The sequence below is a fragment of the Gossypium hirsutum genome, chromosome A04 (genome assembly GCF_007990345.1).
Source record: "Gossypium hirsutum isolate 1008001.06 chromosome A04, Gossypium_hirsutum_v2.1, whole genome shotgun sequence".
Taxonomy (NCBI): domain Eukaryota; kingdom Viridiplantae; phylum Streptophyta; class Magnoliopsida; order Malvales; family Malvaceae; genus Gossypium; species Gossypium hirsutum.
In genome coordinates, this window is record NC_053427.1 from 85,931,386 (window position 1) to 86,057,708 (window position 126,323).

At 31.9% G+C, this 126,323-nt stretch overlaps 9 protein-coding genes, 2 long non-coding RNA genes and 2 pseudogenes across 15 annotated transcripts; 8 read left to right on the forward strand and 5 right to left on the reverse strand.

The window, feature by feature from the left end:
- Window positions 1-15,637: 15,637 nt before the first annotated feature.
- LOC107891087 (uncharacterized) lies at window positions 15,638-23,103 on the forward strand. Of its 4 annotated transcripts, none has more exons than XM_016815736.2 (15): window positions 15,638-15,984; window positions 16,319-16,721; window positions 16,814-16,991; window positions 17,075-17,214; window positions 17,550-18,402; window positions 18,566-18,666; window positions 18,837-18,981; window positions 19,066-19,134; window positions 19,234-19,279; window positions 20,025-20,491; window positions 20,625-20,704; window positions 21,266-21,401; window positions 21,666-21,861; window positions 22,434-22,516; window positions 22,619-23,103. In XM_016815736.2, exons 1-15 carry the CDS (start codon window positions 15,885-15,887, stop codon window positions 22,757-22,759), a joined length of 3,138 nt encoding a protein of 1,045 aa, XP_016671225.2. In that variant the 5' UTR covers window positions 15,638-15,884; the 3' UTR covers window positions 22,760-23,103. The 4 variants fall into 4 exon arrangements, with proteins under 4 accessions (XP_016671225.2, XP_016671230.2, XP_016671228.2 ...); XM_016815739.2 differs by having other exon boundaries at window positions 15,655-15,943; XM_016815741.2 differs by lacking the exon at window positions 22,619-23,103 and having other exon boundaries at window positions 22,369-22,494.
- A 1,412-nt stretch (window positions 23,104-24,515) lies between these two features.
- LOC107891088 (B3 domain-containing transcription factor VRN1-like) lies at window positions 24,516-27,262 on the forward strand. The gene is given in 4 exon segments (NM_001326782.1): window positions 24,516-24,575; window positions 26,032-26,533; window positions 26,620-26,819; window positions 26,897-27,262. Coding segments are annotated over 4 exon segments (1,128 nt in total).
- Window positions 27,263-28,753: 1,491 nt separating this feature from the next.
- On the forward strand, window positions 28,754-31,325 carry LOC107891089 (B3 domain-containing transcription factor VRN1). Its single transcript, XM_016815744.2, has 4 exons — window positions 28,754-28,975; window positions 29,879-30,425; window positions 30,502-30,707; window positions 30,805-31,325. The coding sequence occupies exons 1-4, from the start codon at window positions 28,880-28,882 to the stop codon at window positions 31,051-31,053; spliced, it is 1,098 nt and encodes a 365-aa protein (XP_016671233.1). The 5' UTR covers window positions 28,754-28,879; the 3' UTR covers window positions 31,054-31,325.
- Window positions 31,326-38,505: 7,180 nt separating this feature from the next.
- LOC107891090 (uncharacterized protein At4g06598-like) lies at window positions 38,506-45,705 on the reverse strand (annotated as a pseudogene).
- Window positions 43,618-44,807, forward strand: LOC121228267 (uncharacterized). The gene is made up of 2 exons (XR_005925805.1): window positions 43,618-43,703; window positions 44,410-44,807. It is a non-coding gene; the product is annotated as an uncharacterized lncRNA (long non-coding RNA).
- A 3,287-nt stretch (window positions 45,706-48,992) lies between the features above and the next one.
- Window positions 48,993-52,226, reverse strand: LOC107891092 (magnesium transporter MRS2-4). The gene is made up of 4 exons (XM_016815746.2): window positions 51,527-52,226; window positions 50,005-50,453; window positions 49,519-49,800; window positions 48,993-49,430 (listed from the first exon to the last, which is right to left on the reverse strand). The coding sequence occupies exons 1-4, from the start codon at window positions 51,885-51,887 to the stop codon at window positions 49,152-49,154; spliced, it is 1,371 nt and encodes a 456-aa protein (XP_016671235.1). The 5' UTR covers window positions 51,888-52,226; the 3' UTR covers window positions 48,993-49,151.
- A 399-nt stretch (window positions 52,227-52,625) lies between these two features.
- Window positions 52,626-58,207, reverse strand: LOC107891091 (transmembrane 9 superfamily member 1). The gene is made up of 12 exons (XM_016815745.2): window positions 57,926-58,207; window positions 56,313-56,505; window positions 56,095-56,199; window positions 55,817-55,834; window positions 55,624-55,721; window positions 55,388-55,540; window positions 55,100-55,234; window positions 54,833-54,999; window positions 54,296-54,390; window positions 53,833-54,206; window positions 53,329-53,602; window positions 52,626-53,115 (listed from the first exon to the last, which is right to left on the reverse strand). The coding sequence occupies exons 1-12, from the start codon at window positions 58,022-58,024 to the stop codon at window positions 53,048-53,050; spliced, it is 1,779 nt and encodes a 592-aa protein (XP_016671234.2). The 5' UTR covers window positions 58,025-58,207; the 3' UTR covers window positions 52,626-53,047.
- Window positions 58,208-60,569: 2,362 nt separating this feature from the next.
- On the forward strand, window positions 60,570-62,702 carry LOC121228268 (uncharacterized). 2 transcript variants are annotated; one of them, XR_005925808.1, is made up of 2 exons: window positions 60,570-60,612; window positions 62,528-62,702. It is a non-coding gene; the product is annotated as an uncharacterized lncRNA (long non-coding RNA). The 2 variants fall into 2 exon arrangements; XR_005925807.1 differs by lacking the exon at window positions 60,570-60,612 and adding an exon at window positions 61,082-61,165.
- A 3,689-nt stretch (window positions 62,703-66,391) lies between these two features.
- On the forward strand, window positions 66,392-69,427 carry LOC107891094 (serine hydroxymethyltransferase 6). Its single transcript, XM_041111645.1, has 4 exons — window positions 66,392-67,817; window positions 68,058-68,460; window positions 68,602-68,703; window positions 68,803-69,427. The coding sequence occupies exons 1-4, from the start codon at window positions 66,765-66,767 to the stop codon at window positions 69,024-69,026; spliced, it is 1,782 nt and encodes a 593-aa protein (XP_040967579.1). The 5' UTR covers window positions 66,392-66,764; the 3' UTR covers window positions 69,027-69,427.
- Window positions 69,428-70,235: 808 nt separating this feature from the next.
- Window positions 70,236-73,627, forward strand: LOC107891095 (cyclin-H1-1). The gene is made up of 11 exons (XM_016815747.2): window positions 70,236-70,731; window positions 70,832-71,016; window positions 71,298-71,348; window positions 71,605-71,677; window positions 71,767-71,885; window positions 71,984-72,057; window positions 72,371-72,491; window positions 72,580-72,648; window positions 73,004-73,086; window positions 73,174-73,264; window positions 73,355-73,627. Exons 2-9 carry the CDS (start codon window positions 70,957-70,959, stop codon window positions 73,037-73,039), a joined length of 603 nt encoding a protein of 200 aa, XP_016671236.1. The 5' UTR covers window positions 70,236-70,731; window positions 70,832-70,956; the 3' UTR covers window positions 73,040-73,086; window positions 73,174-73,264; window positions 73,355-73,627.
- On the forward strand, window positions 73,162-79,413 carry LOC107887855 (alpha/beta hydrolase domain-containing protein 17B-like; annotated as a pseudogene).
- Window positions 79,414-81,388: 1,975 nt separating this feature from the next.
- Window positions 81,389-96,963, reverse strand: LOC107891097 (UDP-glucose:glycoprotein glucosyltransferase). The gene is made up of 37 exons (XM_016815750.2): window positions 96,643-96,963; window positions 96,035-96,478; window positions 95,764-95,917; window positions 95,139-95,310; window positions 94,481-94,554; window positions 94,170-94,266; window positions 93,978-94,090; window positions 93,752-93,867; window positions 93,112-93,169; window positions 92,321-92,473; window positions 92,114-92,212; window positions 91,844-92,002; window positions 91,593-91,661; window positions 90,738-90,826; window positions 90,448-90,610; window positions 89,878-90,012; window positions 89,676-89,781; window positions 89,489-89,583; window positions 89,259-89,371; window positions 88,932-89,142; window positions 88,658-88,726; window positions 88,366-88,508; window positions 87,928-88,029; window positions 86,879-87,026; window positions 85,448-85,504; window positions 85,241-85,371; window positions 85,015-85,103; window positions 84,552-84,901; window positions 84,367-84,459; window positions 83,759-83,823; window positions 83,173-83,275; window positions 82,901-83,059; window positions 82,664-82,804; window positions 82,488-82,531; window positions 82,283-82,397; window positions 82,037-82,189; window positions 81,389-81,947 (listed from the first exon to the last, which is right to left on the reverse strand). The coding sequence occupies exons 1-37, from the start codon at window positions 96,801-96,803 to the stop codon at window positions 81,765-81,767; spliced, it is 4,926 nt and encodes a 1,641-aa protein (XP_016671239.2). The 5' UTR covers window positions 96,804-96,963; the 3' UTR covers window positions 81,389-81,764.
- Window positions 96,964-99,889: 2,926 nt separating this feature from the next.
- Window positions 99,890-107,609, reverse strand: LOC107891099 (membralin-like protein At1g60995). The gene is made up of 14 exons (XM_016815752.2): window positions 107,286-107,609; window positions 106,620-106,682; window positions 106,065-106,502; window positions 105,903-105,984; window positions 105,437-105,498; window positions 105,242-105,336; window positions 105,001-105,080; window positions 103,998-104,081; window positions 103,477-103,593; window positions 103,031-103,116; window positions 102,789-102,895; window positions 102,220-102,311; window positions 102,057-102,133; window positions 99,890-100,563 (listed from the first exon to the last, which is right to left on the reverse strand). The coding sequence occupies exons 1-14, from the start codon at window positions 107,436-107,438 to the stop codon at window positions 100,078-100,080; spliced, it is 2,022 nt and encodes a 673-aa protein (XP_016671241.1). The 5' UTR covers window positions 107,439-107,609; the 3' UTR covers window positions 99,890-100,077.
- Window positions 107,610-126,323: the final 18,714 nt, after the last annotated feature.

Here is a 126,323-nt window from a genome sequence, read left to right on the forward strand (position 1 = left end):
GGTATGTGAGGAGAAACTCACAAACCTTTACGTTTTATTAAAAAATTAAATCAAAACTAAAACCATAAAAATTTAAAGCTTTAAAACAACCAGACAAAACAAGTTAGAAGAATATATACAACACGATGCAAATGCATGATTTTTCAAAAACACAATTTTAGGATTACGATTAAATATTAATTTGAACAAGGAATTTTAAAAATTTTGACAACAAGCGCTTAATTCGACTCGACTCTCAAAATGCAATCTCCCCAGCGGAGTCGCCAGCTGTAGCGACGTAAAAATTTTAGTTTCGCTTGGTCGCTAATTGTGGTGATTTATTAAACATTTGAAAACCAACTTTCGATTTTATTAACAAAGGGAGTCGCCACTGATCCTTTTTATAGGTGTGATCAGACACCTAATAAATTTATTTTTAAAACAAAAATAAGGCCAAGTTTAGGTCTAAGTGAAAGCCCGGAGAAAAATTAGGATTCGGGAGTCGGTTACGCGCGAGGAAGGTATTAGCACCCTCGCGACGCCCAAAATTGGTATCTTATAAACAAGTGTTGTCTTAGTTTTTAAAATTGCAAGTTCAAAGTAACATTGAATCGTGATCCGATCAAAACATGAGAAATTTTAAGTTTCGTTTTCTTTTGAGAAGGATATACCGTTTTAACACGAGTCGATTGATATTCACCCAACATAGCGATGAAATCGATAACATAGTGTTTAAATCGATACGTTGCCTTGCTTATTGAAATAAATAAAAACAAGAATAAATATTTTAAAATAATGAACAACGGGGTAATATATAAAAATCGGCGGGAAACGAAAGATAATAGTCGGAAATACATCAAGGCACATAATACATACGACAATAATATTAAAAAAATGACAATGCACACGATATTAAACGTAACAATAGTATCAAATACGAGAACACAATGAGAACACAATGAATATACATATAAAGATAATTAAGAGTATGTACGTAAAATATATATATTTATATATAAATAGTAATAGTGTTAGAAATATATACTATATATAGTGTTTGAAGTATATACATAAGATAGTAAAAATATACAACTAGTAATGTTAAAATATATACATAAATATACATATATATGTATAAAATGAATATTGAAAATGTATGTACATAACATATATGAAAAATATATAAACATGATATAATATGTAAAAATATAATATAGTATTAGTATGAAATATAAAAATACAATATTAAAAAGTACGCACACGTAATACATAAAAAATACATATATAATACGACACTAAAATATTTACATAACATATATATATTGGAAATAATGACGTTGAAGAAAACTATTACAATATTGCATGAATATATACTTATATATATTAAAGATATACATGCAAAATAGAACACATACTAACATTGATAAGAACATATACAAGAGCTAGTATAAAACGTATAACTAATAATACTAACGATATATACATGTAACAAAGTATTCACTATATTAACAAGGATAATAATAATAATGGTAATAATATTAAAATATAAAAATAATAAAAATAATAAAGTAATTAAAAATCATACTATATAATAAAGTAATAAAAGATAATACTATATATACATGTACGTAATATATGTATATTAGAAATAATAATAGGAGTTATAATAATAATATAAATATCATATACATAAAAATAATAATAACAACAATAGATAACGTAATAATAAAAAATGAATGACAAAATTAATTATTAAAATGTCAAAATGATAGAAAGGATTGAATCGAAAACAAAATAGAAAGCTCGGGATAGATTTTAAAATATAAAACAAAAGAGGAGGGCTTATTTGAACACGCAAAGAACCATGGGGGATCAAAAGCACAATATTTCAGATTATTAAAACGCTGCGCAGTAGGGGGCTAATTTGAAAAACGCAAAAAACTATGGGGTCAAATTAAAAATAAATGAAAATCTGATTGCCGAAGCTTGGAAAAGCGGAAGGGTCATTCGCGCAATTAGACCCTTCCTTAAAAACACGCGGATCCTCCTCGTGGGTCGGGTCGGGTCGGTCCGATCCAGGGCAAAACGACGTCGTTTTATGCCCTGGGTCATTTACGCAAAACGGCGCCGTTTTATTAACAGTATAAAAGTTAAGTTTCCTTTTTAATTTTCATTTCAGCTGAGTCTTAGAAAAAAAAGAGGAGAAAGGGATTTTTCTCTCTGGGAAGCCCAGAAACCGGCCAGGAGGGCCACCGCACACCGTCGCAGCTCCACCGCGCCGGCTACCGTACACGGTGGCCGGAAATCGCCTTAGGTAAAATTTTTTCTTCTTTTTTTTTATTTTTTTGTATTTTAATATATATGCATATATAGGTGAATGTAAATCTGAAAATAAAGAAAAATGAGAAAATATTAGAAACCTTGATTTGTCTCTGCCGTTGTTCTCTTATTCTTTCCCTTTTTTGCTAGTAACGTTTTTGATTTTAGGGTGTTTAAATCTCCCCTTTTTGATGTTTGATCTATGCTACTTATGATGTTTTTGCTTTTGTATATTTGTTGTTGAAATCTGGTTTTTTGTTGAGATTTTTCGAATCCTCTTACATTCGTTTTTCCTGGCTTTTTATAGCCTTTACAATATTTTGTTTAATTACTTGTTGTCTTGTCTCTTTTCTGGTCTTGCAGGGGATGGCCGATGGAGCAGGTGCTGAGTAGGTGGTGGCAGAGTTGGTGGCCGGTGGTGTCAGTGGTTGCGGCGCAAGTGGGAAGGCAAGTGGGATAGGGTTTCTGTTTTGTCTGACTTGGGCTTAGGGTTGGGTTATTTATTTAGTGGGCTGGTTGATTTAAATGGGTTAAGGGTAATTGGGGTTAGTTAGTTGGGTTTGGATAGTAAATGGGCCTCTGGGTTTTGGTTATTTAGGTTATTTGGGGGCTAGGTTTAATGGGTTGTTGTGGGTAAGGGTTTGAAGTAATGGGTAGGTTTAATTTGGGTGGTGATTTGTTGGGTTTCGGGGGTTGGATTGTAAATGTATTTGGGTTAAGGGATAATTGGGTTTTGCAATGTATTGGTTTGGGTTTGAAAATGTGAGTGGGCCAAATTGGCCTATAACACCCGATTTTCTCTAGTTTGATCCAAATTACGATTTATGTAATTATTTCATTCAATTCATCAATATTAAACATTTATTCATTGTATCATGTCATGAATGAACCTATGAAATTTCATTTTTCAATACTTCTAAAGTTTTACATTTTATTCAATTTAGTCTCTAAACTCAAAATAGTCATAAATTTAAATTTGAAGCTCTGGTTTAAAAATTGGCTTAAATTACACCTCTTAAGGGCTCTCTGCTTTCTATTATTACTAAAATCTCACATCAATTTCACAATTTATTCACTTTAGTCCTTATGTACAATACTAACAATTAAACATTATAATTTAGTCCTTTTCTACATATAAGCTCAAAATCTATCAATTTAGCATCAAATTATTTAAGAAATCATTAACATAATCTTTCAAAAACTTCAAAAATTTTATTGATTGATACATGGACTAGCTAAATCAAGCTCCCATAACCTCAAAAACATAAAAATCCAAAGAAAAAGACTTAGAATTACCTACAAATTGATGGCCGAAAGTCTTGAAACCCTTGGATGGTTTTTCTCTTTTATTTGCTAAGGACATTCGGTCATGTAAGGAGAAAATGAAAGTTTTCTTCTCTTTCCTTCCACTTATTATAGTATTTATACCTTAATTAAAATTTATTTTAACTTAATTTATTTCACTTAATTAATACTAATCACACTTAATGGTTTTAATCATCACCATCCACTGACTTTATTCTAAAATGGTTAAATTGTCATTTTGGATCTTTGGTTAATTGTAATTTAAGTCCCTAAATCTTTGACCAATTAAAAACTTACAGCAATAAGACTTTTTTATAATTTAGTTCTTGTATTAAGCAATTAATAAATAAAGTTGAAAGACCAAACTTTAAGATTCTTTTATATCATATAAATATTTACGGACCAGATTTATGAAAATAGAGTTCAAAAACTATCTTTTTCGACACCATTAAAAATCGAACTGTTACATGACGTTAACTCGAATTCCTTAAAAAAGTAATACCTTATTGAATACGTATTTTTCTAATGTTTCAAAAATAAAAGGTTGAAATTTCAGTATTTAATTAGATTACCATGAAAATTTACAAGATTTTATTGTTCGAGTAAATCAATTGTACAAAAAACAAAGAAAAAAACTTTCATATATATATATATATATATTATTAATTTGTTTTTGAATGACAATTTTAATGACTCACTCATTTAAAAACAAAAAATAAAACCAATTATTTTGTAGATGATGATCAATAAAACATCTCTCGTATTTTACGGCTAAAATCTATTAATCGTCTTAGCTTGAGTCTTAGCTTGAAGGGATGTAGTCAAGGGGCTAAGCATGAGCTTTAGTCCCTTGGTAAAATAGAGTAATTACATTTTTAATTTTCTAATTATTGATAATTAAATTTAATTTTATTGTATTTCTATTTTTAATCTCTTTTAAGAATTAATAATTTTTTTAACAATCTCATTATAAGTTCTGGTCATATATGTTGTTTTTGACACAATATTTAGAATTACTCATAGTCCCTCCCCAACCTATAAATAGAAAGATAATGCGCTTCAGCGCACTTAAATCCACGTTCTCCAAAATGAAAATTTTGACTTCTCCCGTGCTTAGCTTCAAAATACTATCGCCATTTGATGAGAAATGCAATTGAAAATGATATTTGAACACATGAGTGATTACTAGAGTTGATCATGGGCCGGGCTGGGCCTAAACAAAATTTTGGCCCTTCTTTTAGGCCTGGGCCTGATCTGAATTATGGGCCTAAAAAATTGTCCAAGCCCAGCCCAAAATAAAATTGCTAAGCCCAAGCCCGGCCCATATTAAATTTTTTTAGCTTATTTTATTAAATAAAAAAATTTAAAATATAATAAATCAAATACAATATAAATGATACTAAAATAATTCTTAAAACAATACACAAATTGAAAGCGAAAGTGAAATTAGAAAAGTAAAGTTAAAATTTTAAAATGGTTAAAAATAAAATAAAATATTTATTATATAATTCGAGCCAGGCCAGGCCTGGGACAAAAAATCTTGCTCGAGGCCCGGCCCATTTTCTCAACGAGTTCATTTTTTATCCAAGTCCATTTTTTGGGCCTATATTTTTGCACGAACCCTCTCATTTTTCGGGCGTACCTTCGGGCCGGGCCAGATGACCGGCCCATAATCAATTCTAGTGATTACGAATTTATAAGCATGGAATTGTGTACATGAATATGAATAAAACAACCTAAAAAATTAACTTAACATCATCTATGTCATCATGTTTACTAAAATATTATCAACAAATTTTGTAAGTTTATAATATAATATAAATACAAATTTATATTGGAGCAGATATAAAGTACGATCAAATAAATACAAAATATAAATGGATAAAGACTCGAAAAATAATTAGGTAAAGTCCATATATGATAGCTGTACATGGTAAAATTAGAGATTCACACGTTATAGTTGAGCATTATAAGACTCGAACTTGAATACTTAAAATAACTAGATGCAATGCAATATATATTATTTCAATACTACTCTTTGGAAAATTTTTTTATTTTTATTTTTATGCGAATTTCATCGTAACCGTGAACAAATGGTAAATGTCACGTGTAGCTATGCAAAATGATATTAGTCAATACTATTATTTAGAGGTTTGATTGAGTTGATGACACTCTTTAATCAAATCTCATTTCAGTTGTGAAATTACCAAAAATTCATTACTTTTATGAAGCAATCAATATTATTTTAAGGGTATTTTTGTCTTTTTATATTCTTATATAAAATTAGAAAATTTTTATACATGTAATATATAGGATTTGAAACCAAAATATCATGATCTTTACCATTTCAACCAAAACCAAAATGAAATTAAACAAACAGATTTTATTGCTATTGTTTGAGTTAAGGCTAAAATTGACAAATTTGAAAAATATAAAGGTTAAATTGATCAAATTAAAGTATATAAAAATTAAATCTAAAATTTTCATAAAGTATAGGGACTAATAATAAATTTTAACCTAGGAGATTCAATCTCTAAAACAAAATATAATCCCAACGGTAAGATATTGGGATTTAACAACATGATTTGTTACCCTTTTTATACAAAATAAAAAGGTTTTATAATACTATTTAGTAGCCTGGGAACATGGGTGGAGGAGGTGATGAATATTGGAATCCAAAGTTTGGCGGGAGGTGAATTCCCTCGGTAGGTCGTGGTGGCGGTGACTTAAGCGGTGGTGGTGCAGAATGGACAGGTGGTGGAGGGGAGTAAACCGGTGCTGGTGGTGGCTTAACCGGTGGAGGTGGAGAATGGACAGGTGGTGGTGAGGAGACGGGTGGAGGGTGAATTGTGCTGATATCAAATTCATACATCAACTTTAGTCTAGACATCGTTTTAGGTACAATCCCACAGAACCTATTGGAATTTATATGGATCAACGCGAGATCGGTCATGTACCCCATCTCAGCTGGAAAGTGTGCCGCAATGTCAGCATGATTAAGATCAACCCCGGAAACCACAGTTAAGCTCTTATCATCCAACGCCTCGGAACAAAACACGCCAGTGTAATTGCACACATTGGAGCCTACCCAATCGCCAGTCTTGTTCATAGGATCGGAGTATATAGCCTTTTTCAAAGCCTGAAGGCCGATGTATGCTTTCTTCAGCCTCTGGTTGGAAAACGTTAAAGATACTTTAACCTCATATTCGACTTCCGGAGGGAGTTCATAGTTAGGAGGAAGAGTCTTAAGCTGGCGGCGAGCAATGTAGGCCGCTTCCGCATCGGTTAATGCAAAGGTGGTGGATGTTGGTAACAAAGAGAAAGAGAAGAGAATAAAAGAAAACAACCAAAGGCCTGTAATCTTTGAAGCTTATACATAGGATTGTCAATGAGGGACATTGATGTGAGGAGGATGATATTGAGCAATGTGAAAAGGGCATGGGTTTAGACAACAAATGAAGGTGATGGGGGAAGCTTGTTAGGATCATTTTAGACACCACAAAAATTTTGGAGGGGGTGAATTCTAATTTTAGGGACCAACAATTGATGGTTGGGGCCTCTGTTTTGTAAGCCCCTAATTAACTATTTGACCTAGTCTTTTCTTTTTTTCTGATTACATCTCATTCTTGTCCGAATGACATGGTTGGAATTTTGTCTTTTGTTTTTGCTAGGTTAAGGTTATATATATATAAAGTTAAAATATACATATAGTCCTTACACTTTTTGAAAATTAGGAATTTAATCCCTGTACTTGTATTTCTTCGAATTTAGTCTCTCTATTTTTCATATTTTAAAATTCAAGTCCAACAGTTAATACTGTTAATATATATTTTTTAAATATCTGGTTAATTACAACATTTTTTTTAATTACATGGCTACCAAACGAGTAGTTTTTTATTTCAAAATGTCAAAATAACAAATTTAACAAAGAAAACAATGTTAACAATTGGACTTGAATTTTGAAATCTGAGAAGTAGAAGAACATTTTAACTAATATATAACATATATCAAATAAATTTTAATTATGATTTTTTAAAAAGTTTAAAAGATTAAGATTTAAACTAATAATTGGTTTTCGAACCACATTACGCATTGGGTTAATTATTTTTGGACTAAAAAGTTATATTTTAAAGGTTACAATAGGCTCCAAGTTTTTGTACTCTCTCTCTATATGAGAAATTTAGTTAATGTATTTTATTGTTTAAGAATTTAGTCCATCTATTTTTTTTGAATTTATAAATTTAGGCCAAATAGTTAATACCGTTAAAATTCTTCTGTTAAAGTTGTTGGCGTGACATTCTAAAATTTTAACAAAAAAATACTCACTCGATAATCATATCATGAAAAATGGTATTGTAATGTATTTGAATTTAATAAAAAAATGAACGATGTTAACAATTCTTTAAATTTTCATCAATATTTTAATTAAAATAAAGTATTTAAGCTAACTAATGGTATTAAAAACGTTGACGCACTAAATTAAGTAAAAAATTTAAGTATAAAGATCTAATCTCAAATTTGAGCACAATATAGTCCAAAAAACACGAAATGATTTGACCTAGTCTTTTCTTTTCTAATTACATCCTTGTCCGATTGACATGGTTGGGATTTTGTTTTTTTTAAGGTTAAATATAGGTTAAAATATGTCATAAATCTATGTACTCTTCGAATATTTAGAATTTAGTCCCTTTACGTATCATATTTCAAAATACAGATCCAATTGTTAATATTGTTAAAATTATTTTGTTAAATTTAAGTCCATTGCAACATCATTCTTTTAGTTACATGACTACCAAGTGAGTATTTTTTTATTTAAAAATGTCAAACCAACAAATTTAACCAAAAAATATTAACAATGTTAATAGTTGAATTTGAATTTAATTTGAAATCTAAAAAGTAAAGGGATTAAATTCTTAAAAGTAAAAGTACAGGACTAAATTCCAAATTTGTGAAAGGTACAAGACTTATGACATATTTTAACCTTAGATATTTAATATATCAAACAAATTTTAATTATGATTGTTTTAAGTTTTAAAGTTAAGATTTAAACTAATAATTAAGTAATGGAGCAATAATGATTGAAACAAATAATTTTTACAAACATTTATGTTGAATATGAGTTGGTCAAATTAATTGTAGAAGTCCTTATACTCTTCGTAGATATGGAATTTAGTCTCTTCACTTTTTTAAAATTTAAAAATGCAAGTTCAATTGTTAATGTTATTAAAATCCTTTTGTTAAATTCAAGTTAATTACAATGTTATTTCTTTTATTACATGGTTACCATGTAGTTTTATTATATCAAACTGTTACACCAACGAATTTAACAAAATAATTTTAACAATGTTAACAATTAGACTTGAATTTTTAAATCCAAAAGGTGAAGAGACTAAATTCTAAATATGCAAAGAATACAGGGACTTGAAACATAATTTACCAACAATAAATCACGTAGCGAATTTGGGGCTCTTCCAAATAGAGTAATCATGATACACCATTAAGAGCATATTTTGCCATTTGGTCGGCAGCTTCGTTTTGAGATCTTGGAATATAATGAAATTAGACTTATTTTGGGTTAGCAATTGATGAATTAAGCACAATTGCATCATTTTAGTACTAGCGACACCACCGGATAAAATAGTTTCCACTAGAAGTGCATTATCACACTCCACATCTATTTGCCTAAAATTCCTCTCCCAAGCTATGCTCAACTCATCTAAAATCGCTATTGCTTCAACTCTAAAAATTGAATCCTTACCAACCCTCGTAAAAAAGCCACATAACCAATTTGCATTTGAACCCCTAAACACTCTTCCAATAGAAGCATTACCCCATCTGTGTTGAGCTTAACCCATCTTCTATATAGTGGAAACCAACACCTACCTGTTACTATTAGAATAGAATGCGTTATATTGGTGTTCAATCCTATGTAACTCCTCACCCATGTAGCGCCTGTATCCACAACCTCCCGTACAAAATTATGGCTATTAGTCAAAACAAACTTATTTCGACTTTTCCAGAGTAACCAGCGTAGTATGGAAAAAAAAGTTTGTCATTCAACATCATTAGTTAAAAAACTATGTGATTGATCATATTAATAAAATTTAAAATTAATTAAAATTTACCAAAACAACATTTTGGGTTTGTGAAAATAAAAATCAAGTATCATTGATAGAAACACATCGATACACAATCAAATAATATTTAAATTATATTTATATAAAATTTAATAAAAATAGAGTTATAAGTAGAAGGGTAAAGTGTTTATAAATAATATTTATTTAGGTTTGGATTCAAACTTTGAAAATCGTATTTTTATTTGTTTTGTTTAAATATTTATGTAAAAGTAATGTTTAATATACACTTTAGTCCCTAAAATATATTGTTTTTCTCATTTTGATACTTCAAGGTTTTTTTGACTTACTTCAGTTCCTAATATTATTAGACGTTTTTAATTCAGTTTCTTCAGTTCTCTTAATATTAAAAATAATCAATTGGGATATCTAACTAATTATAAACTGCCACGTGTCATATGTTGATGCCATAATGATGTAATCACCAAAAAATACAAAAATATAAATATAAATATATAATTTTTTAAAAAGGTTAAAAATATGTTAGAATTTTTAAAAATTGTAAAAAAATTAAAAAATATATAAAAATTATAAAATTATGTAACAAATATATTCACAAAAAATTAATATAAATAACAAATGCGGCCATGATTATATGGTAAAGTATCAGTAGTAAAAATGAACGAGGCATGGGTTCTGATCCTATTATGTGTATGTAATTTTTTATTTTTATATAAAATATATAAAGTTACAAAAATATCTTCAAAATAATATAAATTACTTTGTAAAGAAAACGTATTTTTTCTTCCAATTGAGTTAATTCTCAATTAATCCTTGACATCATAAAATTATAATTTTATTATATAAATATCTCACAATAAAACACATATGTGCCCATACATATATCATATCAAAACACCCACATAATTATAATTATAATGACTCACAAATATAGCGATGGGTTTGTTAGGTAGAAGATTGAATCCAATATTACTAAATTATTTGTTATTGAATTATTCAAAATTTTTTATTGAAGTCATTTTATTGTTAAAATTGTTATTATGTGCATTCTCTGTTTGCATCGTCTGCACCAATCGAAAGTTTTTCTTCCCCTTCTCTTCTACAACTTAATTTTTTTTATTAAACAACTTTGAAAGTCATGAATCAATGAACCAAAATCCAAACAATTTTCTTCTCCGATCTTCATCATTAACTATCAGATTAATTTGAATTTAATGTATGTTCTTTTACTGATAGATAAGTATTGATATACCGTACTGATAGTTGGGTTGTCGCTTATTCACGTATTGAGTGTATGTATGCAGCAAATAAGGTGAGTTGATCCAACATTGGCACGATTCACTTTTGAATTTTGATTATTTTTGTTCAACTTTGCTTCTTCGTGCAGATCACTCCTGCCCTGCTTTGAACGTTGTCGTCACCTCCCCCAAACCCATCAGCCCAACCCCTTTTTTTTTTTGAAGGAACCTTAGGGTAAAATATGTTTTAAGAATATCCACTTATGCTAATTTAATTTGAATGGTTTAATTCACATTTTAATCCTTTAAATATATCGTTTTCTTTATTTTGTCTTTTAAATTTTTTTCTTACTCATTTCAGTTATTAACGTTATTAGGTATTGCCGGTAATGTTAAAAACTAATAATTGGGATATCCAACCAATTATATGCTACCACGTGGATATTGTGTTATAATTCAATCAACCAGAATTTATAATTGGTAGAACTTTTTAGGTGATAAATTTGGATAATTTTTTTCTAATTTATTTTAATAATAAAAATAATTTTTTAATAAAATTATCTAAAACTACTCATAATCCCTCCTCAACCTTCAAATAGAAGGATAAACTCGATTTAGTGCACTCAAGCCCATATCTTCATACACAAGCAACAATATTAATACCAATCGAACTAAGACTCAATCAATAAAAAAATATTATTTCAATTCAAATAATATTTTGTAATTATTCCAAATATTTTTTTTACTCTCTCATAGATAAATTATGTCTTTAGATCAATATCTTAATTGGCAAATAATTTTTTTAAAAAGCAAACTGAATATTTAAATATTAACATATAAATTCATTGCCTTAATATTTATAATTACAAATACAAATCAAATGCCTGTATCTCTCTAAGTTCAACTCTATTGTCGAGTGTTTGACCATTTTAAAAAATTTTGGTACAGCCAATGGAGTTTTAACTCAATTGACATCAGCATTGTTACCAGTGTAGGAAGACGTGATTTTGAATGCATTGAAGCGCATTATCCTCCTATTTAAGGGTTGGGAAGGGCTATAGGTAGTTCTAGACATTGTCTCAAAAAGAGCAGATATAATAAGAACCTATAATGAGATTAATATTAAAAAAATTAGTACAAAATAAAGAGAGCATATACAAAATGATGAATGAAGGAAGCTTACTCTAGACAATAAATAAAGAGCTAAGTCAAATAAAAACATGCTACCGATAATACTCGGAAAGCGCTCAAAATTGATATATTTTAAAATATTAAAAATTTGGTTAAAAAAATATCCAATTTTTATTAAATACAATTTTTATACAAATTGATTCTATTTTTAATAAAATACAATTTTATATAAGTTTTTAATATTTTAAAAGTGATTGACGAATGTATACTCCAATCCAAGATACAACGACCTTTAACATTAGTTTATAATTTTTATTACTTTTTTATTATCTTTTACAATTTCTATTTTTTATAAATTTTTTATAGATTTTAGGGTAAATTATCCCATTAGTCACCTTAAAATAGTATCATTTCTATTGTGGTTATTCTAATTTTTTTTATTAATTTAGTCATTACCATTAGAAAATTTATTTAAAATGATCATTTAACTGTTATCTCATTATCAGATTGTTGATTGGACCTGCCATTGTATGACACATGGCAATTTATGATTGGCTGGATATCCCAATCAAGTTTTTTTAATGTCGAAAGGATTGAATCGGGAATGTCTAATAAAATTAGGGATTAAACTGGGAACATCTAGTAATGTTAGGGATTGAAGTGGGTAAAAAAAACTTTGGAAAAACAATATTCTTTAAGGAGTAAAATTTGAAAAAAAAAAAAGAATAGCATAAATCTCCTTTATACTTGGTAAGTAAATTGTAAAAAAAAAAAAATCATACCATTGATATTATTTATAGAGGTATTTATTTATTTTATGGATAAAATAATATTTGGCTCTTGAATTTGGTAATTTTCCCCACCTTGGTCTTTGAATTTTTTTTATCTTCATTAGTCCAAGAATTTGGCATCATTTTTAGTTTTGGTCCGAACTCAAAATTCGTTAAGGCATTATAACATGACACTTTAAAATTATGTCATATCATCATTGGATTTTTTTTAAAGAAATAAAATTTGTCTTTCGTTTTTAATATTTCTTCACTTTTTAGATTTTATATAATCTATTAAAAAATTTTAGGTGCACACCTCAATAGAATCCAAATTTAGGGTCGAATTAGGAAAAGTTACTAACTTCTGAGACTAATGTAGAAAAAAAAGAAGTTCAGGGATGAAATTAAAAAAAATGTAAAGTTTAGAGAATAAATATTGCTTTATCCCTTTATTTTATTCAATTGTTGATTTTTAATTACGAATCACTTTAAATTTAAATATAGGATAAATTACACCGAAGGTCAATTTAAATAGCGTTCTTCCTATTTTGGTCACTCTAAATTTTTTTTTGTCAATTTAATCACTACCGTTAGAAAAATTGACTAAAATGGCCACTTAGCCGTTAAACCCTAAACGGATTGCTGACTAGACTTGCAAAATAAAAATTATTCTTTTAGTCTCTTCTTCTTCTTTGCTCTCATTATCATCCTTCAAGCCCCAAAACAACCTCTTTAATCATTTTGAAATCCCACTAGAGCACACCAAACACTACAATGATGTTGTTTCGATATCTTTAACGGAGTCTATTGCTCTTTTTTCCAACCCCACCATCGTTTCTAATAACTTCGACTTTAAAATCGAGTATTAGAACTATGGAGACTATATTGGAGTGTAGGTTGGAGCACATCGACGCATTTCATTTGGAGTGTAGGTTGGAGCATTTCAGTACATATATTGAAGTGATGAATGGTTATATTTTGTACATCCGATGTATGAATCACCAAAAGTTACTAAGAGCTGTGAATAAAATTTGAACTAAAACATTATGTTATTTTGCTGTTGAAATACTCAATTTTAAAGTCGAGGTTGTTAGAAACAATGGTGGTGTTGGAAAAAGAGTGGCAGGCTCTATATAAAAACTATATCGAAGTATAATTCAAACAAAAATGGTTACATAGAGATTAAAATTTTAAAATTAAAAGTAAATTACAAGGTTAGTCATTGAATGATGTGTAAGTTTTCGTTTTAGTCACTAAAGTTTTCAAATTTATTTCTTTGTCACCTGACTATTAAGTGATATATTTTTAGTTGGTATAATAGCAATTTTAGTCATTAGCTTTTATATTTTCCATCAAATTGACATTGATTCTTTATAAAAATTATAAAAAAAAACTCAAAATTATTAAAAATAAAAAGTTCTATATAAAAATTTTAGAAAAATAAAATCTCGAAACTGTTATTGTTGAAGAGCTAATATGTATGAGAAATAAAAAAAAAAGATCATTTAATAGAATCCAATAACAGATTAAAAATAGAACAAAACCAAAAAGATTAGCTCATCACATACTTCATCAATGTTTTTTGAAACCAAACTAGTAATATCTTCAAGTCAAGTTCTATGCTCCTGAAGAACATCTGGAAACGATATTACAGAGGCTTGTGAAATAGACTCCGGTACCATATTTTTATCCAAAAATACAAAATATACCACAAAATTTTCTTCTTCAAACTTAATTCAGAACTTCAATTTATTTAAATTATTTTTCAAAATTGAAATTGTAAAAACAAATTATATTCAAAAAAAATTCTTTTATTATAATAAAAATGCTCTGTCAAGAAATTGAAGAGGTAAAAAATAGAAAACCAATCATTTTGACTAATGTTTTTATTTTTTTCTTTGTTATTTAAAGAAAGAGTATTGAATATTTTTATACAGATAATACAAAGATAAAATATGGAGGGTTTAAAAATAATTTTCCCTTATTTTCTGTCATTGTATTTATTTTTGAAAATTTTATTTACTTTTTTGTTTGATTTTAATTTTTATAATTTTCTAAATTTAGAAAAAAAATCAGTTTTTTTATTATCATTTTATATATCATTAGGAACAATTTGAAAGAAAGTATAAAAATTGAGGATTAAAATTGTTATTATACTAATTAAAAAAGTCCCACTTAAAGAACCATTTTGAAAACTTTAGTGACCAAATTGTAACTTATTCTAGTTAAATGACCAAAATAAAAACCTACCTATAATTTAATGACTAACGTTATAATTTCCCTAAATTAAATCAATATTAGACAATATAAAGAGTAAATTTTAAACATTAGGAGAATACGAAGATAGTTGAGAGAGTTAACTTAGACTCTGTTTGTTTTAACGTAAAAGGTTTTCCAGTCAACATAAAATTACCCCCTTATTCTTGTAAAATGTCTTACTAAATTTTTTTCATTTTTAATTTAATCTCATACTTTTATTTCAATGAATTTAGTTTATTTATTTTTTAAATTTTAAATTTCAAATCAAATTGTTAACTCTAGCTAAAAATTTTCATTAAATTCATTAGTGTGATATTTTTAAATAAAAAAATTTACTTAGTAATTATGTAAAATTTTTTGAATAAATTAATTTTAATAATATTAACAATTAAACTTGCATTTTAAAAAAAAAAGACACTAAATTCTTCGAAATAAAAATAAGGGACTAAATTTTAAATTCACAAAAAGTATAGTGACTTGGAGAAAATTTTAACCATTTCATTATATTCCAACTCGACCCGTTGACAGCTCTTCTGTTTTTCTCCGTCTCTATTATCTCTCTCTTTTTTCTTTTCACGTCTAAAGTAGACACTTGCTGAAGCTGATCCAAGAGAATATATATATATTTATAAAAATACTCAATTATTCTATGTTTCTTCTCCGCTGTTGAATTTTGTTCCATTTTAATAAAGATTCTGGGAATTCAAGAAATTGACTTGAATTCCCCGAATTGGAAAAAAATCGGAGATAATACGAAGTGAAAGAAAATCAAAGAAAAGGTGAAAAAAATGAAGCCGATGGAGACGATACAGGATCTGATCGACGAAGCCAAAGTACGGACAGTTTGGTGGGTCATAGCAATCTTTGCCGTCACTTACTTCTTGTCTCGTGAGTTAACTAATAAGAAGATTTCAATAGCAGTTCTTTGGTTTATGTTTGTGTGTGTGTTTTTTTTTGTTATTGATTTTTTTTGAATATGTTTATTGGTGAATTCTTTGATTTTACTTCACTTCTGTAGTTACGTTTCTTGGAATTGTTTTTTTTTTTGGACAATTTTCGTTTTATTGGAATTAATTGAACATTTGGATTTTTAATTTCTGTTAATTGGTTAATTTAGGGTTTTCTATTTGTGTTTTGCGTTAATGTGGTTTGATTTCTGCTATAGGAATTGGTTGCAAGTAAATTTTTCCCTGTTTTGTTCGGCTTTTGTTAATTGATGCAGATACAAGTACATCAATGTGGATGAATTTACCTGTAGCAGTTCTTATACTGTCTGCATTGCGAATTTTAACTAATGAGGTTGAGTTCAAATGGAAAATTAAATCAGTTCGTCCGCAAACTTATTTATCTCATTTGGAGAAGAAACAGTTGTCTGTGAATGATTACCGGCTTTCTAGCACACCACCTTCGCCCAAGTGGAAGAGGAAAATTGATTCTCCTATGGTGGAGTCAGCTATCAATGAGTTTATTGATAAAATACTCAAGGATTTTGTAACTGATTTATGGTATTCGGAGATCACTCCAGATAGGGAGACCCCTGAGTTGATGCGTGCGGTGATTTTGGATGCTATTGGTGAAATATCAGGAAGGGTGAAAGGGATAAACCTTGTTGATTTGCTAACAAGGTAGGTTTTTGGTTTAAGAATATTTTCCAATTGTAAAATTATTTGATGTTTTTTAAAGCTTTAGGATTTCAAACGATTGTCTAATGTTCCAGGGATATAGTTGATTTGATAGGGGACCACTTGGATCTCTTTAGAAGAAACCAAGCTGCAATAGGTGTTGATGTTATGGTAACATTGTCATCTGAGGAGAGGGATGAAAGACTGAAACACCATCTTCTGGTTTCTGAAGAGCTTCATCCTGCATTGATTTCACCAGAGAGTGAGTACAAGGTGTGAGTGGAGTGTTCCAAAGAAAATACATTTTGCTTTTTCATTTTATGTTTTTCTTTGTTTGATTCTGTGTGTTTTTCCAGGTTATTCAGAAGCTTGTCGGTGGAATTTTAGCAATAGTATTGAGACCGCGAGAAGCTCAATGTCCTCTAGTTCGAACTATTGCCCGTGAGATTGTAACTTGCTTGGTATTGCAACCTCTTTTGAAATTGGCAAGCCCTGGGTAAATTATTAAGCTATAATTTGTTGTGTGTTTAATTCTAAGATAGTTATTAGTTCTTCATTTTAAGTTGCAGTTACGGTTATCTGAGTTAGCCTAAACTTTTAGGTCTAGATTTTTGGCGGTTGATTTGGCAATGCATTCTTATTAAGTGTTTAGAATATAAGCCATGATGCTTGGAATGGCACTCTTAGTCTTGACCAATTTAGGTAAAAGAATAGGCAGAGAATGTTTAGAAGTTACTCGTGACGATTCATTTTTCCTGGGTATAAATAAGCTTTGACCTTTTCCTTAATAAAGTTTCCTCCACCTTTTTCCCTTTTATGTTTTGTTCTCAGGTATATCAATGAAGTGATTGAACATGTTCTACTTGCCATTAAAGATGATACAAATAAGATGGTGGTTGGTTCTGATCAGCCTTCAGTAGGAGTACATGGTGATGATTCTACCTCATATAAAAAATCGTCAACAAACAGTCAAGGGGCTGATTTGACTTTAGCTAGAATTGATGATAGGAAAGAAACATATTCAGATTGTAACAGATATGAGGAAGAATCAGTACAGCCTCGACCAGCTGATTGGGCTCGAATATTAGAGGCAGCAACTCAAAGAAGAACTCAAGTTCTTGCCCCTGAAAATCTTGAAAACATGTGGACAAAAGGAAGAAACTACAAAAAGAAGAGCAAACATGAAAAAGCAGGATTTCAAGAATCTATTACAAAGGATTCTGTGACAAAGAGTGCAGTATTAACAGGGAATTCAGGCAGTGAAATCTCTACCAGCAAGTTTGGAACTTCAACTGGAAGGGAAGAGAAAAATGTGATGCAGCTGATGCCTGTTTTAAGTAATGACACTCAGTTATGTGATGATAACACTACCAGCAAGAAGTTGGGATCGGAGTTTAACAAGTCATCATCATTTGAAGGAGATCATATTGTCGAAAAACATACTGATGCTAGCAAGCAAGCTGCTGATGGAAATAAGAATAGGCTTAGGAGATCCAGCAGTACCTCTGACTTGAAAGTTAAACCTGATATAAAGAAGGCACTTACAGGAGATATTGGAAGGCCAATTACTTCTGAGTTCTACAGCCATGATGTTGGCAGGCATAGTGAAGAATATAGTGGCAAGATTGCCTCTAATATGGTGCTTCACAATGAGGAACCGCACACTCCAAAGCTTAGATGTCGGGTGAGTTTTCCCGTAAAAATTGGTGTAAGTTATGCTAATTCAAATTTGAACTGCCAGATGAATCCAAATGTGACATGGAATCTAAATTAAAACAGCTTCTTGAGCTTGATGATGTTGAAACATGATATGTGATTGATTTGCCATTCTGTGTCTACCTCTGCAGGTTATTGGAGCATACTTTGAGAAACTTAAATCAAAACCATTCGCAGTTTATTCAATTGCTGTGACAGATGCGGAAAACAGAACTTGGTTTGTCAAGAGAAGGTTTTATCTCACCGAACTCTTTTTTTTCCTTTTAAAAATTAAAAAAAAAAATCCATTTGTTTAAGGTCTTCAGAGTTTAAATCTCTACATGTTTGTCTGAAGAGAAAAACATAAATCTCCAAAATTTTGATTGATTTTCTTTTTGAGTGATTACTTTTTTTTTTTTTCAGATACAGTAACTTTGAACGGTTGCATAGACATCTTAAAGAAATTCCTAATTATACATTGCATTTACCTCCCAAAACAATATTTTCATCAAGCACTGAGGACGCTTTAGTTCATCAGCGCTGCATTCAGCTTGACAAATATCTGCAAGTAATTTATTTCATAGCGGTTTTTTTTTTCTGGTAAGATATTTACTTTTAAACCTGTTGCTTCAGCTAAGCCACCTTTTTGCAGGATCTGTTGTCTAAAGCCAATGTGGCTGAACAGCATGAAGTGTGGGATTTTTTAAGTGTTTCCTCAAAGGTTTGTGTGTATCTTTGTGGCGTAAGGTGCTACTTTGTTTCCTGTGGGTAGGAATGAATGACATCTGATTCATGTTGTGGTTGTCTTTTGCTTTTGAAGAATTACTCTTTCGGAAAATCTTCTTCGGTGATGAGAACCCTTGCTGGTATGTTGTTCCGCTTCTTGGTTATCACTTAGCATGCTATTCTTGCTGTTTATACATGGGTTCCAGCTGTTTTACTTAAACACATCAAGATTGTCCTGAAAAAAAGGTTTAGAGATGCTCCAAGTGGGCTTCTAGAAGTTTAGGAATGCAATCGTGTGCATTACATTTCCGTCTAAAAGTACAGTTTTCTGCTGGATGAGGTGTAGCAGTATTACTTGTTTCACCTTTTACACTGATTTGCTTTACGTATCTCTACTTCCAGAGATTTCATGTCTTGGTACTCTGTTAAAATTCTGTAGCTGGTTCTTATATGTGTGTGTGTGTTGTGGGAAGATGCTTGCAAATCCAGCTCTTTGAGCAGGGACCTTTGCATATATCATTAAGCCAATTGGATTGATGCAATTCAATATTTTTCATTTTACTTGCTATGGTTTAATTTTAAATGATTTGAGAGTAAAAATAACATAGTTGTGTTACTGTTCTTCTCACTGTGAACTCTTTAGTATCACATGAATATTTGAATCTATATGCTTGGTTGTCTTACGGCCAATTATGTTAGAATCGTAAATGATTATCCTTTGTCGAATTTACTGAAAATCATACATGGATCTTTTGGTTATTGGTTTGATTCTACCACTATGGTCTAGAATTTGGTTTTAACTTGGCTGATTTCTTGCTTAATATTTTGACCATTTTTATTGCAGAATACTTCCTGACTTTTTCCATTTCTCCTGTTTATAAACAGTCAATGTAGATGATGCTGTGGACGACATTGTACGCCAGTTTAGAGGAGTATCAGATGGCTTAATGCGCAAAGTTGTCGGTTCATCTTCTCTTCCTATTGAAGCCTCTTCTTCAGCTGACAGGACCTTGTCATGGAATGCAGATGAGATGGCTAAAGACATTTCTAGGCAAAGTAACTTAGAAACAGTGAATAGTGCTTCTGACAATGACGAACGGTACAAGGATGGTAGCCATGGTCAGGATGATAGATCTGGTCCACAAGGTCATGGCTCGCATTCAGAGGATGAATTGAACTCAAAGAGTTTGCCACCAAAGGTGATAGAACAAGGTGGAGAGCCTGACAATTTTGTTCCTGAGAAACAGGATTTAGGTGTGAAACCTGAATTCCTTGGCCAGGGTGGATTTCCTGAAGTAAAATTTTCATCAACATCTAGCCCTTGGGAGGATCCAGTTGGAATGCCCCCCGAGGTAGCATGCTTTAGCGCTGTTTTTTTATTTATCTTTTTAGTTCCTATTGATAATATGATTTTAGCTTATTCTAAGACATTTTTTGTCACCAATACTTGGAAGTTCAAATGTTTACCTATTGATTTTTGTGCAGTGGACACCACCTAATGTTAGTGTACCTTTGCTGAATCTAGTTGATAAGGTGTTTCAGCTGAAGAGAAGAGGCTGGCTAAGGTGAGCTAAGTTCTGATTATTTCCATAGTTTTGAATTAATTAATTGTTGAAATGTTGTATTCTACCATTCGGTAAGTATAATTTGGAAAGATTCTCATAAAATGATATTGGTCCTTGGACTGAGGTATTACTAATGTTTCTTTACCTGTAATTTTGATTAGTTTGTAAATTATGTGGTCATTTTAGTCTAGATTGATTATTAAGGGTATATTCTGTTTTGTAGCATAGGAGTGGACTGGTTGATATGGTGAGTTGATTATTTATCTTGGAACCAGCAAAAATAATAATATCTTCTTGAGTAATCTGTTGTTCAATCTTTTATGAAAAAGGTTGCATGATGAAACACTGCTAACATAGATTTAAATGCATCAGACTACTGGCATGCTTGAATTATCAATTACTGCTTCAAGCCTTTTTCTTGTTTCCTTTTATCCAGTGGTAATTGTCTGGTCTTTCAGTGTGTGTGATCTTGTTAAACTTTAATTGCATGTTATGATGTTCTAAAATGACACTTTTCTAGAATAATTTTGCATAAACATGTGTATTATTTCATTATTGCAGAAGACAGGTCTTTTGGATATCTAAGCAAATATTACAGCTGGTGATGGAGGATGCCATTGATGACTGGCTTTTGAGGCAGATTTATTGGCTTCGGAGGGAAGACACTGTTGCCCTAGGCATTCGATGGGTTCAAGATGTAAGTGCTAAACACTTTAGAAGCATTGTAATTTAACTAAGACTGTTAATTGGCTCAGCATCTGATGCTGTAAAAGCATGACTTTTGTCATTAGGGTCTGCTTAGTTTAGTGGAAAAGTGGAAGGGTTGGAAGAGTAGAATTGAAAAGAGGAGAGAAGAAACAAAATAAACTTTCAATTTTCTTTCCTCTTGTTACCTAGTAAAAAGACTTGAATAGCCTTGCACAAATCTTCTATTTCTATTAATGACCTATTTTTCTCCCAGGTTCTATGGCCAGGTGGTACGTTCTTTACAAAATTGGCGAACATTCAGAGCAAACTTGGTGATACTCAACAGCCGAACCAGCAACTTTCAGGGACCTCCAGCCAGTTTAGTGGGAGTAATGTCTCTAAACCTCGGTCCTTTGAGCAACAACTTGAGGCTACTCGTAGAGCTAGTGACATCAAAAAAATGCTTTTTGGTAAGTATGTTTTTTGCGTTAGTGGTATCTTGTCATCATCAGATCAGGGGTTTACATACTTGCCATCCGCTCAATAGTTGCTTCAGATGGTTTACAATGTTTTTGGAACCAAATCGGTGGTTGAACCAATCAAACCACCAGTCTAGGCAGTTCAAAGGAAATAAATTATTAAAAAATTCAAAAATAAAAAATTATTAAAAAAACCAGTTCAATCATCAATTCAATCGATTTTTTGGCCCGGTTTAAATAGTCCGTACTGGTTTGTGAGTTAACTGATTTTATATCTCACACCAGACCGGTACTCCGACAGGTTCCCGGTCTACCCAGACTGATTCAGACAACACTGATGGTTTAGAATTAATTCCTTAGTGCAGAGTCCAATGGTCATGTTTCTAACTAAAACCTCTCACGTCACTTGTGTCTGGTTATCTTAACAGGCTTGTTGATATTAGCCCATGTTGTGAAAAATCATTGACCATGTTTATTATTAACATGGTTCATGATCAGGTTATTTGTAATTATACCTTTATCTTCCCTGGAGCTACACTAAAAGATTTGACCTTTTCGGGCAGATGGAGCTCCGACGACCTTAGTTAGCTTGATCGGGCATAAACAATATCGACGATGTGCAAGAGACATTTATTATTTCACTCAGGTTGAGTTTTTATCTTTCTGCCAGTAAAATTTGTGTATTTTCTTTTTAGTTTTCAACATTTTAGACTTTCTGAAAGCATTTATATGCCATTATCCATTGCAGTCCACAATATGTGTGAAGCAACTTGCTTTTGCGATATTAGAACTTCTACTCATATCTATTTTCCCCGAGATGCGGGAACTTGTGAAGGATCTTCATGGCAAGAAACAAATTAAAGTCACGCAGGATTTCCGTTTTGGATGATCGGACTCAAGGAACCTGAAAAATACCGATGTAAGTCTACTAGTACCATTCCTCGCAGTCATGTTGACACTAAATTTAGACTTGACCATTCATATACTTGTGTTGTGTTCATATAATATTTTTCTCCGTGTTGTGTCCAACATTTCCAGTGTTGATTAGGAAATGGTTTCTGTTATCATATTGTAAATGTAGATATTATGGTCTGTACAGAAATCAGTTCATCGCCGTGAAGTAGGAATTTGGTGTTGATTTTGTGTCGGAATTTTTGGAACATTTAAGAAACATAGTGACTGATAACCTTTATTGATTCGTAATGGAAATTTATGCCTCTATTTGATTGTTTATCAATTAATGGGATATGTAATTAGGGATGGCAAAAAATCTGAAACCGACGGATTCCAACTCAATCCGACTTAATAGGGTCGGATTTTTCTTTTCTTCTGAAATGAGGTCAAGTCGGGTTGGGTTAATTTTAAAATTTGTATGAATTTTTTTTTTCGAGTCGAATTCAAATAGCTGATGATCATTTGTATCTCATTTATGCTTCTAGTCTTAAGATTGAGAGTAGGCAGTTCAAGAAATAGAAAGACTAAAAATGATCAAATTACAATAAAGATTAAATCCATACAAAATACATAGTATGGGGATTTTTTATAGTTTGACCATAAATAAAAGGATCTACTTTTGCCGTGTGATAATAGTTGGGTCACAAGTTATTATGGAGGTTTTCAAAATTAGAACGGCGGTCGAATTGGTTAGGTAATTGATTTATTGGTTTGGGCAATTTTATTAAATAACTCATTAGAAAATACAAAAATAACAAATACTAAGAATTGATTCAATTGATTTAATTGACAGTTTAATTGGGTTTTTAATTTGGTTCAATTGATATTTAATAATTTATGATTCAATCAATCTAAAATTTTTTCTCTCACTACAAAATCTCAATTATTTGCTATCAAGTATCTCTTTTAAAATTTAAGAGAAAATTAATATTGTAAAATACAAAAAAAAGTATGAGGATAAAAAATTTTGATTTTAATTTAATCAAAATTTAATAATACAAAGTAATGTGTCTTCCTAAATTATTTGCGTTTGATTAGAAAGAATAATTCAATATTAAATAATTTGATTGGAATATATTAGTGCTTGATTAAAATAATTTATAAGTTTAAAATTAATTAAAGCATTAAAATATTCGACTTCACTTATTATTAGATAATTAAATTTAATTATAAATAAATTAATTAATAAATTTTGATAAATATATTAATAATGCTTGAATTAAAATTTTTAAATAAAAAATAAAAAAATTAGTTTTTATTTTTTAAAATATAAAAATTAAATCTTAAATTTATCAAAAAAACAAGTACACCATTATATAGAATCAAAATTACTATTCGAACTCCCCCACTTAGCTCAAATTACACGTGGGATTTCCACTCAGTGAGTGAGTAAGTGAGTCCACAAATGCGATAAAAACTCGGCTCAACTTTTAAGCTCAAGGGTTTCTTTTAGAGCACCAGAGAAGAAAAAAGAAAAAGAAAAATCAGTAGTAAAAAAGCAGAAAGAAGAAGGGAAGACCCAGATCTCAAATCTCTTTCGATCAATGAAAGGATGTAATATATATATATTGTATATATAGATAGATACACAAAGAGTAGAATTACATATAATTTGAGAAAGTAAGCTGTTGTCCTTCAAATTCAACATCATTTCATATGGTTTTGAAATTGAGCTGACCATTTTCTCCAAAATGCCACGCCCTTTTTTCCATAAGCTTATTCTCTCCACTACCCTTCAACACGAGAAACTGGTAAATTACTAATAAAACCCCCAAATTCTTTCTTTTTTCTTTCAGTCTCCATTTTTGTTTTTGGTTATGGTTTTATCCGATTTTTTTTGTGTGTGGGGGGGGGGGTGAGCAAGTAGTCTTGAAAAATGATAGAATGATGGAAATTGATTTTGGGTTTTGTTTGTTTTGTGTTTTATTATTATTATTAACTTTTTTTAATGGCAAAGTTGAAACCTTGGGAGCTTCGAAATCCCAGTGTTGGAGTCTCATTTTATGTAAATGTGTGGATTTTTTGAGTTAAGTTTGTTATTCAGTACTTGTAACGAGTTATTATGACTGAAACTGATGATATGATTATAACTTCAAATTATTACTATTTGTTAGATTTTAGGGTTTAGGGTTTCTTTTTCCTTTCATTTTAGGGTTCAGTTTTGCAGGAAATACTGTGTCCTGAAACAAGTGTAATCGAACTTTTCCATTTTTTTCTTGAAGCATCCGTGTGTCCGTCACGCAGGTCCGAGTCCTTGTCATGTAGCCGAATAGAGTGAAATGCTTGTTGTTTGAAATTTTAAGTGGTGTGATGGTTCAGTTTAATGGATTTCATTAGGTGGAAAAAAGGTTGAAAGGTGTAAGTTAAATAAGTTTGCCTTGTAAAATTTTAGTTTATCTCTCATGATCTCTTTGCATTTGAGTGAAACCTTACTAATTTGTACACTCCGGACTGATCTGCTGTGTTTTAAAAGTCGGTGTACGTTTGGTTTGAGCTTCCCGAATGCACCCCTTAATGTGAAAAGGGGAGTTTGGAAGACATAACACATCTATGTGCAGTAGGATAAAATTATTTGTTCCCCAGATTTTGTTGGATTGAATAGGATAACTAGGGCCATTATACCTCATGTTTGTTTGTTTTTTTTCGGGGTAAAAAAAATTATGTTTTGTAATATGTATGGAATCAATCGAAACTGAAAAATTAGAAGTGCAGCAGGATCTATATAGAATGTAATATATATTTCTAGCTAGGATTCCATGAGAGTATTATTTGCGTAACTTTCGGATAAAGAAATCGAGATAATACCAGCTGTCTTATTTACGTCACTCTTCATTCGTGCATATTATTTGGATCGAGAATCCGATGACTATCATCCATGCTTTGCCGTCTGTTGTATGACATTCTCCTTGTAGTTATACTGCTATTAAGTTTCATCAATTTGGCATCAAGTGGTCGCATGTAATGGTGCTTTATGAACCAGATACGAAAGTTCATCAACATTGTATTTACGGAATTTAGATTTTAATCTTTTATCCTTTTTTGGTTGTTTGGTCATTGGAAAAAAGCATATATGGACTCAGTTTTTAGCTATATGATTATAGTAGCCATGTTTATGTGTTATGATGTATATATGCACTTAAACCATTCAAGTCCCAATTTTATTATTTGTCGGATAACTAAGCCTAACTTGATTTGGGGTGTCTGCAGAGGATCCCCGATAACTTTGTTAAGAAATTTGGGGACGAACTTTCTGTTGCTGCTGCTCTCACTGTTCCTGATGGTCATGTTTGGCGTGTAGGAATAAGGAAAGCCGACAACAAGGTTTGGTTTCACGAGGGTTGGCAGGAATTTGTAGAGCGGTACCATATCCGTGTTGGCTACTTACTGGTTTTCAGATATGAAGGGAATTCTTGTTTCAGTGTTAGTATATTTAGTTTGTATAACTCGGAAATCAACTATCAGACTAATGCTTTCGTCGGTACACAATACTATCATAGAAAACCGTATCCATTTGAAGAACTTGAAGATGACGAATGCATCTCTCCGGCACTGCAGAATTTGTTTTCTGCGTCTAAAGTTAATAACTGCATGAACTGGAGTGGTGAAATCAATTTTCGTGCGTTAAAGGGCATGAATAGCCAATCTTTTCGAGGTGCAGTGCTACCAAAACCAAACAAGCCTGGGAGGAAAAAGCAGAAGTTTGATCACGGTAAATTCTCGAAACTGTTTTTTTTTTTTTTTTTTTGCAGTGCATAAGGAATCGGAATTTCTCATTATTGTTTGAACGAAATGTAGCTGAACCAGATTCATCTGTTGGACACGAATATGATGTGTATACAAACTTTAGATTATATGAAAGTGCTTCAGCCAGAAAGAGAACTGTGACAACGGAAGAAAGAGAGAGAGCAATTAACGCAGCCAAATCGTTTGAGCCGATGAACCCTTTCTGCAGAGTTGTCTTACGACCATCATATCTATACCGGGGATGTATTATGGTGAGTATTGACCATACATGTCTTTTCCGATTAACCCTATAGCATACCTCACTGTACTTTTCGATGTGTCGTTGCAGTACTTACCATCATGCTTTGCTGAGAAGTATCTAAGTGGGGTTTCGGGATTTATTAAACTTCAGCTTCCAGATGGGAGACAATGGCCCATTCGATGTCGTTATAGAGGTGGCAAAGCCAAGTTTAGTCAGGGATGGTACGAGTTTACGTTGGAGAATAATTTGGGTGAAGGAGATGTCTGTATCTTCGAGCTGCTCAGATCAAGGGAATTCGTGCTTAAAGTTACCGTATTTCGTGTAAGGGAAAGCGCACCAGTCTCAATGAAATGCCGCCCCGAGTTAAACCAGCTAACATATAGTGAACATATCCTTCCAGATGATGTGAAACCGATCCGGGTCAATAAGAGCATGCCATTTCGATGTCCATAAAAAGCTTTTAATGGGGGGAAGACTTTTAGTTGCGTAGAAGAGTAAATACAAAATTTTTCTCTTGTGGGGTTTGATTAGGACTGTAAATAGAGCAATGAAGGTGATGATGACGTTGAACTTTGAGGGAAGGAAAATGGGGTGTTGGGCTTTGATTTTTGTGGTCTGTTTTTGATTGGCTTTAAATTTTCATTCACTGCTTTTGGCTTGAATTCCTCATGTTGTAGTTTTTATGCTACTTTTTAAGTTGGGTTAATTATACTCGGGCTTATTAAACTATTAGTAATATTACATTTTAGTCATTTAATTTTAAAAAGTTATAAAATAGTTATTGAACTATTCGAATTATATTTAAGTCAATAATTTATTTGAAAGTCTTTAGCGAGTTTTGGGTGACAATTTGATGAGTCTAATTGGTATCGTAGATCAATACTTATAAATGAGTAGAAGAATATAGTTTAGATTGAAGAATATAGTTTAGATTTAAGTTGATCTGATGGTCAATATTGAAGATTGGAGAAAAAATTTGTTCGGATTTTGATTCGTAAATTTGTAAGGTTCAAAGTTATTTCATGAAAAAAATTGAATTGTATGAGAAAATGAGAAATAGAGCTTTTGATTGGTGTAAGTGGTGGAAATAGAAAAGATCATATAACAATGATTTTAACAATCCAAATGACAAATGAAAAATTTTAAATAGTTCAGTGATCATTTTGTAACAATGAGTGTAGTTTACCCTTTTAAGTTAACAATTTAAAAAGGGTTAATATAACTTTTAGTCCTTACATTTGGTAATTAAGTCTATTTTGGTTATTCAACTAAGTAAATATATTGTTACCAAATTGATGGATTAAAAAAAATTATAGGTACAAAAGTGTACCTAACTATCAAATTAAAAGTTATATTAACCCCTCTGAAAGCATGTAGAACTTTCACATCGGAGAAAATGGTAAATCGGGCTATAAATTTGAGGGTCTATGTGCAATTAACTCTTTTTAAAATTGTCAATTACTTTTGTAGTTTTCCATAGCAAAATCACAATTAATAAACAAACATGAAACCATTTTTTTATTTTTATTTTAATTCTTTTTATTACAAAAAGTAAGCAAATTCCTTTAGATTTTAATGAATCCGGTAGTGGTTTGGACTCACAGTACGATAGGACTAGTTTGAGAGTTGGTACCACATAAAAAATAAAGTAATGAATCCTTCATTCAACTATTTAATTTTTTTTAATAAACTAGGAAACTAATTAATGTAAAAATAAAAATATTTAAAAATTCGAGATAGTTTGGTGATATAAAAAGATAAAAATTGAATAATTGAGTGATTATTCTGTAATTTTTCATAATTAGAGTGACCAAATAAAAAATTTAATAATAGTTAAAAGATCATTTTATAAATTTTTATAATTAAGTAACTAAAAAGAAATTTACTAATAATTATGTGACTGCTAGTATAATTTACCAAAAAAACCAACTAACCAAACAAACAAATAATCATTTTTATTGCATAAACATAGAAAGTATCAAACAATCAAAGAATACATAAAAATCCTTTGGATTTGGTTCCCAGAATTTTTAGTTTTTTTTTGTTTCAGATGATCAAAGAAAAACAACAATGTCACAACCAGTGGGTCCATCTTTGCCCCTGAACAATTCCTCTTGCATCTTCTACAAGTTAATTGTGGCTTCCATCCTTCAAGACAAGAAGCTAGTTAAGTCCTCACTTTCTCTCTCTTTGTTTGGTTTCTGAGAAAATTTACATCTTTTCTTTTTCTTGCATGAAAGGGTGTTTTCTCTTTATTGTGGGTTGGATCATCTAAGATCAGTGTTTGATCCTTAATACTTGTAAAGTTGTAAACTTTATTTTAGTTACTGGAAACTGCTGATTCCTAAAGATTTGAACTGTTCATGTTGCTACTTTGCCATTTTTTTTTCTCTTTGATTTCTGGGCTTGTGTGGGTTTTGTGTGATTTTGGGATTGAAGCTAAAATTCTATGTTAAAATGGATTAAATTGAATTATTAATTTTTGTGCGGAGTCAAAAATGAAAAAGAATATTTTTTAAGAGGGATTAATTATTAATTTTAAGAGAGGCTAAAAAGGGAATTATACCATTTATCAGGGAGTATAGACATACCTTTATAGAGATATCACTTTATATTTGAATTTGACTCGAAAAGAATCTTGAACTTAATTCAGTAATTATCAAGTCGAATTTGAGCTTATCAATATTTGGCTTGACTCGAATGGCTTGCAATCTTTATCGAGCTTTTTATTATTAATATATATTTTAAATATTTTTATATTATTAAATTATGTTATTAACCTTAATATATTATTAACCTTAAGTTTTACTATCAAGTCGAGCTCAAACTTAAATACTACAAGCTTAATTCAGGCTTAATTGAACTAGAGTAGCTTGGTTATGTTACGAGTTTGGGCTTAAAAGTAAATGTTCAATCGAGCTCAAGCTTGCTAGTATACTGGCTTGGCTTGATTAAACCCCTACTCGTACCGGGCAGGAGAGGCTTGAAAATCTGTCTGAAAATCCTTGCATCAATGAACCAATACTATGATCTCTCTGTTCGATTCTGACTCAAGTTTTGTACTCGCAGAGGATCCCGAATAAGTTCGTTAAGAAATTTGGTAATGAACTCTCTTCGGTTGCTACGCTCACCGTCCCGGGTGGTTGTCAATGGCTAGTGGAATTGAGGGAAGATAACAAAAGAATATGGCTGGATAATGGTTGGAACTCGTTTGTTGAATACTATTCCATCTGCATCGGGTACTTCGTGGTCTTTAAATACGAAGGGAATTCGCATTTTGGTGTTCATGTGTATAATCTGAAATCTTCGGAGATCAACTATCTGTCGAATAATTCTCGAGAACCTGGTGATTTTGCTGAGATTACGGGTTCTAGTTCGTACTTTTTGGTCGATAAAGATGTCGACGAAAGTCTAGATCACGAGAAGAAGAAATATAAGATCTCTACATGCCTGCATCAGGAAAACGAGTTGCATGATTTACGAGCAACGTTTCAATCTACTCAAGACAAAGGCATTCAGTTTAATGGGGTTGAGCTTACGAGTATCGGAGATGAAGGTGGACCGTGTTTCTCAAACGAAACACTACGATACACTATAAAACAAGAAGTTGAACCTAGTAAGCTTGATGAACTCGATTACTTTCTTTATAAGGTATGTTACCGGTTGATTTATGTTGTTCTAATTCATTGAAGTTATGGATGAAAACGAGCCGTTCCGGAAATTCAAAGTGAAAGAAGAGCTTCCTACCCTGAACTCACCAAGTGTTCTTCGGAGAAGGAGAGATGTTACGGCAGAAGAAAAACAGGGGGCATTTCACGCGGCTTCAATGTTCAAACCGGACAATCCTTTCTGCAGGATTATATTGCGACCGTCTTATGTATACAAGGGAGTACTTCTCGTAAGCTATGTTACTCGGACTCGGCCCTTTTGATACAATTTATTGATTGAGCTTCGAAATATTTGTAGACTTAACGTCGTTTTCTCCTTCTGCGCAGCATTTGCCCCGTTGCTTTGCTCGGAGATATCTGAACGGAGTTGACGGGGTCATCACGCTTCAGATACCGGAAGGGAAAAAGTGGCCGGTTCAATGCGTTTATTGTAATGACAATTTGAAGTTCAGCAAAGGATGGGCCGAATTCGTCCTGGATAATAATTTGGATGAAGGAGACGTTTGTATATTCGAGTTGATTAATACGAAGGAGATCGTACTGAAAGTTACCATTTTCCGTGCTCTTCGAGACTGAAATCAGGATAGCATCGAACCCGAATATAACCGAGTCTTCCGTTCTTCAACTAAATAATACTCTCAGGTACATCTTTCATGTAGGATATGGTCACGGAGCTTATGACTGCCTTAGCTTAAATTTGTATATATAGTTATACTCTTTGCTATGTTATATTTCCAATTTCTTTCTTTTTCAAGATTTTCATGTATTTGGAGGATTTTTGGAGAATTATTCGTGTCGGACATGATTGTCGGGCATGGATGCTTAAAAAAATAGTTTTCCGAACTTAATTTCGATTGGTATAATAACAAATATAGCACTCAAAGCTTATATGTTCTATCAATTTGATCGAAATTTAGCTCGTAAAATTTGTGTAACTGTTGAGACTAAATGCGTTGAATCTTTTAGAATCAAAATTAAATTGATAAAATATGTAAACATCGAGTGTTAAATTTATTAATATATTAATCAAAATTATATACAATTGACAGAATATATTAATATTAATTGTTTTTAATTACCCACTTTTAAAATTAACAGGAATGATAAAATAAGACTCGTCAACTAGATTAAGGTTAAATTTTTTCACTCGATTTAATTAAACGCTTATCCATATTCATGTTTATTGAAGGGCCCACAAATTAATTAATTATTTATTTAATTAAAATCTAAGAAAATCGTCAAGAAGCACTGCTTGAGATGATATGGAACATTACATCATTGTTAAGATAAAAGCATAGAAATAAAGGAACCTATATCACGAATACACCTCAAATGATAAAATTTTATTTTCCACTTTATTTGTTTTGCAAAATCTAATTATAATATATTTTTAAAAATGCTTTACGAATAAAATCTAGGTTTGATTTGTCGAATTTTAGATTACGTTTCGTAATATAATTATGGGACTGTAAGATTTTGAGTTATATATGAGATTATTTATTTGACTGAAATGTAAGATTTAAGTATTTGGTTGACGAAATATAAAATTACCTAAAAATACATTTTATTTAATTTTTTAACTAGTTTTTTTTAATATTTTTATTCTCAATTTTCATAAAATTATGATAAACTATTATTAAAAAAATCTTTTGTTTACACTTGAAAAACAGTTTCTTTCTGATTACTATTAGAACATATTCGAACAAAGTTGAACTAAATAGATTAAATGCAAAGTGAAGCAATGAGCAAAATAAGGAGAGAATTAACCTTATGGAGCCTCGTTCAGCGAATGATTTTATTAAACAATCGGTTCGAATCGCCTATTGGCTTAAATTCAATTTACCCTTATACAAAGAAGTAATTACAATCTCAATACCAACTCTAATTGGTACAAATCACTTATCCAAATATCTCACAATACAATCAATAAACCTATTTATAGGCCTTTAAAAGTGATCATCTATCAGTATTTTTGTAAGCTTTAAACTCTCTTTTAAAAGCTAAAATTATTCCATTAATAATCTTGAATGTTTATCATAGATTAGTTTTCCGATAATTCCAAAACTTTCTCAAAAGATACATATAATGATAAATATTTTCAACACTTTACACTTCTCCCTTCTCCTTCAACTTAGTCGAATGGATGAGGGTGATTTAAACTAGATTATAATACGAAATTCCTTCTTCATTTGATGTATAACAGGATTAAAACATAACTCGTGTAATTAAAAAAAGTCAAAACATGTCAACTCGAAAAATTTGACTACACCAAAGTTGTTGTTCTATCTGTTATTCAAACAAGACAGTCAAAGTTTCCAACAATTACAATTCTCACTTTTTATTACAATTTATATATTAATAAGTAAATATATGATGTTGAAATAAATTTATAAGTCATAATTATAATAATTCATGAAAAGTGATTACAACACTAATTACAATTATAAATAATTTATTATATTTTTAAAGAAAAAAGTATTTGTTTTAATTAGTCTTAAATTTTATTTAAGATAAAAGCTTAAATTGATTAAAAAATAAAAACGAAAAAGTAAATTAGTCTAAATTTTAAATTGATTAAAAATTTATTGGTGTCGATGATTGCGGGTGAAGGCAGTACTCAACACTCAGACAAATTTAGTGAATAAGTCCGAATAAATTATTATTTATTAAAAAAAGTAAAAAAAGAAAGAAAAAGTTTGAATTTGGTTAGTGAGTTTTTTAAAAATATTTTATTTATAAAATTATTATTTTAATAAATAAATTTTATATTAAAAAATGAGTATTCAATTATTTATAATAAAGTAAAGAATCAAACTATGCTAAATTAAACTACATAGACTAAATCTCACATTTGAGTATAGTGGGAGGGCCAAAAACAAAATTTAACCAACTATAAAACAATAAGGCGGTTTGACAAGGCAGCGACGATCGCGCGATTCCGACAATAATACCTTTTTGTCATGAATCGGCTGACTAAAGAAAAAATCGCGAGTCAGCCTTAACGATGCCCTCGCTTTCACTTGCAACAAATCCTTAATTTCGTACGTTATCGAACGACCTTATATATATATTTGGTAAATTATAAGAATAGGACGAAATTAATGTGTTTAACGCGACTCAAATTTAATTCACACTTAAAATAATAAACACTTTAATAATCAAATTAAAATTAGTATACGAATCTTATATATTCAACTCTACTCAGCTGTTCTAATTTTTCTTTTTAAATCACTTTGATTCATTTTATCATCAAATATCCATCCATAATTAAAACTGAAAAAAAATGGGTATTTCGAAAACATTGAAATTATCAATGAGTTTGAACCTTTTTTTTTATACAGATTTAGAGACCCAAAATCATTGTTCTGTAATGATTCTCTCTCAGCCATGTAAGAAAAACAGGGGAAAACAGGGCAATCTAAATGGCTGCCTTTAAAAAAAAAAAAGTTCCCCCTTTTTTCTCTTCATACAAGTGAATAACAATGTATTATGTATTTCCAAAAAATTTGAGCTTAAATTTGATTTTTATGAACAAAACTTGAATAATCATCACCATGGCCCTTGAAAACTTCAATTTTGTAATGTGGACCTGTAAGTGTATCATCGTCTTTGTTAAGAACAATAACATCACCGGTATTTAACTGTTTGAACCGGACAAATTGGATCCAACCAGAAACCATGTCGAGTTTCGGAACAACCCCGGATCGTGTAGTGCAATGAAAGTTCCATAGGATTCCGACATCATCTTTAACCTGCAAGTTTTCTCCTCCATCTCCATGGGTCCGTTGTGATTGTGGCGAAGCTTGTAAACGGTTGTCTGGTAATGATAATGTTCTTTCGATGTCGATTTTCGTTAGAACTTTAACGAAAATCGCCATGTTTTTGAAGAGAAAAATTTTGTTGACTTAAAGATCAGAAAGGGAAATGAGATCAAATATTTTCTACAGACTCTTTCTGCATGCTTCACAATTTCTTCATATGATGTAAACATTTGAGCGTAAATTTCCCTTTTATGAACAAAACTTGAATAATTATCACCATGGCCCTTGACAACTTCAATTTTATAATGTGGACCTGTAACTGTATCATCGTCTTTGTAAAGAACAATAGCATCACCGGTATTTAACCGTTTGAACCGGACAAATTGGACCCAACCGGAAACTATGTGGAGTCTACGAACAGCCCCAGACCGTATTGTGCAACGAAAGTTCCATAAGATTCCGATATCATCCTTAACCTTCAACTTTTTTCCTCCATGGCTCCGTTGTGATTGTTGCAAAGCTTGTAAGCAGCTGTCTGGTAACGATAGTGTTCTTTCGATGTCGATTTTTGTGAGAACTTTAAAGAAACTTGCCATGTTTGAACTGAAAAGTGGTCAAGTTTATGCTTATGGAGTGGCTATATATATACATAAAGAGAAAGAGAACGAGAACGAGACTGGATTGAAAATTGAAAACGCCAGATAATATAACAGGAGGGATCGTGCGATTGTGATTTGGGTGTTTTTTTTCTTCTTGATTTTAGTTAGAATAAAGAAAAGTTTTTCTTACATGTCCTTTTCATTTGGTCTTGTCTTTTCTTACATGTCCTTTTCATTTGGTCTTGTCTTTTTGTTTAGAAGAAAAGACTCACAGTCGCTCGAGATTTTGCAATTTAGTGGCCGTCACCTGCTGCCTCGCGCGCCATTCTTCTTCTTTTTTTTGTTTTAAGCCTAGCTTGAGATATGGTTACCTTTGAATTTAATATAACTAGTAAATTTAATTCTTTCGCACATGGTGGTTGGGTCTATTTAAAAATCCGTTCAAAAATTAGAAGGATTTGAGAAAAATATAAACTTAAAAAATAAAATTGAATAAAAAAATAAAATTTATTTTTCGAGTAAGTTTTTTTTGCTCGGGTCGTGAATTTGAAAAAAATTATTTTTTTTGTTGTTGTTCACTGTTTTAGTGTCGTTTCACTATTATATTAGCACTATTTTGTTGCTACTATTTGGATATTATATAACTCTTGTTTTGTTGTTAATTTACTATTATTTTAGAGATATTTGCTTGTTAAGTTGTAACCATTTGTTATTTAAGTATAAATGTTTTTTAAATTTTATTTTTAATTTGTTGAGAAACATTTATTTTAGTGTTTTGAGTGTATTTGATGTATTATATTTTTTTAAAATTTATTTTTATATACAAATAATAATATTAAAAAATTTTAATACGGGCAGGTCGGGCTTAAGTTCTAGCATTTTTATCCGAGTTGAGCTTGGACAAGATTTTAAGCCCATTTTTTGGGTTGGGTTAAATCGGGCTCAAACCTAGAAAACGGGCCTAAAATTCTATTGATGCCCAAATCTCTCATTTTTGTGTTTCAAAGACTCAATCTCTCATCACTAAATTATTTACTTGAGAACTTAGTAAAATTATTTACTATTTTCAAATACACTTTCACAAATAACATTGCTCAATGAATTGATAAGTATTCTAAACAATTACATACATAAACCTATATTATAATAATGACAAAAGTAAGGTGGATTGTTGAAAGATAAGTCTTTAAGTTTAGTACAATTCATGGGATTTGATATAATCGATCCAATCTGATCCTCAAAATATGTTTCTTCAAGTAAATTGATCTTCACTAAAAAGTTTGAATAATCCTATGATATCAATATAGCCTAAAGATTTCGTTTTAATAAATGGTCAATCTTCCAAATATAGTAAAATCTATTATAATGATGATAGAAGTGGGCACTTCCATTAGCATACTGTAGTGACTTCAAATATTTAGACTCAACCGTTTTCACTTTTGGTAATTTTTTTTAACAAAGCCAAACAAACTAGGAAGTTAATCAACTAAATAACCATAAGTAAACAAATTAACCATCAATGTTTTGTCTAGATTTCGCATCAATAATTAACCATCAATGTTAGTTGGAGGAAACCTATTTCGGGTTGGTACAAGTTGAATATTGATGGTGCCCATAAGCCATCTATTGGTGTGTCTACTTGTGTGGATGTTGGGGTTGAAATGGAGAATGGGTTGTTGGGTGTGTCTACTTGTGGGGATGTTGGGATTGGGATGGAGAATGGGTTGTTGGGATTTCTAGACTCGTCAGCTCATGTTCAATATGGGAAGTGGAGATGTGGTTGAAGGATTCAGGTTTGTTTGGAGGAGTGGACGACGACGATTGGTTCTGTAAGTGGACAATATTGGTGTTGTTAACATGCTTACCAGCGATGATAAAGATGGGAGATAAATTTAATTCGGAAAGCTCGAGACTATTTAAAAAAAGAGTGGGATGTGATTATCCAACATATTTAAAGGGAAGGTAATAAACTTGTTAATGGCCTAGCATCGATGATTTCGGGGCATTTCTTGATCAATTTGGTACTAAAGTTATTAGTGTGATGACACCAAAAACTGTTTCTGTTTAATTTATGTGTTTCTTCTTCTATAATAAAAATAATAATCAAAAACTAAGAAGTGGACACGTAAATGTGTAAGCCAATGTAAAAAACCATAAACCATTATAAATGATTTTTTTGTACAAAAGATTGCCAAAATACTAATTTGGTGTGAGTGCAAGTAAATCATTTAGCAGTTCATGATCCTTGATTTTCTCGATGACTTTCACCTCAGCCTGTAGCCTTTTGATGATGCGGTTGTTGGATTCAACGGAGTGAGTTGATCAATCATTTGTTTTCTGAGTCCTGTTGGCTGCTCCTCAAGCTCACTCGTCGTATGCTTTCCTTCAAGCCATTTGTGAGACAACTTAAATCAGCTGAAATTTTGTTGGACAAGGACTTAAAAAGAGATTTTCTATAGACCCTTTCTGCATGCTTCACAATTTCTTCATTTCTGCAACCTTTCTAAGAAGCATGGCAACTTTTGATATACATTTGAGCAAAACTTGAATAATCATCACCGTGGCCCTTCAAAACTTCAATTTTATAATGTGGACCTGTAAGTGTATCATCGTCCTTGTAAAGAACAATAGCATCACCGGTATTTAACTGTTTGAACCGGACAAATTGGACCCAACCGGAAACTATTTCGAGTTTCGGGAAAACCCCAGATCTTATTGTGCAATGAAAGTTCCATAAGATTCCGACATCATCTTTAACCTGCAAATTTTCTCCTCCATGGCTCCGTTGTGATTGTGGTGAAGCTTGTAAACAGCTGTCTGGTAATGATAATGTTCTTTCGATGTCGATTTTTGTTAGAACTTTAACGAAAATAGCCATGTTTTTTAACAGAAAAATTTTTATTCTTTGAGGTGGTCGGGACTGGTCAAGCTTTTTGGTTATGGAGTGATATATATAGTGAAAGAGAAGACTCGATTGAAAATTGAAAATCCAGATAATGTAGCAGGAGGTATCGTGCGATTGTGATTTGGGTTTTTTTATTATTGATTGATTTTTGTTGGATTAAAGAAAAAAAAAAAGTTCTTACATGTCGTTGTCATTAGGTCAAATGTCTTCTGTAATAATCAAAGTTCATGGTCGCTCGAGATTTCGCAATCCAAAGGCTGTTACCTGCAGTGTCGCGAGCCAATTTTTTTTTTTTTTTTAAATTTGTCCACCGATGGTGGTGATCCATTCACTTTCGGTTAGGATAAAAATAATAATAGATGAAATTTATTATTACAACGATAAGATTAGATAATATATCCTGAAATAAAAAGAGAATTAAACGTATTGCATTGAAACTCACCGCTCATACAAAAGAGACTAAGAATTAGTCAAATAAATGGGTTGAATTAGTAATCACTTGGAATTAATAAAAATAAAATAAAAAATCAAGATTAAAATTAATAGTTGAATTGGTTTTTGTAAAATTTTTAACATTTTCTATTAATTTATTTTATTATTATTGTTGGTTGAATCAGGATAGAAATTTACGGTTAAACATTGAATAAAGAATTAGTGATCTGATTAATACAATGTAGAAAACTGTAGTATTTTGAACTCAATCGAATTTTATTTTTTGATTTGATTTATATTTAATTTTATTTTTTTATGATGTAAAAATAAGTGAAAATAAATTAAATGGTATTTGTTAGAATGAGTTAACATAGTTTTTAAACCCTAAATCCAATTTCAGTTCAAGCAATACAAATGTTTAATGGTATTTGTTCAAGAGAAGTTGAACATTCACCATACTTAGATTGGAAATATGGAAGTTGAAAGAGTAATTAAATGGATCAAATTATGAATGGGGTGAACCTAATTTCTTCGTCTTTTTCTTCTTCCTGCTCCAATTGCAGAAACCGAAAGGGTCGTCTCGGCTTTTGGCGCACGCGGAATCTACTTTCGTGGTAAATACCTCACACATGTTTTGTGTCGTCTCATGCGATGAAGAGTTGAAGACGGGTACAACGTCAGGTGTTGAAGAAGAATCTGTATAACGGAGGTGGCAGTGGCGGCTAAATTAAGAACTTAGATGCGAACTGGACCGGTGATAGGGTCAAGAACGGAACTGGTATCATTATGTTTCAGGGAGAGGTTTGCGAATTGGGAATCAAGATCTCTACTGCTAGAGCGTCGATGGCTAGACAACGGCTGCTGTTGATTTTGCTGCTGGTACATGACTCGTAACCGACTGATCTCCCTCTCCAATACTTCCTGCTCAACTGAGAAGAAACATGAATGATGCACAATTCAGTCTTTATTCAATAAATTTTGATTCTAATCAATTAAAATAATTACAGTTAGATCAATGATGGCCCCTTAGCCACATTGACCTTTTTCTATCATGCTTTTGGAAAATCTAATACATTGTTGAGAGAACCTGCTATGTTGATATGGTAAGTTTTTTTTAATCATCCAACTATGAAAAGTTAAAATATAATCACTCATCTATTCGTGTTTTTCTTTGTTGGTGACCAGCTGTCAAAATGGCTGATGGAAAAATAACATAATAACAACTTTAACCCTCAATATTTATACATTATGTCAATTTAGTCATGATTTTAAAAAATTTAACTCTCAACTTTTACACATTATGTAACTTGGTCTACTTTTTTAAAAAAATATATATTTTTCTTTATGACCCATTCACTTAAAATGTAAAAAAAAAAAACAAATTATCAAAAATATACTAAAAATGAAAATACTCGGAAGTCCAAAATAATAATTTTTATCTTTTCTCGTTCTTTTAAAATAAACCCTCAATATCACAAATAAAAGTAAATTTGTCAAAAAAATTTATACAGTGTATAAAATGTTAAGGGTTAATTGGTGATAAAAAAACAAAATTGAATAATTTGGTGGCCATTTGTAACTTTTCATAGTTGGTGATCAAAAAAGAAATTTACTAATAATTGGATGACTACTAGTGTAGTTTAACTTAAATAATTCATGTCCAACACCCAGATCTGACGCAGGGCTATGACCCTCCAAAGCACTCCAAATATAAGGAAAAGCCCATGAGACATCTACTCATATCCAACGCTCATACCCGAGTCCCATTTGTGCTCTCAAGGAAGGGGGGAAATCAATTTTTCCAAGTATAGAACAAAACCAAAAGAATATGACATGGACCACAGCATCCTACTCCCCCCCCAACCCCAACATGAAGAGAAAACTAGTAAAAGTGGCTCAAACTATCTGAAAAATGACATGAACTCTCCGGTGATTTTTCAGATCAAAGTTTCTACTCCCTGGATTTATCACACCTCTCATGTTGCCAATTCATAAAGGTCGAAAATATGGAGTATATACAAATAATTAGAAGGTAAAAGGGAAACAAATGTGAACAGTGATACGTATTACTAAATGCAGAAAAAAAAAATCTAATCATAGCTTTAGAAGTCATGGGTTCGATGCTTACGAAATTTGATAGCTTGTTCTTGAGCTAAACTCTCTAAACGTTGCTTAAGAGCTTTGTTCTCCATGCCAAGAATAAGATTCTGCCGGTTGAGAAATTCGAGCTCAGCTGAAACTTCAGACCCTTCTGCCTGTTATGTAAGAACCACATTTAATACTTCCATATTGAGGCATATACCGATCCATAACTTCTAAGTCAATTTCAAATGTAAATAAATGTTTAAAATTTCGATTTGCACGAACTCTTGCCTGCAAGGCTTATACATTTCTTTCGAGCTCAGCTATGTACTGGAGTTTACGCACCCTTGAGCGTTGAGCAAACTGCCTGGATAAGACAATAACAAAAGTACTGTAATCGAACATAAGAAAACATAATAAGTATTACTGTTATGCTTCCGTAAGTATCTATGCACAAAAAACCTGCTAACAGAATACAAAAGCAGGCTCGTATACCTTGACCCTGTATGTGCATGAAAAAAAATAGTAGCACAATAGCCAACTAGTGTTATTCGTTGAGCTCGTAAAATGTAACTTTTAAATGATATTTGATAACAGTGTGAGATTCGGCTCAAAGTAAGAACAAGCAGGGAACAAAAAATAGCACAGAGGCTCTTGTAACCAGGAGAACACTGTAGGTTGCTTTACTGTAATTCTAATGTAATTCAATTGTGAAACAATAAATGGCAACTTACTGCTTTGCACGTTTTGAGTCGGTGTCAGATGAAGAAGACTTTGTGTGAGAATTATCCTTTTTCTCGGAAGAACCTTTTGCATCAAGAGATGCAGATTCAGCAGAATCTTTTTTCTCACTCGCTGTTGATGGCGAAGCCTCCGGTTCTTCCAGTGTACATGATGATCTTAAACCTTGGATAAACATGTTTTCTCTAAGAGAAAGTGAATCCCATGCCCTATTTTTTTGCTTTACCAAGTTTACATCGGCATGGAAAGAGTTAACCCGAGCATCTTTCTGATTGTGATGATCAAAGTCCTGATGTGTCCAAGAAGGTGAGGAAATCATACTTTTATATCTGCATTCATCCCGAGCTACATTATCTAGGTTAGGTGCACTGGATACATCAATGAATGCAAAAGAATCACTAGATGAACGTCGATGACGGCCTTTGTACATAGGAGTCTCTGGCTCGTTAAGGAGATCGTCAAGCCAAGAAGGTTGTTCCTTTATCAGATGACTCAGAGGAAGTACGCTGGTGGTACATACTTCCCACTCTAGACTTTTGAATTGCTTTTGATCCAATTACATTGTTCGGGATATAATCGGTATACACAGGGGAGGCTATAGGAAAAGGACTTTTAGGAGGAAGCAAAGCGTGTTTTCCGGCAAACATCAAATTTCTTATATTTGTTGACCCCTTCGAATTCGCCATGACCAAGGACAACCAGTTCCTGCAAAGTAACATATAAGAGAGACTGATCATGTAGTACCAATGTTATATAGCAGATAATGATCTAAACATCAAAATATCCATGTTCAATGCACAATATATGCGTAACAACGAGACATTCCAGTAAATATTCACGAAAACAAACCAAAAGATCACACAAGAACATTATAAAAAAAAATCATGAATCATACATTCCATACATAATTCAACTTATCGAGCAATCACTGACTAGAGTATCAAAGCTAACACCGTAGTTACCAAACTCGACATCCCCCATGACCATGACCAATTCGAGCATCAATAACTATACATCCCCTAGTGTTGCAATCACTAAATCTTAGGTAACAACAAGTTTTTGAAGTAATCTAACCTAGTTTTCAATTTCATCTGAGAAAAAATGGGAAAAAAAATGCAAAGCAAAATCTCTCAAAAATCCAATTTCTGGCACCATTTTTGTATCTAAAAATACTAAAAACAACGTTAAAGAACCCTAGAAAATTTTAGAACCCTAGATAATTTTTTTTCTTGAATAATTAAAAACTATAAATAAATAATAAAATCTCCTAAGCTGACAAAGGAATAGAATAGTGACAACCCAAGAACTGGAAACTGTGATTTCTTACTATTTTCCACATTTTCTCAATACCCAAAAGAAATCTTTAACAGCATGTTTGGCCAATACACCCCTAATCGGTGGGCCCCACTTATTACGCCTTTAATCCGTTGTTTGGTTCAATGTATTACTATTACGGGGCTAAACCATTACTGACCTAATCGGTGAAATTCACCGATTTCTAATCCGTCCCTTTTGCTAAGTTTAGGTACTGCTTCACTTTACCCTCCCTGTTTTACCCTCTGCCTCTTCTGTTCCCCTTTGCCTCTTCTGTTTCGCCCGATTTGCTCCCTCCGTTCCTTTTCTTTTCTTTTCTTTGCTTTGCTTTCTCCTTTGCTTTCTTCCTTTGCTTTGCTTTCTCCAGTCGACATCTTCCTTTGCTTTCTCCAGTTTTCTCCTACCCAGCACCTTCTTCAAGATTCCAAGTTCTTTTTGTTTCTCCTTTAATTTCTGTTGTATTGAATTCCATGGATGTTATTTTAATTTGGATTTAATTATGCCTATTGAGGTTGTTTTTGCTCTTGAGAATCATAAAAAATAATTGGGTCATTTTTATTTCAATTTCTTTTGTGTTCTTTTATTTTAGAATCATAAAAAATATTGAGGGTAGAAAACCGCCGTACTGCAAAAGCAGAAGATGTATCTACGTAAAGCTGTCGTTAGTTTGCTAAGGAGAGTTCGCCTCCCTTCCCACTCCATCTTCACTTCTGTTTCTCCTCCAATAACTTCAATGGCTATCGCCACTCCGTTGCCGTTCTCTCTTTCCAGTATGTTTCTCAATTTTTAAATTTTTGTGATCATTTTTGTTAATTTCGCTATTTTTCCTGAATCCAATTTTGATTCAGTGACGCTACATTGAATCTGATCAAGCCCGTATTATCCTTTTAAATTTGAGAGAGTTCCAATTCTTAGATTAGAATGCTAAATATTTGGATTATTCCCCAAATTGTTCATCATTTTTTTGTTTATTATGTACCAGTGTTTGTTACTTCTGCTATTTACTTGCTTTAGGAACCAAAAAGAAAAAAAAAAGTGAATTTGGGTACAAAAGCAAACAAATTTAGAAAATGTAAAACTTTTTGGCAACAAAATTCTTGAGTTTACTTTTGATAGTAGAAATAGTGTTGCCTTTAGCCATGTTCATGTTTGTTGACTTCCCTCGGAAAAAACGAAGAGGAAAGAGTGAACCGAGTAGCATAAGTTACAAGTTAACTCTGTCTGTAATGGTCTTTCATGTTTAGCTGTTATATTATCTAGTTCTTCCTGATATAATCGATTTTGATATTATTGCAGGAAAAATTCAATTCCCCAATCAATTTGGTAATGGAAGTTCATGGAGTACGACTTATGTTGATCCTCCTATATGGACTATACTATCTATTCAAGCTGGTATAACTTCTCACTTTCTCTCTCATCAAATTTTCTTTCTTACCTACTATACTAGTCTTTATCTCTGCACTGTATCTTTTTTCTTTTGTCATTTCTACTGAAGCTCTTGTACTCCTCCTCAATCACACCCTCAAACATTTAAAAAGGACTCAGTTTTTCTTCTTTCTTTTTTTCAATGGGGTTCTCGGTTGATAAGCTACAATATTGCTGCCTTCTATTGACTTGTTGCATTAGATCATATAGGGAGTATTTCTATGTTCTGTAAATCCTCTTATTCCCTTTTGGATATCTGGGCATTATTTTAATATGATTCCTGAAAATTCAAGCACTTTCTTAATGATTTTTTGGGTTAGAAATAGAACTGCAAAAAAGTTTAATGTTTTCTCCCTTTCTTATCGAAGTGTTTTGATTTTTTTGGTCTTTCACAATTCAAAATGTTGTTGAATTTCTTTGTAGCATATGTAGAATTTTTTGGTGTTTCAATCTAGAATTTCTTAACCTATATTGTTGTTTGCCCTCCTCTTTCTCATATGTCTAATATATTTGAGAAAAATGGTTTTTACTATTTTCTATTGAAGAGTATTTGTTTCGAATTATGCACTGGATAGATATGCAAACAAAGAATATTGGCATCTTGATATCACGTTTTAACCTTCTTGTTCTTTGAGTTGATCAAAGATTTGTCTAATGTATTAAGTTTTTTCAGGAAATTGTAGTTTGCATTGATTTTTGCTGGAGATGGTTTCCATATCTGATTCTGGTTTGGTTATGGCTACCAAATTTGGTGCTCATACTATTGATCATAAGTTTGATCTGATGTATGCAAAGTGTGCATTTGTGCATTGGTATGTCGGTGAGGGTATGGAGGAAGGTGAGTTTTCTGAAGCTAGAGAAGACTTGGCTGCTCTTGAGAAAGATTATGAAGAAGTGGGCTTGGAATCTAGTGAAGGAGATGAAGATGAAGGGGATGAGTACTAGGCTAGAATATAGAGAAAAATCTGCCAATGGACTTATTGGTCAGCTAATAAAAATGGGTTATTTTGTTTGTCTTCTCTATTGTATCAAACTTCAAAACATGTTTTAATGGATCTTTGCTTAATTTCATATGCTCTAACTTGCAGTAATTTCATATGCTTCAAAAAGTATGCGTGCTTCAAAAATGGGTTCTTTTGTTTGTATTCTCTATTGTAGTATCAAACTTCAAAACATGTTTTAATGGATCTTTGCTTAATTGTTTTATTAAATTATATAAGAATATTAATTATTAATAATTTTATTAAATTATATATTTTAATTATAATATATTTAATAATAATTATGTTAATTTATATTTTATAGTATCATATATTATGATTTGAGTAAATTCATATAAGAATATTAATTTTAAGAATTTTATTAAATTATATATTTTAATTATAATATATTTAATAATAATTATGTTAATTTATATTTTATAGTATCATATATTATGATTTGAGTAAATTCATATAAGAATATTAATTATTAAGAATTTTATTAAATTATATATTTTAATTATGATATATTTAATAATAATTATGTTTAAATATGATTAAATTATTTATTATTGATATTAATAATCTTATTAAAATTTAAATAACAATAACAATAATCATTTACCAAAACAAATTTATGCTAAGGGTATTCTAGTCATTTTAGTTTTTTCCATTATGCTATTACACCTCTATTCCATTCAACCAAACACAAGATTACTATTACGCCTCTATTCCATTACATTCAACCAAACAGTTGATTTGCTATTATACCTCTATTCCATTACACCTCTAATCCAATACAGCGAACCAAACGTGCCCTAAGATTAAAAAAAAGAAAAGCAGCTCATGAAATTAAAAAGGGAAAAAATCATAAGCATTGAAAGATTGGGTATTAAATATATCAAATAATTATTTATTTTTAAATTAAAGCTTACCTTTAGTGGATTGAAGAACTTGAGATCTCGAAAAAACAATGCTTTAGTGTTTCTAAATCAAAAGCTAAAAATTTCTTATGTATTTTTTTTCCTGAATCTCTGCGTCTCTATGACTATTTTTCTGAGTTGAAAGTCTAGAGGTAGGAAGGGACTAAACTGAAAAAAAATAAAAAACATGAAAAGGGCGGAAATGTTTTTTTTACAATTTAACCCCTCTAAAATACTGTTTTTATATATTTACTCAAGTCAAGTTCTAGTTTTTTTTTTAATTACAACAAGTTGTTTATTAGTATTAATTATTAATTTTTGTGGTATTATTATAGTAAGAGTTAATTACACCGAACATCCCCAAATTATGACTATTATTTTAAATTGGTTCTTAAATTTCAAAATATTCTACTTACATCTTTAAACTATCGATGTTATATCAATAAGATCCTTTCGTTATTAAAACAATTAATTTAACCCTTATATGACACGTCAAATCTTATGTAGATAAATTTAAAATAAAAATTTTAAAGAAATAGAACACTGTATCGTAATTTCAAAGTAAAAAAAAAGTAAAAATTAAAAAAAAATTATATAAAGAGTGAATGATAAAGCTTCTATAAAAGCTTTGAAAACCTCAAATTAAATTTTTTAAAACATTCATTTTTGCGAAATTCATTTTTTCCAATTTTTTTATTATTTTAAATCATGCCACATAAGATCCGATGTATCATTTAAAGTTTAAATAGCGTTTTTAATAACAAAATTATCTAATTGATATAACTTTGATACTTTAAGGATATAATTATAAAAATTTGAAGATTAAAGACTAATTTAGAATAAAAATAAAAATTTGAGGATGTTTAGTGCAATTAACTCTATTTTATATTTACATTTTTATCTGTTTTCTCATTTTAGAAAAGCCCGGTTTGAGTAGAACATTCTTAATATGTGAAAAATTGAATATAGTTATTTATTAAGAATAAAACGGATTAATTCATTTTTGGGTATCCTGAACTTGGTAATAATTTTCATATTAGGGCCATTTTTTTCATGTCAGTCCCTGAACTTATTACTTGTTCTTACATTAAGGCCTGAAATAGACAATTATTCTAACAGTGGGGCCTAATTTTTTTTTCCAGATTAATCCATGAACTTGACATTTGTTCCTACATTAAAGCTTGAACATTTTCTTGTCCAATTTTTTTTAAAAAGAAGTATCAGGGACTAACTTGAACAAAAAAGTTCAAACTCTAATGTTAGAACAATTGTCAAGTTCAAGGACTAATTTGGACCCAAAAACTCCAAACACTAATGTGAGAATAATTGCCAAGTCCAAACTATAATATAAAAACAATTGTCAAGTTTAAGTCCCAAATAGTATATTAACCCTAATAAAAAAATCAAATCTCAACTAATTTTTTCTTAAAAAATTGGTAAACTATCAAAATAGTCACTTTTGTTTGCATCAGGTTACATTTTAGTCACTTAAATTTGAAATGTTACGTTTTAGTCACTTATGTTTTTATGTTGTAACATTTTAGTCATTGAGCAATTAATTACCATTAACAGTGTAACGGTAAGCTGACGCGATACGTTAAATCATCATTTCAAATGAAAATTTTAAGTTAAATTATACAATTAGTCACTATATTTTTTCGTTTTGAGTAATTTATTTTTTTCTTTTATGTTTTTTAACTTTCTTTTTTTTTCTTTATTTTCTATTCTCTTCTGTTTCTCTTTCCATTTTCCTCCCTTCTCCATTTCTTTTAATATATTTTTTCTATATTTTCCATTTGTTAATACTAGTCCCTATACTTTTATTATTTTAAAATAATTATATAATTTAACCTAAAATTTTCGTTTGAAATGATGATTTAACGGGCCACATCAGTTTATCACTGCACTGTTAATGACAATTAACAGCTCAGTGACTAAAATGTTACAACACAATAATATAAGTGACTAAAACGTAACATTTCAATCATAGATAATTAAAATGTAACCTAATATAAATAAAAATAACTATTTTAAGAATTTACCCTAAAAAATAATTAAAAAATGGCGGCTGCAAGCAGAATTTTACATAGTTTATGTCCAAAAAAAGGGAGGAAAGTGGATTGCATTTAGTTAATGCGGTGCAAGTTGTTGGATTAAATCATTATTATTATAAACACTTAATTCCACTATACGACTTGAAATTAATTTCATCCTAAATTTCAAAATATATCCTACGCATCGTATCAATCAAGTGATGAATTTAGTTATTAACTTAAACATTAAATACTAATTTAAATATAATAAAAAAATATATTTAGTATATGTTGATTAAATTGTTAATAAATTTGTACCCTAATCAAGATACATAATACAAAAAGTCTTTTCAATTTTTATCGACATTATTTTTTCCTTTTTAATATGCCGAATCTATAAAATGCTCGTAGAGTAGGTATATAGTGTATACGTTTGTTTGCAATTTGTTCTATGTGATTTGTTTTATTATTTTCATGTTCATTTTCGATTTATGTTCGGGGTTCAAAACTCTTTCTCTCAACAATATTATTTCTAAAGTTAAATCTCGCGATCTTTTGAGAGTAACCATTGTATCTAACACTAATTGATTTGTTCCACGTGTTTAAATATATTAAATATCATATCTAAAATAGTATTTATTGCATAAATTAATAGTTAAGGTGAGAAAATAATTTAATTATACTGTGAAGATTCAATTAGGACATTTCAAAGTTTAAGGATAAAATTTGAAATTAAGGTGGTAATTTGGGTCTAATTATAATTATTGATTACTAATAAAATAGTAAGTAAATTATATTAGTAGTCACCCAATTATGGAAAATTACAAAAGAATCACTCAACTATTTATTATTTACCCAATTATCTTGAAATTTCTAGCATTTTTATTTTCCTATTAACTAAATGATAATAAAAAAACCCAAAATTAAATAGTTTAATAATCATTTTGTAACTTTTCATAGTTAAATGATAAAAGAACTCTTATAAATCAGTGATCATTTTATAATAATATTTCATAATTAGATGATAAAAAGTGACCTCAACCAAAATTAACCCCAAAATACTAAGCTCCAATTCTCAACAAGAGGTGGAAGAAAGTACATCAATAAACAAAGACAACCAAACTCCACAAACAGACAAAATCATCATACAGGATTAGTTCATAAGCATGACATTAATTAAATACATAAAGAAAATATTAATTAATAATCAAAATATAACTTTATTTTAAATTTCCATATTTTAATGGACTGAAAATTGGTATTTTTCATAGATATCTATAAGGATGGAAACATTCATGTATATATTCATGCATATATATATAAAGAAAAATGTGACCTTCAGTTTTCATAGATTTAAAGCATGTATCAGAGAATTTGGATAATTGGCCTTTGATTTCTGTACATACTTCAATTATATCCCATTGATGGGGCACAACTATGGTGAAAAGCACATTCATAGTTGATGATGAAGGATCAGTTTTAAGAACCAAGCAGCTTCTTCCATCTGGCATATCCTAGGATCAGAAGGAAAATCAGCACACACCCGACTGTAATACCTCCCACAAAGATTTCAAATATCCCCTCCTTGTTGTTCCATGTGAAAGGTATGTTCATGCCGAACCATCCGGCTACTAATGTCTCGACAGCTATGGCAAACGATGCGATGGTCAACGTCAATTGCAGTTGAATGAGTTCGTTTCGTTGGTTGTCAAGTTGGATGTTAACGTAGTCTTCTGTGTCATCGATGTATTCTCGGACCTGTGAATCCAACAGAAGAAATGGTGATCAAATCAAGGAGATGAAAGTCGATACATCAGTTCCGAATAATACAAACAGAGATGCTCACAGATAATATCTTGTTTCGCGTCCCGTCCAGTTGCATGAAATATGCCTCGAGCAACATCTCTAGATCCTCGACATCATCGTCATCTAAATTGTGGCTGCTCACCAAACTTGCACTCCTGTTTGAACTAAGTCGAGGTAGACGAGGCGAAATAGTAATGATGCTATTTGAGGCTGCACCTCCCGACAAAGCCTCCAATTGCTGATTTTGGATCCACTTTCTTGTCAAATACAAATTTGACATATCTTCATTGTCATCCAACAAATGTTCAATTTCATCCCTCACCTAACATTTTAACAGGTAATAGTTAATGTTTCACATATAAAATATATTGAATATTTGTAAATGATACATCTTTTAGATGTATCATGTAATTGGGCTTCCATCCCTTCAAGGACACGCACAAATGGGCATCGAATCCAGATAAGGAGCATTCTCCTTATTAGCAACAGTTAGGATGTTGAAAGAAAAAACATGCATCAAAAATACCTTCTGTACACGTGCAAGAAGACGAGTGAGATTGCTTTTCAAACTCCTAACATGTTCCAGATTCTTGGTACTGACATTTCGAGCCAGTTCATCCAACACAGGGTAAGCATCTCTCTCAAGTTCTGCCACATTTTTGTCCAGAAACGAGCAGACAACCTCTAAAGCTATCTCCAGAACCTGAAACTCAAATGGAAGCTCACACTGCAAACCCTCCATGGCTTCTGGAACTGGTAACCACTGTCCGCCAGTTGAAACATGAGTTTCACTATCATTTACATCCACTGCGCCTGCTCCTTGTGTCTTATTTGCACTTTTATGAGGAAGTTGTAGTCTTAGTTGATCCACGAATTGAAGCACCTCCTGTTGTAGAGGGTCCAGTATAAGAACTTCTTCAGCCGTAACTATTGCCTTTATAAACTCTAAATTCACAACCATGGCTTTCTCCCTGGCTGAAAATGATAATGATGAGTAAACAAAGAATCCGATATTCTAGATTGTTTGATACATATATCAGGATAATGAATAGACCATGGTACAAAACAGACTGAAATAAGAAAAAATGGAATAGACTCTCAAGTCTATAAAACTGAACCATAATTCACACCCTTCCTCTTTTGAGAGCGGACAAAACTACAAAAGAAACACGGCAACGAGCAGAATACTCATGCTCGGTTATCACAACTAAGTATTTGCTGGCATCACTTGCAAAAAGATCTCCGATCACATAGGTTTGAACTGCTAAGCAACTAATATGATTAAGAATGGTGGGGTCATGTAATACCTAACATAGGATTTCTTTTTCTAAGTGAGATCCACCTAGACACAATATTCAGCTTACCGTCACGAGCATAATTAATAACCAAAGCAAACTAAACCTTTAATTATTACCTGATAACTTAAAACATTCAGTCTCTTCCCATTGTAAAATCCAATTAAAATTCAACAATCACCAAAGAGTAACAATATCAAGAGTCGGCAAGAAACCAAGAACAATAGGAATCCTCTTAATCAGCATGCAAGATCGATAGTCAAGAAATTGTTTTGCTTATCAAATCCATAGCTAATATCAGTATCTAGGGTTTGGCTATAAGCTGTAGGTGAGAGTGTCAAGTACACATAGGTATGTTCCTTTTTTCTTTTCTAAGTTTTTCCGGTCCTTGGAGTGTCATATGCCCATATTTAGCAAAAATGTGTAGTGTAGAACATAGGTACTTCAAGCAAACTTTGGAATGGCACTCATTTCCAACCAAAAGGTTGAGCATTTTTATATAGTTCTGGGCTATACCCAAAAAAGCCTGCATCTTAGCAGCATACGCAATTCCACTCTAAACTCACAGTTCTTTTGCATTTCCTAGTTTACACTCCTACTTACAAGCTAATAGTACCCTGAATCCTCAGTATTTAAAGAAATGAACCCTAAAATCAAAATCTGAAGTCAGAAAAAGGCTAACTGTAGCCACTCTAAATCCATTGAAAGCAATTTCACAGAAGAATTTCAAAGAGAATAGTAACTTAAACATACCAAGAATCGTTGATGAGTGAGAGAAGACAGGGCCAAGAATCCTCAAATCCCTAGCAGGAATCGAAGCCCTCTTAATTATCGTACTCTTATCATATTCCACCAGCTCCGATACCCCCATAGCGTCGAATCTCATCCACAGCCTTGCTCCCGCCGCCTTCTTCTTCCCCTTCCCCGCCGCCACCACCCCACCACCACCGCCTCCTCCACCAATCAAGTTACCAGTGCTAGGAGGCGGAGGCGAAGATGAAGAAGCGACGGCTCCAGTAGTCGGTATCGGCTTTGGCGATTGAGGTACCGCCGTAGATTTTGGACGGCGACGCCTAATAGAAGGGCGCCGGAACGAGAAGGGGCCTTTTCCCATTGAAAACTTTGATCACTTACAAAATCTTTTTTTCTTTTCTTTGGATCAAGTGAACATGGAAGTTAGTTCAAAGCTTGGAGTTTCTGTTTTGATCTTTTGGCTTCTCCCTTCCCTTTCCGATTCCGATTCTTCTTCTTCTTCCATAAACGAATGAATTTCACTCTTTAATTTAATTATTAATTCAGGTAGGGATTAAGGTGGGGAAGAAAGATTCTTGCATTGTCCAAAATACATGTTCTTATAATCTCACGTTGCCCCCACTTTTGCGTGGACGGCAATAATATTATAAAAGTAAGATTGATGATTTTAACATTTTTGAATTTGGTGGCTTTAATTAAAACGCCAATAATAATAGTAGTTGTTAGACGTGATATCAGTTTGCTTTGTTTTTCTTTTCAAAAACTGATTTTTTTTTTTTACTTTTTAAAGTTATTTTCGCTTCATGAATGCTTATAAAAATTATAAATTAAATAAAAATAATTTTGCATTATGAACTTAACTGAATAGATTTTTGTAATAATTAAACCAAATCAAATTCAATAAAATGGAACCAAATAGACATTGGTTTCTTTTCCGAAGACTACTAAAGCTCGACTTGATCAATCAATCGATTTTTTGTTTTGTTCCGGACTGGTGTACCAGTTGGCTCCTAGTCCGATCCGGTTTCCAGAAACAATACTTCAATATGCATATAATTAAACTGTCAGTGAAGCCAAAAAGAAAGGGGAAAAAAACATATGCTGAATTCTTTGAGAAGTTCCTTTATCCCCTAACAAAATGTGCAGATATTTTAGCCATTTTGAGTTCTTACAGACAGGACACACGTATATGCAGAAGGGGTGAAGGACAAAAAAGTATAACCAAAGAGTAATATTTTTTTAACTGGTTTTTTCTGCATTCTAAATCAGGCTTCCGATTACATTTTGTGTAAAAATAGAAATGAGGCAAAAAGAAAAAGCAAAATCTCATGGAAACCCACAAATACCAATTCCCCCTTACCCTCAAACCCTGTGATTTCTCGTCTCTAGGATTTTGCTAGGTCTTGACCCATACCCCCCTCCTGGCTGGAAGTTTCATCTCATCATCGTTTATTGCCTCAGACGACAAATAAAAATGCTCATAGAAGCGCTGATGGTTATACTTTCAAACATTTTAAGGGTTTAGTCGCACTTGATGTTTCTGTAGATCCTCCTTACAAACAGATTAGAACCGAGATAACCAACGGCCCCTGCATTTTGAAAAGGAAACGATAAAAGAACCCACATTATGTAGGAACAACAGATGCCATAAACTCCAATACTGACCGGCAAGGAACAAAAAGAAAATAAACAACACTCAAATAAAAATGAGAGAAAATGCTTATTTGGTATGAGCACATAAAGAAGGCAGGATAACCATATATTTATGGATATGATAGATATTTATATGTTCCAAAACTCACCACAGAGAATTCCCAAACCAAGACAAAACATCAAAGTATATCCGAAGTAGAAGCTGGTCTGGAAGAAGCCTGACATCTTGGTTTTCACATGGTAGTAGTAGACGGAGTACAAATAGACATAGATTGCAGTTGAGGCAGCAGAGAAGAATGATGTCCACTGCCAATGGTAGTTCTCAGCATTTAGCAGGAAATATGTTCCCACGATTGTCACACAAATGGTCACAATGATTAGAATCAAGAAGACCAACAGCATAAAGCCATAGACATAATAAACCTGCAAAATGCAGAGACTTATTGAGTCTGAAATTACTAAAATACGGATGCACAATCTCCATGTCAGAAAAGAAATGAAGACCATGTTCTAGTATTCATCAGCATATATGTATTTAAAAAGGAAGCAACACTTTGTTATAGTTTATACAGCATATGAAAGAGTGAAAGATCGCCTAACCAGATTTTAATTCACCATCAAGCAAATAAAAAACATAGGGAAAAGAACATTACCTTGTAATTCCAGAAGGATGTGAAGACAAAATACATTTCAATGAATATGCTGCCAAATGGCAGGAGCCCTCCCATCATAGAGACCACAGAGGGTGTAAGATACCATTTCTTTTCCGGAATTGGGCGAGGAATGGTCTTCACACGGCATGGATTATTTGGAGCACCACTCCAATTTCTTCCAACAACTGTACCAAGAAGGGCCAAGGGGAATGAAATGAAAGCCCAAATCACAAAAACAACCACCATTGTACCAAAAGGAATTGCTGCTAGAGATCCATAAAATATGGCGATTGTGTTCAAGATAAAACCAATCCCAAAGCACATAAATGGGAACAGAGATGCTGTAAGGATCATAGCCTTTATCCAATTTTTACCTGAAAAAGAAATCCAACTCTTTTGAATGAGAGATCCATGAGTAGAGGAACAAATGCAAGCAAGAAAGGATAAGTGATCAAGCACGTACCCCCATTGCGTGAGTACATTCCACCACTTACGTAACCAGAAATGAATGATGTAAAAGCATAACAAAGAATAAAAGTTGTGACAATTGCTCCTCTCCTGGACCAAGTGATCAATACATAATTGTTAGTACTCAAAAAGCTGAAAGTTGAAATGCCAACACCAAAGAACAATATGGTTCATAGCATGAACTAAAACAAGGAGAAAGATAAATCATTTGGTCAAATTTGAATATGGCAAACAGAAGAAGGCTGATAAAAAATAAGTAATCATACAAAGGGATTTTACACGTGGGTGAATCTTTTTTCTCTTTTTTATTTATCTTTTAAAAGTAAAATGTAGAATAAAGTTAGTAGTTTTTCAATGTAAGGTCCCTTTTTCCTAATGGATGGTTATTTGATTTTTTTTAAAGTAAAAGAAGGCATTAATACTTTTAATTTCATATTTATCAAAATAAATTTATTTAGTTTTTTAGTCAATTCTCAAACTAAGTTGCGTTGCCAACTCTTGGATTTTAACTCACTATAGCTTCTCAACATACCCGACATACAACGTTCCCACAATTGCCAATAGGATGACAAGGAGAACAAGCATCGCTAGCTGAGCACCTGTGCCAACAACAGCAGAAAGCAGGGCCAAATAGCGAGGAGGTCGGAAAACATCACCATGAACGAGTTTCCAACCAGATTCTTCACTCACATCCCTTTCCTGAGAGCATATAGATGAAATAGCAAGGAGAACATGAATTTTTGAACAACAAAACTTTCCTTAAAGAACTGGAAAAAAGAAAAGGTCTAGGTATTATCACCAAGCTTTCCAGATCATCATCTTCCCGAGCATACTTTGCATAGTCATTTCTCAGAGTTCGCATCAAGATCATTGACACCAAACCAGTGAGGAAGATAACCATCATGAATGAATTGAAAACAGAGAACCAATGAATCTGCATATTGCAACATGTATTTAGAGCTATCAGAAAATTAAACAAAAACAGAACAACCTAATGGATGGCTTGTGAAAATAAATGTTGTTGCAAAATAGATGACTAGAAAAGAATCCACTGAAGTAGAAAGTTTTCACCAATAGTGATACTTACTTGGTGCTCAAAGAAAGGATAGTCCAAATAAACATCAAAGCGACGAGCAAAAGTGACATTAGTTTGAAGCCATTTGACAGAGTATGTCATGTCCAATACTCGCCCTGCTTCCAATGGTTTTGGACTCTCTTGAGTGAGATTGACATGAATAATCTGCGAGATTGGAGCGTGGTCACTAAAAATAGCAGATTCAAAAATAAGGAATGGAAGTCGTCTGCATGTCAGGAACCACAAACCTGGTCCTTATTGTATTTAATAACAATATTCTTATGAGTGTAGAGGACATGCTTGCCATTATCACTGTTCTTATCAGGATGCAGCTCACCAACAAAGCCTAAAAAGTTAAGAAAGAAAAAGAAAAATTATTCAGTAACAAGCAATAAGGATTGATAAACCAGATAAAAGAAAAATGAAGTAGACTATGCATACCCCATAAAGGCAGATCATCTGAACTTTCAGCATCGTTAAGAGCACAAACATGGCAAAAACAGAAAAGCAAGGAAGATAGTTAGTGCTCCAACAAAGTAAGCCATATAGATAAAATGATACCTAAATCCAGTAAACATCCATTCAATGCCAAAAGAATTCAAAGCTTTCAGATCCTGAGATTTTCAGTACTTGTCTAAGCTGTCAAATATCAGTATCTTTGTAGCTCTATTTATGCACACTTATTATTTTTATATAAAAGAATGAAAAGCTAAACATACCCATAAAGAATTCAAACCAATAACTGTTTTCAATAGCATCCTTGAACTGTCTGACCTTCGCTTCATCAAGTTCCAATTGGCAAATAGTACTTTTGTCAACATTCTCTATTGAAGAATAAAACAAGGAGCAGAAGAAAGAATATAAGTCAAACATATGGAAATAATTACTAAAGGAATAACAGCAATTGAATAAATTCTAACAATGAAAAAACACATACTTTGGAACTTTATATCGATTTGGCTATCAATTAGTTCATTTCCACCAAGGACCTCACCAAGACCACCCCACTTGTGAGCAGGGTTGGTACCCGGATGACAAAATGGAAGGCTGTAATAGTTGTATGTTTCTTGTGGATTGTTGTATGGACCAACTTTATTCACCCAGAGGGTAACTGGGTCATCTGATTGATACTGAAAGGAAAACCAATGCAAGAATTGGTAAGAGTTACCCATAGCTATTGAAAAAGAGAAATGCAAGACAAATATTTAAAAAATCTAAATATCAAACCAACATTGAAAGAACAAATATAAACTTAAGTTCTCATTGGGAATAAATCTTATGTAAATGCAAAGAAATACACAGGATGGATTGATGTAACATTGATCTTGAGGAGGACCGACAGCAATCAAAAAGATACTTTGAGAAAGCCTATTAAGCCTAGATCCCAAAAAAGTCAAATAAATGAATTTAAAATACTCAGTTTACCAGTCACCAATACTAATACATATGAAAAAACATATAGTAGTAAGAATATTTGCCAGGCAACTGCCAGGCAACTGATTTCTAGCTGATAACTCAGTTCAAAAAGGAATGTACAGATAAGTTTTGTCACATCTAACCAAGCCATACTGCTTATATTGATAATTCAATTCAAGACAGAAGATCAAATTTCTTGGTCAAGGTGAACAATTGTTGACTCAATATCAATTATCAGAAATCGTATAAACAAATTTTCAATCTACTCTCCAGAGCATTCAAGGAATGCATGACCTTATACCTAGTCAAGAAGGCTCACCTTGCAACCCAGGCATGTAGAGAGAGAGAGAGAAGGAAAAGATTTCAAATGTTAATTCTTCCACATCATTCTGAGACATTTTACAAGTTATAATATACTTAATACGAAATGTCTGTCTTACTATGGCAAAGGGTAGGACATGATTTATGCAAATGCAAATACATTCTCAAGTTCCCACAAGAATTCTGCCAGTTAAATGAACTCTTCCAAGCATATCTAATCAAACCCATCAGATCCAATAGAAAACCAATGTTAAAAAGAATAGTGTAACAATTAATCCACCAAATAAAAAGTTGAAAAATGTTAATATCTACATTTAAACACGAACAATTGGTCTTAGACAAAACATCCCCATGCCAGCTTCGCTACAATTTGATTTACCTCAAAACTAAACTACCTAATTTAAACGTGAAAAAAGATACACTTCATCCTCTACATCAACCTCTCGACCACCCATAGACAATTTGCATTAAGATTTGTATAATAAATTCCAAAAACGACACGTAAATCACGAATAACCTAAACGAGGAAATGATACAACTCGAGCGTGTATAACAATCTTTATATCACATACATAGACATGCACATAAACGATATAAACCATTTCATAGATAAATTTACATCAAGAGCTCATCCATCAGAGATCCACATCTTACACCTGATAATTACAACATAGTAACAAAATTTTTCACACATAAATCATGAATTTGAACAAATCAAAGGCAACAATTAAACCTAACCATAAATGAAGAAATAAATTAAGAAGGAAAAAAGTTTGCAGATAGGGTTCAAGGGGGGAAATAGAGGTTATTTACCTTGTGATCTGACTCGGAAGCGAGAGCGGGAGAGAGGAAGAGGAAAAGGAAGGCGAAGAGAGAGAAAGATCGGACGGCGGAGAAGACTGAGGAAGACATAGCCGACGATGGTCGGATCTGCAGGTCCGGTGCACTACGCTGATGAGTTTCTCTCCCCTTTTTTCTTGCTATTTTTTTTTTTTTATCTTTGTTAAAGATTTGGGAGAGAGTTGTCTTATTTTTATTATTTTTATTTTATTTGTTAACTGTTCTTTTTTTTACATGAACAGGCTATCTTCTTCTCTTCTAGTTTCTAGATCGGTGACATTTGACTTAGGGATGTTCTAACTGTTCAGATGGGCCGGGTCGGATCTAAATTCGGTTTTAATATTTTTATTCGAATTTAATTAGAAAATATATAAATATTAATATAAAATTATTTTTATATATTTTTTAATTTTTGAATAGTAAATTGGATTAAATTAAATCAGCCTAATTCAAAGCAGTCTAAGTGGACCACTCGATCTATGAACATATCTATATTTAACTCTTTGTACATTTAGAATATAGTTTTTTTATTTTTTATTTAAAATTAGTAGTCCAATTATAAATACTATTAAATTTTTTTTTACATTTTAACATCATTTTTTGTTATATAATTACTACGTGAGTTTTTTTATTTTATTTCAAAATGTTACACTAATAAAATTTAACAAAAGAATTTTAATAGTGTTAAAAGTTGGATACGAATTTTAAATATGAAAAGTGAAAAAACTAAATTCCAGAAAACAAAAATAAATGACTTTGTAAATAGAATAAATTTAATGTTTAATTCTAGTTTTATAATTTTTGGTGAATATTAATTGTTAATATTATTATTTTTAAATTTTGATAATTTTGTTAATAGAATAAATTTAATGTCATTTGTGGTTTTGTCTAATTTTATGTTTAATTTATTAAGTGTAGATTACACCTAATGTCACACTAAAATGCGGTTCGTCCTATTTTAATCACTTTAATTTTTTCTCAATTTAGTCACTTTAATTAAGATAATTGTTCGAACTAGTTATTTCCGTTAAAAAATTCGTTAATTCACTGACAGATTCTTGACATAGCACAGTAGCCAAATGAATTACGACACATGGTATCTTTTATTGACTTTTGATTAAAGCTTAGGGACTTCTATGTAATTAATCCAAAACATATTTTTCTTTTAGTGGATTGATTACACAAAGGTTCCTAAGCTTTAGTTAAAAGTAAGAAAAAAAGGACTTATGTGTTGTCATTCAATTGGCTAATGTGCTACGTCAGCAATCTGTTAGTGGATTAACAAAATTTTTAACGGTAATGATTAGTTCGAACAATTATATTAATTAGAGTGAATAAATTGATAAAAGAAACTAAAGTGACCAAATAACGACAAATCCTATTTTAGAGTGACATCGGGTATAGTTTACCCATTTATTAATTATAATCTTATGGCTTTGATTTTTTTTTCTGTTTAGGACATCACTAAATTATTAATAACTTTATATTTTAGTCACTCGACTTCAAAAGACCACACAATGATCATTAAACCATTTGAAAGATTTTATTTAAATCACTAAACTATTCAAAAGTTTTTATTTAAATCAATTGGTTAAATTTGGTGATCGATATGATGGATTAGTACACATTGACAAGTAGATGAATATACCATAAATCCAAGCCGATCTAATGGTCAATGTTAGAGATCCAATAAGAAAAGCCGTTTGGAATTTGGTTTGCAAATACATGATGTTCAAAGCTATTGCATAAAAATAAATTGAATTGTAGAAGATCATGGGAAGAAAAGCTTTTGATTGATACACAGTACAAATAGAGAAGCCATACAATAGCGATTTTAATTGCTCAATGACTTTAATGAAAACTTTTAAATTATTCAATGATTATTTTGTAACTTTTTGAAATCGAATGACCAAGATATAAACCTACTAATAATTTAGTGACCTTATATGTATTCTACACCAAAAGTTAATTCTAACATTATCAGTTAATTATGAATTTTAATCAAATTAGTACTAAAACTTAACCTAAACACTAAAAAATTAATATAAGTTCTTCCAGTATATCAATATTAATAATTTTATTAAATAAAAATAAGTATCATATTAAAAAATGACAAACTGCAAGATTCTTGGCCCTTAAAATTGAAAATTTAACTTTAGACCCTTTAAATTTTATAAAGTTTTAAGTTAGTACTTGTAACATCCTGATTTTGGGCTTAGTCAGAATAGTGGTTTCGGGACCACAAATATAATGAGAAAAATTTTATTTTTATTATATTTTTATGGTCTACAATTTCACAAAATGATTTCGTGAAAATTTCGTTCGAAAATTTCGACGTTTGGGCACTCAATTTAGTAAAAAGAACTAAATTGTAAAAAGTGAAAAAATTGAGTTCTACATGTTAGAGGTATTAAATTGTTATGAAATTTTAAATGGGAGGTCCTTAAATGATAATTAAACCATTGTATAACTTGTTGGACAAAAATGGCCTTGATTGGGTAAATTTTGAAAGAATAGTAAAAAAGACATTTTGGTCATTTATGGGTAAAATGAATTAAAAGACAAATTTTAAACTCCAAATGTGTCCCTTTCTTCTTGCTACAGCATAATTTACTAAGAGCAGCCATGGTTAGGGTTTGGCCAAGCTTCCAAGCTTAATAGTAAGTGATTCCGAGCTCCGTTTTTAATGTTCTATGTATTTTTGAAATCCCGATAACATGATCTGCTCATTTCTACCATTGTTTTGAGCTAGAATTTATGTTTAAAAATTTACCCATGAATGATATGCATGTATTTTGATATTTAATGGTAGAATATGAAGCTTGAAATTGTGTTAAACAATTTTTGCTAAGCGATTTTACGTGAAAACAAGTAAAACGGTATAATCGGTAAAAATACCTAATGTTCGTAAGTACATGTTGGAGTGAGAATTTGATGTTGCCATAGAAGGGAAAAATGATCAGCATGTCATAAAACATAAGAAAATAGGAAGAATTTTAATTTCCGAACCTTGGGGCAAAAGTGCAAATATGTAAAAGTTTAGGAGTCAAAATGAAAATTTGTGAAAATATGATTTTTAGACAAATATGAATAGTGTGACTAATTAGTAGGCTAAATGTGATATTATAGATCAAGGAAATTGAGATTTGGGCTTAAATCGGGAAAATACAAGGTTATGGACTAGAATAGTAAATTGCCATTTCTGGATCCGAGGTAAGTTTGTACGTAAATAATTTATCGATTATTTTTATTTTATTATATTTTATTATCATATGAAATGTGGTTGCCTATAGAATGATTATTTGTTGTAAATTGCAAATTGAAAAAGGACTATGAATAAATTGTAACATGTTGGAAAGTGAGGAATTTCCCTGTTGAGCCTTCGGAATAGAAACGATACGAATGATCTATTGTGGGATCACGTGTGTAGTACTAAGTGCAGGCTACTACGTGTACCGGATAATTGGTCGCATGTGTAGTACTAAGTGCAGGCTACTATGCGTACCCGATAACTTCGATCACGTGTGTAGTACTAAATGCAGGCTACTACGTGTATCAAATGGTTAGGTCACGTGTGTAGTACTAAGTGCAGGCTACTATGTGTACTGGATAATTGGTCACATGTGTAGTACTAAGTGCAGGCTACTATGCGTACCAGACAGCTTTGGCTACAAGTGTGAAAATATGTGCAGGCAACTGAGTATTAGTTATTATTCCGAAGAGTTCAACGGAAAAATCGATTAAGTAAAAATACATGTGAACATGATTATATGATGAATAAGTACAGGTATATGTTTAAGAAAATGTTGAGCAATATGCTCAATATTTGAGTGAACTTCGATAAGATAAAATGGATTAAGTGAAATTATGTAAGAGTGAATTTTAGTAGTAAAATAGTGTTGGACAGAAACAGTTGTGTAACTTTGAAAATTCACCAAAAATTGTGTAAGTTGAATTAAATTTCAAATAAATTATGAAATTAAATCTTAATGAGTCTATTTTCATATAAATGAAACAGGGGGAGCAAAAGAGTTGTATATTATGTGATATTCTAAGTTTTGTGAGACAGTGTCAGAATGAATTTGAGATCCCTTGGTCTGACTTGGAAAAATTGTTAAAAATTTTATAAAAATAATTATGGGTTAAAATTTATATCCTTAAAATCTTTGATGAGTCTACTTTTAATAGAAACAAATTGAAACATTATCCGAGTCTCGTACTATGAGATAAATAAATTTTAGTGAAGAAAGGTCGAAGCTGTCAAATAGCGAAACAGGGGAGACTTTGAATAATAAACTGTACTTATTGACTGGACCAAAAATTCTGAAAATTTTATGGTAGAAATATATATGAGTCTAGTTTCTGGAAAAATATACGGATCTTAATTTGGAGTTCAGTAACTACAGATATAAATGATTTAGTGACTGTGACTCAAGAAAGCAGTTTAACCAGAACATGCGTAAATGTACAATTGAGTTAGTTTTACTATGGAAAGCATGTTAGTAAATTGCTTATTATTATTTCATGCGAGCTTACTAAGCGTAAAGCTTAGCCCCTCCTTTCCATTTCTTTTAGTGTTGTCAGGTGGTTGGAGATCGTCGGAGGCAGCATCACACTATCAAGCTAACACCTTGATAGTATAAACACATATGCTAGAATTATTTAGTGAGTGGTATGTATAAACACCAAATTTTGACTGATGGGCTACTTTGCTTACATATCCAATAAATTTTTACCGACCTTCCTTTAACTCTACTTGTAAAATTAAAAAAGGCTTCATTATTTCTTATCAAATAATAATCCAAAGAATAATATATATAGATTTTAAGAAACTCCACAAGGAAAATTATATTACATTATGGATGTTACAATTATCATCTAAATCTTGACCTAAACATTTATTAATTTAGATAATTTTCTTTTCATGTACGTTTTATAGTTTATGTTTGGAGTTTGTGACTACATTTTCAAACATGTGTTCTCTTTTAAGAGTGCAATGCATTTTATTATTACACCCAACACTTATTGATTCAATCTAGATAGGTTAAGCATTAACTTGAATCTGTTCTAGGATCGAATCATAATTGGGTTCATCTTGTCTCATAGATTCCATGATACTATTGAGATAGTGTTTAAGCATAGTATTGGCCGTGCAAGCTATTCGAAATCTCTATATACTTAGTCTAATGTTTTGTTTTAAAATGTATTTATAAAAAGAGGTTAGCTAGGTGTCAGTTTTAATCATTGAGTTTATTAACGGATGTTAGTTGATGATATTGTTAGAGTCGATTTAAAGGAACTGGACAAGATATTTGTTAGGTTGAGGGTGCAATAGATTAAATGTTGTTAAGAACTACTTTTCATATATCTTTTAAGAATTGTATATGCCATACTTAATGTGACGTGATGTTTTAGCGAGACATTCTTGAAATAAGAGTTATCCTCTTAGCAAAGTCATAAAACTAAGCTTCGTTATGTTCCTATGATTGTCGAATAATTTGACAAAGCATGCTATGGTGAGAGTATAACAATACTTTTTAAGTATTTTTTTTAATATTATAATTTACCCTTTAATAACTTTCTCCATCAGATAATGGATTTTGGCTCTTCCTTTTCAATTTCATAAGCTATATTTTTTAAATTTGTAGATGTATTTCGTCTTATAAGGCATTTGAGTATGCTATTACTAAAAACATTAGGTAATAATTTATATAAAAAATCCATTAAATTATTATTAAATTTACGTTTTAGATACTTAATTTTAAAAAATTATAAAAATTATTATTGAACTATTTGAAAATTTTTATTTAAGTCACTGAATTATTCGAAATTTTTTATTTAAGTCACTACACTGAAAAGTGTCTTTAACAAAAAAATTTTGTTAACAAGCTTCAACTAACAATTCAACAATAGTACGATGGATCAGTACCCATTAACGAATAGAAGAACATATATTAGATCTAAGTTAATCTGATAGTTAGTGTCGTAAATCAAATAAAAAGTTGTTTGAATTTTAGTTCATAGATTCGTGATGTTCAAAGTTATTTCATAAAAAAAAACTGAACTGTAAAAGAAAATAAGAAAGATGGCTTTTGATTGGTGCAGACAATTCAAATAGAGAAAACCATACAATAATAATTTTAATGGTCTAATAGCTCAAATAAAAATTTTAAATAATTCAATAATTATTTTCTAATATTTTAAAATTAAATGATTAAAACGTAAATTTATTAATTTTTTTGGGAAAAAAAATAGGCAATGAAGCTAAGACGCTTCATGCCCTGTTGAAGCATCACCGAATTTTTTACCGTTAATATTTGTAACGATAATGTTTGGTCCTTCCTGTAAAAGTAAAAAACAATTGGCAGGAGCAGGGGAACTAGAATGGTTCATAGGGTGAAAAAGTAAACTTCCAAGCCTAAAATAGTACGTGTTAAAAGGTGGCTAAAATAGTCGCGGAATCTCCTAATGGGTTAAGATCCACTCCATTATATTTTTATCCATTAATATTCAATATAACGGTTATCACCATCCAAATGTATAAAACTCATATAAGATTTATTTATTAAATGTGATCATCAATTTATGAATGGTGATTAAACATATATTGAATATTAATGTATGAAAAAGTAATAGAGTGGAGCCAAACTAGAAGTGCTCATGAGCCAAGTTCGGTCGGATTCAAGTTGAGCTTGAGCATAATATTAGCATACTTTATGCTTACCTAAACTTGACCCGGCTGAAAAATGGGCTTAAAATTTTGTCCAAACTCGCTCATATTTACAAATGAGTAACTTAAGCTCATTTTAGGCTCACTGATATTATTGTTTCATTTTTTTAAATATTTATATTATATTATTTTAATATAATATAATTTTATACATTTTTTATTTATTAAAATTTTTTATATAGTCATCTTAATATTATTTTAATGTTTACATTAGAGTAATATATAGTATATGTTTATTTTTTAATGTGTTAAATTACATAATATAAACTTAAAAACAGGTCAAGTTGAGTCAGGCTTGGCATTGAATGGTCAAGCCCAAGTCCTGACCTATATTTTAAATAGGCTTAATTTTTTTGCCTAATCTCGTTTTTTAAGTCTAATATTTTTATCCAAACCCTTTCAAATTTTCGGCAGGTCATTAGGCCTAAGCGGATAGTCCAACTCATAAACAGGTCTAAACAAAACCCACCAGATAAATGCCCAAACGGGTTGTCTTTTTATGAAGCCTATTTATTTATTTTTTATTCTTCTTTTTTGGGTTCATTTTTATTGGGCCTCCTCGAGAGAAGCCTGTTTTATTGTATGGGCCATCCACAGCCCTTTAGTTTAGTGGCCACTTCCATGATACGAAGACCACTTATTATTTTTTAAAATCTTTTTTTTGTATTTTAACAATTTATTAAGTAAATATATTTTTATAAATTATTTAATAAATTTATTAATTATTTAATATTAAAACTATTCATTAAATACTTTAAAGTAAAAATGGTTCCAATAACAGCTTACTAATTTAACTTTCCGTCTCTTTTTTTTTTAAATCTTGTCAAAATTAAAATAATAGATGGATTATTCAAATGGAGTTTAATATTAATTTTAAAAAAATGAATTATTTTTATTGAAATTTTGTTGACAATATAATTAAATTTTGAGTTAGAGAATATAAATACAATAAATATATACTATTTACAACGTCTTTTATTGAGTTGGTGTCACCCATTCATTGGGTCCCAAGTCCCAACTTAGTTAAGAAAATTACTTTAATCGGATACTTTTATCTTTTTATTAAAAAACAATAAAAATAAAAATATGATAATATTTGAACCCACGCCAATTTGATTGGTAAAACATTAAATTTACCACTTAATAAAAGTTTCGTTTTGATTTGTATTATGCATTTTTATTTTAACATCCATAATTTATTATATATTTATAAAACTCTTTATTGAGTTAGTGTCAAATCATCCAAAAACAAAAGAAAAAAATTAATATTTGATAATTTTGGTGACGTTTACATCCACGTGTATGTCATATCAGTAAAATTAACAAATACTAACTTTTTCATCCATTTTTGGATGATTTAACAATAAAATAAATTTAAGGGCTAAAATGATTTATTTTTATAAAGTTGGACGTTCAAAGTCATTAAGCCAAAAACAAAGTAATTAGTAATTGATAATTTTCTTATTTAATGCCTTAAATTTATTATCTTGATTTTTTTTTAAATTTAAAAATTTTGAATTTATATAAAAAATATAAATTAATATTTTTATATTTTTTAATAATTTTAATTTTTTAAATATATATCTATAAAATTTTGGAAAAAATATTTTATAAATATTTTGAAATTTTAAAGATTTTTTTTTTTGGGAAGTGATGAAATTGTACATTTTTAGAACTATAAGGGACTAAAAGAAGGGTATAATATGAATAATTTAAGAAAAAATTTAACCTTTTTCGAGTCTCACTCTCCTAGCAGTAACCAATAGAGGTGTAGTGAGCAAGCTGGCAAAGCCATAACCTTGGAAGGCTAATTCACTGCCATTTGTCTAGGTGCATCCCCTTGGAATCTTTACCGGTCCCCGTCGGCCTTACTCACATCCCCTTTCTTTGGCTTTACTCAGCTGAAGGAAGCCGCTAATAATTGGTTAGTGTGGGTAAGACTTAGGGGCGGTTTCTTATACGCACAGAAAACACCAAAACTTAGGGTTTTCATTAGGATTTCGATTTGTATTCCTTAGTTGCTGTGGCTATTATTATTATTTTTTTTGGTTTGGGTTTTGTTTGAATGCAAGCTTTTGTTCCATGGATTTGTTATCTCAATCGGATGACACTTCATCAACGCTCTCTTTAGGGTTAGTTTCATCTTCGCCGCAATCTCACCGTACCCAGATCGCTGATGACTCTATTAGTCTCGAGGTGGACGGAAGGGACACCGCGCAACCACTGACGCGTTTCGCTTTTCAGCTACTCGAGCCGGAGAAGAACCGGAGGTGTCTCCGAAATGGGGATAGAAATGAAAGTGAGTGTTACGATGATGATGATGATGGTGAAGAGAGTAAAGAAATCGAAGAATTTAATTTATTAGGGCATACTATGTGCCTCAAAAGGGGAAGAGACGGCTGTTCTTCTTCTTCGTCGTCAAAGCGAATGACGCCGGAGCCCGATCTCGAGACGAGAAAAGCGGCCGTGAAATCATGGGGCAATCAACCACTCAGTGTAGCGGATCCCGACGTGTTCGACATGATGGAACATGAGAAAAAGAGGCAATTCATGGGAATTGAGTTGATAGCTTCCGAAAATTTCGTTTGCCGGGCCGTCATGGAAGCACTCGGAAGCCATTTAACCAACAAATACTCCGAAGGGATGCCGGGAGCAAGGTACTATGGAGGGAATCAATACATCGATGAAATCGAAACCCTTTGCTGGAAACGTGCATTGCTAGCTTTTGGACTAGATTCTGAAAACTGGGGTGTGAATGTACAGCCTTATTCGTGTACATCGGCGAATTTCGCAGTCTATACTGGGTTGCTATTGCCCGGAGATAGGATCATGGGATTGGATACTCCATCAGGAGGGAATACCAGTCATGGGTATTATACCCGACATGGTAGAAAAGTATCTTCTGCTTCAATTTTCTTTGAGAGTTTGCCATATAAAGTGAATCCACAAACTGGGTATATAGATTACGAGAAGTTGGAAGAGAGGGCACTTGATTTTAGGCCTAAGATATTGATTTGTGGTGGTAGTTCGTATCCGAGGGAATGGGATTACGGAAGGTTTCGACAGATTGCGGATAAGTGTGGTGCTGTTTTGCTTTGTGATATGGCTCAAATCAGTGGACTTATTGCTGCTAAGGTCTGAAAACTGTGAAGAACTGTAATTATTTGATAGGTTATTTGCTTTATGTGTTGCACTAAGGCTTTATTCATGATTTATAGCTTCTGAACTATACCTGTTTGTCCTGAAAATGCTTTGTTGACTTTGGTGCTTAAACTATTATTATTGATTTGCTCATGTTCTTATTGGCTGGCATTGAGATTAGAAAACTGGTTACAGATTAGCGGCTAAAATGTTATTTGATTTTTTTTTTTACAGGAATGTGCGAATCCCTTTGACTACTGCGACATTGTTACCTCAACAACTCATAAAAGCCTCAGAGGTCCCAGAGGAGGTATAATTTTTTACCGGAAGGGTGCAAAGCGAAAGGGAGGGAAGCTTCAAAGCCAAGGAGATGACAATGAGCAATACGATTTCGAAGAAAAGATAAATTTTGCTGTTTTTCCATCTTTGCAAGGTGGACCTCATAATAATCATATTGCTGCCCTTGCTATAGCATTGAAGCAAGTGGCTAGACCGGAGTACAAGGCCTATATGCAGCAAGTGAAGAGAAATGCTCAGGCCTTAGCATCTGCTTTGTTAAGAAGAAAATGCAGGCTAATTACAGGCGGCACGGACAACCATTTGATACTCTGGGATCTAAGACCTTTTGGATTGACAGGTATATAAACATATGATATGAAGTTGAACCTACATGTTCTTTGCCTTTTTGCTTGCAATAGATGGTCTAATGATCTCGGCTGAGAAAATTTGACCCAAAGTGGAAAACATTGATTCAGAACTTGGATGTATTTGTTTGTAGGTAAAATTTACGAGAAGGTCTGCGAGATGTGTCATATTACCCTGAATAAAATTGCTATTTGTGGTGATAATGGTGCCATTACTCCCGGAGGTGTAAGGATCGGTGAGTTGAGTTTCTCACTCAGTTAAAGGTTGCAAGTCAATTATTCATTGATGGGGGAGGTTTAGGCCGTTGTAATGACTTTTATTGTTGATTCTGCAGGTACTCCTGCTATGACATCAAGAGGTTGCATCGAGTCTGATTTTGAGACAATTGCGGACATTGTCCTAAGAGCTGCACATGTCGCCAGCATGATTCAGCGTGATCATGGAAAGTTACAGAAGGCCTCTGTGAAAAGTCTACATGATAATAAGGATATTTTGGAGCTACGAACACAGGTTGAGACTTTTGCTTCTCAGTTTGCAATGCCGGGGTTTGAAATTTGAATGATTCTTGAAGGTGTGCCTCACACCATTGATTGCATTCTGCCATCTAAACAAAATTTTGAAGCCGCCCCAAAGTAGCTACTGTAACTTCATTGGCTACAGATTTTGCAGTCGCCGAGCTTTGTGAACCGGAACACTAACTCTGCAGAGGAATTGTGGTTGCTCAAGGGTTATTTTCCTGGCAACCAAAGGATTAGTTTTCATAATGGTGGCAGAATGGCTGAAAATTTTGCAACAATTTTGGCAGTTCTCTTTAGTGACATTTTTCTCTTCCTTGGAACTTGTTTTAGTTGTGTTTGCAGATTGGTGAATTTGGATATTCTTATTTAAACCCAGGATTGATTTGTTGACAATGATATGATTCAGTAAATGTAGTGTAAGATCGAGAATTCGTTGTTTGACACAGTGAATCATAAATATTACTACTCACCTACTTCATGTTCATATGATCATATATCCCTGTAATATTGAATACAGTATCAGATTCTAAAATTTAAACAAACCAGCCACAGAAGAATCTGCCCTCTGAAGATCCTTGCTTTCTATTGAAGCTAATATAATATATATAATCACTTCAGACAACTGGAATTTAACCTGTCTTTTGCATGCTCACTAAGTGGTCAATGTTAAGTCACGTCAAGACCTACTCGAAGATTTCTGTAGAGTTTACTGTGAACTTCCTGTTTTTTCTTATTGCCACTTGAAGGTTCCATTATAGGAAGCTCATCGTGATTCTACCACTCGAAGGTTTCATTATAGGAAGCTTTGACCCTACCACTTTTATCATTTTGGCAATCTCTTTAGATAACCACTGCTCGCATCAAGTCCATTAACTGTATAAGGCTTCTTCACTAGTCTGAAAAGGTCAAGGCACCATTTTACCTAAAAAAGATTATGCCAACTTTCTACAAACCCTCCCATTTCTCTCCAAACACATAAAAGCATCGTGAAAGAATCTCTACACCGTCACTTGAACTGTCTTTAACCACCTGCACCCAATCCAATTATTATTTGGATAGTAGTTTTGCTTTTTCTTCCATGAAAGATTTGATAAGTAAGATTCGAGAAAACATGTGTTTGAACTTTATGATTTATTGATAAACAAATGACATGGTGATGCCTTAGGATGGTTCACCCTGATGGGTGTAGAGTCATATAGTGGCTGGATATAGGTAAAAGATGGCTAGAGGAACCGTGGAGGTTTGGTTAGGTGAGAAAGGTATTTTGGGTTACTTGAGCCCTCACGAGGTCCCAGATTATATACATGAGTCTTCATTTGTCTTAAGATGTAACGTGTCATTACACGACTAAAACACTAACACTGTGTTTGGTTCGCCGTATTACCCAATCCATTACGCCCCGATTACGTGTGTATTACATTACGCCCCTATTCCGGCGTTTGGTTCGCTGTAATAGGTATTACGCGCGTAATCGGTTACGCCCCTAATCCCCAAATTCCCGTGTTTTCCAATCCCTTCCCTTTTCGCTGTATTAGCTATTACTTCCGGCCTCCCTCCCCATCTCCCTGTTTTACCCTCCCTCCCTACCCGACCCTCTCCTCTTCCGTGCATGAACCTCTTCCCTCACCGTTAAATTCCTTTTATATTTTAGAGCCCCCCACAAAGTAGAGTCGCCGTCCTTTCTCTGGATTGAACAGCTACGAAAGATCTACCACTAATTTCCCTTCTTTGATCCTCTCAATCAAGTAATTCTCAAATTATTTTCCTACTGTTTTTGGGTTTTTTTAACCCTCTGTTTCATTCAGTCTTTTGTTAATTCCTTAATTTTCCATATATGATTATCAGGTGATGATAAACACTGTGAATTTAAAATTTGGGGAGATGTGAGTGTGTTGAGTGGCTGGAGAAATTATTTTGCGTAGCTGCGATCGAATTGCTGAGTCAGGGGCTACCGAGTTACTGAGTTCTTCATGGCTGATTTTCATACATCGACTCATAGAGCTAACTGGATCTTCTCGCCTCAAGAACTGGTAAATAATATGAAAGAAAAAAAAGAGAAATTTCATTGTTTCTTAAATGTGAGGAAAAAACCAATTGTTTTTCTTTGCAATGTTTTTCCGTTTCCACTGTTTATATTGATTACAAGCTGCTGGTGTTAATGTTTTTTGCTTAATTTTCTTCATGGATGCTTTATTGATGTAAGAAGAGATTGAAAAGATAGAAAAGTAGGAATTGCAATTAATTGAGAACTTTCTCAAGTTTAAATTAGGTTCTTTTGTGTTTTGTTTTTAATTTTTTTTTGCTGATATAGGTTGAGAAATACAAGGCTGCAAATCAAAGAGCAATACAAGCACTGGAGAAGGTATGACAGAGTCCTTTCTTTTCAGTTTTGTATGTATGTCTATATGCGCGAGCTTGAGTGTGTGTTTGCATAGTGTACCTTCGGATTATCGTTTTAGTAGATTAGATGAAATTGGTGTTGAACTCCCTTCTTTACTTCCCATTAGAAGCATTTAAATGTTGTCAGTTGCAAACCACCATTATTGAAACCATTCCTAGTGGAAATTTTCTTTCTGGTGTTCATTTTATTGAAGCTGACTTGCTGATTTATTCTGAAGTATGGGACAACACAAATGGAAGTAGACGCTGATGGTTCACTATCATACCCTGAACCTATTGCAAGAGATAATGGTAAATGAAATTTTCTTTTACTTTTTAGTTCTATTGTGAGGTGCTAGGTCATCGAGCGTACCATGTAATATTTTGATTGTTCATGTCAGCTGACAAGCATTCTCGTCCAAAACCTCTTAACATTGAAGAAGAACAGTTCATGCGAGTGTTTTATGAGAACAAACTTCGAGAAGTTTGTAGTGCATTCTACTTTCCTAATAAAATTCAGGTACTTACTACCTTTTTTTTTTTTTGGATAATGGTCATACTATAAATAAATATGAGGCCATGATCAATGTGATTCTGTTTGTGGTTCATGTTTTGCAGGCAACTGCTCTAATTTATTTCAAAAGGTTTTACCTGCAATGGTCGGTCATGGAACATCATCCAAAACATATAATGTACGAGTCTTCTACATCTCTTTCAGATACAAGCTCCAATGCCCTTTATCTCTGCATGTAATATGCTGGATGAGTCATTCTGATTTGCGCTTAAGAGTATGTTAGAAAAATGCATCATGTGCTATTTTAAAAATGTATGAAAATATCAGGTAAGCAACATACTGTTTGGAATTTGTATATTGTCCCTGACTTTGTCATTTCGTATGTGGTGGTGGAAGAAATGTTACTTTGACTGATAATCACCATTGAATACTAAACTTTCTTTAGAGAATAATGTAATTGTTAAATTGGAAAAGTTTCTTTATAACTCTAGGTTAACCTGTGTGTATGCGGCGTGTAAGATAGAAGAAAATCATGTGTCAGCAGAGGAGCTTGGTAAGGGGATTTCACAGGATCATCAAATGATTCTCAATTACGAGATGATAGTGTCTCAGGTATGGCTACTGTTCTCCTTCCTTTTTCTTTTAGTCTTGCTTTTTTCTTTTGCTTGTGCTTCTCAAAAGTACATAACTGGATTTGCAGAGTCTGGAATTTGATCTCATTGTTTATGCACCCTATCGTTCAGTTGAAGGTTTTGTCAATGACATGGAGGTGGGTTTGGTTACTGATTATCCTTTTGTTCTTCCTTCTATAGTTGTAAAATATATTTACAAGTAAATCTTAAGTTGTTATTTGGGGTAATCATTTGTTTTCCCTTGTCGTGTTATTATTATTTTTCTATGTCGTATTGCATTTAAGGTGTTATATAGTTTGTAACACGATAAATCCATGATAGATTTTGGCATGTTCGTGCATACATGTTGTGTTCCAGTAGTTGAACTTCAGTCCGTAACATAGGCTGCCTCTTGGTTTATTCTGTTTCTCAAACATAGGCTGCCTCTAGTTCTGCAATTTTTTTTGAACCATATTAAATGTTTTGTGATTACAATTCTTGTTATATCGATAGATCCGGACATGCTTGAGATCGGGAATGGAGGGATGACGAAAGATGAATATATAGTACATTTCAGCTTATGGGCTATTTCCAAGGTATTACAATTGATATTCACCTTTTTTATGCTTGTTGATATGCATGATGTTGCATATCTGGTCTGAAAAACATGAATGCTATTGCAGGCTCCTCTTCTTCTCGGCTGCGACATAAGGAATATGACACAAGAGACTATAGAGATCATTTCAAACAAAGAGGTCATTGCTGTTAACCAAGGTACATAATTAGAAGTACAGTTCTTCAAAAACGCTTTAATGCATCAATAGTTATCGAACTTTTTTAACTTAATGCGATCTTCTGCATTAGATTCTTATGGTATTCAAGCTAGGAAGGCTAGGATGCACGGTGATGATGAGGTGAAACCTATGCAACAACCCCTTTTGCTTAACCATATGATCATATAACATGCTCGGATTGGGTCACTTTCTTTTCTTTTTTTCTTTTGGATTAGCATTTTGGAATTAGGAATTAGTTCTTTAATAATATTTGATGAAGAAAGCTTTCCTCTTTAATGTAGTTGGATTAGCACTTGTAATTAGTTTCTTAATAATATGAATGAAGTAAGCTTTTTTACTCCAATGTCAGATGTGGTTGCTGTACTCTTGCAGATTTTTTTCATATTTATTCATTAGATTCAAGTCATTGAAGATGATAAAAACAGAAATGAATTGGACTTAATTACTACAAATCCAGGTCTCCAAATTGTATTATATATTGTTAAAAGATTTGTTACTCTGCTATTTTAAAGCTTATCCACAATTATGAACCTCCACATTTATAGAAAGGGATTTTTTGGTCAAATTTTGCATAAAACAACTGCAGAGTGCAGGAATTTTGGACCATCTCATATATTTTATTTGCTTGAATAGTAAAAATATAATAATTTTTTGCCTGCAGTCCTTTGGTGGCTCAAACCATTGCTCAAAAGTCATTTTTCTTTGATAGTCCATGAAGACCTTGTCCAGATTGAAATTCCGAGAGTACTTGAATTACCTTATTGAATCAGGAACTTAATTCAATTGATTCATGAACCAAGATCACCCCGTAATTAAGTGTCCACTAAAGGGAGCTTTCATTTATGGGGACTAATCTTTGAATAGGACAAAAAGTTGAAAACCCAAGTTATTATTACTATTATGATCATGAACCCTAATTTCAAGATTGAAAACCGATGATCAGCGGTATGATGCATTGAGTAAAATTCCCGACCATCCAACTTAAATGATCGTTTTCTTTAGTTTACCTTCAATTGCCCGATTGGAATGGGTTAGGAGATTTCTTTCTTACCATTAAATATCAATGTTCAAACTTTTTGATGTTGTAAAACTATATAACATATGGATTTTAATGTACAATTTCATTTTCATCTAACCTTTTCTTAATATAAGTTAATTATGTTTATGCATAATATAATTCTCAAGTTATATGATTAAATTTAGTAAATTCATATAAGAACATTTTATTATTAAGAATTTTATGAAATTATATATCACTATATAATTATATTTAATATTAATTATTTTAAATTGTATAAATTCATATAAGAAAATTTTTACTATCAAGAATTTTATGAAATTATATATTATTATTAAATTATATGTAATAATTATTATTTTAAATTATACAAATTCATAAACTATAATCATATTAGTTATAATAATTTTAAATTTTATTAAATCATATATTTAATTAAATCATATTAGTTATAATCATATATTATGATTTGAGTAAATTCATATAAGAATATTAATTATTAAGAATTTTATTAAATTATATATTTTAATTATATTATATTTAATAATAATTATGTTATTTTATATTTTACAGTATCATATATTATGGTTTGAGTAAATTCATATAAGAATATTAATTATTAAGAATTTTATTAAATTATATATTTTAATTAAAATATATTTAATAATAATTATGTTTAAATATGATTAAATTATTTATTATTGATATTAATCTTATTAAAATTTAAATAAAATAATTTACCAAAACAAATTTCTGCTAATTATTAAGAATTTTATTAAATTATATATTTTAATTAAAATATATTAAATAATAATTATGTTTAAATATGATTAAATTATTTATTTTTGATAATAAATAATCTTATTAAAATTTAAATAACAATAACAATAATCATTTACCAAAACAAATTTATGCTAAGGGTATTCTGGTCATTTTAGTTTTCTCCATTATGCTATTACACCTCTATTACATTCAACCAAACACAGTTTTACTATTACGCCTCTATTCCATTACATTCAACCAAACAGTTGATTTGCTATTACACCTCTATTCCATTACACCTCTAATCCAATCCAATACACCTCTAATCCAATACAGCGAACCAAACGTGCTCTAAGAGAGCGTTTGGTTCAGTGTATTACCCAATCCATTACACCCCGATTACGCTTGTAATACATTACGCCCCTATTCCGGCGTTTGGTTCGCTGTAATAGGTATTACGCGCGTATTACATTACGCCCCTAATCCCCAAATTGCCGTGTTTTCTAATCCCTTCCCAATTCGCTGTAATAGCTATTGCGTCCGGCTTCCCTCCCCATCTCTCTGTTTTACCCTCCCTCTCTACCCGACCCTCTCCTCTGCTGTCCTCGAAATTTCTCCTCCCATTTCCCACTGCTTCCGTTGATTATCTGTCCTCATCATTTCTTCTCGTCTCGGTGACTAATTTCTCTTCCCCATTTCCTCCCAACCCTATCTGCGCCGCACACCAAAACTCCCATTTAGTTCTTGAATTCATTGAATCGACTAGAAATGGAGATTTCTATGTGAAAGGAGCTTTGAGTGGGTGATATTAGATGGAAAATTTAGATATGTTTGGTGGTATGCAAACTTTATTGGCTATTTGGTTCCTTTAACAGTGTGATTTAATTTGGAAAGGAGCTGAACGATCTTCTTCTGGGAGATGATGTTGCTAGATATTAAACATGGGAATCAGTTTATGGGTTTGCATTGCTTTTATGTTAGCTTAGATGAAATCAGACGGATTAGATCTTGCTGTTAGTCTTGTTCATCTTGATACTTTATAGTTAATTACCATTACATTGCCACTATGTTACAACGATTATGCTTAAATTTTTCTATGTTTTTTCAAGGACTGTATGCCAATACCATATCTGAATATGTGTTGAGTACATTTACTTTTGTAAAAAAGTAAAGAATCTGGATAACCAAGAATTGCTAGTTTAACCTGGTAAATTGGTCTTCATTGGCTAGCAATTAAGGTTTCATCATTTTCATTTAGCCTTAAGTGAATATTTTACCGTCTGGTGCAAGAAGCTATCACCATGCCAAAGGGAAAAATGATGGATTTGTTTGTTCATACCTCTAGGAATTATGATTGATGTCTTGGAATGACCTTTTTGTGCATGTTTCTTATCCGTTGAAGAAACTTCAGTTTAGCTACTCCTTAAATAAACTAATGGTGTATAGGTTTCTAATAGATTTTCTGTGATATTCTGCAGCTATGACTATTCTGGATACGGACAATCTTCTGGAAAGGTATATAAAATAAACATATTGTTTTGAAAGGAAAGGAAAATTAAAGTTATCTCTCTGTAAAAGATATGGTTATTATCTCTAAGGTGATAGGATTATATAAAGCTCTTTCTTACTTTTATCTTTTTACAGCCAAGTGAGCAGAGCACATATGCAGATATTGAAGCTGCATATAAATGTCTTGAAGAGAGCTATGGTACAAAACAGGAAGATATCATCCTCTATGGTTAATCTGTTGGTAGTGGCCCCACTTTGGATCTAGCAGCTCGACTGCCTCGGTTAAGAGCTGTTGTTTTGCACAGTCCCATACTTTCTGGTTTAAGAGTAATGTATCCTGTAAAGCGTACATATTGGTTTGACATTTATAAGGTAACAGAAAGCTGTATAAGTTTGCTTCTCCAGATTATTCTGCTAATAAGGATTTATTTATGTGAATATTGCAAAAATAATGTGTTCTTTTTTGGGCTGTTTGTTTGCAGAATATTGATAAAATTCCACTTGTCAATTGTCCGGTTCTTATCATTCATGTAAGTATCTGTAATCCTGACAGTCTATAAGACTTCATATATTATAAATTTCATAAGCCTACCACATGCAAACATATCTCTTTATGTTTGAGCCATTATGTTACTTATATTGTTCTTATCTTTTTTACATTGAATTCTTCATAATTATAATGGAACTTAAAGAATTCTCATTTTTCTTTTATTTCTTCAAAGTCCAAAATTACTTTTGAACTTTTTTAGGTTGAAACTTGAAAGGATACCCCCATTATTGAAAGATGACATACTAAAGCAACACTCAACATTTTCTTCATATGATATCTTGAATTTTAATTTTTTCCCCTACATTTTCCTTTGATATGTTTGTTGTAATAACTTATCTGTTCTTACCCAAAGTTCCCTGGATCCACTTTCATTGGATGATGAATTGATGATTAGAGCTTTTGGCCTGCAGTCTGAATGAAAATATTGGCGCGGGGGGGGGGGAGTGCGGGGGCTATCAATGAATTTTGTAGACCTTTCTACAGTTTTGATTCACATAAAGTCATATCTGATCATTGATTTTGTCATGTTTAGTGCTACGGTGTTTCTCTTGAAGGTCCAATTCTTTCAGTCAAGTCTGACAAAATATAGATCTGCATTGAACTTTGGCCCATGCAGTGTCTCAAGTACAAACAAAAAGATAGCTGTCTTGGCAATGGGTAAATAATTGCAAGTTTTGGAGGATTGGCATTCCGGACAAAGTAAATTAATTGGAGTCCATAGAATTAAGAGTTCTTGCAACTTAAACACCCTTTCATCTTCTCTACTGAGGTGTAAATTAAGAAGTAAGAGGATCATGATTGAACCATTGTTTTCTTTATGATTTACCATCATTTTGTTATTAGTTTATTCTTTAGATAGTCAACAAATAACTATAGGAAACGATGAAGATTCCACACCCTTGTTTTGCTACCTAGAAAGAATTAAAAATATCAATCTCTGTTAATTTACTTTTATGAGGACAAATAAATTGGCTACTGTTAGGACAGATTATCCATATCTAGGGAGGATTGTTGAGCAGTATCTTGAAGTGAAAAGAATGGTCTGTATGGACCCCATTGATGGCTAACCCAGATTACTATGCCTGAATTTTGGTTTGGAAACCTTGCCTTAAGTTGACATTGTTGAAAATTTTCTGCATCTCTGCCATATATGGATAATTCCATTAGACAGTGCGCTGAAATTTAGTTTTCTTGGCTCCTTTTGCTTAGTCAAGTAAATCTTCTGTAGGTTGTATTTAAGGTTAGTTATCCTCATCCTTATATTCAATTTAATGCATGATTCCGGATTATGATCAAAATTTTCAATTTGTTGGCTTCCTTATACTTTCATAGTGCATAAAAATATTTGATCTATTTTACTCAAACTCCAGAGTAAATCCAATACGAGTACGTGTGCTATATTGCTTTTCCATATATAGAGAGAGAGACATATTCTCATACCTGTGTCAGTATAGTTTATAAGATTTGACTGTCAATGTTTCCTTTGTATTTGTCTTCATTTATTGAACTAGTAAATGACTACCACATAGAATATTGTTTGCAAATTACCTCATAGAAGGTGAAAATGATTTCATAGGCCACCAGTTATGGCTTTTGAGACCAGTCTGTTTATATCAATGTGCAGGGAACTTCGGATGAAGTTGTTGATTGCTCCCATGGAAAGCAACTCTGGGAACTATGCAAAGAGAAGTATGAACCTCTATGGCTTAAAGGAGGGAACCACTGTGATTTAGAGCAGTACCCTGAGTATATAAGACATCTCAAGAAGTTCATATCAACTGTTGAGAAATCTCCTTCTCAAAGGTACAGTTCTAGGAGAAGCACAGACCAATTTGAGCAGTCTCGGAAAAGTACTGATGCATTTGAGGTTTAAAGTAAGAGTACTGATCGAAGGGAGAAACCAAGGAAGAGCACTGACAGGCCTGAGAAGTTGAAAAACCAGTCTAATAATTTGGATAAGCTAGAAAAGCTAAGAATCTCTTTCGATCAATTGGAAAAGTCTCGAAGGAGTGTGGATTGCCATGAGAAGTCCCGGAAAAACGTTGACCATCAGTTGGAAAGAGCTCGCAAAAGTGTTGATCTGTTGGATAGAATACGAACAGGGTGATGATACTACTTTCGTGTAAAGAAAAAAAAACTCCATGCAAGTGTTTGACATTTCATGTTGTGATGAACTAAATCTGGTTTTGTTCTTTATTAATTCTTATGGCGTCTGAGGCTTTGTATTTGGTTTTCCCAATATCTTTTGATTATACTATGGCATGAAATATGAGTTTGGTGTTTTGCTTGACCTGTGTTTCGGCCGTTGAGATCTCTCTTGCAAACATAAGCTAGTTTTCCTTGGGCTAAAAAAATTGGGAATCAAACTGGTAAAAGCTTTGGTTTTTCGATTCAACAGTAAGCTGATTATTATGCAGGCTACATGGCATTAATCATCTTAAGAGAACAAGCAGCAGTAAAAACCAGATTTGCAACCCTTCGCAAGTGTCAAAAAGTCTTTAATTTTTAAGAATTTTATTAAATTATATATTTTAATTAAAATATATTTAATAATAATTATGTTTAAATATGATTAAATTATTTATTATTGATAATAATAATCTTATTAAAATTTAAATAACAATAACAATAATCATTTACCAAAACAAATTTCTGCTAAGGGTATTCTAGTCATTTTAGTTTTTTCATTATGCTATTACACCTCTATTACACTCAACCAAACACAGGATTACTATTACGCCTCTATTCCATTACATTCAACCAAACAGTTGATTTGCTATTACACAGCTTTTCCATTACACCTCTATTCCATTACACCTCTAATCCAATACACCTCTAATCCAATACAGCGAACCAAACGTGCTGTAATAGACAAGTGACCTGTCTTAATTAGTTTAGGTAAGATAATGCTAAGATATGTATATGAACTTCATAAATTAGATAGGATGATCCGAGTATAACTTACTTGATATAGTAATAATCGACATGAATAGGTTGTAGGGATTTTATGAAGCGAAATACCTACTTGTTAGTTGAGGGGTTAGCCCTAGTGTCCTTGAATGAAAGATCACAACTAAAGAGCTCTAATGAGAGAGGTTGAAGCTAGATGTTTGATGGCGAAGAATAGAGTGATTCTCTATAAATCTACAGACATTCTTTGACTTTGGATTAGACAGTTCTACCTTCACCTAAAAAATAATTTTTTTTATTTACCCATGGCTGCAAATGTACAAAAGCTTTTTCCTTCACCTATTCATGAAAGAAATCATCAATCTCTCATCTCAACAATCCAACCAATACTTGTTTCTATACTAATTTAATGATTGAGCAATACTCAATTCGATTCGAAAAAATCGAAAAAAAATTCAAATTTTATGTTAGTGGAATTGAATTATTCAAGTTTGAACTGAGTTTAATTTTATAATTTGAATAACTCGAATAATTCAAATGGTGTAAATACCCTTTTAAGTCCCTATCAAATTTGAAACTGAGCAAACTCATCTCTCAACAAAAATTATAAAATAGTTTTTAAAATTCAAAATATTTATATAATTTTCAAATTTTATATTTTTTAAAAAATTATAAAATTTTCAAAAAAAATCTAAAAAATATATAAAAAAGTTAAAAAAATTTCTAGAATAATAATCTTGGAGATCTAAATAACTTTTTAGATATATATAGTTTCAAATTTATGTACTCTAACATAAAATTAGTTATATTGTAACAAGATTTTAATTTGTTGTTTAATTTTTTTAATTTAACTCAAACAATTTCACTCAATTCTATTTAGAAAAAAATAAAAACAAATTAAGATATAAAATAAGACCCATCAACTTGATTAACTCGAAATTTTTTACTCAAGCTTAATCGAAATTTTTTACTCAAACGCTTACCCATACCTATAGAGTAGGGGAGTCAATTTAAGTTTTAATAGAAAACTCATTTTAATAAAATGAAATAAATGATCAAATTAGGTTACTAATTTGGGTTGAAAGATAGTTATCAATATCTTTTCTACAGCTCAGATCTACCTTAGATAATGGTTTAAAAATAATTTATTTAAAGAAATGTTTTCATGAATTGGAATAATAATTACAATTTGGTGGCATTTATTAAAATATTGTGACTATATATCTATTTCTTGGCAAATTCCCCAATTTTCTTTTTCTAATTTTATGGATCAAATTTTCGCATCTTTGTTAATTCCCACACTGTTCATTCACTGATTAAATTAATTATAATATGGCAAGTAATGATGAGTAAAATTAAATGTAATAAAGTAATTTATTGGGGATACATGGAAACCCATAGCCCCCTCCAGTAAGGTAATAAAAAACCACCTTTGTTCATCCTAGGCATACAAATACAGATAACACAAATTACAGATAAAAATATTACAAAATCCCATGTATGAAACTATTCTATCAAAATATCATTAATTTTTTTTTTCTTCTTTCCTTCCTAGATCTTAAAAGTATCAGTCTACATATATAATAATTGCCATTAAAATGCCCAAAGTTAGCAAAGCTTGGAAGTTCTCTTCCCTATGGTAAAAAGCTTTAGTTTCAGCTCAGGAAATGTTATCATGGTTTTTTGGCAAAATTGAGTATCAAAAACTAGTTTTTTCCTAATCCAAAAGTTTCACAACTCTGCCTTTGATTCTAGATCGTCCGTTGATTGGTCATTAGAAGAAGTCTCAGGTGATGATGATAATGGTGATGGTAGTGGATCAGGGTTTTCCAGTTCATCACCTAATATTTTGGCAGTGAATTTTCTAGCCTCAAAGTCAAGATCTGTCCACTCAGAAACTATTCTTCTAGCACCCTGAGCATTGACATATAATAATATATATATAAGTGGTAAGAAGATAATAAGAATCACCAGCATATATATATAGAAGAATATTCAATTACCTGAAGTTTTGGTTCTTTTGTCATTGGATTGTTGCAGAGATCAATGGTTTTAGCCCTGGATTTCGTGGCATTACCACACCATGATTCACACCATAGCCATTCTTGGGGTAATGAAAAGATTGGTACTGTGTGTTGTGCGTAGTTCGGAAGATCCTGAAATAGTAATGATGGTTATTTGAATATCATATACTGGTTGATGTATATTAAGCCAAGATGGTCAGTGATGATGTGATGAATTTAACTTGCCTGATCCAGATTGGCTAGACTGTTTGGATCTTTGCTAAGACTTTCATAAAAGACTCTTAGATTATCCCCTGCTGCTGTCTCACGAAACTTCACCAAGTCAACCACGTACAATGCACTGTAGAAGTACAAAATGTTAAAATCTATCTGCCTATGCCATCTTAAGGAGAGAAATTCACAGTTGTACAATTTTATTGTAATTGCAAACCTTATATGGTATGGTCTGCCCCGCAAATGCTCTCGCCAGAACCCCTGCACCGAAAGAGGAATAAGGAGAACATGATTAGACTAAACACGTATATAACAGTTCTCTTTACCAGGTGATAAAAGAAATGAAACAGAACCAGGGAAAAAAAGTCAATTTTGCAGGTGGCAGCACATTACTTGTCTCCAAAACCGATAGCCATCCATGTCCTTATTGTTATCGCAAAAAGGAGTATATGCAAGAGGTCTTCCCTTTATATCCATGTCATAGAGTTCTCCCATATCTGCCCTCACAACTTGATCAGCATCAACAAATATAACCTGCACATGCATTTTCATCTAATAAATTGGCAACAAACGCAATAGAAGAGTACAGTTGTCTAACAAGAACTGAGGAAAACAAAAAAGATACAAAACCTTTTCCAATGAAATGGGAAATATAACATCAAGGAACAAAATCTTATATGCCCAGATAATTCTCTGCTTTTCTGTTTGTTTATGCAACCATGTAGGCCATTTGTAGGTAACTAGTTCATAATCAAAGCCATATTCATGAGCCATATGCGGAATCACATCCTGCATAACCCGAAAGCATATGTGCATTAGGCATGCTTTTTAAATCATTATACACTAAGTGAAAAAGAAGTGCTATACAAAGATGGAAAGAATGCCAAAAAGATATATGCAACCTTGAACTGAGGAGACAAGTAGTTCTTTATAAACCAGAATTTCACCGGACGGTTGGTATTCTTTAGTACACTTAGAATCATAATTTTAAGGAAGCGTTCATATCTGCAAAAAGCAATCAAAGAAAAGTAAAAAATTATTGTGGATTAGTAATGTTAATATACCAAAAATGTTGTCATTGCACAGGCAGATCATCAAACATAGGAATGTGTGAAAGAGCTTAGAAACTTCATAGATTACAGTATTTTAAATTCAGCAAGAGCAGAAGTCCTATTTTAATACAAACTGGTTTAAAAGTATATTATCTACCTTCCAGAGTGTTTCCCCGAAAATAAAGTCTGGTTTCTTGTATCTTAGAGGAAAATGTAAAATGTACTTAAAAACAAGTTTCACAAATTTTGGACAAAGTTGAACTTACCAACGTAACAGTATGAATACAGAATCTACATTAGCAGTTTTATTACACCAAGGATGAAGGTTATCAAGGGCAAAAATCTACTTGAATGAGCAGCCTTATTTCACATCTATGCATATAAACATGTAAATGCTGAAAACTCTACTAACCAAGAGCATAGACTTAAAACTTACAAATGTCCTGAAGCAATTGAAAATATGTTAATCGTTTTTCCATGTCGACCACCCTTCCCATGATCCTGTGGAAGGAAAACAAATCAATGATTCCACGACTTTTGAGGACAAAACTAGATACAAATATCAAACAGTAAAGCACAAGTAGATGTGCCCACAACTCATACCATAAGGAGAATGAAGGAGGAAAGGTCTTAGAAAATAAAACTAAAAGCCACTCATCTTTCAACTGTAATGGGGGTTCTGAATGGTGATGAAAACAAACACATTCACATACTATTGCTATATTTACAATTTTGATCCACTCACCATATCATTAGACCTGAATCATAATAAAGTCTGTACTCCAGCTGCACCTAGAAACTAATATCAAAGGGAAAAGAAAAACTAAGCAGCTTATATGCTCCCTCTCACAAGGCTGTTGAAGACTTATTTTGACCTTGGTTCAGGGGCCAATCATTCTTTCCCTTTTCTTGTATCATCTTTCTTCTTATTCCGATCTCTTCTCACAGGTTAATATTTATATCCATTTCATGCAACAAGTAATCCTAAATTATGGTGAAGTATAACAGTACAAATGAACAAAGAGAGAGAGAGAGAGAGCTCACCACTGAACTATCAGAACTCTTTTTTGATTTCTCACTGCCACCAATAAAACCAGAAGCCCATTTGAGAAGGTTTGAATTCCAGCCATTATGACCCTGCCAGGCAGCATACATTCACAAAGATTCCTCAGTCATTCATGAGCACTAAATTGAAGATGGAAAATTACATTACAAACAAAAAAGCTAACCTTTTCTTTTGAATGCTTGTCATCATCAGATGAAATAAGCAATTTTTCTTGCTCTTTTCCCTTCTTCTTAACTACTTCAAGATGAACAACTTTGCCCCTTAAATCATTTATAGTGATTCGCTTTGACAAAGATTTCTCTTGATTTCCATCATCACCACCATCTCTAAAAAGATACAACTCAGAACTTCTGCCTGGAGCAAGTTGCAGGTACCAAACTCCAGGAGACACTTTCATCTGCCAATAACCCAAGTTGGCCATCACAATAGTATCAACCAAATGAGGTGTGTTCTTTGTTCCAAGAATCAGCTGAAGACCTCTGGGAGGGTCACGATCCTTCTCAGCACAATGACCTAAATTACACACCCAAAAGTTGAAGTCTTAACAGAAAATGTACACAGTACTCATTCACTACTCCAGTTAGGCTCATAAATTTCACATTATTTCCAAACAAAAACAAACTCACCAGTCAGAACAAGAGCTTCAAGTTCAAAGACTGCTTGCAATGTCCTTATGTCACCCAGGTTCTCAAGCAAAATATTGTCCAGGTCATGACTGATGTATTTATATATATAAAGAGAGAGATTAGTCAATGCAGTAAGGTACGTAATGTTGCAACTATTCAACATTGCATATGGAATAAGTGGGAAAGGTAATAGACAAAGGAAGAAAATAATGACAAAGAAGCATACACAGCAATAACAGGCTCAACAAGCCATGGCTCAGGTACATCCAGGTTCATGGTGAGCGTCTTCGACAATGGCATATTTGCAAAAAATGCTTTCGGACCATTTACTGTGTAATCAGTACTGCTAAAATCTTCCTGCAAGGTTCGAACACAGCTAAGACACCATTCTTGAGTGCTCGAATTTGAGTGGTTTCTAAAGAGAGATGCATACCATGGTTGGGATCACATATCTGTAGTAGTTCTTCAGAGGAAGATCAACCGGGGAACTCTGCCACAAAAGCAATTGCTTAACATTTTCCTATGAATTTTGCAATTAGAGGACTTCAAGCAGGGAGCAGAATGAAAGCAAAAATGATCATGCTTCAATTAAAAACTTGATAGAAGAATGCACACCCTTATTATAAAGACTGAAAATTTCAAGGTAAATAACCCCAAATTGTGTGACGTTTACTGATATTTTCACAATATTCTCATCATAATGAAATAGTCATACAGTCAGCCCTCTCTATAACAGCCACCCGCTATAACGGCATTTCACTATAACAGCCAAGTTTCTAGAAGAACCAATTTTTTTATGTTTTATTTTAATCCTCTATAAAAGCTTTTCACTAATAAGAGCAACATCATAGTTATGAAATACGTTCTCTATTAAATTAGTTCTCTATGGTCTAAATTTTTAAGTAAAATTATAGCTATTTCATATAAGTAAGCCTATTAATTATAATTTATTAAATGAAAATGATCTTAATTAAAATACTATTTGAATAAAATGATTAAATTTCACATGAAGAAATCTAATAACCATATGAAATATAATAATCATATTGAAGATAATCTTCAATGAGTGGAATTAAAGATATCAATTCAATATTCTACTATGAGTTTAGAACACCATAAACTTATAAATTGATTACTTGAATTTAGTAACTCATGATAAATTAATTAATTTAATTTGATAACTCTCTCATTAATTGAACTTGTTAGATTTATAAACTTTATAATTAATCATGTGAAAGAATGTAACATAAAATATGCATAAAAGCAATAATACATGAACCTGTTATATGTTTCTTTTTTTTATTTTGTTGATTTGATTTCCACTTTCTTTCTTTTTTGAATATAATTCTCACTATCTTTATTTGATGAAAATTCACGATAAAAATTCTATGGTAAGCTTACAACGATTATCTCTATAACAACATGCTGTTATAGATGTATAACAGCCACTTCCCTATAACAGGCAAAATCCGGGCAGACAAATAGGGCTGTTATAAAGAGGGTTGACTGTATTACATAATTTGCCGGTGCTATATGCAGTCAAAACTCTTTGCTTCTATTTTTATTATTCTTTTTAAAATTGATCTCATGGAATGACCTTTCCTCATCCTGTACAGGGACTGAGCCCAAGGTCCAATGCTATTTTGCCCTTGGCATGAGCATGTACCTTGCCCCATTCCCCGATTAGACTTTCTATTCACAAGCACCACATTCTAGACAACCAATACCACAAATATGGACTCACCAAGAGTGTTAGTACAATGTGATTAAATAACAATGCTTTCGTATGTTCTATTTCTAGAATAATTTTTCTATCCAGGAACACAGGATAATAACTACATCCAAGATTATAAAATTAACTCACCATGGGATTTAGTACAATGCGCATGCTTGGATGAACATACTTAGCCAGAACACGAAGAAGTGACGATAGTTTCTGTCCTGATGGACTTAAAGGATCAACAACCGCATCAATATGAATACTGGAATTTTCATTGTTGAGAATAACAGCACTGGGGAGCATTTCAAAAGGTAAAAGGGCATGAGTTAGACATCTGAGGATGACAAATCAAAGAAGTGAGGACTAAAAACACAAAGAATCAAACATACAATATTAAATCAACAGCAAACATGGGTAATCAATAAATATGAAGTCTAATGGAATAGCTGTAATTTAAAATATAACAATGAAACCAGTATGCACTGGCTTTAATAACATAAGTTGAGGATTTTAGAAAGTAAGGAGGTTAAAAGTTAAATCTTATTATACTGTTACCTAAGAACATTTTGTTTCCAAGAACATAAATGTTACATTTTTTTTCATGTAGAAGCTCAAAAGGGCTCAAACTGGATTGGACTAAAGCAGTATGTAAAGATTTAAAAAAAAGAAACTCATTGTTGAATGTTGACAGAGGATGAAATGAAAGGCAAGGAGGTAATGTAAGCTACATCGGCCACTTGCATGATAACTTTCGTCCTGACTCCTGATGTCTTTCCTCAAAATCAATTGGGATGATCACAAATCCATTCAGTTGACAAACGATAATTGATTAAGCATAGAAAAAGATGTCTGCTAAATTAGGAATATGGTGGACTAGAGAGGTTGTCAGGTTGGTAGGAAAAAGAGAAATAATCATGGAATCGAATCTTGAACTATAGATTAAACTTTTGAAGAAATCTTATGGCCACCATGCTATTCTTCTGTAAATATCTCAGGAGTCATATATAGCACAGAAATATGGAGATTTATCAGAAGAAACTACATTATTAAATGATACATGAAGATATCAACTTGCAAAAAGAAAACCAGAAGACAAACGGTATCATGATTTAGAGAAAAAAAAATCTGCCAAGAATACAAGGAAAAGAAAGAACAGAACCTCATTGGCATCAAAATGCTTTAGAAGTACTTACCTATATTGTGCATTCAAAATATCAAAGCGTGCACTTTCAGCACTTCGATCCCTCGTAGCCATTGAAGACGATATGAGCATAATAATATCACTAACATATTTACTGCAAGCATGAATAAAATCAGTAAAACTCCGTATCTCTAGCCCAAAAACAAAATGTTGAAAAGTACAGCATTATATCTGCCACAAAAACAAAAGTTAGGTCCACAATCAAACTTAAAAATGCAATTGCCAATCAGGAAGAAGTATCAAAATCAGCACAATCACTACCTTGTGCGAGTTATTGGGCCAAGAAAACCACATGCAAAAGGATAAGTACATAATAATCTTAATAAAATTATTCCCCAAATACCTATGTGTGCCTACACAGTATATGCTGGCTTAAGCATGTGGATCACGGAAAAGATGACTAGCAAGAAAGAGCAGAAAACAAACCAACCTTGTTAGCATGTCAGGGTCAATGCCATGCCAGCTAACTTCCTCAACAATCTCTACAATGTGTTTTATTCTATGATTAAACTCAACAGACTCCAGAAGATGCAGATCATCACCCAGAAATACACCAGCATCAAGAGAAGTAATCTGTCACATAGAACAATAAGAATGATATTTAGCATAACTAAATCAGTATCATAACCAGCTAAAACACCTGGATTGTCAATGGGAACAGAAAACAATGAATCAGTCCAACAATAATCCTAAAAATTTATGGCAGGAGAAATCAGACAAACCCTTCCATTGGTAATGACTGCATTAACACCAGATGCTATCCCAAACTGTCTATATAAATATTGTGCCACCTGGATAAAATTGCAATTTAACATATTAATATCTATATGAGAATTAGAAACAGAAATGAACATTGATCCAGAGACTAAATCACTAACAACCCTCTTATAGGAGAAACTCAGGTTGGAACAGGATTAAAATATGTCAAACCAGAAAAATAAAAGCATCCAGTTAGAGCTTGAACATCCTATAAAGCAAAAAATCAACTTATATTACCTTATCCAAATGTTCGATCAACTTCAGATTGTAAGCTTCAGATAGAGAGGATTTATAAGTCTTAGATGGCAGTTCATTTGCCTCAGCAAGTTCATAGACCTTATTAATAAATGCTTGAGTGCTTTCAGCTGCTGCAGGAGATCTAAGAATGTAATTATGCTCATAAAATGAGCATACTTGATCTAAAAACTCCAATACTTTCTTCTTATGACTGCAAAAGCATCAATAATGCAAGTAATATCAGATCAGAGTTAACAGTGTAAAGCATATTTACAAGATTCAATTTCATGAAATAAAAGCACATAAAAACACTAAGATTTATGAGACCTATATGAAGCCGCAGTAATCTCAAAGGTCTTCACAAGTAGAATATTGGACAAATTAGCATCCTGACCAGCAGTAAATAGCACACCGACACGAGCATTTTTGGACCCTTGAATCTGGTAATAGTACAAGAATTGCTAGACCATTAATAATGATAGTGATGACAAGAATAATACCATGAGAAGTTACCAATCAAACAAGAACGAAAGCAAAAGTCATGCCATAATGAATACCAGATAGCGAATTGCTTCACGAAGTAACTTTATTCCTTTTCTAGATGTGACATCAACAGCAAGAAGATGAGTTACAGGCTTCACATCATCTACAGCTGGAGTTGATCAAGTCATTAAACATCTTAGAATTCAAATAACTAGAGGAAACAATAAAATGAAATTAATAACTAACATAACGTCTGCTTACTTCCTGGAGAATGCAAGTAATTAATTTCATTCAGTACAGATTCCCCTCCAAGGACTGGTGAAGCTAGAGATACAAACCTTGGCTTGACTTTGCCACCAGCAATAATCTACATCCAAGCAATATCATATTAGTACAAACATATCATAGTAACAATATCTAAATATAGATGGCATTGTTACATAAAACCTAAATGACACTTTACCTGGGGGTTATAGCGACTGACACCATTTTCAGATAGGAATTTGTCCAGCACGTTAGTGTGTGAATTTATTTGCCCATAGTAAACTTGTTCTTGTATCCTGGGAAGCTCATCATTCATGGCATTTATAAGAGCATCCTGCCAAAATAAACACAAAAAGGCCATTTATTTGAACTGAAATTTTAAAAAACTTTATGATGAATAGATAGAAAATCATCATGATAGAAGTCAAAAATAGAAGAATAAAAAGAAAAAAAAAACGGCAGAAGAAAGATACATATAAATAATTCAGTACTAGATATGGTAAATCATCAAAGGAACTAAGACATAGAAGTAATCTGCAAAATCAAAACGTAAAAGAAACTAGCATACCATTATAATTTTCTACAAGGGAAACCATATTTAAAAGAAATAAAATACAGGTTGGTAAAACGGGCTCATCAACTATAGGTGCCAATTAAGAACTTTCCCAAAAAGTTAATAAGCCCATAACACATAAAGGGACGCCAAATAATAAAAAAGCTACAAGTTAGGAAAGTATGGCGCAATTGAATATACGAGTGTTATAGGTACCTCACTAGAATCAAAGACAAGACCATTCATCAAGAGGCAGCACTGCAACTTGCTGACACCCAGCTTAAAAACAAACAATGAGCTCTCTTGAGACAATTCCTTAAAACTCTGTTCCTTTTCCAGCTTTAACAGAATTTCTTGTGGTGGAGATTTAGCTTTTGGTCTACAGAAACAACACATATTGATTTACCAAGCAAATATAAATCTCCCAAAATTAGTGGAGCATCAAAGGAGGAAATATGATCAGCATGTATAAGCAGTATAAGTCAACAAATATTTTCAAAACTTACAATAATGTTTCCACAAATGCCCCTTCAATATGGTGCATTTCAAGAGCCTCATCTGTAGAGTCAGCAGATTCTGTTCGTAATCGATTTATCTATCACAAAGTACGTCAAAGTTTTAGTTAACACTGTCAAATGCTTCATGTTAGTAAATTGTGATACAGCAGATTCAGCCAAGGGAATAAAGGAATCATGCAAGGTGTGTCATACATCCATTATAGTTCTTAAAATCATCCATAAATTTGCAATCCTCCTTCCTAGTGGAAAAGATAGTAATCTCAGCCTAATATAGAGAAGGTTTCAGATTTCCCCTCACTCTCCCGCCCCCACTTAAAGGATCCATTTATGCCTACGAAGTATAGAAACAAGTTATTTCCTATTCTAGGGCATAACATGGCATTTTGTAGAGATAATAAAAATAACAATAAGACCATCAGCAGCAGGAACAAAAAACAAAAAAGTATTATGTTCAATACATGTCATTAGCAAAATAAATAAATAAACAAAAATTTGTGGATAGACTCATCACATTAAAATTTCAAGTACAAAGTATACTTGTTTAAATCCTATTATGATTTGCAAAATACATGCCAAAAGCTTACACATCCGATGGGTATATCAATAGCTGAAAGAGAAAGATGATTTTGTAGGATGAAAATAAGTACCATAACAAGTTTTAAGTTAGTCAAGGCTAACCTCAAACATCTTTTTCTCCCAAGCATATAATATTTCAGAAAGTATTGCAGATAAACAACACAGAAACACTGGAATACAATATAGCAAAAACTAAAGAGAAAAAAAATTTACATCCAATCAACAATAGCAGCTACAAGCATAAAAAGTGGCGTATCAAACCCATACATTGCTCAAAAATTGGAAAGCTGATTGAATCCCGTGGTTTTCCTTAATATAGATGAAGAGTCGTATAATCTGCAAAGAAATTGCAATAAACAATGTGCATAAGCACCATAAGTTGCAAACCAGAAACCTCAATGATACTTGACAGCAGAATGAAGTATTGAAATAACTAAGGAGAAACCATGGTTCAGCATAACAATATCAAATTGCACAAAAGTTAAAACAGAAAACATTAGACTAAGTTAAGCAACTACCAAACTGGATTTATCATCCTCAAGTTCACCATCATGCTCAGATGAATGAAGTTCGCCACCACTCTGTTCAATCTTTTTGATGAATTGTGTAGAATACAGTATCACCCCAAATCTCATTGGGAAACTATTCTCATAGAAAGATGTAATCATATCGATAGACTGCAAGATTCCAGTTGGAAATTATGATAAGAAAACTTATCTGAGAAAGAGAATGAAATGAGAGAGAGAGGGAGGGAGATGGAATCATCCAGAAGATGGAAGAAAACATGCCTGAAGACCAGAAACTGTTGCTGGATCAAGAACATAAACTGCATGGAACAGATTCTTACGAATATAACGTAGCTGGCCGGGAAAGACTGGCATTAAGATCTGCACAAAATGTCATCAGAAGACATGCTTTCCAGCAACCATTAACAGAAGCTCAAACAAGCAGAACCTTCATATTCTTTAGGGAGATTCTAGGATAAGTTAACATACGTCATTTATATTACTCCTCCAACGCCTATACATAGCATCCTCCTCCAAGTTATTGAGATAATGAACATGGTCAGAACGAAAATCAACTCGGAAAGTATCAGACTCAGGAGGAGTCATAGTTGATAGAAGTTTCCTTATAGTGCTACGGGGGAGCTGAAAATAATAGAATCAACAGGTTAATATAGAGGCTGATGCGTGAGATATATCCCAAAATTACCCAATAAGAAGCTCATGTATAATAGAAAGTCTTCTAAAAACTAGAAAGAAAGAGATTCATCAAATATATATGATCATTAAGCATGTTAATTGGTCAGAAATAGCAGAACAGGGTAAGCAATAGCAGAATCAATTTGATTTTAATTGTTAACAATAAATTAAACACGCAATGTAGAACAGATTCATAATAGGTTGATTACCACAACAAATGGCTCTTATATATTACATTCTTGCATTCTTCACATGAAATTAATTATCCAAATCCTGATTGAAAGAAACATTAGATATATTTTCTAGGGAGCTATAAAACAAACATCTAGGCATTCTGCTTCAATATTTACACTACTATCCTCTGTTCCCAAATACTGCATTTTCAAACTTATTTGAACAAGTTAGGAAACGTGTATCTTTGTTCAACTAAAGGCAGAAGGTGAATAAAAGGAAAAAAAAGTTACTAATTCAGATATTTCATTAATAAAGTCATATATTTCGAGTAAAGTGGATATGATATAAAGGAACACTTTTTAGCAGCTTTAACTAATCAATCAAACAAAATGAAACTTAGAATTACTAACCTTCAACTTTGAAAATTGATCAGCCAAGGATAGCTCCTGATGGACCAGGTCAATCAATCTAAGAAAAAATTGATTGCAAGAAATATAATATCAGAGATTCAGAAGTAATACCATATCGATCAAGTTGCATAAAGGAATTCAAGTAAAGCATATAAACCCTTGAAAGGGTGAAAAGCATTAATATAGAAATAAAAAATTCCACAGTGATAATATCCCTGGATTACATTAAAAAATTCAACAGTATAATGCTTTCAAAGAATACATCACAATATTAAACATCAGGTTTTAATCAAGAAAATCCTAATGCAGCTGCATAAATTGTTTTTACTTCTAAGGAAGTCTTCTTTAAATTAATTCCAAAATTTCATGATAGGGTTTGTGATAGAATTCCAAATTTAAGGACTGAAAATCACAGCAGATGATAATTGACTTTAATCCAGAAAGTACTAAATTTACATGATAAAAGCTATTCTGTTTTATTTTAAACTTTAACAAATAAATTTGGTTAGAAGTTGTTTGGCAACAATTGCCAAAATCTTCAGGTATAGAGGGGCCAAAGATAAATATTTAAAACTGTCATGAATTCTAAACAGAAAATCTTCAGTGAGAAGCAAAAGAAAGAAGGGAGAAAAAGCATTACAGATAAAGGTCAATATCTTCTATATTGATTAAAGCACCATTCAGAGCCATTAAGGACTTGCCAGGAGGGATCATTCTCTGGTTTGCAATTATCTCATCTTTAACTGAATCATTGAGCTGAAAAATGTATAAATTTGTAAAAATTGATTAGAGGGCACTTTATTGTTGGAGTCTATATTAAAAACATTACAGCTGCTTAAACATTGAGAGAGTCACCTAGAAGTTACCTTCATCCGAGATAAGGAAGACACTACACTAGGAAAATTTTGGTTGAGTTCTTGCATTGACTGCAAAGGATCAGAGGCTTGTACTATTCTCTGTGCAGTTTGATGTCCTAAATCTGTTTAAGGGGAATTTTGCATTTTCAAGATTAGACATGCATAACTAGAAAGAAAAAGAAAACCTTAAGTAAAAAGTACCTTTCAGCTCCCAAACATCAAGTGTGTCCGATATTGTTGATGACAATAGATAATCCCTGAATGCCATTATCTCTGAGGTAAGGTCAGGTTTGCGCTCCTGCAAAAGGAAATAGAAGAAAATGTTAACTTCAGGACAAAATAGGTGCAAGTTTTATGTTAGAAATCATTATGACCAGAGTTGACTCCTATCCAAGGAGAAAGGTCCACTCCTTTAAGTTAATATTTGTGTAACTAATGTTCCCTGAAACAGTTGCAACTTGTATTGGAAGAAAATAAGAGGAAAAAAAGAGGGAAGGTTAATTATGGCCAACCAGAATTTTTGAAAATATAAACCCTCTGACTTCTTGACTAAGATCTTCAGTCCGAGGATCTTCTAGTGTTACACCTGCAATTCAAACCTCAATTCCTTAGATACCTCAATCAAAGCAATAAAGCAAGCAATTATGAAGCAAACAAGCATGCAAGCTAACCAAAAAAAAATCCATGAATGTTTGAGATACTCACATTTACGATAAAACACCAATAGGCATTCCCAACAAGTTATTGAATCACAATTGAGAACCATAAAGAAGCTAAGATGTATTCATATAGTGCAAATCCTTTAAAAGAAAGGACTAATCAAGGTTGAAAGTTTCCGAAAGCCATAGAGCAAACAAGTTAGAACAGTTCCAAGACAGGAGTGTTTGTGTTAGAGAGCACGATAGAAGCAAAGAAGAGCTATAAATAAACCAAAACATCAACCACAAAAACACTGCTACATCTACCGAGGGAATATCACAGTAGAATCCAAGTGCAAAGATCCATAGTGGCAATTGACAAAAGGAAATAGACAATAACCACGTAAAACATAGAAGCATTGGGAAAATAATAATACGTGGAAAAATAAACCTATTGACCAAATTAATAATACAGAGGTCATGCAGAAGTGCTGGCTTTTAAATTTGCAATTGCTCCACCAAGAGTGCTAACCTTTCTTTACGGTGCTGTCATCCATGGCCTTATACTCCATATTCTTCAATGCAAGCTCTACACCATAGCCACCCAAGTTTAAGGAATCCCTTGCACCAACGGCCCCACATAGGCCAACTTCTCCTTCACAACCAGAAGGTAATACTGGTCTGACAACATACTTCACTTTTCCCTGGACATAAAATGAGGTAAATCAGAGAATTTATAACAGCCATTGCACCAAAAAGTGTGATATCATAATCCTTATAAAAGAGATGAAGGGAAGCCTAGTAAGGGGAAAAAACTGCATGCAAATAGTTTTCAGTCAGATAAGTAGCATGCAGTAATTCAAACAAAGCATATAAATGAATCAATTAGATCATACTGAGTCAGCTCAAAACAAATGATGAAGGTTGCCACTAAGCACCAGATGAATCTCAAATAAGTTATTAATTCAAACAACAGGTCTAGAATATTTTGATTGCAATAGGTAGTTTTATCTCAGATTATGCTTGTCAGTTAATATGTGAATAAATATTGTTCATAAAACAATAAAACTAACAGGAACTATCAATATAGCAAAAATCAAATGTGTTATCTGGCTTATGAGTAAAAGAAAATCTAAATCAAAGAATGAGAAGGCAACCTCTTTGGCAGCTTGAACTAGGGTAACATGGAACTCCCTAAAACATTCTGTTCCAAGAGCACCATACAGAATAGCAACAGGGCTCGCAATATTCGAATCAAAATGAATGTGATCAAAGTCATATAGTTCAGGCTGCTGAAAGGAGTCTCCATTGCTGGAAACCAACAAATGAAAGTAACAATTAATCAAATTATAAGTAACTTTTAGGCGTTCCAAACTGAAAAAGATAATTTTGGGAAATAAAACATATATACACAAACAGCAACATTACACTTCATTAGGTCCCAGAAGCCACGACTGAAGTTCTGCAACATCAAAGAACAACTCCTCACCAACGTCCACCCAACAACATTTCCCACGAGGGCTTTTCGGGTTTACACCAACAAGCAAGGGATCCAATTTTTTAGTTCCCACAGCTTCACTATCATCAACCCCACTCGCATTGTGCGAATAACTATCATCAGACAACGGAAAAGAAGAAATAGACTCCTCGGCTAACTGACGGTAAAGCACCAATCTAGGAGATGCTGATCTCAAAGTCAAGGAAAATTCAAATAACGATGCCAATTGTTCGCTCAAAAGAGAGCTGCCATGTTTCAAAATTTTCACAAGGCAATCTTTAGCTGAATGAGAATCATTATCAGTTTTTCCAACAAGTAGCCAATCATCAATGAACTCCCAAAACAGATTCTTCGACTCTTTGGAAAGTAATTCACTGTAACAATTAGGGAAAAAAAGACAATTAAATAATCCATTCCCAAAATTACACTACGAGAATAACATTTAACATAAACAAATAATCAAATACCAACAGATACGAATTCCACAACAAGGGAATCATAAACCAAGTAAGGACAATAAGAAGAAAAGGGAACAGACCCGGCTTCCAAAAGCAGTGGAGTACCGGACCATTTAGCGCGAATCGCAACTTGAACGTTCTTTGGTCTGCGATTTTGAGCTCCAACAAAAGTGAAACCAGAACTTAACAAGCAAGTGAGGAGGATCAAAATGCAAAACCGAGATCTGAAACAGGTATCCATTGGGGTAAAATCAAAGGAGATTTTCCTATTGGATTCTATATGGTTTCATATAGAAAATGGATCCAACATTTATGGTGAGCAATTAGAGATCGAGACTTCGACGAGTAGTAAGTGACAGAGGGACGACTATCTGAGAAGACTTCGAAGGAAAAAAAAACCAAGCAGGGCGTTTATTGGCGGCTTTATCGTCTTTGTATAGAAAGATAAGGGCATTTTCGGAAATCTAGAACTTTAAAATGAAGTATTTGTTTTGGGTTAATTGTATCAAATTAGTCCCTCTATTATTAAATAAATCAATTTAGTTCATATACTATTAAAAATAATCAAATTAAGTCCAAAAGAGTTAACGTTTTCTATGTAAAAAATATCTTAAAAATTATTATTTTTAATTTCAAACAAAATATTCCGTTTATAAAATCATAAAAACTTTAAAATTATTAACTCTATTAAACAGTAAATAATATTTTTTAAAATAATAAATGTTAAGTCTATTCTAATTTGACATTTAATGTTTTTTAATAATATAGAAACTAAATTAATCTATTTAATAATAGAGAGATTAATTAGATACAATCTCTATAATATAGGGATCTCCCAATTACTTTTACCATTTTATTAGTTAGAATCACATCATTTTACATTAAATTTAAAGCATGTAATTTGTAATGGAAGATTGTTATAAGTGGATTCTCTCTTAGACATGTTCGTGAGTCAGTTTATCCGTTCAGGATCGAAGACTCACTCGAAATTTAGGAGGGTTTGGGCAAAAATATTAGGCCCAAAAAATAAATTTAGACAAAAAATTAGACTTGTTTAAAATATGAGTCGGACTCGGGCTTGAACATTTGAAGCCCGAGCTCAGCCTAACCCAACCCTTTTTAAATTTATAATACTTTATATTATGTAATTTATAACACATTAAAAAATAAATATATATTAAATATATAATACTCCTCTAATGTAAATATAAAAAATGTTAAGATTACTATAAAAAAAATTCAATAAATAAAAAAATATTAAATATTAAAATAATATAATATAAATATTTTTTAAAAATAATATGGGTGGGCCTAAAATGGGCTTGGGTTAGTCTTTTGCAAATATGAGTAGGTTTGGGCAAAATTCTATGCCCAGATTTTGGGCGAGCTTGGGCAAGCATAAAATATGTTAATATCATATTTAGGTCTGACCGAAACCTGGCCTAACCCGGCCCATGAATATCTCTATTTTTCTCTCATCCTTTGTTACTCGAGTTTAACGTTTTTATCTAATATGGTAATTTTTGTTTTTTTAATCTAATTTAATATATGTATTTTAAAAGTTATATATTTTCATTCCCAAAAGTAATATTTGAATGTTAATACTTGATTTGATGAAAGTTAATTATTAATATTATTAGGTTTTAATTTTCATGATTTTTTTAATAGTTTAGTGTTAATTATGAATTTATTTAATTTTGCGATTAACTTGTTAAATACAATCCAATAGATGTGATTTAATTCCAATTTTGAGATTGATTTGATGAAAGTTAATTGCTAATATTATTAGGTAATTATAAATTTTCATCAAATCAACTTTAAAATCCAAATTAGATACTAAAATATTATCTTTAGGTACTAAAATGTATAACTTTTGTCAAATACAATTATCACATTAGAAAGAAAAAAAACGTCGAACTTATGCATTAAGCCTTTTTTTTTAACTTTAACCACAACTACATCGAGCTCCAATTAAATATAAAGTTAAATTGTATCGAACTTTAAACTCAAAACAAACTCTAATAATATTATTTTCTCTAGAATTAAGATGTTTAATTAATTCTTTAGATTTAATTTGTTTGAATTTTCATTTAATAAAAATTGTTGAAAATCTTTAAATATTTTAAAAAGTTAATTTTTAAAAAATTGATGAATTGAAATTATCCTCTTAAATAATTAATTAAAATTGGAAACGCAAAACAAAATGATACTAACTTAATTGGGACAAAAAATCATATTCTTTCCAAATTAATACAGCATAAATTGTAGTGTACAATTTTTTTACTTTTAAATCTATTATATAAAAGCGAAGTATAAGGGAGCAAATAGATGTTCTTATGGGCCGGATCGGGTTAGTTTTGAGTTGATTCGAGTCTAAGCATAATATTAACATATTTTATATTTGTTTAAGTTCAACCAAACTCGAAATCTGAGTTTAAAATTTTCTCAAATTTATTCATATTTGTAAATAAAACTAACCCAAGCCCATATAAAACTTGCCCATATTATTTTTTAAATTTAAAAAATATTTTATTTTATTTTAGTATTTAATAATTTTATTCATTGAAAATTTTTATATAGTCATCTTAACATTATTTTAATATTTACATTAGAGTAGTACTATATATTTAGTATAGATTTATTTTTTAATGTGATCTAAATTACATAATATATAAAAATAACATAATATAAAATATTATAAACTTAAAATAGGCCAAGCCGGGTTCAGACCTTGAATGCTCAAGCCTGAGTCTGACCAATATTTTAAATGGGTCTAATATGTTTTTTGACCCCTCAAAATAGAAAATTTGAAATTCAAATTAAATTAAAAATTAATATATGATAAAATTACATTTTAACCCATAAAAAATTATATTTAATCTCTTTATAAATGATAAAATCATAAATTAATACATGATAAATTTATATTTTAACCTCTAAAAATATTATACTTTAATTGCAATCCCACTACTATTTAAAAAAAATTAAAAAATTACTTTTATTAAAAACTTACCAATTATTTTAAAAACAATTAATTAGTTTCATTAAAAACGTTTTCCATTCTTGTTCAAGAACTCCATTTTATTTTAAAAATATATTTTATAAGTTTTTTTCACCGTCATAGTAAATATTATTTAATTTAATAATATTTAATTCAATTTTTTTTTAAAAAATAAAAATATGACCATTGTTATTTTTTTCAAAATTAAACCATTATCATCATAATCCAATCCTTCTGCATTGTAATACTTTTTTTAGAAATTGAATATTAATCTTGTAATATTAAAGTTCATCATTTGCCAAATAGTTAATAACATAACATAAAACTTCAAAAAAGTAACAGTTATGTTTTTTTTTATACAATTTCCTCCTTTTAAGTTGGAATTGTTCATTGGTTTTGTGCCATGTATTAATGCAAGTTCTTCTTTATATATGATTAGAACATTAGCTATACAACATTCATCTAAAACACTAAACTCTACCAACCTTCATCTCTTTTGTAACGGCACCTGGGGCTACTGCACGTTCTGCATTGCGCGGTTTTCGTGCGGTGGGTCAGTATAAACCTGTCCTTGCTCTCTCACATCTCTAAACATGGAAAGAAACGAACTAAGACCTTCAGACGAAGCACCTCCCAATATCCATAATAATAATGAACTGAATGAACTCATAGTTCCGGGATTAGGTCCAGCTTCAGCTTGCTGTAGATCGGGTTGTGCTGGAATCTGCATCGGGTTTCCGTTCTGGCTTATGTTTTCATTTTCCGACTGTCTTCGAGGCCCAGCAGCTTCTCCAGCTCCATTTGCCGGTACTTCTTGGTCAGATCCAGGTCTCAACCCTGGCATAGAGGTCGGATCGGGTCGAACTGGGCCAGGATTCCTGGTGTTTAGTCTCGTAATGTGTAAAGTAGATGCAAGTATAGTTGAAGATGTGATATGGAAATCTGGATGTTGCTGAAGCTGAGACCTCCGGTTTTGCATAAACCTTTGAAGGGTGGGTACCTAGAAGCATCGTATAAGTGCCAACAAATGTAACATTTTAGAATAGTGTAACATTATCATACTTATATCGAACATGATCTTAGATAGTAATAACAGTGTTATAACCTATACATTATGGACAGTTTCATTTTCAGCATGCGGTATTTGTCATGTCATCAATTTTTCGAACTTAAAATTGTAAAACTAAATTAATTACAAACATATTTTCCCCATATTTGTTTAAACTCATTAAACTCCAAAACAAAAGGAAAAAGAACTCTATTCAGAAAACCAAAACATGAATTTTCCGAACAAGTATAAATGCATGTTGTGGCACTGCAAATGCAAAAGATACATTGTTTATTTCCTTCGCTCTTCCTATCCCTCTTTAGTCTTTTCGTTTATCTGCTACACCCTCAGACTCAAATCCAAGCTTTCTAACTCCTCTTCATTCTATTTCATCACACTCACCTCACTACCAGTGATCTCTTTACGACCACCAGTGTTTCTCTTTCATATACCACCCTCTTAACTCTCTCAAACTTACTGGTTTCATTCACACAAGCACAGTACACAACCTAGAGAGCCGCTTTGTTTTTCTATGATTTGCTGAAATTGTTTTTTTGGGTTTTTGGTGTGGATTCTTTGTGGCTGAAATAGGGTTCTATTTGGTGTCTCGGGTTGTGTATTTATTGGAGAGGCTGTTTTGCATTTGTTGCATCAAACTGTTGTTTCCTTTCATGATCTATTTGTTAAAATGTTCATTTAGGGTTTCAATCCATATTTGTTATTCATCAGTCAATTAAATGATATTAGAGAGAATTCTATAACCTATGTTGCTCCGACTCTTCATTTTTTCTAAAATATCCGTGTCCAAGATACATTCAGATATGGATATGGGTGTGTAATTCTCAAAGTACATGAAAAACTTACAAAAACTAAGTATACCCATGTCATACATGTCCGTGTCTGACACTCACCCCCCGAGTTTAAGTAAGATAGGTTACAATCACTCCTAATCATAACCATTTTCATGATGCTGGAATGTGAAATTTGTACTTCTTGGTTGTTCCATCTTAATCAAAATCTAGTTTTCTGCGAGTATAATGACACCTTATGTGACTTTCTTAAACATATAATTATATTACATGCATTAATTAAACACAATATTTAAGGTTCTATACTTTTTGACATTATTTTATAGGTGATTAAGGATTTGAGCCTTTTATGTGTGTTTCTCAGTTTCCTTGTTTATCTTTCCTTCTTATGTAAATAAATTTATTAAAGTGAAATTCAAATTTATTTAAAAGGTAAAACAAATAGGTCAACAATTACTAAATTATAAATCCACATGAAATGACAAAAGAAATTTAATTAACTGGAATTTTATTTCATAATTTGAAACCTATGTGAATAAGAGGTTAAAAGATAAGGCTGTGAATATTAGTAGCATAACGAGAGATCCAAATCATTGTACGGTAAATGAAATTGTCAGCCTGTTCGAAAATCATTACCTCGAAACGATTCCAGAAGTAAAGAATAAGGTGCTGCATAAATGCAGCAGTAGTCGAGAGAGCCAAATACGAAAACCCTAGAGAATTTAGAAATATAGACTTCAGACAAATGAAATAAATTCCAGTAAAGCAAACCGATATTTTGAAAAGTATTGGATGATACCGTAAGCATAGCAGAAGAAATAAATGTGAAAGACCAGGAAGTAGAGCAAAAAGAAGCGAGGAAAAAACTTCATTGATATTGGAGTCCTAACACTGCAATTTAGAGACAGAAGCAATCATATTAAATAGGTATTGCATTAGAAAGTAAAAAAGAAAATGTGTTTCGATGCATAGGCTTACATTGTACATATTAACCCAAAACCAATCAAAAAGCAAAATATAAAAATAAAAAGACACCACGATCATCTCATCTAGGTGAGGTGATTCCCAACATATGGTAGAAAGATTGAACATGCCATTTTGCTCAAGTTTATGCTTGCCTGTACCCACCACCTACCCTATGTTACTCAGACTCGGGTGTGAATGTTGGATATGAGTATGTTTTTGTACATGGATATGTTAAACTTCTCTAAAGCTTTTCCACATATTTGGAAGGTCCTTAGAGGGTTATACTCATATACGAAAATGTGTTGGACATGAGTACTTCAAGAAAAATGAAGAGTTGTAGCAACATAGCACCTATCTACCTACAAGCCTACCCAAATTTTACTAATAGAGAGAGAGAGAGACCTGATTAGTATAAATAATTCACATAACCAGACCAGAATTAGAACCATGAAAGCCAATAGCTGATCATCATAGAACTCGAACAGAAAAAATAGGATGCCAATCATAATCTGCAAAAAACACAATGGCATGTTCTGTAAGAGGCTAGTGGCAACTCTTGGAAATTCAAATGAAAATTTAAGATATGTTTTATGATCAGAAAAGGCTTTTAAGAGTACTTATTTTGAGATATGATTTATGCCTACCGGTACAAATACAAGTGATTCAATCACATGCACAAATATCAACTGAAATGTTGGAAGCCTATGTCGAGCATGGTGTTGAAGCTGCACTGCAATAATTTGAGAAAAGGATATCCAATCATATTTGTAGATTGTAGGAATAATGGTGCATTACAGCAATATGAAAGTGCTGCTACTCCTCTAGTTGCAGGATTCATCCATCAATAAAATCTGATTGAGAGATTCCTTCATTGAACTCTAGGCAAAAAACCAAAAAACATTCTAGAGAGTCTAACCACAATTGAAGTTTCATCTTAAAGGATTTTGATAAGGGTGAGAAATTAGCATCCATTTTTTAATCATGAATTGCTTCAAAAATATATGAAATAGATACAATTCTATAGATAGACAAACTTCAAGATGCTTGTACCATGTCACATATCCTACCAAGAAAATGGAATATAACAAACCTGTGAACTTCAACATGCGAGTCTGAGTTTCCCTCAATGTAAATGATACTGACATGGTGGTTGTGAAAAATACGAACAAAGACATCATGAGCACACCACATTTGGTGACAAGATAGTCTGCATTGAAACCAGATAAAAAATACATAACTCACAGGAAAATTTCATAAACTTGTGTCAACACAAGATAAAGAAATGAAATAGGACAATCATATATATTATCATCTTAGCCATGTTATAAGGACTGAGTGTCATTTTTCTCACCATTTATATCTCTTTCTTTCTTATTCTTGTTATTTCTATCTTTATTTTTGTTTTTTTTCAAGTATATGCTCTAAATTATGTTAGCATCTTTAAGTGCAGATGGGCAAATACTTAAAAACCACACCCATTGGAGATGGAGTAGTAACTAACTGCAAAATAAATAGGGTCACATTACATGCACAAGTGATATTGTAGCGCGGTATGGCCAAACTTGTGTAATAAAAGATTATAATGTAATAAAAGAAGTTAAAACTATAAACCTCCAACTCTTGCAGAACCATCTGGTAATTCTCGTGCATAAGTGAGATTATAGAACTCCTTTGTCTGAAAATTATAAAGATAACCTGAAATACAGTTCCAAACATGTGTACAGAATAAAGAGCAACAAATAAGCCCAAAACTCACAATGCAAAAAAGATCAACCAAAATGCATCAATATGATCCAATTAATGCACAAAACCAACCATCATAATGCATATTCTAAATTTAGCCTTTTTTTTTGTAGACTTGTGAGAATCAGATTGTGGCTATCAGAAGGTTCGTTTTTCGCTGAGAATTAAATTGCAGGCTAACAAAAATTTCGGGAAAAATAGGCATACTGTATAGTTTAGCCTGTGAAGCGGATCAGTTTTAGCCAAACTGAAGTCCTACCATGATGTTTGTTCCATTGTTAGCTCATCAAATCTCGAAATACTTGGAAACTAGCATTATTTAATTATTGTGAAGCGGCATTCCTTGAATTCTTATCAATAGTTTTGATTATTGATTTACAGTCTCTCCTATTTTGATGTTGAATGTTGATCATCATTTAAAGTTGGTGACAATCATTCACCGCTTCTTTCCAAAAATAGAATAGGCTACATACAAGGTACGCCAAATCAGCCAAAGGTCAATTTAAGTAGAAGGTGACTGAAAGCATTAAGAAGGATCTGCGGGGAGTTGGCTTATCATCACAAGATGACCACTTTCAGCACTAATATTGACTTACACAAGAGATACTAAATTAGTGAACATATTAAAATGATTTCCACTAAAGATTGTATTCATATAGAAGTTAAAACTGGAGCAGGACATAGTACTTCGCTTTTCATCAACAAAATTTGAATTAGATCACTGTTATTTGGCAAACAGGAAGAAGTATAATTTGCCATGTTAAGTGACTAATAAAATGATAACTGTGCATGAAAAGGTAATACAATCATAAAACGAAATCAGCAAAGACATCCAAGGAACTATATCAAATATTGTAAAACAAAGTATTACCTTTACCAGGCTGATGCAATAAACTATTCATCAAAATAGTGTCATACCCAACAAATCTATTGATTAGAAGTTGCTGCCACCTGCAAATATGACAGCATTCATTGGTATATGGCTTTTTTATTTTGTTTGGTCACAGCATTCAGATCAAGAACAAGATAAAGCTGATGAGATGATGAGATGATACACTCTTAAGAAAAGATGAAGATGGGAAAAGCACATGGTAACATTCAGTAAATATAACCTGTTCCCAAAACAAGGATGTCGGGCTGATATGCTAATATTAACAGTACGTATGTTGTGCCGTGACTTAGCTGCATCAGGCAGCAAGAAGTAACCCTGCAACAGTAGAACTTTTTATAAACAAAAGATACTAAGCTTTGAATGCAGCAAAGATTCACCAAGACAGTAGCTGAAAAATAAGCAAGAGAGAAAATACCTTTTCCATAGTATAGAGATAAGTCGGTTCAAATGCTTTACTTCTTCTCTCAAGCCAATGCACTACAATCAACAGGACAAAATTTTATAAAAATTATAAGACACCCAAAAAATACCAACTTCGATATAACATATTGTGTGTGTCTGTGCACTGTGGGAAAGCAATTAAGTAAAATATTATTCAGTTCAGCTTGCACTCAGAACATAGGCTTACTAATTATTGGCAGCACACAGGCAAAGAAGATTGTTATATAATGCGTACCAAATTAATCTAGAATTGCATACATGGCAGCAGCTATTGTGATTTTAATACTCACGCTCAATGAAGCAAGAAACATAACCATTTACAAGAAAGAACCAAACTCTTTCCACATTAAGAAACCCATGGATTCATTATTAAATATCTTTGAATAACCCTAATTTGCAGCAGGAGAACAAAGATAATCAGACAGAAGGATGTGATTTACCTGCATATGAGTTAAGCCTATCCAAGTGAAGTATACGCAACCATTTAGGAACATCAAGATTTAAATGTAAACCTGTTATATTCTGCACTTAAGAAGTTCAAACTCAGCAAAGAGAAGTTTAAGCCACGTAATGAGGACATGGTCATTTCCTTATTCACTCACCCACAACTTCTGGAAACTTCCAAAGATCTGAATGCCATGTCTCCAAACAAATGATAAACGTCTGTACCACTTTTTACCAAAGTGCACAAAAGCCGCTTTAAATGTCTGTTTTGCTGATAAATAGAAACCATTACGTGTCTCCTCTTTCTCGATTTTAAGAGCTGCATCATCAATAGTTGGCTTAGAACTTTCACCATTGGTAGAGTATTCTGCTTGCTTCTCAATAAATTCATCATCAGTCTTCCAGAACTTCAATGCCAATTTTCCTTTCCTAGCACCAGAACTAAACCAGTTCAACCAAAACTCGGCATCCAAGAACATCAACCCATCATCATCAGCATTTGCAACTTCTATGTTTTCAGTTACAGTTTCCATGTCAAGATTATTTACAACAGGGGGTTCAGACTCATCTTGTGACCACAAGCCAGCACTGGTTATCTACAACAAAGGACAAATTTGAAGTCTAAGGCATAATAGTTTGATATTAAACAAAATCTCATTATCTTAAAAACTTCTGTAGCATTAGTACGGTAAAAACAAAATCGAATTGCCTACCTTAATCTGAACAAGTTGGACTTCATTTGATTCAACTCCAGAGAGCTCACTTGAACATCCAGGCTTCATATGCAAAAAAAAGCAACATAATCATTCAAGTCTTCCATACATGTATAGAAAAGCAGTTTAAAGAAGGGGAACTGAATAGAAGAAGAAAAAACAAAATCACATTCTGCCATCCTAAGTTCAATTCTTAAGTAAATAACAATATGCTGCACTGTGATATCAACAATTAAACAGTTCTGCTAAGTTATTGTCACAAACAATGAACCATCTCTAACTATTTCCATTATTAAAAAAAATACTTTAAAGGGTGTTTTAATCATGGCAACCATCAATAATACAAAGCAATTTCTCAAACTTTGATTATGGAAGAAAGTAAATCTGCTACTCAAGTTGAACATAGAAACGACGTCTCATGAATTGAAATTGTGAACATTACTAAACCAGGATGAAACTATATATATATATAAAATATATATATAGTCGATCAAAGCTAAACCAGTTTCAATACTATAAAAGACCCCAAAAGGATTTGATGAAACGTACAGCAACTAAGCAATTACGATCCAATTAAACAATTTCCAAGGAAACCCAAAATCAGAAACCCCAACCCCAAATCAACACAAAATTTAAAAAAAAAAAGGCGGGTGAGAGTTGAAATACCTGTTGAACATAATTAGCGTGCATAACAACAAGAATACAAAAGGAAGTAATGGCAATAAAGAGATAGATATACTCCAAAGCTACTCTCACTCTTGGTGTTAATATCTGAGAAAATCTCTCTTGAACCCTTATAAACGTTTGCTCTGGATCCATATCTCTCTCTTTCTTTTCCTCTATTCCACAATTTCAGATGAATCGAGCTATCATTGTTTTGCTTTTTTTTTTTTCTTGAAGAATTTCCTTTTTCTGCGTGTTGTTCATCTAAGACTGGTTGTCGGGTATTGAAAATGTTTTTATGGGCTCATGACTTTGACTGGCAATCCCATTTTTTTAATCATTTCCTTTTTGGAATTTGTTGATGAAATGGACCAACAACTGAGGATGAACATTAGAAAACGACAACACTGGCACATATGGGTATTGTTGGTTGGGCTTGGAGCTAAGATCAAATTGGAGCATAAAATGAGAAGTCTGGTGTGAATAAAAGGTTAAATTCTGATTTAGTCCCTGTACTTTGAAAAAGTCATGAATTTAAATATTGTATTTTAATTTGGTTATGTTTAGTCCTTGTACTTTTAAAATTTCAGTTATCACCAAATGATGACTATTAAATTTATTAACTTCTACTATTTCCAAAATTTGATGCACCAAAATTATCATATGTGTAATGTCATGCCAGCTTGCTATTTTCACATATTACTTACTAAAAATCCAATTATAGATTATCGATTGCATAGAGAATGAAATCTCGAAATTTAAAAAGTATTAGAGAATATGGAGCAAATCTACAACTGTTCGCATAATATAGAACTAGTAATTGAATTTAACCAAGCTATTGAATTGGAGAGAAAAAAAACTAATCCTGCAATTGTTTTTAGTAGGGCTTTTTACTAAAGAAGTATAAAAAAATTCTAAAATAATACACCTAAAAAACTAATTACCGGAATGGTACGTTCAGGGTGGTCACGCCACTGTGAGAGGCGGCACCACCTTGATTTCTAACATGCACAGTAAAAAAAATGCTAAAAACAAAAAAAAAAGCTGAAAACGAAAAAAAAAATAAAAAACAGGTCATGTGGGTGCTAGAGGCGGCATTAGTGGTGTGGGTCCCAGAGGCGGCACTTAAGCAGTATATAAGCACGTAGAATCAGCAACTCTGGGACCAAGAAGCAGCAGCAAGGAGAAGAAAATAAAGAAAAAGAATGAGAAGGAAAAAAGAAAGAAAAGAAAAAAGAAGGTATAATTTTTTTAAAAATAATGAATTTTTATATTGTTATTGTGTTTTTGTTGTCATTATTATTGTTGATTTTTATTATTTTTTGCTGTTAGTTATTATTATTGTTAGTAAAAAACCCTTATTATTATTGTTAGTAAAAAAATCCTAATTATTGTTAGTTATTGTTATTGTTGATTTATATTAATTTTGTAAAAAAAACCCTAAAAAAGCCTATTTATGTTATGTAAAGAATGTATTATTTTTTTATGTAACTTATTTGCTATATGTATTTTAGACTTAATCTTTCAAACAACCAATTTTGCTATTTTATTTTATTTTTTATATTATTACGGTAAAAAACCCATTTTAGGTTGATTAGATAATATTTATGAAATTTATTTGGCATGTTATATATAGATATTGTTAGAAATGGCAACATATTTGGTATTGCTTGATGAAATAACAACTTCAGCACAAAGGGAGAAAGTTGATAAGATGATGCGAGAAGTGCAAGATTACAGAATGAAACTAGAAGAATATATTGTTCAACACGTTATCACAATAAATAAAAAGATGCAAGAAGTGTTGTGGAAAGGTCATGAAATGATTAGGAAGAATAAAGTTCAATACTTAATCCTTAGAGGGACATTAATAGAACGGGAACATCAAATCATGTTAGACCAACTTTGGAAGACATTGATACCACGAACCTATTGGAATCTAGTTATATGCTTCGTAAAGTTTATAATCTCTTATGGAGCAAGGAAAATATGAGACAAAGTATAGGTTCACGAAAGTTGATTGGGAAGCAAAATGTGATTGACATACCATGGATAAATTAGATGTTAGGAAATTACCAAGAGAATTTCTAATTTCAATACCCGTTATAAAAATTGAAGAGGAAGAAGATCCCGAGGAATTGCCAAATTGGATTGTAGAAGATGAATATGAAGAGAATCAAGAATATCTAAATTGGATTGTATAGTATTTCCCAGAGGAAGATACAGGGTCGGAGATGGAAGAAAATATAGAACTAAATTTAAATGTTTAAATGTAAAGATAAATGTTGGTTATGTATCAAACAATAACTGAAAAAACTATGAGCTTATGAATGAAAAAAATTGCATATTGATTAATTAATTTTTTTTATTTAAGTAGTTTATTTGGTGTTCGAATTTTTTTTGAGAAAGTTTGTTTATTTTTTAACAGATTGAGCATTGAAGATGGATAATCAGTTTTTCGTATGCATTTATTTCGATGGAATTATCTTGACAACAACCGTTGGATGCATATTTGAATGTCGGCAACAAATAGCAATGAGATTTAATAGAAATGTCTCGTTGGATGATATGAAGGGAAGAATTAACGCAAAAATTGTTAGACGTTGTGGGAGAAGGATCTCGAAACTTTTCTACAAGTTTCCAGTTTCGACAGATGTAACACCCCCTACCTGTATCCGTCGCCGGAATAGAGTACGAGGCATTATCGAGAAGCACGAAACACTTACAGATAATTTAAATACATTTTCATAACAATTTGTTTCGATTTCATACTATTTCATATTTAAGCTTTATTCACCAAAGTATTTGAAATATCATCTTTATGCAAATAGCACACATGAGGTACATAATTCCATAATTATGAATGAACACATTTATCAAACATATTCCATGTTTTTATATATATCATAGTTTCATATTTCCATGTATCAATTACCATCACTTCCTCGTATTTCAGATAAATACGTGTAACAATTCATAAATATGCAATTCATTAACTCTTCCTACCAATCACGATTTAAATTGCCAAATCACTTATTGAGCCTAATTTCAATGTTCACTAAAATCTATCATATAAATTTGGATGTACGTATTCATCAATAAATTCCATGTACAGATATCACCATCTCATATTTCCACATACATTTACTTTCTACATTTATGAATTCAAATAGCATATACAAGACATACCAATGTATTTCAAGTACATTTTCATGATATTTCATTTCGAACTCAGATTATTTCATACTAGAAGTTTTCTCATTAACTCATTTGGAATACCAATTCATACGGATAATACACTCAAGGTGTAGAAATATATAATCACAAATGAACTCATTCATCAACCAAGTTTTATGCTCATGTCTTATCAACTCGTATTTCCTTATGTCGCATAATTCCATGTAATACTTACCAAACTTCTTCAAATTAGTGAACATTTTACGGAATTGAGTACTTCGTTTTCTCGATGCCATAGTTCAATTATGGTCTTACTGTAATGACCCGAATTTTACCGTTACCGAAAAAGTGTATTTTCGGGTCTCTGTTTCTGAAAAATGGATTCGTAAATATTTATTAAAAATATTTACGAAGTAAAATGAGTAGTTAATTAGAGTTTAATTAAGTGAATTTAATTTAATTAAGAGTAATTAAGAAAAAAGACTAAATTGAATAAGGGGTAAAAGTTAAATTATAGATTAAAAGAAAATAAAAAGGGCTAAAAAGGAAATTATACAAAAAGTATAAATTGAGGCGGTGTACCATGAAGAAAATCTAAGATTTTTTTATGTTTAATATATTATTATATTATTATATTATTATATAATAAAGATATTTTATGTTTTAATTATATTATATTATATTATATTATATAAACTAAAGAAACAAAAGAAAGGAAATAGAAACAGAATGGAACGAAACAGAGAGCAGGGGAGAAAAAGAAAGAAAGAAAGGGAGAAAAGAGAAAATTGAAGGTTTGAAACTTTAAGCTTTAATAGTCAATGTGGTACCGGAAATCTCGGCTAAGAAAGGACAAGACAAAGTCAACGGGAGTTAGCTCAAAAATTACGGTTTGTATTTCTATAATCCGAACTTAGTTATTATTTGTTATATTTATATACATATGGCAATTGTTAGTGTTAAAATTATGATGTTTTACAATTGGAATGGATTGATTTTGGTATGCGATGAATTTATTAAATTTATATTGATTGAATTATATAATATATATGATTTATGTAGAAATTTGAATATTGAATGAATATTATATTGAAAAATATATTGATTAGAAATATGAGGAAATTGATATGAATATATGAGATTGTGATATTTGAATATTTGATATTGAAAGTGAATTGAATTGTATTGAATTATGAATTAATGTGAATAATCGAAATATATTGTTGAATTGAATGAAATTGTATGAATTGTGAAAATGGGTGAATATATGTGATTATCAGAATGGTATATTGATGAAAGAATTATTAAATTGAGAAAGTGAATGAAATACCCTATTAACTAGTCGGGCTGAGTCGGATATAATTGGCATGCCATAGGATCTGGAAGTGTACGGGATTTGCCGGCTTTATCGATCAGGCACTTTATGTGTCGTATTTCAGGCACCTCGTGTGTCGTTTTAGGCACTTTATGTGTCGTATACTGATCAGGTACTATGTACCATTTTAGGCACAATGTGCCGTACTGGTGTGTTTGGGTTGGAATCCGTGTATCCGTCAAAGTCCGGGTTTGTTAATAGGGGTAAATAAGTGAAAGGTAAATCGAATAAATTTGATTGATCAAGCTATTGAAATGAAACGAGAATTTGAATTGAAAATTGAAAATTTATATGAAATTGAAAATATGAACCAAAGGTTCATGAAATGATTGGAGTTCAAATTGATGATATATGATGCCACTTGATGAATTGAAATGTGATTTGAGATATATGAATCGTATGTATATACTGAAAGCTATCAGGGATAGTAAGTTGATATGATATAAATGAAATTGACTGTTATTGAAATGAATTAAAATGGAATATGATTGATAAGTGTATAGTTGAATATAGTTTAATGATATTGAATTGTGAGTAAATTAAGGAAAGCTATACCGAGTAGTAAGTGAAAGAATGGAGTAAATAATAATGGATTTAGTTAAGAATTATGTTATTGTGTTTATTATATGATTTGTATAAAATTTATATGGTAAGTAGTTGAAATTTATCTATGAATAAATAATTGAATAATTGTAATTGTTGTTATGATCTTAAGTATTTGTTATATTATAAATTGTTCGAATTATAGAAATACCGCTGAGTATACCATACTCAGCGTATGGTTTGTTTCCGTGCGCAAGTTAAGTAAAGATAGTACGTTGAATCAGCATCCCAGGACGATCCCGAATTCATTAAGGTAAAGTATGTTGAGTATTGATAATGGCATGTACCCAGGATGTTTAATGAGAGTCATTTAGGTTGTAAAAGTATTGATGAAATGAGTAAATTATGGTTGGCAACGGTATGTAATATGAATTGTGAAATTTACTAAAAATTCGTAGTGATTCTAAATTAGTCCCAAATTGAAATTACTGTTCATATTGGACCGCAAGGGCCCATTAAAGGGACGACATCTTAAAACTAGGATGTGTGTGAATATTTATTTTAATTAATGACCGAAATTGGACTGTACTGACTGGTAATGTCTCGTAACCCTGTTCCAGTGACGGTATAGGGTTAGGGGACGTTACACTTACACATCTTCACATAATGATGTCATAGCCCAGCTATGGTCTTACACATATTCATATATCGATGCTATAGCCCAGCTATGGTCTTACACGTAATCACATATCACATATCGATGCCATAGCCCAGCTATGGTCTTACACGAATCACATATCTCACTGATGCCATATCCCAGATATGGTCTTATACAGTGGTATAAATCACACCGATGCCATATCCCAGATATGGTCTTGTACGGAAATCACTTGTCACTTGTAGCCGAAGCTACCACTATTCACTGATCAGGTAGCCGGTACTACCACTTTTCACTGATCAGGTAGCCGGAGCTACCACTTTTCACTGATCAGGTAGCCGAAGCTACCACTTTTCACTGATCAGGTAGCTGAAGCTACCACTTTTCACTTGTCATTTGTCATTGATCAGATAAGTGTAGCCGAAGCTATCACTTATCACTTTCACTTTTCCTTGATCAGATAAGTGTAGCCGAAGCTATCACTTACCACTTGTTGCCATGGTCCAACCATGGTCTTTTCCTTCAATTCATCTTGTCACTGAACTGAAATGCTCAATTTGATCATTTATTCAATTTTCATGCTTTTGCATTATTCACGATTTTATCATCAATACATATGAAATAACACATCATGCAATTCATAAACTTAACAAATAATCACTAAAATTTTAGCCATATAAACTCACAAGTTCAATTTTTGTAGCATAATGATAATCATAATTTCATAATAAATATTCCAAATAAATTATTATATCATTTCTAATTCAACACTTATCGATTATAATCGGGCATGTGATCAATTTATACACGAGTCATTCATATATATATATATTTTTCCTCCTCCTCCTCTCCATCCACATCCTTAGTATAAACAACACACTTGTAGGTAACAATATCCATAATTTTCACTATCTACTTATGTGAATATTCAACCTGCCCATCTGTGTCATAGTCACCAAATTATTTTTATCATGAGCTAAAGAACTCCAAATTAAGATCCATAAATTTTCCCAAAAACAAGACTCATATGTCTTCTTACCATAAAAATTTCATAATTTTTGGTTGGGCCAATTAATACAGTTTATTCATTGAAGTCTCCCCTGTTCTGCTGTCTGACAGTTTCGACCCTTCTTCACTAAAAATTAATTATCTTCTTGTACAGGATTTGAATGATGTCCTAACTTGTTTCTCTTGAAAATAGACTCATTCAGGATTCTAAACATTTAATTTAATCCCATAATTATTTTTATCCAACTTTTCATGATTTTACAAAGTCAGGACAGAGGAACCCAAAATCATTCTGACCTTGTCTCACAAAATTCATCATATCTCATGATTTACAATTCCATTGCTTACATCATTTCTTTTATAAGAAACTAGACTCAATAAGCTTTAATTTAATATTTTATTCATCCTCTAATTCCATTTATACAATTTTTGGTGATTTTTCAAAGTTAGACTACTACTGCTGTCCAAAACAGTTTTAGTGCAAAATGTTGATTTCCATTTTGCCCCAAATTTCACAATTCATACAATTCAGTCCTTGCTCAATTAACCCCTCAATTAAGATAATTTTCTCAATTAATACTTTTCCTAGACATTATAAGTTATTTCATAACTATTGAAATTCATAATTTCCACATAAACTCTATCTTCAAACTCTTTTACAATTAGGTCCCAAACATTCACTTTCTATTCAATTTTTTCAAAAAAATCAGCATATAAAAAATTTGAAGCTCTAATTCCATGCCAAATCATAATATACTTCCATCACATATTCATAGCAACTTTCAATTTCTTTCATAGAATCAAAAACTAATGAATTCAACAAGTGGACCTAGTTGTAAAAGTCATAAAAACAAAAAAATTTCAAGAAATAATCAAGAATTGAACTTACTTGAAGTAAAAATATGAAAAAAAAGCTTAAGGAAACTCTTCCATGGCATTTTTCTGATGAGAATGCAGAAAAATAAAGAGAAATCTAGATAATTCCACTTTAGTCCTAGCTTTATTAAGTAAATTTTGCAATTTTCCAATTTTTCCCTTAATTCTGCATATTTTCTTGCCGATTTCATGCTCTTGCCGTCCATCCCAAATAGAACTTGGGTCTATTTTCATTTTAAACCCTCTTTCTTTTATCATTTAAGCTATTTAATCATTTCCCACAATTTTGCATTTGATACAATTTAGTCCTTTTTGTTCAATTAACTATCAGAACTTTAAAATTTCTTGACGAAACTTTAATACTAACTTATTAACACTCCATAAATATTTATAAAATATTTATGGCTCGATTTAAAATTCTCGAGGTCTTGATACCTCGTTTTCGATTCTAATTATTTTATTATTTATTTTTAGTACACTATTCACTATTTCAAAAATTTTCCTAACTTCACATTTAACTTATACTCACTAAATTAATAATATTTTCTACTCATTTGTTGGATTTAGTGATCTCGAATCACTGTTCCTAAACCACTGAAAATTAAGCTGTTACAATAGATCCAATCAAATTCACTGAAATGGAACTTGTAGACGACGAAGACGTGAAGACAATGATCGCTCTTTACTATGGGAATGGGAGTGGCAAAAATGTACTGATTCACTTATTTGCTGAGTTAGCTAATATGAAGGAAAATGAAGATCTCACTGCATATGGTGAAGAACATAGAGCTCAAGAACTGTGCATGGTGGCTCCAATATCGTACGTTGATAGTGAATCGACTATATGTGGGATCGATATCGAGCTTAATGTTACACCCGATATGAATGTGGTTGGTGATGATGGTTACGATAGTAGTGATCCTTGTTATCAAGAGGTCGATAGTGATAGTGATCCCGATGTGGACGATGTCCCCGATGATATTGATGATGAAGACGTGAATGACGATGGAAACATTAACGCGGCTTCGGTCAGGAACCAGATGCGACGTGTTGTGATTCAAAATAATCCTGGGCCACACATGTCGCTTATAGACCCCGACGCGGCGCATGTAGCCGAGTTTCCAAAGTACCCTGAAATACTTCCTGCTCACCGACTAGCCGTAAATTCTGATCCTGATGAGTTATTCGTCGGCCAGAGATTCGAAAGTAAAGAAGAGTGCGTATTTGCTATTAAGCGGTATAACATGAATATATCAGTAGATTACAAAGTTACAGTGTCTAAACCGACATTATATATTGGGGAGTGTTGGAAGTCGGCGGAAGGCTGCAATTGGCGGGTACGAGCTGTATTTATTCAAAATTTGCAGATGTGGGAGATACGTAAATTTTTTGGGCCTCACACATGCACATCAACACGTATGACAGAAGATCATCGAAAACTTGATTCTAAAACTATCTGTACGTGTATCATGCCAATGGTGAAGGACATACCGACCATTAAAGTTTTGGTACTGATTACCGAAATACAAGCACGATTTTATTATCGAGTGTCATATCGGAAGGCATGGATAGCAAAACAGATGGCAATGGAGCAATTGTATAGGGATTTCGATGCATCGTATAATGGGCTATAGGGATGGATAGCCGCTATGCGGGAGTACGTACCGGGGACCGTTATTAAGTTACAGATACGACCTTATTACGGCCCGGATGACCAACTACAGCCGGGAAAAAGAATTTTCCATCGGATGTTCTGGACGTTTGATCCATGTGTGCGCGCATTTCCCCACTGCAAGCCATTTGTGCAAGTGGATGGGACCTGGCTATATGGAAAATATACACAGATCTTACTTCTTGCAGTTGCTCAAGACGGCAACAAGAACGTGCTCCCGATAGCATTTACCATTGTAGATAAGGAGAACATGGAATCGTGGGAATTCTTCCTTACCAACCTGCGGATGTATGTTATTAGCAACGATAATATTTGCATTATCTCTGATAGAGGGAAATGATTAATTGCTGCCATTAGACATTTCGGTGTATCATGGAGATCCATTTATTGCATCCGTAACATCGCAGCTAACTTCATTCGAGATTATAAGAATGTAGACTGGAAGAGACAATTTGTGAAAATGGGTAAATGATTGCCTTATCTTTTCAATATAAGTTTTTAGGGCAATACTGTAACTTATCTTTTCTTAATACATATACAGCGTACGAGCTAGAGCCACACATTTTTCGCCAAAGAATGAATCGACTTGAGAGTGACATGGAGGGTCAAACGAATACATCTTTTCGACAATGGTTGGGTACTATGGAGCCGTGGCAATGGGCTCAAAGTTTTGACGAGGGCTTTCGTTATGGCCAAATGACCACAAACTTAATGGAGGAGGTCAATGTTGTATTGTTGAAAACACGACATATTTCGATTTTAACAATCTTCTCGGCTACATTATACAGATTGGCTACCTTGATGCCAAGAATGGGTCAGCAACAAGTTAACCAGATTGAGGCGGGACATGTGTTTGTCGAAGATGTCAGGGATGCAATGGTTGCAAACCGTCGGATGACGAAGTCGATGAATGTAGAAATATATTCACGACGCCTTGAAACATTTCGAGTTACGGAGACCATTGGTCGTCGACCCGGTATACCACCTAGGGCCTATGGATTTGATCTTCGGAATTGACAATGCGATTGCAAGAGATTCCAAACACTTCATTATCCGTGTGCGCATGTCGTGGCAGCGTGTGCTAAAGTGAACCTTAATGTTGAACAATTTGTCGATGATGTGTACGCACTCAATCGCACGTTACGTGTATGGGAAAATGAGTTCCCTGTCCTGCCAGACCTGTCTACGTGGGAAGTGCCTCCGACGACTTTCGAACTTATCCCAGACAGAAGGCTACGCAGTAATCTGAGAGGTTGTCCTCAATCAACCAGAATCCGTAATGAAATGGACATTAGGGAGAAATCTGACGGTACGCGTTGTGGATTGTGCAGATTAGCTGGTCATAATCGGAGTAAATGTCCGCAGCGAAACTATTATGTTGGACAATCGTCACGATCAGGTAGGAGTTGAGCTTATATTGTAATGTATTTATTTTATATAAAAAAAATTATATTGCAAATGTAACACCCCCTACATACTACCATCGCATAATTACGCGTTCAAAGCCAACCAACATCAAGCTTATAACATGTTATAATATCACATACCATCATGATACATATATCAAAATGACAAGGCTATTTACTTGTATATACATAACAACATGTAATAAAACAAGGCAAATCAAATGGCTAAATACTTGACCAAACCATATAGGCTACATTAGCCAACAACCTATACATGCCATTTGTTCCAATTTAATTAATGTTCCAATTAGATTAATGTTGTAATGTATTTAAAGTTTGTTCCAATTTATATTACAAGACTAAGTTTGTTATAAGTTTTAGTGTTTTAATGTTCAAAAATGTCCAAATTAATCTAAATTACGTTATGGTCAAATTTTGTTCTACGTTTCAAAGTTCCAATTAATCTAATTAAATATATACAAAAAAATACAAACTTTTTAATACAAAAAAATACCAACTTTTTAATATAAAAACCCAAGAAACCCCTAAAATTGATGGTTCGATGGTGTGGTCTTAGGGGTATATTTCTGCGGAGGTCGACGTTCACTTTGTGGGTGATTGCGACGACCAACATCCTCTTCAGTCGCAAGTGAGGGTGTCTGATACATAGAAGAAAAATCAAAAGGCTCGAATGGCATCGATGAACTTGAGCCGGGAAGAGTGCCATGTTGCGGTCAATACAACCCAGTAGGAGTGGAGTACTGCAGTGGATACGGGTCAGAAGTAGTGCTATAATGCGGTGGACATGGGTCGGGAGAAGTGCTATGCTGCGGTGGGTACGACCCAAACATATCAAACTCGTAATGGTATCCGCCCTCTGACGAGCCTGGGAAATAGTCATTGCCCGGAAAATCCAGATGATAAGAAGTATCAGCCGAATGTGAATGCGATGACAAGCTTAGGAAATAGTCATTGCCCGCCAAATCAGGATGATAAGAAGTATCAGTCAAATGTGAATGCGATCGTTCGGACTCGGCCTCTGGCTGTGCCTCGGGCTCGAGATCTGGCTGTGGATCGGGTTGTATATCGGCCACTGGCTTGTATACCCCAGATCGTTGTACGTGCGGAGGGACTATAGTCGACTGCCCACTAAGTAAATATGGCTTCCCCATACTAAAGTACCATTGTATGTACTCTAACGATGGTCGCAAATCGGAAGACATATCCATCTGAGGTCTTCGAGCCATCCGATTCTCCTACACAGCAACATATCTCCGGTGCATAACCCCCCAATGTTGTCCATGTCTCCCTCTCTTGTTCTTACCGTGAACCTCCTCCCCCACCTGCATTGGCGGATCCGGGATGTACTGGATACAACTAAATTGTCGTAATACTCGATCCCTTTGGTACCACTCGACTACATTGAAACTGATAATTGGTGCGTTAGTGCACCAGAAATGAGAATCAACATAGGCAGACGATGGTATAATAGCCGCAATTTCTGGTCTATGGTATGGCATCCATATAAACTGCACGATTAATACCATGATTAAAATTTAACACGGTTGGAGTAAGATGTACAAAGCAATTACATGTCACGAATATTTGAATAGCTTACCTCTTCCCCGGCATGCTGTTCAATCATCACACTATATATCAGGATAGTGTACGATCTCCCGATACCCGGATAAATACTCCATCTACGAAAACAATTTTCAAGTAAATATAGTATCGTTAGAATAGTATCATTATAAAGAAATTGTCAATTAATAACAATTTAAATTTTATCGCATGTTAACTAGAGGATATACGTATGGTTGGTGACTAACTGATGCCAAAAATGGCATCCGATAAAGAGCCCGTGATTGCAACAGTATAAGGCATCCGCCCATGTCTACAGCATCAGGCTTTGTCATCCAACAAAGCTCACGATACAACATAGCCAGAACTGCGGAACCCCAACTATAGGAGCGAACACTACGCAAATTAGCTAACAGAGGTAAATACTAGAGATGAACCTTGTTGTTGTTCGAATTGGGCATCAGTACACCCCCTATGATATGCATCATGTATGCTCGAGCTGCGCACACCAACTCTTCTTCTGTGGCATCATCTGATAAATGCTGAAAATTGGCTTTTAGCAATGTAAATTTCAACTCCGAAAAAGTAGACTCAGCATCGCCAAGCGAGGCTCCTAGTAGGCTATAACAAAATGCAGCCGGCTCAGCTACCGCACTTACGCCCGTGACGACATCCCCGTCGATTGGGAGCCCAAACTGTAATGCAACATCCTCCAAAGTGACTGTGCATTCCCACACGGCAAATAAAAAGTGTGGGTCTCCGATCGCCAACGCTCGACCAATGCGGATATTAAATCGTACCGCAAATCGAACGTCCGGGTCAATGTTGCTGACCCGAATTCAGCTAGCTCCAAGTAGGGCATCAGGCGTGCATCCAGGGAATATCCTACACCATTCACCCGGCCCCTTAATATGCGGTACGAGTCTTGATAGTGTTAAATTATAGAAAATAGTTATAATAACATAATTTATTTCCTTAAATTACGTGGATCTTTTTTTAATAGAACCCGTGGTTAACAAATAACATTATATTACCGTATTATTAACTGTGTCACATATGTGAGGAAGTTTCTTATTGATCAATGAAGCCATTGCGATGCCTGCAATTTCAAAATAAATTTCGGTTATTAATTTTAATGTTTGATAGATTTTAAATATTTATTAGAATAACTTACAAAAAAATAGCAAACAATTTTTTCGACAACATATTTTTTTTGCTATACTACATTAAAAATTAAATATATCCAACTTAAATACAAATATTTTTATTATTATTTTAAAATGATAATAAGTAAAATATTTTGGTTTAGAATATAATATAATACCCACATATAGATCAATATATTTTAAATTAATTTTTATTTTTATTTTTATTTTTATTTTTAAAAAATATATTATTTTCGTATTTTATTTTTTATATTATTTTCGTATACAAGTGTTTTTCTTTATATTAATTTAATAAATAACCCTAATTTTGACACTTTCTTCGTATTTTTTTATTTTCGTATCTTATTTTTAAAATATATTATTTTCGTATTTTATTTCTTTATATTATTTTAGTACATAATGTTTCAAATGTATTATTTAAGTGTTTTTTTATATTTTTTAATAAATAACCCTGATTTTAGCACTTTATTCGTATTTTTTTATTTTTGTATCTTATTTTTTAAAATATATTATTTTCGTATTTTATTTCTTTATATTATTTTAGTACATAATGTTTCAAATGTATTATTTAAGTTTTTTTCATATTTTTTAATAAATAACCCTGATTTTAGCACTTTATTCGTATTTTTTATTTTCGTATATTATTTTTTAAAATATATTATTTTCGTATTTTATTTCTTTATATTATTTTAGTACATAATGTTTCAAATGTATTATTTAAGTGTTTTTTTATATTTTTTTAATAAATAACCCTGATTTTAGCACTTTATTCGTATTTTTTATTTTTGTATATTATTTTTTAAATATATTATTTTCGTATTTTATTTCTTTATGTTATTTTAGTACATAATGTTTCAAATATATTATTTAATACTATTTTTTGTAAAAGGTTCAAAACCCCCATCACATAAAAAAAATCAGAATGTAATAAGTCAAATAAAATTTATAAAAAATATATTTAATCAATCAACCTAAAACACACTTAACAAATAAATTACATAAAATAATAACAATAAAACATTCTTTGCACATAACATGTGTATTACTTCAATGAAAATATAAAATAAATACAAACATACCTTAATATCTCTTATTAACCAAATAACACCTTGCAAAGAAATAAAAATAAAAATTATTTCCGAATTAAATCCAAATCAATCAACAACAATAATAATAACTAAAATAAATAAATTATTTTACTTAAACTAACATTATTTACTTAAATTTATAAAAAAAAATTACCTTTTTTTTTTTCCTTCCCTCTTCTTCTCCTTCTCTTTTTCTTTTTCTTTTTTCTTCTCTCAAGTGCCGGCCTCATTCTTCTTCTTCTTCTCCTTCTTTTCTTTTTCTTCTTCTCCTTCTTTGTTCTCGAAATGAGCCTTGGGGACCATATATTATGGTCTCCCAAACAAAAAAACAAAATCCCTCTGCATGAGGGGTCAAATCGGCCAGGAGGGGTCACTTTTTGGGTGTCACCTCTGGTAGCCACACGACCCGTTTTTTTATTTTTTTTTGTTTTCAGCTTTTTGTTTTTCGTTTTCAGCGTTTTTTTACTGTGCAGGTCAGAAATGAGGGTGGTGCCGCCTCTCACAGTGGCGTGACCACCTTGAACGTACTATTCTGGTAATTAGTTTTTTTAGGTGTATTATTTTGGAAATTTTTTATTTTTTTATACTTTTTTAGTAAAAAACCAGTTTTTAGCAAGTTTAACAGTCATTTCAATCGGTTTCTTAGTCGGTTCAGTTGATTCTCGGTCTAATCAATCCAAAGTCATCTTTTGGACGATTTTCCAACTAATTCTCATTCCAAAGTATAATTGCTAGGGTAATAATTACATCCTCTTGCAATTATAAGTGTTTCTAATTCTCTAGACGTCCATCTGTTTGATCTTATAAATTGTAATTACAAAACTACATAATTTAAAATTTTAAAAATATTAATTATTATAAAAATTATACATAATTACAAAACTACATAATTTAAAATTTTAAAAATATTAATTATTATAAAAATTATACATAATTCTTCAGAATTTTTTTTTTTCTAAACAAGTAACAAAACCTAAAACTAAACTATGTAGTATGTTAGGCCAAGAAAATATTTGACAATACTATAACTAATAAAGTTGACAAGAAAAATAAGCGTAATTTTATCTAATTACTCTAATATTTTATGTTTGTTGGGCTATTCATTCTCTAATATTAAACATATCATCGTCAATTGGTCAATGGCTAAGTATAAATAAATTTTTTGAAGGGTTACAAGTATATATAATCATGTTGATTGATGGACCAAGTATCAATAATTAATAATAAATATTATGTAATTTAGTTAAAATCAAAATAAACAATTTAAAATAAATAGTATGAAATTTAGTTAAATATAAGGGTTTTCTAGAAGGGCTAGTGGCCTTAGTCCCTTAGTTGGGTGGTATAGTATCAACTTTAGCCCCTTTTAGTTATGAAGTGTTCAATTTAAGCCCCTTTTTAAATAATTCTTTTATCTGTCTAAGCTTGAAGTCTTGTCCTAAAATTTCGATAGGTTTTGAGCAAAAATTATTAGGCCTAAAATTAAGATTGAGCAAAAAAAAATTAAGCCAGTTTAAAATATGGATTAGGCTTGAGCTCAAACGGTAAAAGTCTAAACTTGGGTTGATTCGTATCTATTTTTCTAATATATTATATCATGTTATTTATAATATATACAAAAATCACGTTAAACTGTCTATATATAAAATTTTAATAAGTGAAAGAATATATAAAATTATTAAATATTAAATTAAAAATAATATAAATATTAACAAAATTAAAAACAATATATGCAAGCTTAAAATGGACTTGGGTTATCTATTTACAAATATAGGCAGACTTAGAACAAAATTTTAGACTTCAGGCTAGGCTTGGGCAAAAATAAAGTATATTAATAGAATGCTTAAACTCGACTTAAACGCAATCCAACCTATAAATACTTCTAATTCAAACCAATTATTTAACCCTTGTACTCAAACCGGTAGGGGTTAGCATACGGTTATTTCGGTCAACTATTTATATTTAACCGACAATAATTTACAATAATTGAATCATCTGACTTAGATTATCATAATTGACCTAACTAAAATGATTTAACTTTGATCAGTTAATCAACTTATATTGTTTTTTTTTAATTTTGAAAGAAAAATTCATAATACTGTAACGCCCCTAACCCGAATCCGTCACAGGAATAGAGTTACGGAGCATTACCGGAGTTACCGATTCATTTATCAGATATTTCATTAATCCGATATCTTTTCTTTTCCACGTTCAAGTCTCGTATTCAAGTCATCCGGATCTTTATAAAGAAATTTGATCGTCGTTTTCATTTATTTCATGTTATAATACATTCAACTAATGCTCTAAACAAAATTATCATTTTACCCCTAAACTTTTAATTAATGACGATTTTATCCTTATTTTATATAACATGCAACAAGTAACATTATCAATAATTTCACTATTTACTTATGTATATTCAAAACTGTCCATTTGCGTCATAGTCACTAAATTATTTATATCTTAAGCTACAGAACTCGAAATTAAGATCCGCTAATTTTCCCTGAAACTAGACTTACTTATCTTATTGCCATAAAATTTTCAGAATTTTTGGTTTAGCTAATATGTACAGTTTATTCTTTAAAGTTGCCCATGTTCTGCTGTCTGACAGTTCCGACCCTTCTTCATTAAGAATTAATTATCTCATCGTACGAGATTCAGATAATGTTCCCGCTTATTTCTATTGAAAATAGACTCTTTAAGGATTTTAAAAATATAAATTTAATCCCTTAATTATATTTCTCCAATTTTTGATGATTGTCCAAAGTCAGAACAGGGGAACCCAAAATCATTCTGACATTGTCTCACAAAACTTATTATATCTCATGATTTACAATTCCATTGCTTACACCATTTCCTCTATAAGAAACTAGACTCAATAAGCTTTAATTTTATATTTTATTCATCCTCCTAATTATATTTCTACAATTTTTGGATATTTTTCAAAGTTAGACTATTGCTGCTGTCCAAAATTGTTTTAGTGCAAAATGTTGATTTTCATTTTGCCCCAAATTTCACAATTCATACAATTCAGTCCTTACTTAATTAACCCCTCAATTAAACTAATTTTCTCAATTAATACTTTTCCTAGACATTATAAGTTATTTCATAACTATTGAAATTCAGAATTTCCACATAAAACTCTAACTTCAAACTCTTTTACAATTTAGGTCCCAAACATTCACTTTCTATTCAATTCTTTCAATAAAACCAGCATATAAACAATTTAAAGCTCTAATTCTATATCAAATCATCATATACTTCTAGCACATATTCATAGAAACTTTCAATTTCTTTCATAGAATCAAGAACTAATGAATTCAACAAATGGACCTAGTTGTAAAAGTTACAAAAACACAAAAATTTCAAGAAATAATCAAGAATTGAACTTACTTGCAGTAAAAATATGAAAAACCAGCTTAAGGGAACTCTTCCATGGTGTTTTTTCTGATGAGAATGCAGAAAAATAAAGAGAAATCTAGATAATTCCACTTTAGTCCTAGCTTTATTAAGTAAATTTTGCAATTTTCTAATTTTGCCCTTATTTTTCTTGGTGATTTCATGCTCTTGCCGCCCAGCACAAATAGACTTTGGGTCTATTTGCCTTTTAAACCCTCTTTCTTTTATCATTTAAGCTATTTAATCATTTCTCACAATTTTGCATTTGATACAATTTAGTCCTTTTTGTTCAATTAGCTATCAGTGCTTTAAAATTTCTTGACGAAACTTTAATACTAACTTATTAACACTCCATAAATATTTGTAAAAATATTTATGGCTCGATTTAAAATTCTCGAGGTCTCGATACCTCGTTTTCAATTCTAATTATTTTAATATATATATTTTTTGTACATTTCACTATTTCAAAATTTTTCCTAACTTCACATTTAACTTATACTCACTAAATTAATAATATTTCCTACTAATTTGTCGGATTTAGTGATCTCGAATCACTGTTCCGACACCACTGAAAATTAGGCTGTTACAAATACAGATTAACTTATTAATCCAAATACAAAGCTGTCATCTATTGAATTGGTGAAAGATTGTGAGATGATGAAAGATGGACCAAAGGAGGCGTCAGGGGTGAGACAATGAATTGGTGAAGCTTTGTACCGAAAGGGAAAATAAAAGATAGCTAATGGAGGTGCTGTCGTGAATTAGAGAAGAATATAGAAGAAGATAAAATGTTTTTAGGTTAAGTTTAGGGTTATTCAATTTAATCCTATTTATTATTTTTATTTTCCTTTTTAATTGGGTTGGGTTTTAATTTTACTTTGGGTTTGGTAATAAATTGGGTTGATTAATAGTTGAGTGGAAATTGGGTTTAAGTTGGATTAAATAAATTATATATTTATAAAAATATATATCAATCGGTTTGATTATGAATTTTGATAATCAATAATTGTCTGTCTTAATCAAAATACAACATCTTTCATATTCCAAATTTTCTCTTTGTCACAGGTATGTACTTTGTTATATAAAAATATT

Excerpts from the sequence above, each read along its gene's own strand:
- LOC107891087 (XM_016815736.2), top strand. The coding sequence starts at position 15,885 with ATGAAGCCGATGGAGACGATACAGGATCTGATCGACGAAGCCAAAGTA. Across the intron at positions 16,992-17,074 it reads CACCAGAGAGTGAGTACAAG|GTTATTCAGAAGCTTGTCGG; the intron begins GTGTGAGTGGAG and ends GTGTTTTTCCAG. Across the intron at positions 18,982-19,065 it reads AGCTTGACAAATATCTGCAA|GATCTGTTGTCTAAAGCCAA; the intron begins GTAATTTATTTC and ends ACCTTTTTGCAG.
- LOC107891089 (XM_016815744.2), top strand. The coding sequence starts at position 28,880 with ATGTCACAACCAGTGGGTCCATCTTTGCCCCTGAACAATTCCTCTTGC. Across the intron at positions 28,976-29,878 it reads TCCTTCAAGACAAGAAGCTA|AGGATCCCGAATAAGTTCGT; the intron begins GTTAAGTCCTCA and ends TTGTACTCGCAG. Across the intron at positions 30,708-30,804 it reads TATACAAGGGAGTACTTCTC|CATTTGCCCCGTTGCTTTGC; the intron begins GTAAGCTATGTT and ends CCTTCTGCGCAG.
- LOC107891092 (XM_016815746.2), bottom strand. The coding sequence starts at position 51,887 with ATGGGAAAAGGCCCCTTCTCGTTCCGGCGCCCTTCTATTAGGCGTCGC. Across the intron at positions 50,454-51,526 it reads TCACTCATCAACGATTCTTG|CCAGGGAGAAAGCCATGGTT; the intron begins GTATGTTTAAGT and ends TATCATTTTCAG. Across the intron at positions 49,801-50,004 it reads TTCTTGCACGTGTACAGAAG|GTGAGGGATGAAATTGAACA; the intron begins GTATTTTTGATG and ends TTAAAATGTTAG.
- LOC107891091 (XM_016815745.2), bottom strand. The coding sequence starts at position 58,024 with ATGTCTTCCTCAGTCTTCTCCGCCGTCCGATCTTTCTCTCTCTTCGCC. Across the intron at positions 55,541-55,623 it reads TTAAATACAATAAGGACCAG|ATTATTCATGTCAATCTCAC; the intron begins GTTTGTGGTTCC and ends CCAATCTCGCAG. Across the intron at positions 55,000-55,099 it reads ATGATGATCTGGAAAGCTTG|GAAAGGGATGTGAGTGAAGA; the intron begins GTGATAATACCT and ends ATATGCTCTCAG.
- LOC107891094 (XM_041111645.1), top strand. The coding sequence starts at position 66,765 with ATGGATTTGTTATCTCAATCGGATGACACTTCATCAACGCTCTCTTTA. Across the intron at positions 68,461-68,601 it reads AAGACCTTTTGGATTGACAG|GTAAAATTTACGAGAAGGTC; the intron begins GTATATAAACAT and ends ATTTGTTTGTAG. Across the intron at positions 68,704-68,802 it reads TCCCGGAGGTGTAAGGATCG|GTACTCCTGCTATGACATCA; the intron begins GTGAGTTGAGTT and ends TTGATTCTGCAG.
- LOC107891095 (XM_016815747.2), top strand. The coding sequence starts at position 70,957 with ATGGCTGATTTTCATACATCGACTCATAGAGCTAACTGGATCTTCTCG. Across the intron at positions 71,017-71,297 it reads TCTTCTCGCCTCAAGAACTG|GTTGAGAAATACAAGGCTGC; the intron begins GTAAATAATATG and ends TTGCTGATATAG. Across the intron at positions 72,649-73,003 it reads GTTTTGTCAATGACATGGAG|ATCCGGACATGCTTGAGATC; the intron begins GTGGGTTTGGTT and ends TTATATCGATAG.
- LOC107891097 (XM_016815750.2), bottom strand. The coding sequence starts at position 96,803 with ATGGATACCTGTTTCAGATCTCGGTTTTGCATTTTGATCCTCCTCACT. Across the intron at positions 94,555-95,138 it reads TGACAGCACCGTAAAGAAAG|GTGTAACACTAGAAGATCCT; the intron begins GTTAGCACTCTT and ends TTTGAATTGCAG. Across the intron at positions 84,902-85,014 it reads TGAAGCTCTTGTTCTGACTG|GTCATTGTGCTGAGAAGGAT; the intron begins GTGAGTTTGTTT and ends TGTGTAATTTAG.
- LOC107891099 (XM_016815752.2), bottom strand. The coding sequence starts at position 107,438 with ATGGATCCAGAGCAAACGTTTATAAGGGTTCAAGAGAGATTTTCTCAG. Across the intron at positions 106,503-106,619 it reads TCCAACTTGTTCAGATTAAG|ATAACCAGTGCTGGCTTGTG; the intron begins GTAGGCAATTCG and ends CCTTTGTTGTAG. Across the intron at positions 102,312-102,788 it reads GAATTATTTATACTAATCAG|TGTTAGGACTCCAATATCAA; the intron begins GTCTCTCTCTCT and ends TCTAAATTGCAG.